We start from the raw sequence: 133,700 nt of genomic DNA on the forward strand, positions 1-133,700 counted from the left end.
CCTTGGTCATGGTGTCTGTTCACAGCAGTAAAACTCTAAGACACCATCATAATCAACAAAACCAATAAATTTAAATTTCTTACACATTTTCACATTCTATTCAAGTTTCACAAAATGTACCAATAAGATCCTTTATTAACATCTGATTAAAGTTATATTCGTGGGCTAACAGTCGTTAGCCACATCCCTTTAGTCCACATCAGATTGTTCTGCTTTTGTTGGTTTGTTTTTGAGACAAGATCTTGCTATGCTGCCCATGGGAGCCATGAACTTACTATCTTAACCTCCAAGAGCTGGCTACCTGCCGTGATGCCTGGATTCTTTACGTTCATGGCCTCCACACTGGTGAGGATGACCAACTGAGCATTTTATAGAACATCTTCTGATTTCTTTGTCTTGTTTCTTTGTTCTCTTTTTTTTTCCTCCTCTGGTGTGTGTGTGTGTGTGTGTGTGTGTGTGAGAGAGAGAGAGAGAGAGAGAGAGAGAGAGAGAGTCTGTTGTGATACTGAGCTCTTTATCCTAGGCCTCATGAATATTTAGCATGCACTCAAACACTAAGCTACATTGTACAAAGCCCTGTCTGGTTTCTTCCTTGCTATATACAAGTTAGACATCTGTCTTAGTCAGGGTTTCTATTCCTGCACAAACAGCATGACCAAGAAGCAAGTTGGGGAGGAAAGGGTTTATTCAGCTTACACTTTCCACATTGCTGTTTATCACCAAAGGATGTCAGGACTGGAACTCAAGCAGGTCAGGAAGCAGGAGCTGATGCAGAAGCCATGGAGGGATGTTCCTTACTGGCTTGCTTCCCCTGGCTTGCTCAGCTTGCTTTCTTATAGAACCCAAGACTACCAGCCCTGAGATGGTCCCACCCACAAGGGGCCTTTCCCCCTTGATCTCTAATTGAGAAAATGCCTTACAGTTGGATCTCATAGAGGTATTTCCCCAACTGAAGCTCTTTTCTTGGTGATAACTCCAGCCTATGTCAAGTTGACACAAACCCAGCCAGTACAACATCTTTTGCTTTTTTATTTTTTCATTTTATTTAAAATATATTCTTTCCTCAAGCAATATATCCTAATTATAGTTTTCCCTCCTGCAAGTTCCTCCTCCTCTTCTGTCCCCTCCAGATCCACTCCCTTTTTGTCTCTCATTAGAAAGAGACAGGCTTCCAAGACCCTTCAACCAACCAAACATGACAAAATAAAATATAACAACAATAAGCAAAAAACTATCATAACTGAGGCTGGTGACCTGACAGGAGGAAAAGAGTCCCAAGAGCAGGAACAAGAGTCAGAGACCTACTTGTTCTAACAGTCCCATAAAAATACTAAGCTAGTAGATATAACAGACATGCAGAGGACCTGGTGCAGACCCATGCAGGCCGTTTGCTCTCTGCTTCTGTCTCTGTGAATCCATATGTGCCTTGCTTATTTGAGTCAGGGCAGCCTTATTCTCATGGTGGTCTCCACACAATCTGACTCCTAACATCTTTCCATCTCCTCTTCCTCGGAATTCCCCGAGCTCTAAGAGGAAGGATTTGATGGAGATCTCCCATTTAGACTCCTCATGTAATGTCTGGCTGTGGATCTCAGCATCTGTTCCCATCTGCTGCCAGAGGAAGCCCTCTGGTGAAAACTGGATAAAGCATTGATCTATGAGTATAGCAGAATATCATTAAGAATCAATTTATTGATACATTTTTTTAGACAAGTAGTGTTTAGTTTTACCCTAGATCTCTGAGCTATCTAATCTCTGGTTCTTGATTACCCAAGAAATATCAGGTATGGGTTCCTTCTTATAGAGTGACCTTGAGTCAAATCAGCCATTGCTTGGCTACTCCTGTAAATTCTGTGCTACCATGGGTGGCATATTTTGCAGGCAGAACAGATTTTATGTCAAAGGGTTTGTGGCTGGGTTGGTTTCCAAGCTTCTTTTTCAGTAGCCTACAGAGTACCTTTCTTCACCACAGAGACTTAAACATGGGGTGAAGGCTCCGTGTAGTCAACCAGCTCCCGTGTAGTCAACTCATGTTCAATGAGTTGGGTGGGTGTTGTTCTTGGCAACTGCAGCTCTGCTGTCATTTGCAGAGAGTAACCATTTGTCTTAGCAACAGCCTTGGTTATCTAGGGATTTCCATGGGGCTCCCTTAGCCAACAGATCAATTGAACTCAACCTATTCCTGCCTCTGGAAGCCTTGCCTGGCAACAAGAGATGGACAGTTGAGACTCCATCTCTCCTCCGCCTGGGAGACCTCATCAGGATCACCTTCATAGATTCCAGCATGTTTCCACTGCAGTAGGTTCCCACAGATTCCTCCAAGGACCACCCAATTCTACCCATCCTTCTCCCATACTGCCTCCCTCTACCCATGACCCCCACCTGATTCTCCCTCCTCTCCCCACCTGTAAAATCTACTCTGTGTGCCCCGTTCCAGGGAGATGCATGTATCTCCCCTAGACCCTTCTCTTCACCCAACTCCCTGGGTCTATGGATTGTAGCTTGGTTATCACTTACTTAACAGCTAAGATCTGCTTATAAGTGATTGCATGCCATATTTACCTTTCTGGGTTTGGGTTACCTCACTCTGGATGATTTTTTTTTCTAGTTCCATCCATTCGTCTGCAAATTTCATGATGGCATTTTTTTTTTAACAGATAGGTAATACTCCATTGTGTAAATAAATGTACTACATTTTCTTTATCCATTCTTCTGTCATCGAGGTTGTTTTCTGTTCCTGGCTATGATAAGATAATGAAATATATGAATGAATAATAAAGCTGCAGTGAACGTGGTTGAGCAAATATCCTGGTGGTAGGCTGGATCATCCTCTGGGTATCTGCCCAAGAGTGGTACAACTGGGTCTTGAGGTAGATAAATTCCTAACTTTCTGAGGAAATACAATACTGATTTCTATTGTAGCTATAAAGTTTGCACTCCCACCAGAAACAGAGGAGTGTTCCCTTTGCTCCACATCCTTGTCAGCATGGGCTGTCACTTATGTGATTGATCTTAGCCAGTCTGACAGGTATAAGATGGAATCTCAAGGTAATTTTTATTTGCATTTCCCTGATAGCTAAGGATGTTGAACACGTCTTTAAGTGTTTCTCAGCCACTTGAGATTCCACTTTTAAGAGTTCTCTGTTTAGCTCTGTACCCTATTTTTTAAATTGAATTATTTGTGGTTTTTTGATATCTAGTTTCTTGAGTTCTTTATACATCTTAGTTATTAATCTTCTATTGGATGTGGAGGTGGTAAAAATCTTTTCCCATTCTATAGGCTGCTGCATTGTCTGATTGACGGAGTCCTTTGCTTTACAGAAGCTTTTCAGTTTCATGAGGCCCCATTTACTAATTATTGATCTTACTGCCTGAGCTATTGGTGTTCTGTTCAGGAAGTTGTGTCCTGTGCCAATGGGTTCAAGGCTAGTCCCCACCTTCTATCAGGTTCTCTGTGTCTGGCTTTATGTTGAGGTCTATGGTTCACTTGGACTGGAGTTTGTGCAGGGCCATAAATATGGGTCTATTTTAGATCTATCACAAGTTTATAGATATATAGCTGGGTCTTTTATTTGATCCCATTGACCAAGCAATCTGTTTTTATGCCAATATCATGCAGTTTTTCTTACTATTGCTCTGTAGTCCAGCTTGAAATCAGAGATGGTGATACCTCCAGAAGTTCTTTTATTGTACACGATTCTTTTAGCTATCTTGTGTTTTTGTTTTTCCATATGAAGTTATGAATTGTCCTTTCAAGAACTGTGTTGAAATTTTTATGGTGACTGCATTGAATCTGTAGATTGCTTTTGATAAAATGGCCAATTTTACTACGTTAATCCTACTGATCTATGAGCATGGGAGATATTTTCGTCTTCTGATATCTTCTTCAGATTTTTTCTTTAGAGACTTAACTTTTTTTTTTTTGTTTTGTTTTGGTTTGGTTTTTCAAGACAGGGTTTCTCTGTATAGCCCTGGCTGTCCTGGAACTCACTCTGTAGGCCAGGGTGGCCTCAAACTCAGAAATCCACCTGCCTCCCAAGTGCTGGGATTAAAGGTGTGTGCCACCACTGCCTGGCCTAGACTTGACACTTTTATCATACAAGTTCTTAACTTGCTTGCTTAGAGTTACACCAATCTAGTTTATATCATTTGTGGCTATTGTGAAGGGTATTGTTTCCCTGATTTTCTTCTCAGTCTTTTTGTGATATGTATATAGGAGGGCTACAGATTGTTTTTTAGCTAATCATGTATTCAGGTACTTTGCTGTAAGTGTTACTCAGCTGTGGGAGTTCCTTACTGCAATTTTTAGAGTAGCTTATGTACAGTGTCATATCATCTGCAAATAATGATACTCTTACTACTTCCTTTCCAATTTGTATTCCTTTGATCTCCTTCAGTCCCCTTATTGCTCTAGCTAAAACTTCAAGTACTGTATCAAGTAGATGTGGAGAGAGTGGACAACTATGTCTTGCTCCTGATTTTAGTGGAATTTAAGTTTCTCTCCATTTAATTTGATGTAGGCTTGCTGTGAATTGTCTTTGTTATGTTGATGTATGTCCCTTGTCTCCCTAATCTCTCTAAGACTTTTATCACAGAGGCATGTTGAATTTTGTCAAAGGTTTTTTCCGCATCTAATAAAATGATCATGTGTGTTGTTTTCTTTCAGTTTGTTTATATGGTGAATTACACTGACTGAATTTCATATATTGAGCCATCCCTGCATCTCTGGGATGAAGCCTACTTGATCGTGATGGATGATCTTTTTGAGGTGTTCCTGGATCCAGTTTGCATATTTATATATTATTTATAGTTTATCTTATATGGTAGAATCATAAATAGGGTAAAGATGTAAAAACATTACTTTCTAAATAAACATCCAACTTCCACCTTTCCCAATAGATTTTTTTCTTTTCTGTTTTTTGTTTGCTTTTGTTTTTGTTTGTTGTTATTTTTGAGAGGTTTTACTATTCTGAACAGACTGGCCTGGAACTCGTGATCCTTCAGCCTCCACCTCTCAAGGGCTAGGATTATGACATGTACCACCATGTGTAAATTACTAACAATCTTAGACCAGCTCCTGTCTCAACTCCTAGGACTTTTATCACAGAGGCATGTTGAATTTTGTCAAAGGTTTTTTCCGCATCTAATAAGATGATCATGTGTGTTGTTCCCAAGACATCAGATCTGGCCAGGATCCTAGAAAATAAATGGAAAAGGTAAATAGGAAAGAGAAGAAAGGAATATAATTAATATATCTGTATTGGAAAGATGTCTTTAGGGTATTAACATAGGCTCCAGAATTTCATTCAGAAGGGGTCGAGGAGGATGTATAGTCAAGCAGTCTCCATCAAATATGATCTGATTGATCATTAGCAGTGGCTACCCACACCTTGGCCATAGGAAGGTGGCATTGGCTTGGAATCAATGAGTGCTTATTCATGCGGGAGAAAGGGACAGTCTGTCTGTCATGGACTTATCTGCCGCAAGCCTCCGTTGTTCCTACAAAGGTAGGGGAATGAGTATAGGCTTCTCTCTGTGCCGTTTCAAGGGTTTGGAACAGGGCGTCTTAAGAGCTGTCAGTTGGCAGTCCTTGGAAAGAACCTTACTCTTATCTTGGTATCCTAACCCTTAAAGAAAGGGGCACTGGGTTCTAGCTGAATGTTCCTTAAATGACTAACATGTCCTCAAGGACAGCTGAGCAGGAATCTGACCCAAACTCTATGACAAAAAGGAGAGATGGGAAGCTAAGGTGCCAGGCTTTTGCCCCGCTCTTAGATATGCATCAAGCCCAAATGAAAGGCAGCATTGCAGCAAACGCAGCCTCCATTCCTGGTTTAGCCCTTCATAGCCCTTTCCAATGTTCATCATGCTGCCCCATTTGTTAGTTACTGCTCACTTGGTTTTTGAGACATGTTTATGCTAAATAGCACAGGCTGGCCTTGAACCTGTGATCTTTCCACCTTGCCTCTTAGGACAGCTATATTAACTTATCACACTGCATTTTCTATACCAAATTCACAAGAGTGACATAAAAGGTTAAAAAAAAATCAAACCATTTGTAAAATATAACCTGATTTATAAAATAGATAACTACATCAAATTAAAACCATGCCTTGTAGCCAAAAAGCAAAACCAACAGCCAATGGCAAAAAGCTTAACATAAATTTGTTCAGATAGATAGACCATATATTCTTTTAAAAGACAAATTTTCAAAGTAAGTGCAGTCAAATAACCTAATTTGCCTTTATTTGCAATTCATGAACCAGGTAGCATTTCATCTAGAAATAGAGACATGTTAAGCTGGGCATAACAGAACTGTCTGCATTAACAGGAACAAGGAATCATCATAACACAAAAAGTAGTTGATTAATGTCAGTAACTTTCCTTCTGCGTGTTAGAGCAGAAGGGACTTCCTCAAGCCTGATCAAACCAGCCTGGTGTAGAGGTGGCTGCCATGTTGAAGCAGGATAAGACACAAGAGACTAATTGTTAGATTTGCTTAAAGCTCTGTCCATTTCCAAACAGGACTTCACTTTGCTACTAAAACCTGGTGAAACAGCTAAAACACAATGACCATTGCCCTCATCAACTTACCACAAACGCTGACCTCTGTCAACTCTAACACATGACTGCCTCATAGCTTCTGTAACATCTCACTTGCTTGACCGCCCCACCCTGTGGTTTTAGAGTATAAACTGAATATGCAAACTGGACCCAGGACTGGAGCCTTTCAGGAGTGTCCTGGCTTCTGTCCTGGCTTCTGTCCACCAGTGACATCTCTTCCACTCTCCTTGGTCTCTCCAGAAAGAGTCTGCAACAAAGTCTCTCCTGAGTTCTCAAAAGGTCAAATGACTTGGTTTTGAACAGGAACTTTGGCATGAGTGGATACATTCGGGGTTAGCTTACTGAAGATGAACGCAGGGGTTCAGTCCAATCCAATGGCTGTCATATATGTTTTACTTAACAGTTCTGTCTTAGGGTTTATTGCTGTGAAGAGACACCATGACCATAGTAACTCTTATAAAAGAAAACATCTAATCAGGGCTAGTTTACAGTTCAGAGATTTATTTCATTGTCGTGATGGGAAGCATGGCACCACACAGGAAGATGTGCTGGAGAAGTAGCTGAGAAGTCTACATCCTGATCCTCGGGCAGAGGGAAAGAGTGACACTGGGCCTGACTGGAAACTATTTGAAACCTCAAAGCCCACCCACTAGTGACACACTTCCTCCAACAAGGCCACACCCACTCCAACAAGGCCACACCTCCTAACAGTGCTGCTCTCTATGGGCCATTTTCATTTGAACCACCACAAGTTCTAAGACCACAAACCGAACAAAACGTCACTAAAACTTATATGTTCTAAAGATAAGAACGTCACAATCAGTTCCACCCCTGGTTAATAAAGTCTGAAATCCCTCTCGGTGCCATCTATGTACAACCCTGCCTCCAGAACTTCCCTGATAATCCGCTACTGTCCTGAGGCTCCGTCTTCATTTCTTTCCTCTTCCTGTGATAACCTTCCCTGACAAAAGCAACTGAAGCGAGGAAGCGTTTGTGTCAGCTCACAATTCAAAGGACAGGCTGCCATGGTAGGAAGTCAAGAACAGGAATCTCAAATTAGCTGCTCACATTACATATACAATTAGAAATGGAGAAAGATGAATACAAGACTAGGGCTGACTTTATTTCTCCATTTAGTACACAGCCCAGGATCCCCTGTCCAGGAGATGTTCCCATTCACATAACTAATGAAGATCTGCTGAGCAGGGTGGTGCATGCCTTTAACCCAGCACTCAAGAGGCAGAACAACCGATCTTGGAAGTTTGAAGCCAGCCTGGTACACCAAGTGAGTGCCATGCCAGCCAGGGCTACGGAGCTGAGACCCTGGCTCAACAAAAAGAAAGAGAAGAAAAAAAGGAAGGAAGGAGGGAAGGAAGGAAGGAAGGAAGGAAGGAAGGAAGGAAGGGGGAAAAGGGGGGAAGGAGGGGAAAAGGGAGAAGGAGGGAAAAGGGGGGAAAGGAGGGGAAAAGGCAGGGAAGGAGGGAGAAAGGGTGAAGGAGGGGGGAAGGGGGGAAGGGGGGAAGGGGGAAGGAAGGAGAAAGGGGGGAAGGAAGGGGGAAAAGGAAGGGGGGAAAGAGAAGGGGGAAAGAGAAGGGGGAGAGAGAGAAGGGGGAGAGAAAGAAGGGGGAGAGAGAGAAGGGGGAGAGAGAGAAGGGGGATGAGAGAGAGAAGGGGGAGAGAGAGAAGGGGGAGAGAAAGAAGGGGAAGAGAGAGAAGGGGGAGAGGGAGAGAGAAGGGGGAGAGAGAGAGAAGGGGGAGAGAGAGAAGGGGGAAAGAAAGAGAAAAGGGGAAAGAGAGAGTGAAGGGGGAGAGGGAAGGGGGGAGAGAAGGGGAGAGAGAAAGGGGAAAGAGAAGAGGGAAAAAGAAGGGGGAAAAGGGGGGAAGGGGTAAGGGGAAAAGAGGAGGAAAGGGAGAAAAGAGGAGGAAAGGGAGAAAAAGAGGGGGAAAGGGCGAAAGGGGGGAAACAGGGGGAAAGGGGGGAAAAGGAAAGGGGGAAAGGGAAAAGGGGGAAGGGGGAGGGGGAAGGGGAAAGGAAAGGGAAAGGGGAGGGGAGAGGAGGGGAAGGGAAGGGAGAGGAGGGGAAGGGAGAAGAGGGGAGGGGAAGGGGAGGGGAGGGGAGGGGAGGGGAGGGGAGGGGAGGGGAGGGGAGGGAAGGGAAGTGGGGAGTAAGAGAGGGAGGGAGATAGGCACAGTGTAAGCAAAACAACTAATTAGTGTTTGCCAGAGATAGGAAGGGGAACGCTGAGAGTCACAGGGAATTTCTGAAAGTGATGGAAATGGTATGATTGTGGTGGTGGTTTCATAACTGTGTACATTTGGCAAAATTAATCAAACTGTACACTTACAAAATTTGTTGTATGCAGATTATATCTAAATAAAGCTGATTTTTTAAATTAAAAAAATTATTGATGCACCTATCCTTGGGCCCAACAAATCCATTTATGAAACTATTTTATGAGATGGAGAAAAAGATCAGTGGGTAAGAGCACTTGCTGCACAAATATGGGGACCTGAGTTCAAATCCACAGCATCTGGGTAAAATATCTGGATAGGGCTACACTTGCAGAGTATACCCTAGCAGAGACTGGGGGGCTTGCTGGCTAGCAACATAGTTCCGATTTCACTGAGAAACCAAGTTTTAAAGAAATAAGATGATCTGGACAGATGGCTCAGCAGTTGAGAGCACTGACTGCTCTTCCAAAGGTCCTGAGTTCAAATTCCAGCAACCACATGGTAGCTCACAACTATCTGTAATGAGATCTGATGCCCTCTTCTGGTGTGTGTCTGAAGACAGCTACAGTGTACTTAGATATAGTAATAAATAAATCTTTTTTAAAAAAAGAAAAGTAAGACAAAGAGTGATAGAATGGGACACTGAGCTTCTGTGGCCTCCATGAGCGAATTCACAGGCACATATACACACGTGTATGAGCGCGCACGCGCGCGCACGCACACATACACACACACACTACTATTGTACAAATAGATCTCCCCATGTAAAGACGACATTCCCTGGCTTCTCACAGCTCTGCTTGTGAGTCTTCACTAACAGGAAGCTCAGCAGTTAGGGATGGGCTGCAAGAGAGACTTGTCACATGGTGGTATTTATTAGCAAAAACAAAGAAATATTTTAGGTGATGAGCATGGGCTAGGTGAGGGTGTTTGTGGCCTCCCTGGAATGGGGTTCCCTGAGGGCATGCATATCTTTTGTCCTCTTAGCTAACGCCTCCTCATTCCTACAGCCTTCTCACTTGCAAGCTTCACAGCACTGCAGATACTTTTGTTCCTGAGGATTTGCACAAGAAGGAAGTTTCCCAGCGGGCTGAGGACCAGGCAGTTGCAGTGGCTCATGGATGCTATTTAACTAAATAACCACCAGATGGCAGCATGGCTCTGTTCTCTGAAAGTCCAATCTGCGACTACATCTGTCCAATGAGGAAGCCATTAGCCACATAAAGGGCCATTGAGCACTTGAAATGGGACTATTTCTAATTAAGGTTGTTTTCCACATAAAACGCACATGGTATTTTGAAAACCGAGTATTAAAAAGGAGCTTAATACGTCTAATTAGTGCTTAGTATTGATTATATGTGGAAATTAATGTTGTATATACGCAGTTAAAATTATTTTCACCTGCTTTCTTTGTACTCTTTACAAAAGTAAAAATGCAATTACCAGGAAATTTAATTTACACATGTGGCTCACATTATTATATTTCTAGTAGACAGTGTTTCACAAGACCTTTCATAAACCCTCACAGCAGTATCAGCATGGAGCCCAAAAGGCAATATTCCTTGTCTCTTTCAAAATGGCAGACTTGTGAATGTCATAGAACTCCTTCATGACCACAGCAGAGCCAGCCCAAAGGAGGAGGTCACACCAAGGCCCTCGAAAGCAACAGGAAGACTCTGGCTGTCTTGGCTATTCCTTCTTTCTGCTAGGTGCAAGAGGTGGCTCCTATGAGAAGCTGCCAGTGCCAGCTGCCATGGGCCTTCCCCTGTTTCTCTCACTGGTCCTCCAGTGTAATTACAGTGAGGATAGAGAACAGGATGAAGTGTCACACGCCTTTAATCCCAGCACTTGGGAGGCAAATGCAGTCAAATCTCTATGAGTTTGAAGCTAGCCCGGTCTACATAATGAGTTCAAGGACAACCAAAGCTACACCGTGAGACCCTGTCTTTGAAAATAAAAATAAAAAAGAAAGAAAGAAAAAAGTGAAAGAAGGAACCACCCATGAAGAGTAGGCTAGTACTAGAAGTCACATGACAACCTATGCATCTTGTTTCTTACTCTTTCTCTCACTGCCCTCCGCATTGAGATCTTACAGGAGTAAAAAAAAAAAAAAAGTTTCTCCAATTCCATAGGAGATTGGAACCAGTGGCCATATGCTCTATGTCTGATTGGCAAGAGGTTAGTGGTCCAGGGATAGGACATGAAGAACACTGAATGGACTAGCTCAAGGCCAGCTATGATCCAGATGAGCAAGCTCAAGGCTCCCAAAATAGATTTAAGAGCTACTAGGCAATACTGGTCCATGACAGATTGGCCAGATTTAAAGCATTTCAAGACTTCCTCTCCAGGAGAGCATGTGCTAAGTGTTGTTGCCCATTACCCTGACAAACTTTTCAACTTTCTGAGTATTTAACCCTAAAATATGTACATACATACATGTGTGTATGCATGTATAACATTTGTGTGTCTCATTTCTGTAAGACAAGATCTTACTATGTATGTCACCCAGACCAAGCTAGTCTCAAATTTAAAATTCTCCTGCCTCAGCCTCTCAAGAACTGGGATCATAGATGTATATTCATTTAGTTAGGTATTTTACATTAGATTGCACAGAAAAACAATGGACTCAACTCTTGCAGACAGGGGGCACAATGAATATATACATACATATATACTCTTTAGGGCTAAATATGTATGTTCTTGTATCTAATACTTCTATATAACATTGTATCTTAATACTTTGCTAATATGTACTCTTGTATCTTGTACTTCTACTTCAACTGAATTCTGAGCAAAATGGGCTTCTGAAAAAAGCACTCTGAAGTGGAAACTTAAGAGTTCTTTGGAAAGTCAGGTGGATGATGTTTTCCTGATGCAAGCACATGAAGGAACATGTCATTAATGTAGACACAGGTGTGACAGGCTAAGGCAGACTCCTGAAGGAAGTTTCCCTGAAGCAGACAAAGGAGAGAGGATATTCTGCTAAAGCAAGCACATGAAAGGGAAGAATTCTTTGCTAACTACACCCATGCATTGGTCCACCTTACATTGCATAGTTGAGCTGCATTTGTCAGGACTTCATTGAGAGAAACACACCAAAAAACTTCTGGTGGTGTGTTGCAGTTTCTTGCCACTTTCTGAAAGTGGGCTAATTGGCAGAGTGATGTCAGCTGAGACAACACAGGTGCTGAGGCAAAACCTGTGGAGGACACTCGATGTTTGGAGAGAGGATAAATAGGACTCCATGCAGCAGAGGCTGTGCTTGGCTTGCTTACAGAGCTAGCTGTGCAATGCTTGTGAGCCTAGTGTCTTCACTGATCATCACTTCCCTAAGAGAGGCACAGCCCAGAACTTCTCCTGGCTTCTCGCCATTGACTTGAGCCAAGGCTGAGGCCTAGCTGTCTCTGCTAGGTAGTGCCACAGCTGCTGAGTGTTTGCTATCCTGACTCTACCAAACTGGACTGCTGGTGTATCCATGAAGTGTTTGTGAGTGAACTGAGATGCTGCTGCTGCTACTAACCTGTAAACTAAACTGCCGATTTCCAGACAACACAGACAGAAGGTGCCCCAAAGAACCTTTCTAAACAGGTCCGCTTCCCTGCCCCCTCCTGTATCCTTTCTTTTCCACTACCTGGGGGGTGGGGGAGAGGGCTAAAAGGGAGGTTAAAGCATTTAAGAACCATCATTAAAAATAAGATTTTTGGGGCTAGAGAGATGGCTCAGTGGTTAAGAGCACTGACTGCTCTTCCAGAGGTCCTGAGTTCAATTCCCAGCAACCACATGGTGGCTCACAACCATCTGTAATGGGATCTGATGCCCTCTTCTGATGTGTGTCTGAAGACAGCTACAGTGTACCCATATAAATAAAAATAGAATTTGAAAACATTAAAGTTTCAGCACACTCCTTCCTAGAAGTGCCAGCTCTGAGGGCAACACAAACATGGGGACAACAGGAGTGGTATAAGCCCCATGTGTGATTTTTCAGATGTGTCACTGTGGGTAGGCTTTGAGTTTCAAAAGCTTACAGCATTCCCAGTTAACCGTATCTCATGGTGGTTGCCTCAAAGTGTCAGCTCTCAGCTAGGGCCCCAGCACCATGCCTGCCTGCTGCCATGATGGTCATGGACTCACCCTTTCTAAGTTGGTTCTTCTTGCTTGGTTACAGTGCTTTGTCACAACAGTAGAAAAGTAAATAAGGCCGACTACTTGTGTGTTCTTAATTTTATCACTGAAATTGTTTTACTATAAAGCATCCATGTTTCAATTAATTTTTAAAATATTTTTATTAGGTATTTTCCTCATTTACATTTCCAATGCTATCCCAAAAGTCCCCCATACCCTCCCCCCCCAATTAATTTCTATATATTTTGTAGGTATTGTACTTAGGACACTGAGTTGGGTTTCTTTTTCAGATAATTCAGTTAGCTAGCCTCTACCAAAGCTATCAATTTTTCTATACTGTCTACCCTTTAACATAATATTTGGGGGTGTCTATGTAAAACATCCTTGTCATCTTCCAATAGTAAGAATTTTACTTCCCCCTTTTTCAATTCAAACATTCTTTCTCTTGCTTCATTGTTCTGGCTAGGGTGTACAGCATTTTCAATAAAGGTGGTTAAAAAAGGACTCGTCCTGTTCTTGATCTTCAAAGAGAAAGCTAGCAGCTTGTCTCACTTGGAGCATTAACTAGAACCTTGTTGTATATGTAGTTATATCATTTGGGATCTTAACTATGAATGTTAAATTTTATCAAATACCATTTCTGCATGTACCAAAATAATCATATGGTTAATTTATGTGTTGTGCGGTACTTACTGATTTGGCTTGTTATTCCCTCCTTGAATCCGTGAACTCCTCTTCATGGTGAGAACCCATTTTAATGTGCTTTTGGATTTGGTTTTCTAGTTTTACTTAGTTTCTCATCCATCTTTATAAGCATACTGACCACTGACTTGTGTCTTTATATAGTTTTACTATATTGATAACACTGGCCCTGGATAATGAGTTTGGAAGAATACCTTCTTTTCCTCTTCATATACTTTTGAAAAGCATGAGTTGGTTTTTGTTCTCTTTTAAATGCTTAGTGGATTTCAACAATGAAGCTTTTCTATGGTGGGGGCCTCATTACTGATTCATCCAATTTCAGAAACTGTGTCCACTTCTTTCATCAGCTATGTAGAGGTGTTCACAATTATCTATATTTCTACAATGTCAGATGCAACATCTTTATTTCCCCTAAGTACTGTTGTCTCTCAGTCCTATCTTGCTGGTTTTTGCTTGTTAAAAATGTTATTTCTGCTTTAATCTTTTTTTTTCTTTTACTGACCTGAAGATCAGTTATATTTTCAGTTAAGTGTTAACAATGAGTTATTTTCATGATGTAGATACTGGTCACAATAAACTTTTAGTACTACTTGTTTTAGTATGTGGTTCCCATTTTCGTTTCATGAAATTAAAAAATTTTAATATCCTTGTATATTGGTTACAGTGTAAATTCTTTGATCTCTCCACACCACCCCCACCTTAAAATAGCCTTCAGTTTTTTCTGTTGACTGATGTCTATTTGTTTCTTTAATGAAGTACATTTCGTTGTTCATCTACTTCCCTTAAAAACTGGCCATTTCCTGATGATGCTTACTTTATTCCTTATCAAAGCATGATTCTACAAAGTCCTTGATGTGGGCATGCAAGTCCACATGTAAAAGATTAAGGCTTTTATTCTCATTTTAACAATGTTTTTGTGACATTTTATAAACAAAAAGGTTTTCTGGACATGTAATCACTTCTGCTGTCTTAGCACTAGCTGGTACCTTCAGTAGTTTACAGTAGTCTTGGTTTGATCTGTTAATTTCCCACTAGAAACCATCTTGAAGCTCCTGTTCCAATAAGCAGTTATGGAACCATTCAGAATTAGAATGACTGCAGGAAACCCAATTACTGAGCCTACTCACCTTTACCACTGATGTCCCTTCTCTGGGCCTTACGTGGAGGGGTTAGCTCCCAACTCAAAAGGCCTGTTTTCCCTCCAGACTAGTCCATCTTGTGTTGCTAGGGGTCTACAAGGAGGAACCAAACCAACCCACGGCCACCCACTCTACAATGTTCAGTCTGAGCCCAAAGGCCAGTCACCAACACAGCATGAATTCCAAAACTAATGCAAACATTAGTGCCTAGGCCTGTGGCATACTTACGCCTGAAAAATGACACGGCCAGACAGTGATATACGCCTTAACACAAAACCAACTGGACTTTGGGTTATTCTCTACACACTGTAAAATCTGGGGAGGCCTGTTGAGGACATAGGATGCTAAAATGAACTAAGGTCTGACCTGATTTAGCTCTTCTGAAGGTATTTTGTTGTGACTACTAATTTATGTTCTTATGGGGAGCAGTTTCTGGACACCTTGTTTCAGCTCTCTCCCCCACTTGCTCTTACTCCCATCTACCCTTTTCTTAGTGCACTGGTACTCAAACTTCCTTGCAGGCCTGATTATATTACTTTAAAAAGCACATCAGGAATCAATTTAAGGTGACCCAAATTTCCAAAGCATCAGGAACATCCGATGCTCATGATCATTGAGCTCGATCCTAGTCTGGCTGCCAAATCCCAAGATTGAGAAGTTTTGGGTGTCATCAGCCTCTCCCCACTGCAATGCTGTTGTGCCCATGCTCATAGAACCACCACCCAAGGGACCTATATTCTCTTATTTTTAGCTCAGCCAAAAAGCCTTTTCCTGAGAACCTGATCAGTGTCTTCACTATCCCCTCAGGGTTAACTTTCAGGATTCCCCTAATACACTGAATTTCCTCTGCAAGAAACTTAACTCTTATTGTAGGGTAATGCATTTCTCTCACACACATGACTTAAAATGATGGCCCATGTCTTAAAATTTAAGAATCTGGCAGAAGTAGGCAAGCAGTTTAGAGGCCAGCCTGGCTTCCATAGTGAGTTCCAAGACAGCCAAGGACATGAGACTGTCAGACTTAACAGCAAATGCTAGTTCTCTTTGTTTCCATCAAATTACTGACCAATCTAAACCCCTGTATCACAAGATAGCTATAATCACTAACACCAGTAGTGTATTTGTACAAGTTTCTCCTCCTGAAATACAAAACCTTCACAATTCCACCTCAATGGTCTCATATATGTATACCCTGAACTCCCAATTGTTTTAGTTTTGTCATTTTGATTACAAGGTATCAGGGTAGAGGGAACCTCAATGAGAAAAATTCTATCAGATTGGTCTGCAGGAAAGTGAGATATTAAACTGAGTTGGGAGGGCTTGGCATAGCCAACCTGTTTTAGGAGATACCACCCCTAGGCAACTGGTTCTGGGTTGTAAGGAAGCAGGCTGAGCAAACCATGGTAAGCAAGCCAGCAGTGTTCCACAGCCCCCTTTCGGGTCTTGCTTCTAGGTTCCTGCCCTAATCTTACCCAGTGGAGTAACATCAGCGATTTTAGCTAAAATAAATCCTTCCCTCCTCAGTCTTTATTGCAGCAATGGAAAGCAAAGACACCAACCTCCTTACCCAAAGTTTTCATAGGAGACATTACTATTAGTAAAGTTACCTGCTTCCCTCATTTGGTAAATGTTTGAACTATACTGAGGAAATGAAGAGGTATTTGCAAGGTAGTATTTGCTTGTGCAAATTCAAGACTCAAAGGTGTATGGAAATGTAGCCACATTTATAATCATATATAATATGAAATTACACGAACATTTACAAAACAGGAAATTATAAATATTGAATTAGCCTTAGTAATACATCTATGAATAATGGTAGTAGACACTAATAGAAAGTGAAGTTATAATAGATACCTAAAAAGATGATTTGGTGTCAGGTATAGTGGTACACAAGTGTAATTCTAGCATTGAGAAGTGGGATAGAAGGATCTCAGGTTCAAGGCCAGTCTAAGCTATACTACTGGGTGAGGAAGACTCAGCACAAAACAGAAAAGCACAAGTTTAAGTATGTCATATTTTTATTGAAAATGTTAGTCTACTATCCCAGCAACCATTGTCATTTGTATTGTCAAGCTGCATGCTGTACTGAGCCACTTAACACAATTACCTCCCACACCTCAGAAAACACATCAATTTCACATAATGTTAAAGCCAAATAAATATCCCGAATGCTTTCTTTCAAACATAATATGGGAATAGCTGATGTTCCTCCCCATGTCACAAAAGGAAAATTAAGTAAAAGATGAATATGAAAACTGCTTTCCAAAACTTCCCAGTTACCCCAATGTAAGATACATTAGCAACTAAGATTTACTTTGGAAAATTCAAAGTCTCATTAGATGACTGATGTAGTGCAATGCTGTTTACTAATCATCAATGTAAATACTGTCTTCAGAAGGCCTGCAATGTTCCCACTTACGAGAACCACTGCATGAAGAACAACTCTTGCTTACACGAACCCAAGGCAGAAAGGAAACGTATGCTGGTATAATAAGGCCCTAAGAAAGGCAGCAGGTCGTATAGTTAACTCCTTGTGGGCAAAATCTCTGCCCTAAAACTATGCAACCTACTACCTCTTCCTAGGAACCCATTTTATTCTTGCTGGTCTTCTACTTGGCAGATGCACTTCACACACCTGTTAAATCAGGCCTTTGAGTTATTTAAAATTCAACCATTTAGAATTCCTTGATATTCTTTAAAGTTCTTGGTCACGTGATCTTGGCAAAAGCCAAAAAAATTGCAATCGATTAAAAAATCAAATTTTTAGGTTATGTTAAAAATTAATCCAATTTAATCAGAGGATTAAAAAAGAAACCAACAATCTCTAACACTCAGCCCACTGTATATTTTATTTAAAACAATTATCAAAACTTCAAATATCAACTCTCATAAAATGGCCTCTTGGTAACCAGAAAATTACTTATCAAGTCAAACAAATGAGCCTAAAGCTTTTGCCATTTACTGGCCACATACTTCTCACTTATAACTAGCATCTCCATTATTTCAATTTTTGATGCCTGAATTAAAACAGAAGCAAATTCAGGTCATGACTTTTACCACTGGCAAAGACCAGTTTTAAGTGATTCTATCACTTTGCATAGTCACTTCAGTGGTTTTACAAAATACACCAGTTCTACAAATTCCATCTATTTGGTATAATAAGGATGTTAGTCCTCATGCAATTCATAACTAAAATATAAATAATCATCCCCAGGCCTCAGTAAAGGATGTTACAAAACTGCAAACTGGTAGATAGCCATGCTGGAGGAATAAGGGGTCACAAAATTCCTTGGCTACTTGCAATACATTCAACAGGTAGGTTATGCAGTCAACTTAAGAAAAAGCCAAAAAGCAAAAAGATTAAGCCAAAAAGAATCTTAAACATTTCTCCTTTTCTTTGGCATTAAATAAGACGTATATATTCCCCACCTGTTCCTCTATGTGGTCAATGTTTTGTATGTAACAAACACCAAATTTTCCAAAGTGTCCACCTACACAAGATTATTAAATAAAAAGTTTACATTTGGTTCAGGATATATCACTTGACCTGAGCTTATCCAAAGGAGTTTTATTCATGAAAAGATCATACTGACTATACCAATGCACTGAACTATAGTTAGATATAACTGCCCTTGCTTCCACGTTTTGCCTTTCCCCCTCTCTTTACTACAGCAAACAGTTAAAACCTAGAGCTTTTGGCCTTGCTTAGAAGGTCCAACAGATAGTTTGAGCACTAGAAAAAGCTGAAACATGAGCCCATCAACACTGCTAACATTCAAGTCACCTTTTAAAATACCCCTCTCATATTTTCTTTAAAGCTACCAATTATGGGCTTTGTCAAACCGAGTTTTGGGTGACTCCTTTGTCTTGTGGGTAAAATTGAGGCCTTAGGAGAACTAAGACAGAAGCCAGAGCCCCTCTTTCCTGTGTCTGTCCAAATCAATATACCAGTGAAGTAATATTAATACTCAGAGCATTTTAAGTATGATAATAAAATAACCAGATTTCAATTTAGTCCAGCAGTACCCTTCCAGTTGGTATGCCCATTTACCTGTGACATCTTTCTCTGGGCATGTGTAACAGAAATATAAAACTATACATCTATTAATAATCCCAAAAGGCCTGGTCCTAGATACTTACTTTTCTCATTCAGATATTTGTCCAAATTTCTTTAAACATGAACACTAAAAATGTTATAACAATGTTTATTGCACTGAGGAAATGAACTGTAAAATAAAACAAAAGGTCAGAATTCACCTATGTTTTATAATATCCTCTAGATAAAAACAATGCAGCAAGTCTACTCCTCAGGGAAGGCAATAGATTGTATAGTTATCTCCTAAACAGGGTAAAATCACTACCCCACAACTATACAATCTACTACCTCACTCTGATAGAGCAAGTTTTTCTTCTGGAATAAGCATCAGTCTCTTTCAAGAAAGGTTAACATTAAATCATCATCATCAATCAAAATTAAATCTTCATTTACATTGACACAGAATGCAAAGTAAGTAAAAACTTGCCCATTCCCATCATCTACTTGTTAAATTAAAAAGCATGCATAGCATAAGCAAATGCTTTTAAGGCAAGATATACTTTAAAACACTGCAGTTTGTTCTTGGTTTCCTATGAGACCCCATGAATGCAGACTTTTCCATCACCTTAGGAAAGACAGTAGATTGTATAGTTATCTCCCAGTGGTGGGTGTGACCCTAAAACTATACAACCTACTACCTCATCCCACAGTGAAGAGAACATCCAGGGTGAATGTTGAAAGTAATCACAGCTGAGCATCACAGGAAGCCGTTCTCCTTTGTAATTCCGGTTTCCTGTGTAATGAGGGAAAAGAAAATATTAGATTTTCACTACTTTAACTTGAACATGAAGTTTAACTGAACAGTTACATATATGACCTATATTGTAGTTTCATTGTATTATATGATACACCTGGGCTATAAGCCTCTAATTCAATATGTTATAAGATCTAGAAATTACATTCTTACCACTGTCTAATACTGAAGCTTAAATGTCCCCAATCCAAAAACCTAGTTCCCAGAGTACCAGTATGAAATGACCAAATGAAAGTTTATAGCTGGTGTGTGATATCGTAGCCAAAATTATGGGCACATTAAATATACGTGAAATTATCAAAGAGTAGGAAAAGATGTTCATGAGACAAATGAATTATGTAGTGACCTAATAGTAAAGATTACAAAGATAAGCAAGAACATATTGATTCAATGTCATGTAAGTTACAGTTCAAAAAATAAAGCCATATTCAAGGTCAACAGATTTTCATTAAGAGCACCAGGGAGGTTGGGACAAGAGGACTGCTGTAAATTTGAGGCCAAACCAAGCTACAAAATTAAAACCCAATCTCAAAAAACAAAAACCAGGCAAGAGGTATTTACCAGAGCTGAGACAGCTACTGATCTAGAAGCAGAGACGATATGGCTCATAAACACAAATACCCAATAAGTACAGGAAAGATCTAAATTATCATTCTTTAGTCATTATGAATATACCTATCCAAAACAGGACAACACACATCCATTAAAGCTATCCATCAAAAAAGGTAATGAGGACTAGAGATATATATTCAGGGAATAAGGTTGCCTATCGCCAAGCCTGAAAGACGTAAATTCAATCTTCAGGATCCACATGGTGAGGAGAGCTGATTTTCACAAGTCATCCTCTGACTACCACACACAAACATTTCTAAGATATTAGTAAGCTCTAGCAAGGATGTACACAAACTAGAATCTCATAGACTGTTGTTGAGAATAGTGAAAAGGCAAAGCTACTTTTAAGTTTAATAATTCACTAAGAATTTGAGCCATCATCAAATACAAGTTTAAGTTAGTATTGGACTCAAGTTAGTGATCCTGAAATAGTATATCTAAATCCCCCGTGCCCAGAGGCCCAGTTTCAGGTTGGGGGCTGATTACCAGGAAAAGTAAGGCCTTACAGAGTTAGAACTTTCAGCCTCACTTCTCAATCACAGAATGGCCAGTGATGTAAACCAATCCTGCCTCTAAGTAATGAACATTCTTAAAAGATTTCAGAAAGTTTCAATCTAGAAACATCCTCATGCAAGATTGGCTTCTGACCACCAGGACGAAAAGGCTCCTGTTAAGAAACATTCTGGGCCTCACTATACATATCTTTTAAAATAAACCAGTGATGGTTTTATAAGGTACCTTTTCCTGAGTTCTAGGAACCATTCTAGCAAATTACTGAGCCTAGGAAGTTGAGTTATGGGAAGCCTGTGAATTTATAGCCACTAAATTTAAATTCAGGTGGCATCCTAACACTCCAATAGCTTCTGAAGTAGGACAGGCATTCTATGGCATCTATGCTGACCACAACTGGTGTTCAGAGTTAGAAAATTAGCTGTTGGTGTTAACAATGCCAAGATGGTCAGAACTGCTTTTTAATGAGTAAAAAAGTTTACCGTAAGATCTAGCAACTTTCCTAAGCATATATATATATACACTAGAAAAATGAACACAAAAATTCTATACACAAATGTTCAGAGAAGCATTATTTGAAAGTTATATAGAAGACATGTCTCAAATTCTAATCATTCACTTCAAACTGAACCCTCATACAATTTAGCCTTTCTAGCCTCTCAGTTTTAATATTAACACAATGAACAAAACGATCTCTGAAAAGAAGCAATTATTTACTACCAAACCAAACCTCCATCGTTTTAAGTAAAAGTTCATACTTTTAAGTAAAAGATCATAATAAGTTTAAGAGCTTGCCCCAAATTGGAGCAAATAGCTCAGGACTACCAACAGACTTCTCCAGACCGCATTTCAATTCTACAATGCCAAGATACACATTTATAATTAGTCTCTAGAAAAGCCAAACCCAGGGCTGGAAAAATGGCTAAGTGTTGAAGATCATTTGCTGCTCTTCCGGAGGAATGCACCCATTGACTTACAACCACCTCTAACTCCTGCTACAGGGAACTGGAGGACAAAAGAGGACATCCATCTTGATTGTGTGCACACATATGCATACATATAAATCTTTTTTTAAAATGCCAAACCTCCATAAAATATAATCCCCACGATTTAAGACTGCTCTCTGTTTTAAGTTTAATACCAACCTCAATCCAACTTCCTCATTTAAAGCATGCTTGGGGCTGGGGGTGTGGTTCAATGATAGATGCTTGCCTAGCATATTGACCCTGAGTTTTAACCCCTAACATTGCACAACAAATTTAAACATGTTATAATCTTTCAAGGAGTGTGCCTATATAAATGGTGCTAAAAGGCAACCCAGAACTTCATACATGCTAAGCAAGTGTTCTGGCCCTGAGAAATACTCAGTCCTAAAATACAAGATTTTTCAATCTTGATGAGTGTAACATGCTTGCTTTAACACTGTTTCTTCAGGCCAATGGAATAATTCAAGACAAGAGCTTGTAACACAATTCCCAGGATGGAGAGATGGCTCGGCAGTTACAGGCACTACTACTTTCTTGCAGAGAAACCAGGTTCAATTCTCAGCATCCAAAGAGGCTCACAACCATTCATTACACCAGTTTCAGGGGACTGAATGCCCTCTTGACCTCTGTGCCACACAGACATACATGTGTGTGAAACACTTACATAAAACCTAAAAAAGTTATTTTAAAAAGTTACAAGGTATTTTTTTAAGTTATGTTGAAACAAGGGGGACAGAAATCTACACAGAATCACTTTCACCTCTTCCAACCCAACAAGAGATTCTTCTTAGTATTTTTTGGTTTGTGTGTGAGACATCAACCCAGCCCAGGCCCAAAATTCAACAACAGCCCTCTTGCTCCAGATTTCCAGTGCTGAGATTATTGGCAGATGCATGAGCCACCACACTCAGTATTTATAATCAGTATCTATAATGCTAAACTCTTCTACCCTTCTCTATGCTTGCCTGATATTAATATAAAAGATAATGTTGTTCACAAATTAATACTAACCTTCAACTCCTGAATATTATATTCACAAACTGATTTTTAGTAATAACTGCTCCTGGTCTGCTATATAGAGCTTGATTAGGGTAAACACTGGAAACTAAAATCTATAGTGAAAACAAGGTTAGATAAAGACCAGAAAACCAATCTAACAGCATTTAGAAATTAAGACAACTGGCAACTATGTAACACTTGCTGGAGGTCAGAAGTGACTTTGTAACATTAGGGTTTTGATAGAGTAGCTCAGAGTGCTACTTTTTTCTTAAAAAAAAAATTCACTTGGGTCCAACTTTCTAATGAGTAAAATAAAAATGTTTCCTCTAGTCTGACCTTCAATTTCACTTGCTTATTATACACAATTCAAAATTAGAATACTATGTCTCTCTCTCAAATATTCAAGTGAATATGAACAAACTGTTGATGCTTATGCTTGCTCAACAAACTCTTCTATGGTATTTTTGCTTTTCTTTGATAAAGCACTTTCAGTATTTCTAGCAATGGTAAGTAAGTTTATGAGCAATTGATGGAAGATGACATTTTCTAGATTCCTGTTTCTTTAATCAAACTTAACCCAATTTCAAGATCTCTATCACCCCATTTATTAAATACATTGAACTAATCCTGAGGTCCATGTTAAGTTTTAAATAGCAAAGTATTTACTAGGTCACAGTTCCCAAAAGGACCATTTCCTTTCTCAGGCATATGGCAGACACTCAAGACACTCTTTTTATTAAGTCAGCATAGATAATTAAATTCTGAAAACTGTTTAAAAAGTAATCAATGCCAAGACAGTCTTCAATGCTCCTTTTTAAGTTTTCCACTGTAAATTGGAATATTATGAGACTATGTAAGCTCTATGCTATCCCCACATACCTAAATACACTCTTCTCTAAGCCTAAATTATGTGGAAACATTTTTGGGAAAGGTAGTGAGGTCCAACCTGGGTGACTTGTTCTATTTATCATCCTACATAGATTTTTTTTCTCGACTCTAAAATCTCCTACCTTCTTTCTCTACACTCAAAAGCCCTGAACAGCCCATAACCTTTAACCTAGATCTAGTTATTTAATATAGATTGCACAACCTGCTAAAATTAACTATTCTTAACAGGCAAATCAACCTAAGTTCCTTTCTAGGCATTTGTCAATCACATATGCCAAAAGAAAACAAGATATGGGGCCTGGCACAGTGACACATGCCTTTAATCGAAACACTTGGGAAGCAGAGGCAGAAAAAAAAAAAAATCTGAGTTCCATGCAAGCTACGGATGCGTAGAGCAAAAACAGATTTATTATTTTTTCAAAAAAAAGGTATGGGGAATGAGTTAAGATGATGTCAGCCCTTCCCAGGATTTCAAGGTACCTTCATCTTATCAGGAGAAATAGAACTGGGTAACTAGTTAAACAAAATGCTCCTTAACCATATCCACTACACATATCAATTTAAAACAAATTATCTAAAATGTCTCAAAATATTCCTAAAGTAACAAAAGTACCTTTCAGCTGTCTTAAGAGAATTTAAATCTATCTTGTATCTAGGAAAGGTCTTTTGTGAGATAAAGCTGGAAAACCAGAAAAGTTTTGTCTATCTTTAAGACAAACATATCCAGGTAGCAAATATGAATTTTTGAAAAGTAGCTAAATAATGCATCACAGTTGCATTATTCATTAAGAAACAATTACCAACACTGAAACTGAATATCTCAAAATGGTACACACTGTAACTAAAATATACTCCTGCTGTAATGTAAAATACTCTAGATTTCACTAGGTACCAAAAAGGCAAAATCATTATATCTAGTTAATGCAATCTACTCTTAATTGATTACATAATGCACAGAACACCCACAAAACTCAAGGACCATGTAAGGTGCCACCTTTACCCCCATTACTTTAGTCCTGAGAAAACATGAAAAAAAAAACATTGACAATTAGTAAAAATAGTCTTTATAGTATAAGTTTCTAAAGACATTCAAAGTTTTGAAATACTGCTAGCCTTGAGTGCCAAAATATACTTCCCAACTTATACACACTTAAATGGGAGAGGGGAGCAGTGTTTTACACATTTCACCAAATATGACTATAGAGCTGTTTCTATTATTCCTTGGAGATCAGTGTAAGAGAGGAAATGTGCTCTTCAGGAGGACATTAACCATTTCTGCCACTCACAAAATGGTACTTTGCAGGAAAACTAACAGATATAGCTGATGTAGCACATTATTTCGTATTTTAAATCTTCCTAAAAGTTTCTGATCACCACATACTAAGTGATTCAGGATACATTATTTGGAACATTCATTGGTGGTGCTTCCATCTAGCCTCCTTTATTTGAAACAGGGTCTTATACAGCTCAGGATGGCCTGGAACCTTCTACATAGCTGAGGATAACCTCTAACAGTGCAGGGATTGCAGGCAGGAACTGGAGATGGAACCCAGGGCTTGAGGCATGGCTGGCAAGTACTCTTTATCAACTGAGTGAGCTACACCTCCAGCTCTGGCTTTGTAGTATTTTTAAAAAGGCTTCTTTTTTTTAATTATTTTGTATTATGTCTGCACAAATGTGGACATCGAAGGATAACTTGGAGTCAGTTCTCTCCTCCCACCATGTGGGTGAGTCCCAAGGATTCAAACTTGGGTCACTGTCAGGTATGATGCTAAGTGCCTTCAACCACTTATCTATCTGCACAATTGTCACCAACTCACACTGGTTCTGTAACATTAGTTACTGAAATAAAAGGAACTTGATATTTAGGATGCTATTCTCTAAACCAATTAGTTTCCTTAGTTCTGGAGGAGGTTTACTAGGGACATTTCCCAGGACCCTCAAGAAATCTAAATGAGACTTACTAACATTAAATTATTATGAGCATTTATTTTATTAGTACTGGAAACTCAACCCACCAATTCAGGCATGTCTGACAAGCTTTCTATCACTGAGCAACAACTCCAGCAGGACCATTTGTTTTAATACTTCACTCTGTGAACTGAAGTACTTTTTTTTGTTGTTTGTTTGTTTTTGAAACAGGTTTTATCTGTGCAGTCCTGGCTGTCCTGGAACTTGCTCTGTAGATCAGGCTGCCCTCAAAACTCTTGAGATCCACCTGCCTCTGCCTCCTGAGTGCTGGGATTAAACTTGTGTGCCAACACCTTCTTTATAGCCACATGTTTTGCATTCCTCTACCTTTCCAGCTTGAAAAATTACTAAGTCTCAAATCAGCACAACTTCAATTTATAGTGGGGGAGGGCACAGCTTGCTTCAAGTCTACAAAACTATCAATTTCTACAATAAAATTACCCATAGGGTAAAATGCACGCCCCATCTACACAATTTTGATAACACTTTTTAGACCCGACTTAATTTGGAAGATTTCTATTCTCTAATTAAAGTTCTTACATTTCCAACTAGTATTTTTGTTACACTAACAATTTCAAATTTCCCAAATATTACTGCTTCAACTGACAGAACCTAATGAAAGGCCAGAATGCTGAAAAATCTGTATTAAACTAACTTTTCTTTTTTTGGCTTTTTTCGAGACAGGGTTTCTCTGTGTAGCCCTGGCTGTCCTGATACTCACTTTGTAGACCAGGCTAGCCTAGAACTCAGATATCCGCCTGCCTCTGCCTCCCAAGTGCTGGGATTAAAGGCGTGCCCGGCTAAACTAACTTTTCTTATAAAAAGATTGTTTACTTGTTCAATTTTCTTCACAAGATTATCAGGCAATCAAAAACAAGAACACTAATGTTTTAAACTTCAAAAACAGGTTGCCAATATTTTTCAACAGTTAAAAAAGCAATCTGTCATCGTCTTCCATTTTAACTAAGTTTCTAAAGTTTTTCTCCGCCCCCCCTTGTCCTTTCATAATTATCCTTTTAACACAAAAAGTTGAAAACTACAACACAGACGATCACTTCTGACACAGACCCTGCACTAACAAGCGGGATCACCGAAGGGCAGTCCTGGCCAAGGGCATAAAGGTTACCACCCTGCCTCCGCTAAAGAGCGCGCCGAGAGATAAGTTTTCTTAGCCGGCCTCCGAGAGGCCACCCGCTTCCAAGAGTTTGCAGCCTCCCCAGTCAAAAGGCCAGTCTCGTTTCCGGTGCCACCGAGCTGCAAATCTCCTACCCCATCCCCTGGGATACAGTTTCCTCCCGCTCTCGCGCTCCCCTCCCCCTGGCCAAGGACGGGCAGCCGCAGCGATCCTCCAGCCCCAGCAGCTGCTCCAGGCCCTCAGGCCGCAGTTGGCCGAGCGGAGCAGGGGCAAGCAGCCAGCGTTGGCTCTCCGTTCCCTCCCTGCCAGCGCCTTCCCGCCCCGCCCCGTCCCTCCCCGCCCCCCGCACTTCCTACCTTCCTCCATCCCACCCCCCCCAACCAAAGCCAAGGTCTCCCCGGCCCACAAACCTGACGGCGGAAGTGACGTCATAGAGGCCCGGCTACGTCCGCAGCCAGTCACGCCACAGCGGGGAGGTAGCCCCGACCAACCGGCGCGAGCCAGAGGGCGGGACTTCCGTCCGCCGCAAGTTTGATTGAAGCGGCGGGGGAGGGGCGAGGTGAGGAATGTGAAGAATGACCCCCCTCCCCCGCCCGGTCGCCGAGGAGCTGGGCGGGAAGCGGAGGGGGCTGGGGCAGGCCAGCGGCCACGCGGCACCCCTCCCCCGCCCGAGCCCCAAGGCCCACGGCATCCGTGGGCCACCGGCCCCGGGGCCACCCGCCTGCCCGAGGCGCCCAGGCCATCCCACGGGTCCCAGGGTGCGGCGCGGCAGCCCCCAAGTCTTCCCTCCTGGTCGCCCGCTGCCGCCGCCGCTGAGTCTGGAGGAGGGAAAAATGGCGACGTCCCCGCGCTCGCCTTCACGCCCGCAGTACCCACCTCAAGCTCGCGGATAAAGGCGTCCCGCTGCCGCCACGGGAAATGGTCTGGCTTTCCCCCCACCGTGGCCCTCCACCGCCGCGCCCGGGAGAGAGCAGCGCGCGAGAACCCGGATGGAAGCGCGGGCGGGCGGGCGCCGCCTCGGCGGCCTGAGGGAAGGCTACGCGCGCGCCGGGAATCCGAGGCGGGGGCGGGAGCTGCGGGCAGCGCGCATTCCTATTGGCGGACGCTGTTGACGGACGTGTGCCTCGCCCTCTCGCCTTAGCCGGTCGGGGCTCACCCGGACCCCCACTGGAGGGTGACGGCTGAGCCCGCCCCCGCCGCGGAGAAGGCGGGTCTGGCCCGCCCACCGTGACAGGCTCCTCTTTCCCTACTGGAGGACCGGGAGAATAGCGAGGACCGTCCTCTGAGTCCCGCCCTCCGCGGTGATGGACAAGTCGTGTCACGTGGCCTCCGTCCGCTCTGCCGGCTGCGAGGCGGGAGGTGCTAGAGTTTTCGGGGCGGTTTTCACGTGTACCCAAGATGTTGGATTCACTCAGTCTTCCCTCTCGGGGGCTCCGGGGCTCGACGCCAAGGCCACTCCATACCTCACTTCACCCATCTGTCACATAAGGAGTTAGGTCTCCTATGGTGTATCTTTTATCTCTTTTATTTTTTTTTTCTTTCCCATGTATTGAAATTTTTGTGCTAAAACTTTTTCAAAGCAATCTTTACGAATTCTTTTTTTTTAAATCAATGCAAAAGCATTTCTTCATTCTTACTGGAACTTTCCATGCACTAGGAGACCTCTCTGCTCTTTGGTGGGTGGGTTGGGGTACTATTTAATGATAGTAGGTTTGCACGGTTTAAAAAAGAGAGTCAAGAGAGTCAAGCATCAACAAAACCCTATGAACATTCATCTGCAATCCATCCAGGGGAAAAAGGCACTGTACACGTCAGCAAAGTGCTTATATTATAAACTCCAACTATAAGCCATCCTAACATTCTCTGTCCAAAGCAAATGACAAGAGAGTTTAGAAGATGGGAGAGTTTGGGACTAAAGTGAACAAGTGAACAAAAAGAAGAGGAGGGTGGTGAACCTTGTGGGATAGGTAGGATATGGGGAGGAAGAGCTTCAACCTTCAGGATATACTGTGAGAAAGAGGATTATAAACCACACGATGTCATCAACTCTTCATACAAAGCTGGACTCCTCACAGTAGGTTTTCCTTCGTAGGCATAGCGGTGTGGATTTTGCTGTTTCGTTTTCTTCCTTTTTTTCTTTCTACTTTTTTTTTTTTTTCAGTAAACAGAAACCTAATTTGAAGGTGACTTACAGAATCAAAATGCCTCAATATAGCCACCTGACTGGCGACGGATGGCTGAAGCTTCTGGTTTCCGTCCTAAGAGAAAGAGACATTCTAGACTATGGGAATTGGGACCTATAAAGTAGGAGTAGCCCACAGAGAAGCCACCCCCTGGGCCCTGAAAGAGCAAATTCCTTCAGCCGAGGTCCTTGGAGAGGCCCACCCTGTGTCCTGGAGGCTTTGCTACCTCAGTTCCGTTCCACCTCTAGCATGACTCCCTCCAAATTTTCTCAGTCCAGACAAACAAGTAATTGTAACCAAAACTGCCAAAGTAAAGCATACATACTTCTCGAAATGTCCTCTGGCCTCTTTGCCTCAGTCCTCCCCTTGTTAAGATCTCCTTTGACCTGTGTCTTCTCTTTTGTCCTTTCGTTCATTGTTCATTGCATGACTTCAAGATGATATATTCACTTCTTGATCTCCCTGCTGTTCATCGATCAGACTCTCCGTCCTTATTCCGGGGTGTGATGGGCCATTTTAGTGTGTCAGTTTGAGCCACCATGCCCCAAGATATCTTATTAAATAATATTGCTGGATGTCTGTGAGGATGTTTCTAGAAGAGATTAACATTTAAAGTGGTAAACTAAGGAAAAACTAATGGCTTTGCCTAATGTGAGTGGATATCATCCAGCCCATCCAGGGCTTGAATGAACCAAAACGGTACAGGGACACAGGGTGGCTGAATTCTCTGCTTTCTGACTCCTAGGCCCTGAGATTTCACCAGCAGCAGCTTGCCTAGGTCTGCAGCTTCCATATGGAAAATTGTGGGCCACGGCCCAGCTAGATGGCTCAGCAGATAAAATGTGCTTGCCGCCAAGGCTGATGACTAAGTTCAGTTCCCAGAATCTGCATGGTAGAAGGGAACCAACTCCTGCCAAGTTGTCCTCTGACCACACAAACGCACACATATATGCTGAGTAAATGAAAAAAATTTTTTTCAAGGAATTAATAGGACTTCTTAGACTTCATAATCATTGATCGAAGAAGACACATACACATTTATACGTAGATGCTCCTTGTCTTGTGATAAAGTTTGGACCCAATAAATCAATATTGTAAGTCAGACTGTCATAAGGTGGGAGCATTGAATACACTACCAGTTCTGCTCTTCTGGTAAACACTGGCTAATACAGCAGATCACCTTTGGCAGTTGGCCTAGGCCTTGTTATAGCCTGGTCTGGTTATCATAAGAATGATATCTGTCAAGCGGGGCAGTGGTGGTCCACGCCTTTAATCCCAGCCCTTGGGAGGCAGAGGCAGGTAGATTTCTGAGTTTGAGGCCAGCCTGGTCTACAGAGTGAGTTCCAGGACAGCCAGGGCTACACAGAGAAACTCTGTCTTGGAAAACAAACAAATAAACAAAAAAAAAAGATATCTGTCAGTGTCTTCCACAACCTCATCTACTCCATAGGCCCCATGACTCCTGAGGGGCCTTAAGTGCTAGTACTCCCCGAGGAGTCACAACAGAAAAAAAAAAAAATTCCACAAGCAGAGACCTCAGGCAGAGAGGGATACTTTCCAAGGTTATCCTTAGAGAGGGGTGGACATCAGTTATACTATCTGTCTCACATTATCTTCCTCAAGGGGTTTACAAACAGGTCATAGCCCAGGGTTCCACGTGTTCCCAGAAATGCTTGTTACTCTCGGGCAATGTTTTAAATCTATCTTAAATTGGCTGACAGCATTCAAAAAAAGATCAAGACGTTTAATTTGAAAATATCTAGATGTCTTGGTTTTCTCAGAAAAAAAAAAAAAAAGGGAATCTCTGCATTCAGTCTGCATTTCAACATGACACTGTACTCTCCGTGCAAGCTGAACTCTCCTGCCTACCAGTCACCAATGAGCCTGCTTCATTTTTATTCTGAGCCTGGTCCCTGAAATCATTGAATGAGTCCTCTGGACTTAAAGCAGTCTCCTCTTGGGGTGGGGGTCAGGGATTGCTCCCGACCCATTTCAAGTGTGAGGTTTCACTGAGCTGACACCTTCACCACAGAGCTGAGAAGGTGGCACAGGCAGAGCAGTACTACAAAAGTCACTATCTAAATGAGGTCAATTAGAGTTCCTTCCTAAGAGTGTATCGGAAATGAGCTCAGAGAAGAGAACCCTCATGACCTCGGCCCCAAAGCGGCAAGGACATAAGGAGAGGCCTATCTGCAAGAGTAGAGAAGCAAGGGGCCTGGGAAGATAGCTCAGTGTGGTCATTAGTTCAGTCAGTCTCAACACCCACATAAAAAGCCAAGTGTGGAAGCAGGCCCCTATTTCCAGGGCTGGGGAGACACCCAGCCAGCCCAGCAGAGTCAGTGAGCTTCAGGTTCAGCGAGAGACCCTGTCTCAGAAAATAAAGGTGACTGGCATTGACTTCTTTCCTCCACATGTACATACATAAGTGCACAAACTACATGTGCATGCACACACACAAACACGCACACACACACACACACACACATTCGCGCACATGGAGAATCAGAGACAAAACGCTGAGAGCGGGGGTTATGACAGAAGCCGAGTCCCTGCATTCTGGGATTCCTGAGATCACAGTGATGAACCAGCCTGCCTCCATCTTAGGCTTGAAGGCTTCTTACAGTAAAGGCAAACTAGGTTCATTCCTCTTTATGATTAAATCTGTTTCTCAAGGATTGGCCTGTAACCTTAACTACAAATAGTTCTGTGCTGCCTGTTCCAGGAAACAACTACGTCCTTGTTTCAAAAAGTTGTAATAACCATCTTGCAACCCTACCATTGTTTGAGAAGATTGCTATGAAGTCCACCTTGTTATGTTTTGCTTCTGTAAACCCCACCTATTTAACTCGACAGTCAAATTCCCCCATTTGGAAACCCCCTACCCCTGAGCTATAGAAACCTTGTCTTCCTCACATTCAATGCTGATCTCTTGAACCCCACTTTTAGGAAGCGACAGCCCATGTACGTGAATAAAGAAGCTTGCTTTAATTAATTGGATGATTTGGGTTGGTGTCTTTCCTTGCACGTTTGGGATTAACAACAGTACCATTTCCCCAGTGTCAGACACAGTTTTCTCTCTATATGGGAAGTACGTGGAGTCTGTGTGAGTCATGTTCAACGGTAAGGAAGTTGGGAGGAGGATGGGCATAATAAGATTCAGAACCCACATTCCAACCATCTACTAACTGCAGCTTTACTTACTCCTGAGTAAAGGGGGTCCCCAAAAATTAGTCAGTAGCTTCCTTACCTAAGTAGCAGAAAGGTGAATCAATCCCCAGAACCCCATAAACTGAACTACATGGTGCATCCCTGTAATCCAGCACTTAGAAGGTGGAGGCAGGAGGATTATAAAGTTCAAGCAATCCTTGTTCAAGTTCAAGGCCAACCTGGGATACAGAATTCAAAGCGTGTACATAACAGGCACCCACAAAGCCTTCCACTTTACTGAGTTTCTGAGTTTCATGGTAGATGTTTAATGAAAACCAACAGACTGGAATTAAAGACCACGCTCCTTCGCAGAACTATAGCAGTGTTCTTTGGGGTTTGGTTTTCAAGTCAGAGATTCACAGGAGACTAAAACTCAGGCCTAGGCCAGGCAGATGTGGATTTGTATATAGCTCACTACCTAAATAAGTGTGTGTTCTGGGGCCAGTTATTTCAATGCACTGACCTCAGAGTTTGCTCATAGAAGAAAGAAGAGTCTCAGCTCTTCCAGTTGTTTTCAGAATTAAATCAAATCCTTAACACAAAACTGTAGCTAATGGGGCATACATAGTAAACTAGTTCAGCAAACTAGTTATTATTGTGATGGAAAAAGAACAGGCCACCAGAGCTAGCCAACAGCTTCCTTTCGGGATTCATGGCTATTATAATTCTTGTGCCTGTCACTTTACTGGGTTAAAATTTGCATAGCAAGTAGTTGGAGACCTCTGTTAGCCTGTTTAGTTGCCCCAAGAACTCACCTACACAACCAGGTCGGGGAAACCTCCTTAAGAAACAATAAGTCGGGCATGGTGGACCACTCCTTTAATCCCAGCACTTGGGAGGCAGAGGCAGGCGCATTTCTGAGTTCGAGGCTAGCCTGGTCTACAGAGTGAGTTCCAGGACAGCCAGGGCTACACAGAGAAACCATCTGGAAAAACCAAAACCAAACACAAACAAAAGAAACAATAAGAAGCCAGGCAGTATGGGCTCACACCTTTAATCCCAGCGCTTGGGAAGCAGAGGCAGGTGGATCTCTGTGAGTTAGAGGCTAATTCCAGGACAGCCTGGGCTACAAAGAGAAACCCTGTCTGAAGGTTGGGAGTTAGAAGGAAGCAGCCCACTTCTTAATAAGTAGGTTTCCCCCAGCAAAGGAAGAGGCCTTAAATATCAGTTACCCCTAGGTGATCCTTATGGAGAGAGAAATCACAATGTGGAAAGAAGTGTGCCCACCCCCCACCCCCCACTCCCACACCCCCGGAAGTGAAATGTACCTACTTTCTAATTGCAGCCAAAATAATCAAAGCTGTTGACAGTCTGGAGTCCCAAACAGGACTTTACACCATGGACTTCATGGCCTCAAGCCCACTTCCCTGTGCAGAGGGCACCCTATGAGGAGCCAGAAGAGGTAAAAGGTGGACCCAGTAAGCTCGGCAGCTTCCTCCGACTTTGGCAGGGAGCCGGGCACTGACAGGCACAGAACTTCCTCCAGCGCTATGCATTCCACCCACGCCCTTGCCCTCTCAGCTTGCTGCCCCAGACCCAGAGAACAAGACCTCCAGAGCCAGGAACCGGTACTGGGCCCTGCCCAGGTCCAGGCGGGACCTAATCAGTGATGCCTGTTCCTGTGGACACTGTGGCCTTAGCACGGATGCCTTCCAGGAGCCGCTTCAAGTCAGCCATGTCCTTGTGCAGAAACTGCACTGTGTGCTTCAGCGCAGCCTCTTCATCTGCTGGAGAGCTGGCGCCAAGCCTGGAGGAGGCCCGCTGGAGCCACTCCAACAAGGAGGAGAGCTCCAGCTCCTACGCCTGCAAGGCAGTCCTCGGCGCTGGGTGTCCATAAGCAGCCATTTTGCCTGCATCTCCAGTACAGCACGTGTGGTGGTGGCTGGCTCATAGAAAGTTCCTGTTTCCTGAGAAGGGACTAAGAGTATCGTTTTAGGAAAAATAGCCAGAGAGGTAGCAGGAGGCCGTGCTCTTGCTCCTAGGACAGGAGACCCAAGGCGTGCAGGGACTGCTGGCCATCTGCCCAGGATCCATTTGTCAGCTCTTTCCTACCCAAAGAGCCCTGATTGTTTGGGGGCAGCAACGTGGGCAGCTAAGAAGATTACATTCATTTCCTGTTTCCTTTACAGTTGGGGTGCAGTACAAGCAGATGCAGACATCTGGGGAACACTCCTGAAAAAGTGCCTCTGGGAGAAATGTGGACACCCCCACCCCCACCCCCACCCCGTCCTTTTCTGTACACTTATAGAGCCTGTGGACCTGTTGTCTGTCTGGGTCAACAGTCTTTCTAACCTGTGAGATGATGACAGCACGTTGAGATGTGAGGGTGGGGAGCGTCAGAGTCCCCCAAGTCAACCACCTTCCACTTGCTACCTGGAGTCTTTAAATCAGAACACCTCCACCCATCTCGTTCGGGAGTCACTGTCATCTACTTCCACTATAGCCAAATACAGATCCTTACTGAAAGAATACAATAGAAGAACTTACCAAACATTTTTGGGAGAAGATGAAATCCCGGATACTCCCCATGTAATATTCTTAAAAGCAACAATAACCAAGGTCCTCCCCTCTGGCTTTTCTATAGCCAGCATCATCCTGCCTGATCCAGTGCACCTGTGGTCTGCAGACTGTCCCTGAAGTCTAGAGATGAAGCCTTCCCTAACATGGAGCACAAATGCAGAGGGAGGCACACAATCCACGTAGAGTCGTAAGGGGTCTTAATTGGTATTAACTGTGAGCCCTTCAGTTTTTTTGCCTGGTAGAAAAGGATTCTTGTATCTCAAGAATAATAAATGAGATGGTGAATAGGCAGAACCAGGCACCGGGCCAGGAATGCAGTGAGCAGGGTTAACAAAAGTATCTTTCTGCCTTTCTGTCTTCTGTCATAGCAGTTTCCTTTAGGTAACGAGTGTCTTCTCCCATTTATCAGCAAGGAGATATATTCGACCACCCACAGTCAATACTTGGTGCTGGATATAGTATCCAACTCTATGTGTGTGCTCTGGTTTGTTTTTTTTTTCCCTGCTTGATAAAGTTTTAATTTGTAAATTAAGCACAAAACGATTAACAACCACAATAAAGTAAGACAATTAGAGCAGCGTGTGCAAGTTCCGAGATGTTAGTCTCTCTAAGCACCTCACTCTGCTCATCTTTCCTGTTCTTGGAATGATGGTTAATTATCTCTCAACGATAATTAAAGGAAGTGGTGTGCGGCTTCTTGCAGGACCATCCCTGAGTAAATCAGGATGACTTGAACATAATAATACAACGCCGCATGAGTCCGACCCCATAGCTGAGATGCTACAGAGGGACTAACAGGGAGGTGGGGGTGAGGGAGTAGTAGACACAGCCTGCGTACATGGGACAAAGGGAAGATTCAGATCCAGATCCAGATGGTATGGAACGCACCAACATGAACATTCCTCATGTGACCCAGAGTGATGTCTATCTTAAAACACTTAGGGAGCGTTTTAAGAATTATTCCTTCAATGTTTTCAGGTTTTGGTTGGCACCACATCACTGGAATCAATTAAAGCAAAGCCAGGGGACAGGGAGAGGAGTGTATATGCATCCTATTATCTTGCAAACACAACTGTGATTTCATTTGATCATCATTTGAATCAGAGTTCAAAATAGGACATGTAAGGTGCCTTAGTTAGGATTTCCATTGCTGTGAAGAGGCACCAAGACCATGGCAACTCTTATAAAGGCAACCATTTCATTTGGGCTGGCTTACAGTTCAGAGGTTTAGTCTGCTGTCATCATAGCAAGAAGCATGGCAGCACACAGGCAGACATGGTGCTGGAGAAAGGACTGAGAGTTCTACTACTTGATTCAAAGGCAGCTGAAGAAGAATGTTCCCCACTGGGCAGAGCTTGAACTTATATAGGACCCCAAAGCCCCGCCTCCACAGTGACACACTTCCTCTGACAAAACCACACCTCCTCCAATAAAGCTACACTTACTAGTGCCACTCCCTACAGCCAAGCATTCAAACACATGAATCTATGGGGGCCTCATCTATTCAAACCACCACACAAGGATACTGTAATATTGTGTGTAAACTTTGATGTAACATAGAGAGCAAGCAAAGGTCAGAATCTTAAACGTTTACTAACAGCTCTGGCTCTGTAGTGAAGCAGAGTAGGCCCATTGGAGTTACCACTGTACTCAGGCCAGAGATGAGAGGAAGCCCAGCAGCAGGGACAAGAGGCAGGTTTGACAGTGTCTGTATTGATGTTGTCAGGACTCAGAGTGAGCACAGTGAGGGTCTGAGGTTGTCTTGCTCGTGTGGATACTGAATTGCGATAGTAGAGTCTACTAACTGATAGACCCACACTAGGAACGAAGAAAGAAAGGAAGGGAGGGAGGGAGGGAGGGAGGGAGGGAGGGAAGGAGGAAGGAAGAAAAGGAGGAAGGGAGGGAGGGAGGAAGGGAAGGAGGGAGAGAGGATATTACTGACAATATATATATGCTAGTTCAAGTTCAGTAAGCCTGATTCCTCATCTCCTTTAAACTGTTTCTACAACAGCTCCCATGGAGTAGAAATGATGTACTGAAGCCAATAGTTTTAAAGCTTTTAAAACCTCATTTTTTTTGTGAGACTATCACCACATTACCAACAGACATATCTATCTTTTCCAAAAATGTCCCTATGCCCTTTAAACAAACAAACAAACAAACAAACTGTGAGGAGCGGGTGTGGCAGCAGTCCCAAGATGGCGCCTGGGACTGCAGCTAAGTCTTATGACTTGAACCTGACTTCCTCATAAACCTGAAAATAAGCCACGACCATCGTGAGAGCTGCGCAAGTGCACCATGATGCTGGCGGTGTAAACAAGTCCATATTTGGTGGAGACATGCCCCTGCCGCCCTGATTGGCTGAAGCTGCATGCCTGGTGAGGTGACATGGCCTGCTGTGAGTGGATGGGGACTGAGAGTATATAAGAGTGAGAGGCCCAGGGTTTGGGGGAGAAAAAGATGAAGAGAGAGAGATGAAGACTGAAGCTTGCTGAATAAAATGTTGTTAGAAGAACTGGTGGTCATGTTGTTCTTGCTGGTCGAGAGCGGACGCAACAACAAACAAACATGTAAATGTTTGCCTACAAGTATGTATGTGGACTACATGCATGCTTGAGGCCCATGGAGGTCAGAAGACAGGGACCAGGGACTAAGATTCCCTGGAACTGGAGTTGTGATCCACAGTGTGGGTTCTGGGAACTGAACCTAGGTCTTCTACAAGAGCAACGAGTCCTCTTAACTGCTGAGCCAACTCTCCAGTGCACCCCCTCCTCCATATCTTTATGTAACTTCCTCATTCCAACCACTCCCCACCCCCAGCATTCACTAATGTCCTTTTTCTAATTAAATGTTACCTCATAGTTTCAGGGATTTACATGAATGGAAATCTCACTCTTTTTTAATCTAGCTCCTTGTACCCAGAAATTTTCAGATTAATAATAGGTTCTTGTATACATTAACTCATTGATCCATCCATACAAATAGCTCTATTATTCCCAGAGCACATTTTCCATTGTAAACAAGAAGACAACTACTTGATCCAAGCCCAGAGAGGCAGGTCTATGACCTTAGCCACTCAGAGGCCTGAGACAGGAGGTCACAAGTTCAGTTCCAGCCTGGGATGGACTGAATTCAAGGCCAGTGAGAACAACCAAATGAAGTTGTCTCAAACTATGTAAGGTTGAGAGAGGACTAGATGTAACTCGGTGGGAAAGGCTTACCCAGTGTGCACTAGGTCCAGGATTGGATCTCTAGTACGACAAACAAAATAAAACCTACTTTGGTTTGGTCAGATAGGTAGGTGTTTGTTGTGGTGGATCTTCTTGTTTGCTTGCTTATTTGTTTTTCAGAAATGATGTCATTGTGACCTTTTCAGTTCTGACTTCTCGAGCTGTATTATTCTATTTCTTTACCCTTTCTGATTGCACAGGCTAGACCTTCAGTGAATTCCTGACTGACAGCGATAAGAGCCAGCATCCCAGTCTTCAACCTGGCCTTAGATCAAGGAATTCAGTGTTTTAAGAGTAACTGTGAAATTCTTATTCATTTTTCCTAGATACTTTTATCATGTTTTCCTGTGGTGTAGTGAGAGATACACGTTTGATCTTTGTCCCGAGTACCCAGTCCAGAGCTCCTAAAAGCTTTGGGATCTCCTGAGTGACTACAGCATCTTTTGTTATTTTTAACAAGTGCTTTCCATTAAATCTGACTGAGCCATGGGGGAGAAGTCCTAGCAGGTCCCTGTCTTAGTCAGGATTGCTATTATTGTGATGAAACACCATGACCAAAGCAAGGAAAAGGTTTATTTGGCTTACACTTCCATAGCCCTGTTCATCAACAAAGGAAGCCAGGACAGGAACCCAAACAGGGCAGGAACCTGGAGGCAGGAGCTGATGCAGAGGTCATAGAGGGGTACTGCTTACTGACCTATACTCCTCATGGCTTGCTTAGCCTGCTTTCTTTTCTCTTCTTTTCTTTTCTTTTCTTTTCTTTTCTTTTCTTTTCTTTTCTTTTCTTTTCTTTCCTTTCCTTTCCTTTCCTTTCATTTTCTTTTCTCTTTTTCAATTTTTTATTAGATATTTTCTTCATTTACATTTCAAATGCTATCCAGTAAGTCCCTTATACCCTCCTCCTGCCCCTGCTCCCCTACCTACCCACTCCCACTTCTTGGCACTGGCATTCCCCTGTACTGAGGCATATAAAGTTTGCAAGACCAAGGGGCCTCTCTTCCCAATGATGGCCGACTAGGCCATCTTCTGCTACATATGCAGCTAGAGACACGAGCTCTGGGGGTACTGGTTAGTTAATATTGTTGTTCCACCTATAGGGTTGCAGACCCCTTCAACTCCTTGGGTACTTTCTCTAGCTCCTCCATTGGGGGCCCTGTGTTCCATCCAATACCTGACTGTGAGCATCCACTTCTGTATTTGCCAGGCACTGGCATAGCCTCATAAGAGACAGCTATATCGGGGTCCTTTCAGCAAAATCTTGCTGACTTAGCCTGCTTATAGAACCAGAACCACCAGCTTAGGAATGGCACTGTCCACAGTGGGCTGGACTGTCTCCCATTAGTCACTGGTTATTAATGTGCCCTACCGACTCGCCTACAATCTGAGCTTATGGAGGCATTTTCTTAATTGAGGTACTCTTCTCTCAAGTGACTTTAGATTGTGTCAAGTTGACACAAAGCTATCAAGCACAGGGTCTGAATGGCTTCAGGATAGGGCTGGTCACCAGAAAGCCATAACTTGAAGGCTGGAACCACTTAACTTCTTAAGCTTAGGAGAGGACTGGAGACTGAGATAATCCACTGTTTTTTCATACATGGCCTCACTCTATAGTTCAGGCTGGCCTGGAACTTGCTATGTACACCAGGTTAGCCTAAAACTCACAGAGATCTGCCTGCCAAGTGCTAGAGTTAAAGGTGTGTACTGCCACACTCAGCTATGAAAGAAATTTTAACTGCAAATTCCACTTTATCAGTTAATGGCTATTCAGGTTATTGATTTCTTCATGGGAGAAAATTATATAGTTTGTGCCCTCCATAGGTGTGATAGTTTGTGTATGTTTGGCCCAAGGAATAGCGCTATGAGGAGGTGTGGCCCTGTTGGAATAAGTGTGGCCTTATTGGTGTGGGCATGGGCTTAATTCCCTAATCCTAGCTACCTGGAAGTCATTCTTCCACTAGCAGCCTTCAGATGAAGATATAGAACCCTCAGTTCCTCTTGCACCATGTCTACCTGGATGCTGCTATGTTCCCACCTTGATGATAATAGACTGAAATTCTGAATCTGTAAGCCAGCCCCAGTTAAATGTCCTTGTAAGAGTTGCCTTGGTCATGGTGTCTGCTCACAACAGTAAACCCTAACTAAGACAATAGGCTTTAATCTAAATTGTGAATTGTTTTTAAATTCAGTTTCTTTTGAAGCGTGTTTTAAAATTTGTTATTATTTATGTTATTGTTGCTGTTGTTAGCGGTAGTAGTTACAGTACTGGGGGACAGGGAGGGAGGGTGCAGGTATCAGTGCATGTATGGACATTAGATGACAGCTTGGTGGAATCTGTTGTCTCCCTCCACCTTTCTGAAGGTGGAATTCAGGTTGCCAGGCTTATTCAATAGTCACCTTTACCCATTGAGCCATGTTCCTGGTCCTGAGATGTGTTTTTAATACTTAGATCTTGACTTCTTACTCATTCTGACAAATGCCATCTTAATAGGCGCATGGAGGGCTTTGAATCAATGTGATTACTGATGCAGTTGGTTTGAGTCCGACCACCTTGCAGTCTGTTTTGATGTATCCAATGCCTTTTTGTTCTTTCTCCTTTTTCAGATCTTCTTTATGATTAATCAGTTACTTATTTTTTATAATTCCACAAAGTCTCCTTAGTAGTTTTAGTGGCTGTGACTCTTCAATTATTTTAATGGCTGCTCAGAGCTTGAGGTACATACATCATTGAGTTGGTGAGCTCCATCCCAGTTTTATAAGAGGCCCTGTCTCAAAAAGTGAGGCAGGAACCAATAGAGGAAGACTGCCAGTGTCAACCTCTGGCCTGCATCTGCTTACACACATACAAATAAGTATACATGCATGCATCACACATACACGCACACACTCATGCACACACACACAAATACACGCATACACATGCACACATGCACTAACACACACAAAACACACAGCAAACACATGCACATTCATGCACATATACGCATATCTATGTACACACACATGCACACACACCACATACCAATCACAAGGGAACACATTAGCATATATAATTATTTGTCAAGTTTTACATTTGGAGAACTTTTGGCCATATTTTTCTTTAAATAAATTCCTATCCATTCTATCTTTCCTTCAGTGACTCCATTTATCTAGATATGTGGTAAGAGGCAAACATGTGACAAGGCATGAAGAGAAAACGTCCACGAATTTGGAACATTTGCAGTCATTCTGCACCCCACCAATAATCTATTCCAAAAAAATAAAATAAAATCCTTGTGTTTTATTTTGTTTCATCCTGTGTAATTTCTACTGTTTTATCTTCAGGTTTTTTCTTTTTTCATAGTACCTGTCTGCCGTTGACCCTGTTTTCATGACATTGTAGGTTTTATAAAAACAAAACAAAACAAAACAAAACAAAGAAAAAAAACAAACCAAAAAACCTCAACCTAAATTTTGAGGAAAGGGGCCTTGCTGTGTAACATGTGTGTATCTGTGCTATATGTGTGTATGTTGTATATGTATGTGTATGTGTTTGCAGGTGTTCTTGCCTATGTGTGTATGTGCAAGGCCAGAATGTATTGGCCTGCTAGCCCACCACTCTCCACTTTATTATTTGAGCCAGGGTCTTTTACTAAATGTAGAGCTTTCCATTCTAGCGAGACTGGCTGACCACTGAGCCCCTGGGATCTGCCTGTCTCTGCCCCACCCCCAACACTGATGTTATTAGGCATATAACAGCACCTGGCATTTCGAGATGCTGGTCCTCGTGCCTGCGCTGAGAGCACTTTATCTTCTTTGCAAGCATTTCTTCAGGCTGCCACCAAATTACAAGAACTTTAATTGTATTATGCTTTGTTTATTTACCGTGTGCATGTGTGTGCTGGGGCACCTGTATCCCATGACCACATGCAGGGGACAGAGGAAACTTGAAGTGTCTTCTCTCACAGGTGGTCAAGCTCCTCAGCAAGTTCCTTCCTTCGTCTGAGGTGCGAGCTCCCCAGTCCTCAGTTAGAATAATGGTTAATGGCTTTGCCTGTGAATTCCACCATCTGTCTGTTCTGACTTGGTGGTGACTCTGTGGTTATTGTCTTCATGTTTTCTGACTTCGCTGCCTGCCTGATTATCTTTGATGAGATGCCAGACACAGTAACTCTTACAATGTTGGGTGCTGTGTATTTTCGCAATCCTACCAACCTGACGTTTTGTTCTGCGATGCAGTTGAGTGACTTAGAAATGGTTTGTTAGGGGCAGAGCGATTGTCAGGATAGGGCTGATTATTTCCACTACTGAAGCAAAACCTGACAAGTCCTCCCCAATGCTTATGGTTGCTGAGTTTTCCTTTAACGCTGCCGGGGACAGGCATTATTCTAGGCCTGCTCCAACATCCATGTGCTCCCTTTTCTTACAGACCTGTACTTGAGAGCTGTGATGGTCTCCAGATGCTCTGTGCACACTCTTGTCTCTCGGGACTCAGGCTATCTGAATTCCTTGCTTGAAACTCCCTCTGTCAGGGCCAAGGCTAGAAAACTCTCTCAAGGAGGGAAGGCGAAGAAGAGCTTGTACACTCACCTTGTTTGTTTTCTATCTCAGGAATCGTCTCTGCTAGACAAACATCCAGTGCCTTTAAAAGTATTGTTTGTTATGTTTTGTGTTTGCTATTGCTTCCAAAGGCAGAGTAAAACCAGTCCCTGTTACATGCTCCTGACTGGAAGATGAGGTAATGTAAGAGACCCAATTTCAACAGGCATTGTCTAGTATGGAAGGAAGACAGTCAGAGGTTGACCCAAATGTCACCAGCCAAGATTTTTCCTTCAAAGTTGGGCCTGATGTGGTCTCATCGGGGTCCAGCCCCCCAGATCCTGCAGGCATTCTCATCAAAGTGTAAGCCACTTTACACTGGTCACCTGGCCACTCCAGCCCCAAGTGGACAGGCACTCTTATGGACAATGCTGGGTGACTTAGCTTTCTTGTAACCCAGATTCTCAGTTTCTGCTTTCAGACACCCCAGTACCTGCTGCCAACTCACAGATAGCCCAGTGGCCCAGACAACAACCCCAGGGCCATTTCTCTGATGTCACTGTCCACAAGAACCAAAAGTTCACCCTAGAACTGATTTTGAAATAACAGTCTAGTTTTTCAGTGTGTGCCTGTGTACACACGTATATGTGACCTGGAAACTTTTGGATAACATTTGTCAGGTATACATCTGACAAATGTATCCAAAAATTAGCTCTTACGATATATATGGCAGAGGCTGAGAGATTACTCAGAAGTTAAGAACACTGACTGCACTTCCAGAGGACCGAGGTTCGATTCCAAGCACCCACACAGGGGCTCACAACTTCAGTTACATACATACAGTTAAAATGCCCTCTTCTAGTCTCTTCAAGCAATGCACTACACGGTACACAAACATACATGCAGGCAAAACATAAAGTGATTACATAATTTTTAAAAAGATATATACTACAGGAAAAAAATATCAGGAAATAAGGGAAATATATTATAGATGCTGAACCATGCCTTATTCACCTTATAAGCTAGTATAAGATGTGTTTCTTAGCTGAGGATGGGCCTTGCCCTTTTAAAACATTGAGAAAACAAATAGCAAAACGAAATGAAACAATAAAAGCAATAGCAAGGTTATCCATCAGTGCTGGGGTTACAATGTAATAGCTTTTTTTTTTTCTTTTCTTAACATAAGCTCTAGGGGTTGAACTCTAGTTCTTAGGTGCTTATATAAGCACTTTACCTACTGAGCTATTTCTCCAGGTACTTGCTAGCTGGCTCTTTATGACAGCTTGTGGTCCCTTATAATCTAGCCGATAAACATGGCTGGCCATTAGCCCCTTCTGTGCACAGTCATTTCCACATCTGCAGCAAGCTTGCAAAGAGAGACTCGACCTTGGCTCCGGCTTCCAGCCACCATCTGCTGGCTGGATCAGATCATCTCGGGCCAGGAGTCTCTGGCTGCTCTCCTGCTTCTTCATCCATGGTCTGTAAAACACAGCCATCTTGGATCCCGTTTGCTTTCTAATTCTGTATAGCTATGGTGGTTTGAATGAAAATGACCCCCATAGGGAGTGACACTCTTAGGGGGTGTGGCCTTGTTGGAGTGGGTGTGGCTTTGTTGGAGGAACTATGTCATTGGAGGTGGGCTTTGAGATCTCACATGCTCAAGCCAGGCTCAGTGTCTCACTCTCTTCCTGCTACCTGCCAGTCTGGGTGTAGAACTCTCAGCTCCCTCTTCAGCACCATGTCTGCCTGCATGCTGCCATGCTTCCCATAGTGATGATAACAGACTAAACGTCTGACCTGTAAGCCAGCCCCAATTAAATTTTTTTATAAGAGTTGCCATGGTCATGGTATCTTTTCATAGCAATAAACCCAAGCTTAGATACTACCTATGGCTTGTTACTATACCATTCCTAACACTCACTGCATGTCTCACATTCAGGAAGATCTTAGAACTATACAGGCTGTCCTATGATTAAGAAGTGAAGCCTCTAGAGCTGCAGAGACTGTGACCCAAGCCTTGACCTTGAGTCAATGAGCTGAGCAAGAACTCCAGCTACTCCTTGCAGGAAACTTCCTGGAACTGAAGAGCCACACATCTTTCCAACTTAAGCCACTACGCTTGGCAGTTCTAAGTGTTCAGTCAGGGCTGGTTCCCGGGCTTTGTGGAGGACTAGGTGTTTAGAGCTGAACTTGAAGAATGGGTCACCTATAGACACACAAATGTGAAGAAGAAGGTGCATAATCCAGAAGGACAGTCATTAATGTGGAGCAGAGGCTCATGGGACCCACGGTGAGGCCTGGTCAGATTTGTTAGTCCAGAAGACAGTCTTGCAAAGGCAGGCAGGCAGGGCCAAAGATGAACACTTGCCTCAAAGACCCAAGCCTACATCACCAGTGAGATGATCCCTTTTACATAAACATGGGTTCCAGGAAAAGCCCAGGATATCTGCATAGCTGACCACTGTTGCCCACCCACGCCTGCCTCTGTGTGTTCCCAGCCTTCTTAGGGCTTTGTGATCAGTCTGGTGCTGAGACAGAAGGCAACAGGATAAAAGCTGCCCTCTGCATCCTTTGTCCTCTGTCTGCTGTGAAACCGCTCAGGGCATGAGGAGAGCTGCCTCAGAGGTCCTGGTGGGAGCTTTTTGGCTCATTCTGATACTCAGTGATGGATCTAGATTTGCAGTCCAGTTTAGATTAGGGCTTCTGTCCATAGTAAAAGGCTAGTTTATAAAACCAATCTAACATAACATAGGTGTGTGTGTGTGTGTGTGTGTGTGTGTGTGTGTGTGTGTGTGTGTGTGTGATGCATGCATGCATTTGTGCATATATATGCATCTGGAGGCCCAGGTCCATGTTGGATAACTTCCATCTCTCTTGCCTTATGTTTTGAGTTAGGTGCTCCTCCTGGAGCTCATGAGTTGGCCAGACCTGGTGACCAGAAAGTTTTACCGACTGCGCCTTATTTCCAGCCCCTGTTGTTTTCTTTGGTTAGTTTTTTTGTGATAGGGTCTTGCTGTCTCACCCAGGAGAGCCTCAGACTTTCCATCCTTCTGTCTGAGCCTCCCAAGTTCTGGGATTACAAATGTGTGTACCATGCCTCCAGATCCATGCTTTTATAAAACTATGATAAAAATAAATAAGAGGTAATGTGCCCAACATACAATGTATACTTGTGCAAAGGTATCTTTTGTTTGTTTCTTTGTTTTGTTTTGTTTTGTTTTGTTTTGTTTTGTTTTGTTTTGTTCTTTTTCGAGACAGGGTTTTCTCTGTGTAACCCTGGCTGTCCTGGAACTCACTCTGTAGACCAGGCTGGCCTCGAACTCAGAAATCCGCCTGCCTCTGTCTCCGAAGTGCTGGGATTAAAGGTATGCGCCACCACTGCCCGGCAGTGTGACACATTACCACATAAAATAAATATATTCAATAAAAATTCAAAATAAAATATTGCAAAATAAAAACAAAAAGGACAAGAATACAAACCCAACTTTGGAACTGTTCTATCCATCAGCATTGGGAGATTGGTGCTGTTTCTAAATTCACATTCTACTTTCTACATCTTTTTTTTAAATATTTATTTATTATATGTAAGCACACTGTAGCTGTCTTCAGACACTCCAAGAAGAGAGCATCAGATTTTGTTACGGATGGTTGTGAGCCACCATGTGGTTGCTAGGATTTGAACTCAGGACCTTCGGAAGAGCAGTCGGCACTCTTAACCGCTGAGCCATCTCACCAACCCCCTACTTTCTACATCTTAATTTCCTTAGAACTGTGCTAGCATGGCCTTTCTCTTAACTTCCTCTATGGGACAATGGTGCACTAGAATGGAGGTGAAGGAGTAGCCTGGGTTCTGCTCCTGCTCAAATGATCACCTGTTGTTTGATTGCTTGAAGAATCAGGAATGTCAGGAATGACTCACCACACCCAGCAGGATTGCAGCATGTGATAGAGCATGTCTATCAGGGAGCTGGAGGGCTGTGATGGAGCTGAGCACCTCATTCGGTGTTCCACCTGCACGGTCCCACTCATTCATCACAGGACCACCACATGAAGCCAGCACAGATTTCCTTTCACTTCAGACGATTTATCAAATCTCTTCTGCTCGTGTAAGGGACCAGGACAGCAGCCCTGACTGATGAATGAATATGAACAGGGCTCCAAATGGAATCTGCTTTGATGCTTTTCAGGCAACTCTGGACCTACTCTGAGACTTGAAGTTTGAAAGTGATAAGCTGAGAATCTAGCCTGTACGCTGGCCAGGCTGAGAGGGAAGCAGAAAGATGGCTGGGGATGTAGGTCAGTTGGTACAGGGCTTAACTAGCATCTAGGAAGCCTCACATAAACAAGTCATGTACCAGGTGGAGGCAAGAAGACCAGAAGTTCAAGGTTGCCCTTGGCTAAACTACATAGTGAATGCAAGGCCAATTGAGATACATGATGCCTTATTTCAAAGAGGGTGAGTGTGGGGAGCTGGGACAATTCTGGATTGACATAAACACTGAGATTAAAGAACCCTAACAGTGGACTAATAAAAACGGGGCTGGATTTAGTGACTCGCACCGGTACCCGGAAGGCAGAGGCAGGAAGCTCTCTGTGACTTTGAGGCTCGCCTGGCGTACATAGTAAAATTTTGCCTCAAAATAAAAAGCTGGGCTGGGCGGTGGTGGCACACGCCTTTAATCCCAGCACTTGGGAGGCAGAGGCAGGCGGATTTCTGAGTTCGAGGTCAGCCTGGTATACAGAGTGAGTTCCAGGACAGCCAGGGCTACACAGAGAAACCCTGTCTCAAAAAAACAAATAAACAAACAAACAAACAAAAAAGTTGGGAAAGTGTGGATGGCTCTTAGAAATGTGTCACCAGAATGACCCTCTGGCTCTGTTTTCCTGTGGAGGGACAGAGAATTATTTGGTCTTCTCAGAACAAAGGAGCAAAAGAGCTCACGTTTAATGGTCCTGTGTCCAGAAAGCCAGTCCCTTCTGCCAGGTGAGCACATGTGGTCTCCTGTGGCCTTCTCAATCTTCACAGGATTGGCTCGGAATGTCCTATAGAAAAGAGCCGTTCTGCCTGGGGCTGCTGTCTGTTCCCAGTGTGTGTGTGCCCCTCCTTCGGTATGGGCTGCTCAAGGGTCCCTAACCTAGAGGGGGGTTGGGAGGACTCCAGAGTGTTTCTAGTCAGGCCTGAATGAAGGCCGGGCTATTGTGTTCAGACCTCTAACTTCGTTTCTGACAAAGGGCCTTCTAAAGCAGCATTTTTCATTAGCCCAAAGGTTTATTTTGCAGGCAGCTTTTCGCCATGACTCAGTTTCTGGCCCACAGCCAGGAGGCCTTGTGTCAGAATTCCTGCAGAGGAGGCCTCCGGGCCTTGGCCTGACCTCCCTCCCAGCCCCGCGGAAGACTGTACCCTTTCCTAACCGAGGTTAGGGAACCGGCATTCTTGTGCCTTCAAATTTAAATGATGTCAACATTTTAAATCACTGACCCAAAGAAGAAAATAAAAAATTATGTGGCTATCACAGCTATATCTCCTCCGTGTGTTTTAAATATAGAAAGCAGGAAGCCAAACATCTGGCAAGCGAGACTGTGTGCTGAATGTGTGGTGGCCAGGAAAACCAAGAAGAAGAAGAAGAAAAAAAGCATCAGTCAGAGTCTAGAAAAATGATGGTTTACTCTTACTGAGTAATATTTAGAGACAGGGACTGAGGAAGGATGGAAGGCAGCTGTTACAACACAGATTGGGTTGTTTTTTTTTTTTCCCCAAATCCAATCCTTCAGAAATTCTCAAGAAAAGGAAAACTTAAGAAATAAATTTCAATTTATTCAAAGACATTTTAGAGTATAAAGTAAAATAGCCTAGGTCTCCTATTTTAAAAATACAGCAAATCGCTGAAGTTCATTGGGGATCCACAATCAGGTACTAGAATTCAGTTAGAAGGTCTACTTACTTTTTTTTTTTTTCCTCGAGACAGGATTTCTCTATAGCCCTGGCTGTCCTGGAACTCACTTTGTAGACCAGGCTGGCCTCGAACTCAGAAATCTGCCTGCCTCTGCCTCCCGAGTGCTGAGATTAAAGGCGTGCACCACCACACCCGGCTGTCTACTTACTTTTAATTCAAAACAATAGCAACAGCAACAGTAATAGTAACAACAGGAGGAGATGGCCCAGTTGGGAAAATATTTGCCATGAAAGCATAAGGACTCAGGTTCTGATCTTCTAGCACCCACATAAGAAGCAAGCAAACAAACAAAAACAACCAGGGCTGGCACTGTGTCACTGTGACTCCAGAGCTTGGTGGAAGAGACAGTAGGTTCTGGGGACTCGGTGGCCAACCTGTCCAGCCACACTGTGAGCTTCAGGTTCAGGGAGAGACCCACCCTGTCGTAATAAAGTGGAGAGTGACTGACGAAGACACCTGGTATCAACTTCGAGCCTCCACAAGCACACACTTAGGCATGTACACACATGTGGGGGTTACAGAGGCAGGATTTCAAAATAATAAAAAAAAATCGAGTAGGATTCACCATACTAGGTATAACTGAAGATATAAGGACACTTGAATTCTGATATTGCCTGTGGGGAACATAATGGCCCAATCACTCTGGAACGTAGTTTTAAGAGACATTCAAACACTCAAATATGGAACTACTATATCATCCAGCTGTTCCTAAATATCTACAAAGGCTTGAATGAAGCAATACCAATCTCATGAGCCTGTGACTGGATAAACGGCTATGGAGTGAGCTGGCGTGGTGACACATACCTTTAACCCCAGCAGTTAGGAGGCAGAAGCAGATGGGTCCCTTACAGTTCAAAGCCACATAGTGAGTTTTAGGGCAGCCAGGGCTACATGAGAGAGACTAGTTCAAAAAAACTAAAAAGGTGGAATATCCACTGGGGACAATATTATTCATCCATTAAAAGGAATAAGCTGCAGGTACATCTTGTAACAGGAATGAACTTCAGCCAAATGATGCTGAGACAGAAATCTGACAGAAAAAGGGAACATTGTTTCTGATTCAGCCTTAAGCTGCAGCCAATCCACAGTCAGGTCTGTGGCCTCCCTGGCTGGGGAGGGAGGTTCCGTGCACTGTCTCAGGAGGTTCTTAGGGTCCTGGAGACATCCCATACTCTGACTGTGGTATTGGTTTCAACGACATATGTCAAAGCCCACTCAATCAGGGCTACAGATGTAGTTCATTGGATAATCATGCTTGGTGTGCAGCAGGCCCTGGGCTGGATCCCTGCTAGCACACACACACACACACACACACTCACACACACTCACATTCACACACACACATACACACACACTCACTCACACACTCACTCACACACACACACTCTCACACACACATACACACACATACACACACACTCACACACATACATACACACACACTCACACACATACATACACACACATACACATACACACACACTCACACTCACACACACTCTCACACACACATACACACACACACACACACACACACATACATACACACACACATACACACTCACACACACATACACACATACATACACACTCACACACACACACACATACACACATACACACACATACACACACACACACTCACACACACATACATACACACACACATACACACATATACACACACATACACACACACACATACACACACACACACACACACACACACACACACCTTTACCAAATTGCCAAGGATTGTGTATTAGTTCTCACTAAATCTGTTAAAATGAATAATATTTATAATCGATGAAGAAAACTTTCTATCCCAGGACCACACATGCTAACATTCTGGAAGGAGAATCATTCAAGGGGCCACGGGATGTCAAAGTTGTCGAAGCTTGTCTGGTCTTTTGCCTTTCCATATACATTTCATAATCAAAATTTCAACTTCTCTAAGATAAGACTGCTGGGTTTTGCTTAGTACTACACTGAAATATAAATCAGCGAGGGTGTGACGTTCTGATAGTCATGAGTCTTCTTCCCACGTATAAATAAGGCACGTCGTTCACTTAGCTAATTGCTGTCTAGTTTATGCTGTAGTCTATCATGGTTTCCAGTTACAGTCAGAGTAAAGTGAACCATGACCCTCACCAGAGCATGCCACCCTTAACTTCATCTGCAGGACCTGGATGTGGCCTTTTCATGTGGAAGAAAGGGCTCTTCAGATATATTTAAGCATCTTGGAAGCATCATTCTAGGTCATCCAGATGGCCCTACAGCCATAGAGCTCATGTATGAGGAAGAGGGGAAGGGGCCAGGAGAGAGAGGGACAGGGCCGTGGAGAAGACAGGCGTGAAGATTGTGGCTATGGAGACAGACACTGGAGCTAATCAGTATTTTAGCAACAAGCCAAACACTGCGGACGCTGGGTGCCAAGGAAGGTGAGAGACTTCTGAAGGGTCCGCAGCCCTTCTAACATGCCGCTCAGACTCACAAAGTGAGCAGATCTTTGAGAGGATGCATTCCTGGTAAGTCACGAGATTTGATGGTTTATAGCAGCCTCTCCAAAGCTCATACAACAGGTCGTTCACGGGTCCTGGGGTTCATGTCCTGGCATCTGGTCTTTTAGATGGTAGGATAAATGGCATTGCCTTTGCAATTTCAAGTTTGGATCCCGCCCTGATGTTTGTAAACGCAGTGAAAAGTCAGGTGTGGTGGCACCTTAGGATTCCTGGGGCTTAGGTAGTTCCAGGCCACCCTGGGCTTTGGAGGGAGATACTCTCTAAAAGTCAGAAGGAGCAAAAAAAAGAGGAAGTAAGAGAGATGGTGAGGAGGAAGAAGGAAGGTGGAAAGACAGCTGCTAAACTCATTTTTAAATTTCTGTTTGTGGGATGTAGATAATTTTCTCATACAACATATCTTTCTAAATTATTTATTTATTTTATTTATTTATCTACTGTTTTTCAAGACAGGGTTTCTCTGTGTAGCCCCATCTGTCCTGAAACTAGAGCTGTAGATCAGACTAGCCTAGAACTCAGAGATCTACTTGCCTCTGTCCCCCCACCCCATCCCAACTGTCCCGACCCCAAGTGCTGAGACTAAAGGTGTGTGCCACCATATTTTGATTACAGTTTCCCCTCCCTCTATTTTAAAAACAAAAAATGTGGGCTGGAGAGATGGCTCAGTGGTTAAGAGCACGGAGTCCTGAGTTCAAATCCCAGCAACCACATGGTGGCTCACAACCATCCATAATGAGATCTGATGCCCTCTGGGGTGTCTGAAGACAGCTACAGTGTACTTACATATAATAAGTAAATAAATCTTTAAAACAAACAAAAAAAAACAAAAATTGTAGTACCTCCTTTGGCATCACCAGATCTCCCATGGGCATTGGCATCACTATTCCATGATGGTTTGTTCATGTCAGGAGGAAAGCCAGGTCCACACAAGTTCTTCTCATAGGAATCCGTAGATTCCTCTCTAACTTTCTCTCGTGTCTTGTTTATGGAAGGAAATGGGTCCTTAATCCTGTAGTTTCCCATTGAGTGGATATCTATACACTGTCTTCAGTACAATTTTCTGTCCCCTGATAAACTTACAGTTAAAGGTGACTCAGGTATAGGACCTACAGGAATTCATAATGTCTTCTGTGCATATGTTTGCGTTTGAATTTGTGCACTGGTTTTGCATGTGTGTGTGCGTGCATACATGTATGGAAGAGCTTGAGTTTATATTAGGTCACTCTGCCCTACTTGTTGAGGCAGGGGCTCCTGGTGAACCCAGAACTTTCTGTTTTTGCTAGCCACACTAACCAGTTTTCTCTGGGGACCTCCTGTCTCTATTCCCTGAAAAGCTGGAATTACAGGTCACACACACACACACACACACACACACACACACACACACACACACCCTAACAATATAATCACTTCTGGCACGAGTTGCTTTCAACAAATCTGGTGGCTATCTCTCTGACTTTGTTTTCCTTGTACATTTTGGCCTTTTAGTTCTGGTTATCTAATTTTTACCCCTTTCCCTTTAAAATCCAGTATTTTAAAACAAATTAAAAAAATCTTTTTCTTGATTCTTTGTGACCTTCACATCATGCACCCTACCTATCTCTCCTGAAGTCCCCCGAATCCACCCACCCCTGTACCTGCTGCAGTAGGTGGGAGACAGGGCTAGCTCTCCTGCTCTCATGACCTTAGGCTAGCTCTCCTGCCTGGAGCACGTGGAGGGGAAAAGGGGGAGAAGGGAAGAGAGTATTTCTCCCTAGTCCACACCACTACAGGGAGACTAGTGGTAGGACCAGCTCTCCCACACCTTTATCCTCCGAGCCTGCTCACCCACAACTTCCGAAATGCTCTGCTCTCCCAAGTACTGCAGCTGGCTAGGGGCTGAGTCATCTTTCAGAATCTCTTGCCTCTAGGCCCAGCTGTCCCCTGAAGCCCAGGTGATGGGTGGGGTCAGTTCTTCACAACTCTCAGACAGCAACTACTTCCTAGTGGCAGCCCAGACCACGGACGCCTGCTTGTCCTTTGGTGGTAACAGATCCATACTGCTGCAGGGTCATGGATCCAGACTTGGACCTCAGGGTCAGCATAGGCCAGGACCCCACCATGGTCCCAAATGACATTGCCAGCTACTCATGTCAGTTGTTCATTACCTTTGAGTATCCAGCTCAGCCTCTCTTCATTGTGTCCACATCCTTCGGTTTCTCTTTCTCTTCCATATCGCCACCTCTTACTTGCTCCTCTTAGTAGCCCCTGAGGTCTCCGAGTGTCTAGGTTTGTTTCAGGAGTGATCTCAGGAGTGTTATGACCTGCTCATTCATTATGGCGCCAGGCAGGAGTCATCTCAAACATGGTCTGCCCCTTCCAGATCTCGGTGTGCCAGACTGGTGGCTATCTCAGGCTCATTCTGATGGACATGTCAGGCCAGCTCTTCCTGCCCACCCAAGTGGCCATCTGTCTTGGGCTCATTCCTCCTGAGGGACCCTTGGTCTCAAATGGGGGTTCTTCTAGTCTCTGGCTTGCTTCCTGCCCTGTGAGTCTTTCCAGGCCTGCCTGGCACTAAAGTGGTGATTGTCTCAGGCTAGCTCCTTGTCTGGGCTCCCTGGTGCCAGACTGGTAATGGTCTCAGGCTCACTTTTTTTTTGGGGGGGGGGGGGATTGTTAGACTACTAATTATTCAGATGTCCATAGATCAGAACATTGAGCATAGACATAACCTTTCTCCTCTCTGCCACCTACTGGCACACATGTGACACAGCCGCCATATCTGCAATGCCTCTAGGGGCAGTAGTAACTTTTCTAGAATATTCCTCATTGTTAGTCAAATAGGTGGAGTGATTAAAAAATGTATATATAGTTTTAAGTTGTATTTCATCAGATAAGAATTTTTTAAAAGTTATCTTGCCTTGTGTGTGTGTGTGTGTGTGTAGGCATGTGCATGCCATGATACACATGTAGGTCAGAGGACCACCTTTTGTGTTCTTGCCTTCCACTGTGGGTTCTAAGGATGGAACTCAGGTTGCTTGGCTTGTTTGTGTAGCCGGTGCTTTTACACAGAGAACTATCTCATTGATCTTTAAGTTCATTTTTTCATGTCTTCCTTTTATCTGAGCAGTTCATTTATGAAATTTGCAAATATTAAATTTTGCTGGGTTCTTATAGCATTCTCACATTATCTATGTTTATTAATTGAAAAAAATACATTCTCGCTACCTACAGAGTTATTCTGTACACCAAACCACTAATTTTTTGATTCTTTTAATAAGTTTATATGGGATGAGAGTATGGATCTCTACTGCTACTTGTCTATTTTAATTGATTTTTTAACTTTTTATTCATGTGTATGGGATGTTTTGCCTGTATGTTTGTCCTTTTAGCACATTCATGCCTAGAACCCACAGAGTCTACGAGAGCATTGGATCCCTAGGAACTATGAAGTGTGGATGGTTGTGAGGTACCATGTGACCGCTAGGGACCCAACCTGGGTCTTCTGCAAGAGCAACGAGTGCTCTTAACAGCTGAGCCACCCTGTTCCTCCCTTCTCACCAACTGAATCGACCTCCAGTATCACCTCCTCTGTAGAAGGCTTTTCTTGGGTTGGTTTTGAAGATTTATAGAGATCCTCTACTGTTATGCACTCCTGAGACTTCATTGTGTGTGTGTGTGTACACATGTATGCACACAGGCACACGTGCACGTGTGTGCATACATGACATGTGATGCTCTGAGGACAATCTCTGGTGTTCTTCTTCAGTCACTGTCCACCTTTTGTCTGAGACAGTCTCTTCTTGGCTTGGAAGTTGCTGATTAGGGCTAACCTGGCTGGCCACTGAGACCCGGGGATCCACCCATCCCTCCCTCCCCAGCCCTGGAATTGAGAGCAGACACCACCATGCTCTGCCTTTTGACATGGGTTCAGGAGAAAGAGTTCAGGCCCTTGTACCTGCATAGCAGGCACTAACTAAGCTATCTCCCAAGCCCCATTCTGAGGACTTTACATTCCTCTCTCTGTAAGGCTCAAACTGTTTCCGGAAGCCTAAGCTAGCATGTGAACTTTGCATTCTCATGAATATACTGGGGGACTCTCCAGCTGCAGTGTGGCATGTGACACTCTTCACAGATCGCACGAAGAGGCAGCTAGCCGTGAGAATCCAGCTGTCTTTTCTTAAATAAGAGACTTGGAAAAATTTTTAAGTCATGCTGTTGTCAGCGTTCCATGGCTGGGAGAAAAATATCTGACAGGATTATTTTAAAGAAAGATTTATGGGACAAAAGGTCCACGGTTCAAAGGCTTCTTCTATCTCTGGGGACTTAGCCTCACTAGCTGGGTCTGTCACAGCACAGTCCCGCAGTGGGAGGAGGGGAGGAAGAGGATCCGTTCACCTTGTATACAGGATGCAGAGACGGAGGAAGCAGAGGGAGTCTACAGTCCCGATTATCTCTTCCAAAGACACGGCCCCAGTTACCTAACTTCTTCCATCAAGCTGCACTGCCAGCCCCCAACAGTGCTGTGTCTGGGGAGGAGGTCTTCTACACATGGGCTGCAGCCATGACCAGTGAGGGTGAGCAGCAGTGGCTAAGGTCGAGCCTGAGCAGCAGCCGGGGAGGCCTGCAGGCATCCAGGTCCTTTCTATACTAGTCTGCCGCCCCAAGCTTTCGCAACAGCTTGGAAGATCTCGGCACTGCCTCTTAGACGCTCGCCCTGGGTTCTGATGAATAGCATCGGGCTTCCCTCTGGACACATTGAGCTTATCAAGGGTGCCTGGTGTGGAGCTCTGTGCTCTGCTTCTCTCTTATGAGTTCTGGTTTAAATAATTTCTTCTCCTGCTTTACTAAAAGCACCCAAGAGAAGCCAGGCAGCGTCCAAAACACTTTGGGGCTTGGAGATTTGACAGAAGAAATCTGCTGAATATAGGAGCCCATAATCCCTACATTCTGACTTCTAGAAATGTCTAGGACAGGCTTGGTGCTCTGACATGTTAATATTAGTAATCAAGCTTGTAATGAAAAAAAAAATGCTTGCTTAACAACATCCAGCTCTCGAGAGAAATCAGGACCACGTTACAAACTGCAGCCCACAAAACCAGTGTCACTTATGAATTTGGTATCTTCTTAATATCTTTGATATCTTCTGTTTCCGGTGTAGCCCACTTACCACATGACCGCTGAGAATGAGTTAAGGCTACAGCATCAGTCCTGGCGACACAACTCCAGAACTACTGCAAGTCTTTATTAACCCAGCTCCCAAGCTACCTCTGCACTTTGACTTGTCACCGCAACACCCTGCTTCTGTGCTGGTTTCTTAATAACTAAAGAATCATTTTACTGCTATCCCAGCTGGGAGGTCAGGCTAAGGTGACGGCCCCTTGTAGGAGGGCTGACTTCTGCTGCCAAGATGGACATTTCAAGCTGGGGGTGGGGCTGGGGGGTGGAGAACATGGTATCCTCACGTGGCAGAGAGGAAAAGTTAGACTAGCTGGTGGTGGCAGGATCTGGCCATGAGGACAGATGCAGAGGCTCTCCCTCAGCACAGTTGCTGTGAGGCTTCAGTCCCCATGTGTGGATTTGGTGCCCATTTGGACCATGGTACCTTGGCTCTTGGATAAAGGGACTCATGCCTACGTGGTTCCCATGTCCCACATGCCCCAGCACAAAACTGGCACATGACCTGCTCAAACAAACAAACAAACAAACAAACCAAAAGCCAAGTCCTTTACATTTGTAAAAGAAAGCAGTGTGAAAGTGTAGGATGCTCTTTAGCATGATGGTCATCTAAGCTAGACCTTACCAAGACCCAGGGGATATCTCCCTGCCAGTCACAGGGACATTTAATTCTAGGTTGAACTACACTGAATGCTCAGTTTGACCATTTCTTCCCTAAAGAAATGGTCCTTCTACATGAATCTGAAATCAAAATCCTGGGTGTTTTTAATTTTTTTCTTTTGGGGTTTGGAGAGATGGCTCAGTGATTAAGAGTGCTGGCCGCTCTTCCAGAGGACCCCAGTTTAATTCCCAGCACCTACATTGGTTCACAACTCTCTGTAACTCCTGTTCCAGGGATCTGACACCTTCATACAGACATGCAGGCACAAGTGCTTTAGCCACTGAGTATTTCCCAAGCCCATTTTTAAAAAAAGAACAAAATGAAAAAAAAAGTCACAAGAAATCAAAGGGTAGAGGGCTGGAGAGTTAGCACAGCCCTCTCTATATATACCCTGTTCATGTAGAGGGCCTGAGTTTGGATTTCAGCACCCATATAGCGGTTCACGACCTCCTATAACTACAGTTCCAGATCTGAGGCTTCTTCTTGCCTCTGTAGGTACTGAATTTATATGTGTAAGCACATGTGCTTGCACACTCGCACACACACTCGCACACACACACACACACACACACACACACACGGAAATAAAGTCTTATTTAAAATACAGTAGGGGCACTTGACTAGTACATACACAGGCCTGGGTTTGATCCCCGACACTGTACACACCAGGCATAATCTTAGTTCTTGGGAGGTGTGGATGAGAATTCCTGGAAAGAAGCTGTGTCTTTGAGGATCGACTGACTAACTTAGTACCGCAGTACTGTGGAGAGATCACAATGTTGCAGGTCCAGGGCCTCATTACCTTATACTGGGCTAAGTTCTGGCCTACTGGAACAGCTGGTCCTTGTGTTCTGCCTGCATTGGAACCTAAATCTTGTGAACAACAGATAAAAGCTTTTTTTTTTAATCTATTAACTTAGCAGACTACTAGCTTGCACCAACCCAGAAGCTAAGAATGCCATTGCACAGAATCTTGGGTTTATAGAAAAGTTCCCCCTGTCTTGCTGTTTCTGCCTCTCTGATGTACCCACCAATGTAGTTTAACTTACGACTTTTTTTGTATTTAAAACGTCATTAAACCGCATCCACGTTAGGTCACAGAATTTGGAGTAACTTGTCTGTGCTCCAGGGCCATGGTCACTCTCATATGTTCCAGAATAAGCCACAGCTTTTAATCCTTTGAGGTGGGAGCTGGTTCTTTCCACGACTGAGGAGAAGGTGGAAGCGCATCCTCAGCCATGTAGAGAGTTCAAAGCCATCCCTGAATACTGGAGACTCTCTCCCACCCATCCGCATAGCCATGCATCAGAGACAAACCGCAGGCTAATGGTTAGGTTACATAGTCAGAATGAGTTAAGTAGGTATGAGTCACTGTGGATACATAAAATTTAATTACAAGAGGTGTTAGGATATTTCAATCTTCTTGGCCCCTCTCACCCTTCTTGCCCTCTTGAAGCCAGGCCACAGGGGATGTATGGCACACCTCCAAGCCCTTCTCTATCTCAAGAAACCATCTCCTTCCCTGTAATGATCCCTGGGTCTCTGGACAACTCATTGTAAACTGGCACAAGATCCTGGAAATGTCAGCATCTGCCTGCCTTCTAGACTCTTACCTGCACCTGTAACAGCATGGCATGTTCACACACACTGGAAAGCGGGCTGAAGATATGATCAAGCAAATCAGCACAGAGGATGAGGTATGCAAATAAATTCTGCAGCAGGAGCAGCAATCCTTCCCAGGGGGCAGTTAGCGAGTCTAGAGAGCATCAGAAACCGACAGCACGAGAATCACGTGCTTTCACTTGGTGAGTGTGGTATGCTGGATGGAGACTGGCCCATGGTGCTGGCTCTGCCTTCTCCTGTGAGTGTGTGTGTGTGTGTGTGTGTGTGTGTGTGTGTGTGTGCTGTGTGGAAAACAGGCACCCTTTAATGGAATCCAGGGCACTGGTGTCAAGAGGGTGCTTTAGACTGCGATGGTCCACCAGTCAAGAGCTTGCAGGCTACAGTGGGGGCAGAGAGCACACAGTGGGGAGTCTGCCTTACTTGGTGTCTTCAACAGTTGGCGTCCACAATGCTTTTCAGGGTGCTGAGGGGGATGAGGTACCTCCTGCCCTCGGGGAGAAGAGCACACTCAGTATGGGGTGCTCTCAGTTGCTTTTCTTAAGCCAAAATTGCAGCCTTAAAACTTCTTCAATATGTGACATTTCCATCCTTTTGGCTAGAAAGAAGTCTTCATTCATTTAGATAGAGGAAGGCTGGAATCTTGTCTGCCTGGACTTTGTTTTAAAAACCATTCCTCTTAGAGCCTGCTCTCCATCATGGCCCACTGCATGAAGGTGAGCATAGCTAGCAACCTCAACTGCTAACTCAGTTGAGAGCAGCCCCTTCCCTTATCCCAGGAGAACGCACAACGCCCACGAGCACTATAGTGAAGAACCACAAGACGGGGTAGTGGTTGGTCCTTTTCACCTTTATTCAAATAAGCACAATGCCCACACAGAGCCTGACAGCGTCTCCTCAGGCTGCTGTATTTGGATTTTCTGACATGCAGTGGTGTCAGCACATGACGGTGCCAGAACTTAAAACAAATGTTGCAAATGCACAGGCGCACTGGCTTCAGGGAGGGAGGTGACCGAGGTCCACAGTGTCACTTGCCCGTTCAAGGCTGACAAAAGGCGATGACAAGCATTCTCTTTGAATATCAGCTTTTAGAATGTACACAGGAGACAGAGTGCACGGATTTCCTGTTGTTAGGCTAGGCACTTAAAAGGATACTTCAGCACTGGGTAAGCCGGTTCATTAACCATCACCGTATTTCCTTTCCCAAGAAGAACATTCATGGTGAAGGAAATTGCACTTGGCTTTTGTCATCAGAGTTGGTGAGGCTAATGATGGAAATAGTTTTGGATACACTAGACTGTAATTCAGAAATGCATGAGTTAGGGAAATTTCATTTGTTCTAATTCAGTCTTGCTTGTTTCCTAAAATTCTGAGAATCAAAGAGTTAATTCTTTAGTTTGAATTGGTCTAGTTACCACCTTTGTCAAGAAAACTATTATGGCATGGGCTCTGCTACTCCTATGTATTAATTCGATTTAAATAAGGCCTCAATTGCTGATTACCTGTTTAATCTAAAGGAACAAGTTTGACCAGCCACCTGTCCTTATTTGAAGCCAGTTAGGGTCAAATTCAACTTAAAAATTATAATCCTTACAGCAAAACAGCCACTAGCAACAGAGCAGGCCAAGGCAGGCTGAGGCAATGGGCTTATGAAAGGGCAGCTTTGGGGCTGGGCACAAGCCGGGCAGCAATGCCAGCACTCCTGACAGAAAGTGGCTGGCCTGGCTTACTCTAGCTCTGAGCGCCTGTGAAGGATGGTCACACTGCCCCCAGGGAGCAGGGCTGGCTAGGAGCTGTGCCCTGGTACTGCTGTCTTTTCTGCACAGTCCGGGGAGGACAAGGGTCACTTCTGCTCCTTAGCAGCTGCCCATCCTGGCCACTTGTGGTCCGTTTCTCTGTACAGCAGGGACCTGGCTCAGCAGCAGGTGGGGGAAGCAGGATAAGGTCTCTGGGTTGAGAGCTGCTCCCTCCCCTGACAGCCAAGGGAGAGGTTGTCTGGAAGCCTGACAAAGAGCAAGTCTACTTTCTATAAGTACAGAATCCGACCCACTCCAGCCAGTCTGCTAAGGTAAGCTGAACTGCCGAATCACTGAAAATAATATTCCTTCAAAGACCTGACCACATCTGTAAAGAAAGAAAAGAAGAACAAAAGGCTTCAAGTTTTTTTTTTAAAGTACTTTAAAATGTATTAATAGCCTTCTTAGTAGTAACAAATATAAAACTGTTTAAGACACTTGGTGACTATCTTAGGTCATATTTCTGAGGGAGGGGACACATGTCTTGGGAAGGATACATAGTGAAGTTTTACTACTAAAATGATCTATTTGGTAAAAACTCCACAAAGAGTTTTGTCAAAAAAATAACTGTTTTGAAAGGGTTATTTTTTCCTCTCAAATGTCAACAAGAGTAAGGGCACAGATACAACATACTAAATATGCCAACACAACAACATCAAGTCAGTGAGTAAATAAATAAAGTGGCACCAACTTCATGGCGATTTTTCAAGACACAGTTCAAAGATATTTTTAAAATAAATAACTAAAAGAGGAGCCGTCATCCTCAGCCCAGGGAGGCGGCACTGACAATGGACTGAGGCAGGAAGCGCGGCCAGCACTGGTCCTCGGGGCGGGGAGCAGAAGCGCCACCCTCAGGAGGGGTGGATGCTCAGGTTGGATGCTTGTCCAGAGAAGAAAGCCTCAGGAGAGGCTGTCTTTTGCCATTTTCCTCTTTTCTTCCAACGTGTGCTTAAATATTTTTTTCAAGGTGTCGTAAACTATTGGTCCGTTTTCAGAATCAAAATTAACCTGGTGACAAAGAAAATTTTTATTTAAGACTCTGTAGTAAAAAAATCTAACATGTTTCTGTTTGCAAAGAGAAAAAGGGTTGGAAAAAACAACGATGGTTTATATAAAAATACATATAGTTAAACACATATGCTAAGTTTCATACATTTAGCTGAAAGACTAAGTTAGAGGTGTCACCCACGTCTGTACCAAACCTTTGACTGAAAACTCATTTAATGTCACCCCTGGAGTTTAATACAACCCAGGCAGGAGCCACCAGGGCTGTCAGCAGGGACGTGAAGCTGAGACTGACCATGGGTGCTGCAAGAGAACCGTGTACTGTCCCAGAGGAAGGGATGCCCTACTGAGAGGGAATCCGGATCCTGGTGCAGCATCTCCCTCCACAAACTGCTCCTTCCTGGACAAGCAATCACACGGGAAAGGCTGCTCACTTCATCAGCAACACAAGGGATGCAGGATGCTGCTCTACTTGTTGGCCAGTGTCTTGCTGATGGCGTCCACAAGGCTCACACGTCAGAAATAAACAACTGCATTTCTCCTAGAAGCATTTATTTCATATTTTGTGGATACCAACTTGAAAAGTTTGGACAGTTAACTCTGCTTAGATGATTCTTGTTTAAACCCAAGGTGGAACTGGCTGGTCATGCAAATACCTCGGACTCTTATGAGAATAGGATTTAAAAAGACTTGTGGAATACCCAGCCGTTTGTCTCTTTGCTCCCACATTATTCTTCAACAACCTCACAGGTCAGCTTTATCCTGATACCATGGTTAGGAAATCCTGTAACTACTTATAAAACACAGTTGCATTTCAGGAAAGAGCTGAACGTTTTACTTGAGAAGAGAAGTTGCTCTCTGGATCCCTGACTTACAGAGGTGCTGTGACTGGTGTGGAGGACACAGGGACTCACCTTGGTGAAAGCTTTAATGGCATGTAAAAGGCAAGCTTCCTCCACCTCCATGGGAAGCGTCTGCAGGCTCACTATGCAGTGCAGCACACAGAGGATGGTCTGGTACTGCCCCTGTGGACACAGATTATCATTACAGACGGCTTGATGAGACCACGTGCAGGAGCTTCAGTACGATCCAGTATGATCTTGTTTGGGTACCTGCCATAAACCTTGAGCAAGGTACTCTACCGTGCCTTGTCTGTAAAAGGGGTCCTTCATCTCCAAGGACTATCAAGATGGCCAGAGGTGAGAATGGAATTACTTCCCACAGGGATTGTTCATAGCTGTTCAACAAGGTTAATCTCCTTCCTTCCTTATCTACCATCTCCTGTTTTATCTCTGACATTTAACCCCTGGGAAAATAACCTAAGAAAAGGATTCTACACACTGGGAAAAAAAAATCTTACCTTACAAGGTATACATAGGGCTGCACAGATGGCTCAGGTAAAGAGCTTTCTATGCAAGCCTGAAGCCTGGAATTCAGATTTCTAGAACCCATGCAAAAAGTCTTGTGGACATGAGGGGCCTATAAACACAGCCAGGGAGGTGGAGATGGGAATTCCTATAGCAAGCTGCCTAGCCAGCCTAGCCAGATACATGGGGTAGAGAGAAATGGAGGAAGACATATGACATTAACCTTAGGTCTTCACATGCATGCTCACATACATGACACACATGTATGTGAGAACATTGCCAGCAAGTGTGTCTGTGAACATACTGTGACAGAAGTTTGTGAGTAGACACAGTCACAGATTTTAGTGAGGACTTGGGAACAATGAGATGGTTACACTATAGCACAGAAGGTAACTCAAGGCTAACAGCATTGTTTCCCCAAAACAAAAGCAAGGCCTATTTTGAACTAAAAAGATTGTATCCTTATTTGGTTAAAAATATTAAACTGTATAATAGGATCTATAATGAAAAGCCATCTCCTTCTCTTCCTATATTCACAGTATCCTTCCCTGATGGCAAACACTGGGACTAGTTGATAGCTTCCTGATATTCTTTTCTACTTCATACATATATATGCTATATAGATGTCTGCACACATACAAGTACCTGTGATATATTCCCCTTTAAAAGTTCTAAGGAGTGCACATTCCAATTTGCATTTAGTTTTTATTGACACAGGCTCACAGTAAGTAGAAACAAGACTTTGAAAAGGTGGAGAGTTATAACACAGCCCACTTAAGATCCGCTCTAGTCACCACAGCCTCTACCACAGATGCTCACCCACTTAGGAAAAACAATCACATCTTTTTGTTTTGCTTTGTTTGGGGACAGAGTCTTACTATGCTGGCTTGGAAATCACTATGTAGACCAGGCTGTCCTCAAACTCAGAGATATGCTTGCCTCTGACTCTTGTGAGGAGATTAAAGGTATGCACTATCACACCTGGCAAAATACCATACTTTCAAGACAAAATAAAATCTAAAATTTAATGACATTTGCTATATTAAAAATTTACACTGAAGAGATTTAAAAAGAAAGGTTGGAAGAATTTAATGTGACTCTTCCAAAATTCACACATTAGAAATGATTCCTGAAAGTGTGGTCATCTCCGTCTCAGTTATAGACAGCTTCCTTTTAGGGGGTGGGCATCAGACCTGGGCCCTTGAGCATGCTACACAAAGGATCTCCCAGGGAGCCACTTCCCCAGCTTGGTTTTTTGAGATAGTCTTGCTGCACACTACAAGATGTCCTGGAATCTAGGATGTAGTCCAGGCTGGCCTCAAACTTACAATCCTCTCTCTACCTCCTGAGTGGCAGGATTACAGGCATTCACTGCCATTTCTGTTTTCTGAATGCTTACTTTGTTAATCAGTTTTGCCGCGTCTACAGTGCTGCAGATCAAACCCAGGGCCTCGCACACACTAGGCTTGTTCTCTACCACTGAGCCACATCCCAGCCCAAGTTTATTCTCTTATCTTAGAAAAACGACTCAATTAGGGGAGTGGAGAGATGGCCCAGTGGTTAGGAACATGAGCTGCTGCTCTTGCAAAGGACCTGAGTTCAGTTCCTTGAACCCCACAGCAGGTAGCTCACAAAGACCTGTAACTCCAGCTCCAGGGGAATCGATGCCCTCTCCTGTCTTCTGTCAGCATTGCATACAAACATACAAACTTGCACACAGACCATACACACAGAACTGGGGTGTAAAAGAAAAGAAAACCCCCTGAGTTAGACATAAATAGAGAATTCATTCTTTTAGTAATGGATTTTTTGCACATGTCTGAAGCTTATAGTGAGGCCTTAATTATCTTCATTAGCCGGTCCAATTGCTACTTTACCTTCTCTAGTAAAAACAGGGCTTCGGCAGCATCTGCTTGTCTGTCGACCAGCATGTCCACATCCTCTTTGGTGATTACAGGCTCTTTCAGTTGCTCAACCCAAGACCACATCAAACTGCACAAGATGAAAGGGTCTCTCTCGCCGCATATTCGTTCCCAGGCTTCCTCCCGGGAATTTAGTTCTTTCTACAAAGGAAGAGGGAGAGAGGGAGAGATCTGGGGGGAAAAGAGGTGTATGGACCCGAACTAGAGGATTCATAAGCACTTACAGAGTTGAGGCTGGCCTCTGAGGTGCAACCTGGACCTTCCCCGGGGCCTGCACCTCTAGGTATGGGCACTTGGCTAACACAGGAGCTTCCCCAAGCCCAGGCTCATTCCTGTCACAAACAGGGTTAGCTAACTACTGAGAGAAGAGTCACTACACTGTGTGGCCCTGACTGATTCAGAGACCATAGAAGTAGCTCAAAATGGAGTCTTTTTTTCTCCGGCATCTGGTAAACAAAACAGAAATTTGACAGCAAATGAAGTAAAATGGTAGATTAAAAATAAGAGACCACTTATAAGTTAATCTGGGATCTTAGCTAACTAAACCTTTTAACCGAAACGTCAAAGTTTGTGTGTGTGTGTGTGTGTGTATGTGTGTGTGTGTGTGTGTGTGTATTCCATTAAAGCCAGTAAATGTGGTATGCATTTTTCTACGTGCTTGTTAGAATCCTACAGAGCAGGTAATGGGTCCAGCACTCTGAGATCTGGGAAGTGCAAATATGAGTTTAATTATTTATTTGTGCATATTTGTGTATGTGCCTGCACATGTGTGCATGCATGTGCATGTTACTAGCGTGTGTGTGTGTGAGTTTGTGTGTATGAGTGTGTGTATGTGAGTATGAGTGTGTGTAGACCAGAAGACAACTTTGTGGAGCTGCTTTTTCTCTTTCTATTATGTGGTCCTGGAGTTCAGACTCAAGCTCAGAGGGATTCGTCTTTAATGAGTCATACTGCCAGCCTCACATGAGATCTTAAGACTTCACCTTATAAAAAGGAGTTAAAAAAATTTCTGAGATCAGATTTATGTTTTGGTAAATTGAATAAAAATGTTCAATTGTAAAAAATAAAGTAGTTATTAACATCCATTTAGTTGTCCAGTAAATTCTTGCAGCATGTACCACAATGTGACAGCATCAGTATCACAGGACTGCTTCCTAACTTTCATAGCAGCTCTCAAGGAGGCTCCTCACAGATAAACACTGAGGTGGAGACAAGCCCGTGCAGAGCTCGAGGCCTGAGAAGGGTGGAGAGTGCTCCATTAGCTCGCCTTACTCCACTGGCTGTAGCATAGGAACCCACTAGGCCTGCGTTTCCCTTTCTCTTAGAAATGAGCCCATCCTTGGAGCTGTTCATACCCCTGCCTATCTCACACACTGTGTACAGTACAGGATAGCCTTTAATTTAATCTTAGGGCTATATGAGGAGAGAAACTGGGCAGAACAAAAGCTATCTTGTGAAATAAGTACTGCCCCATGGTGCTGGCTGGAGCTTCCCACGGAGGCAGAGATGTAAGAGAGACTGACTAGTCAAACTGTACTCTAGCTCTGACACATCAACCATGCCTACAGGAGGCCACTAGATGTCTGGAGTCCTTAGTTTCCTCACCGGTGACACGGAATTCATAATGGTAACAAGGAGTCTCTAAACAGTCCACCTGAGCCTAGGGTTATTGAGAGAAGCGCACAGCGTATTCACAAATGGGTTAACACAAGCACACACATCAACATGGTTGTTTCACCACTTCCCAGAGTACCACTGGCTTGTTTAGGTACTCAGAGTCCTGAAATAAATCTAAGAAGGTAAGAAGGGACCTGGAACTCTGTGCAGATCATAGAACCTGCAAAGACTCGACAGTTCCTGCCTCACAGGTCTTGATTAAAGCTCCGGACCCAAACCCATCTTATGTCATGTGGGCACTTGGTTGAGGGGCATGCAGGGCTGACCCAGAAATAGCCCCATGACGTACTTTACACAAAGACCCTTCCATTCGCTAGTTCCTAACACACAGTAACGCATGTGAAATATTTGCTGGCTGGAGGAGAGGCTTAGTTTTTTCTCAGTTTATAGTGAGGAATAAAGAAAATGTATTTGAAAGGAAAACTGTTTGGGTTTCGTTAGGTACGCACTTTAATCCAGAAGAGCTTTTACTTGGTTCCCTCCTCTGTGGTACACTGTAAGTCAGCATGGGGTCCAAACTTAATTTCCTGCCTCTGACAATCTCCTAGCTTCTTGTTTCAATGGATAGTGGAGTGTGGAAGAGTAGCAGTCACTTTAATAGCGAGATCTGAAGAGACAACTCAGGGGTGAAAGCACGCGCTTCCAGAGGACCCGAGTTCGATTCCCGGCACTCATATTGGGGGTCTTAGAAATGCCTGCAATTTCAGCTCCAGGGAAACCAGACACGCTCTCTGATCTCTGAGGGCACCTATATGAAACTGTACATACCCTGCCCTGCAAATACACATAATTAACAATAAAATAAATAAAGCCTTTCAAGGAATCTATACAAGAGTATGGATGCCTATTCAGGATGTCTCTGAGTCTAGAAGCCTGCCCGGCAGTGCCATGCTGGGGCAGGTTCTGTTTCTCTGACTGAGTTTTTAGAGGCCCATCCTTTTCTAGACAAGGTACTCTCCCAGGTAAACAACGTACAGCTAAAGACTCTCTTCCCACTAAAAGTAAAACACAAGAAAGGAGCTAGACTGTAAGGGCCCACATTCTTAAGTAAGAGCCAAGAGCTGGCTTCCAGGTCCCCGTCAGATGGAACAGAAGCCCACATGTGTTTAAACAAAATACAAATACCTGCCACATCTCCACTTTCCTTTTCACTTCCTCCTTTTCAACAAACTCATTTAAGTTTGCCAGGGCTTTGGCCGCCAGTATTCTCCTTGCTTCAGCACTCAGTTCAGGCTGCAGACCAGCATGCGGCACTGCCTCAGACAGGTCTGTGCTGTCTTGGGTTTCCTGTCCGTGTGGGAACTGCGCCTTAGGACTGGAGCCACAGTTCAGAGGGCTACAGGGGCTCCTGACCATCTCGTGAACAGGGCCCGGGACCCAGCCACCAGGAGCCTCACACCGGCAATGGGTGACCTGCTCTGGATCCTTATGGATACTTGTGAAGTTGGGCGGCACTGGCTCTCCAGGATTGTGTGAACAAGAAACACCCACAGAGAAGGTTCTGCTCCGCTGTACTTCCTTTGGAATGTCCTTCCTGCACAAAAGCAGCGATCCCTCATCCTTCAGTCCTTCTAAGCCTCCACACTTTGACGGAGTCCAGAAAGAAAAGGTATTTTGGACCAGTGCCTCCTTATTAAAACCCAGCTCTGGAGTTGGTGGCATGTAGCAATGGCTCGTGGGCTTCTGATGCTGGAGACTGTGGTCTAGCAACTCCTGGGCAGGCACTGTCCAAGGTGTCTCCCCTTGTTCCAGGATGGCTTTGGCCCTCTTTAAGTCTGAGTCGCTGTAGCTGAGCTGTCTTTTCAGATGTGTCAGGGGCTGAAGGCACTCAATATCCCTCCTCTTCCAGAGGGGGTCAAACTCCTGCTCAGTAGAGAGAATCACATCCTGATTCTCGAACTCGGCCACCTCTGCAGTGGGGTTAAACGGGTCGGGCACATCACTGTTTTGCCTGAGTAACTCTTGATCTAGCTGCAGCGTGACCATCTCAGACACGGTCTTTTCGATTTCAGCAGAGAGCACAGGTCCTTCTAGCATGCTCTTCATCACCACTGGCCGGTTCTCAGCCAAGTCAAGCAGCAGTTTGCAAACCAGGTGGATGATCTTCGGCACGTACTTCAGAAGTCGTGCCTCGTAGCCATGAAGCAGATGTCGCTGGCGAATCAGGTACTGGGCTAAGGTAACAGCATGTGCTTTGGGGTCACAGCAAGAGAAAATATTACGGAGTGGAGCCAGGAACTGCGTGAATTCCCGTACACAGAGCAGTTGTCCTCTTGTTTGTATGGAATTGGGGCGTTTTGCCCGAACAAATATAATTGCTTGGTCAGCAGTCATTCTTGTTGCAAAAACTAAATAACATGCTATTAGCACACCTAAACAGTAAAGAAGAGTAGTATGAGAAAGGTCTCGTGAACCCATCACTCTGTTAAGAAAGCATGTAACACAAGCACATTGGAGGCACAGGACCAGTGACCACTGCCAGGCTGAGCTTATGTATCACTGGGCATCAAATCCAGAGCTTTATGCATGGATAGAAGCTTCCTTTATGGCAAGCACCTTGCCATCTGAGCTAAACCCCCAACTCCTCAAACACTTACTACGAAGACTTTGCCATGCCTTGATGACAGCTCACTCAGGTGACCGAGTCAGCTCTGCACCGCAGGGATGAGCTGACACAGCACTGGTGGGGGTGGGGGTGAAGAGAGGACAGGTGAGTGAGCTGAGGAGCTGCTCTAGGCGGCCCTCCTGCCCAGTGTGGCACGGGACGTAGCCACATCCTGATTCTGTGTTCCGGTGTCAGCAGCTCTTGGCATTTCCATCCAGTCCATGACTCGCTCTGCACTTAAGACTTCCTGCTCTGTCATCGCTGCTGTCCACTGCCAGCACATCCTTGCTGAGCCTTCTCCCAGGTCGGGGAGGCTTCGTGTTGGGATTATCTACATTCAAAGCACACGTCTCTGCCTGACAGTTCTTCCAAACTATGTGTACACTAGTCTGTGGTTTAATCCAGAGCACGAGATAACTCTGTTACATAAGCAGATACTATTAAGGACGTCGGGTGCTACAGCATAATGACTGTTATTTTCAATAGTTACTTCTTAGTAAGAATCCACAGTCAATAAATTCTAATACAATAGCCAACAGATCTTAATGTAAAAAGCAAATCAAAGACAACTATACAATTCACAGATTTGCAAACATGTAGTTACGTGTGATAACAAGAACCTCTGAGATCTGCATGTCCCTCCAGTTTTCAGTGACTATAATACAGCTTTCTCATGTGGATATAGCGCATCTTTAATATAACAGAGTTTTGGCTTTATGCTAAGAGTTCCCAATACCTCCATGAGCTGTATCCTAGCCTAGAGTGCTCCTAGGCAGGTAGAACACCCCGGCGGGGGATTACACTGAGGTGGTCTTGTCTGACTAAATCACACGACAGTGAAGCTATTGACCCCATGCCCTTTACTTTTCATTACCAGACCAGCAATGTAATGAAGTTTGCTGAGTGTTTATATAAACCACTGACTTACATAGAACTAGACATGCTAACAGTCTCTCTTCAAGTAAACAATCCTTACACATGCCAAAGTAGACTGCACATGAAAGATGAAGCCAGACAGCCTCAGATGTAATATTGACCCTGCCCCTCACTAAACATAGCAGATTTCTTAAACTGCAGTCTGTCCAACTCCTATAGTTGCTAGCTACTTCAAAGACAGCAAATGCAAAATACTCAGGACATAGCAGGTGAACAGGCTTGCTATTTCAGTTGTTCTTCCAGGTAAGGAAAGTATTTTGGGGCTGGAGAGATGGCTGGGTGGTTAAGAGAACTTGCTGCTCTTGCAAAGGATCCTGGCTTGATTCCTAGCTGCTACATGGTGCTCACAATGATCTGTGGCTCTAGTCCCAAGGGAGACTGACACCCTTTTTTGACCTCCATGGGCACAAAGCACGCATGTGGTCCATAGGCGCACATGCAAGCAAACACTTGTAGACATAAAAATCAGTATCTATGAAAACTGTTTTTAAAACACCATATATTAAAATGAGGTGCTCCATTTACATAAGCTAGTCAGCTAAGTAGTTTTAAAAACATGCTTTAAACACAATGAGTTTTCAGCTCTAAATTATTCAGGAACACTTATCAATACACAGTTATTATACATGCTTAAGATACTTCCAAAGTTGTTTATTTCTTTTTTTCAAAACTTTGTTATGATCTAAAAGATATTTACTTTAGGATTAGGAAATCGTATTCCTACTTATTTAATTATGCCCACAAGACACTAGTGTGGCTTCTTGGACCTCACCTGTGCGGCCGAGCCCCGCGTGGCAGTGGACAGCCACTTTCCCTTCCTGTAAGGCAAATGTCATCACCTTTACCATGTCCAAGATGGCAGTGAGGGAAGCCACGCCATAATCCTTCCACCCAAAGTTGTAGAAATAAACTAGGCAGTGAAAGGAAAAAGAAAAACAAAATTAACATGCATGTAAAATACTCGCAGGACAGTCAAAAGATCAGCTCCAAGACATGGAGAACTCACTGAGTATTACAATAAGAGGCATTAATTAGTTAGTTAGTTAGTTAATTAAGGTTTTTGAGACAGGGCCTCACAGTATAGCCCTGGTTGGCCTGGAGCTTTATATTCAAACCAGGATGGTCTTGAACTCACAGGGATCCACCTACCTCTGCTTCTCGAATGCTGGGATTAAAGGCGTGAGCCACAATGTCCATCTAACAGGAAGTTTATATTTCTAGGAAGTTTAACTTAACATTTCCTACAAGCACATCCTTTAATACCTAATACATTTTCTGTGAAACTCAGCTGGTAAGAATTATAACGGACAGAGTAGAAATAAAAATTAAAATGGAGGTAAATAACATGTATTCACGTTTGAGAACAGAAATTCTCTAAAAGGCTAATACATGGTGATAAAGTTTGTACAGATATAATATAAAGAGAGTCTGACTAGAGCGAAAAGAAAGCTAGACAAATAAGCCTCGTAGGAACATGTTCCCAGACCGCAGGCTCATCCTGCTCAGCATGGTTTGAACCACCACGTTGAGAGGACCCCTGTGATGAGCTCTGAGCTGGCCATGAGGACATGTTCTTGGGGGGCAAACATATTCACCTTCCAATCCTCATTGGTCTCTCTAAGCTACGTGATCTCAGAAGATGAGGACTCCAAGCTTAAGCTGTGTCACACAATTCTTAAGGACAAGACGAGGTCGTCATTTTATCTGACAGGGTACAGGCACTAACTGAATGGAGCCTTTTTACTCCAGCATCTCCTCCCAGCTCCTCTCTCAGAGGAAAAATGAAACCCTGTACTCACAACAGCAACATCAAAAGTAGCATCATTAAAGTCAAACTCAAATCCTCACGACTGTGCAGATTCTATTGGTAAGTACTGCCCTTCTAGCCTACAGCCTGGAAGACAGAGGTATTGTCCTTTCAGATGGTGAAGAAACTTACTGCCAGCCTCCATGAATGCCTCAGGAAGGTAGGTGAAACCACTTTCTTGTTCCAGAGCGCTCCCACAGCTGGCATGCTCTCCAGGGCGCTGCAGGTTGATTATTGTTTTTATGCCTTGACTTCAAAGAAAAAGAACAATCGGTTATAAGGACCTGGAGTGGTGAAAAATCAGATTTTAGCATTAGTAAAACATTATTAATTGCCCTCAAACTTTTATATGAAATCAGCTCTTCACTGCCCGTTTTTTAAGTGAAGCCCTTTTCACTTGATCCCATAATCAGCTCAAGAAGAGCACGTGGCCCTGACTCCCACCACGGCTGTGGCTGAGGTAGTCCTTACCCGAGGAACTGCTCGATGATGCGATACTTCTCCAGCAGCTCGGAGGACGGACGAGCCATGGCCAGGATATTGTCAGTGACCCTGAAGATGGGCATGGGACAACTGAGAGATACAGAACTCAGGAGAGTCTACATTACAGGAGCAATAACCTTTTTCTTCAATGATTTCAACTTCTATATTCTTACATAAATCTGGCATCAATTCTACATCACAACTAGAACCATGAGAAACCTTACAGCTCCTTAAATCCCTGGGAAAAAAATTCCAGGACCTAAGGATTCTGACAAAATGTCTCCAGAGGCTCTCAGTACCTTCTAGTGGACATACAAGGGAACTTCACCTTATGCCTAAGGACAAGTCTACTAAATGGAGGACAACTGGGGGCTGGTACTGGACAGCAGTTTCATGATGTGAGATGGGGTAGTAATGCAGACACCCACAGGGCTGGTGAGAAGTTACTAGGATGTGCACATACAGTTCATCTTTACCACCAATCCTGGACAATGGTTATAATTACCAATGTGCTGTAACTTAGCAAAGAAGGGGGTGGGGTGGGGGCCCAGAGTCAACTGACTTTAAATGCTGTTTTGGTTTTCTGCTTTCTATCTGTGAAGCAAATTAATTAATCTCTTTGGACTACCAATAAAATGGCATCAACATCTTACAAGGTTTTATGAAAGTGAGTGGTATCTGAAAGTATGTAGTGGCAAAGTGTCTCATCCTACAATCAAATCAATGTTTATGAATGAATCAATGAACAAAATGAACAAAACAGAAGGAGTCAGAGAACAGCTGGCCATAAGAAGCCTGTCACTCTCGTTAGACCTCCATCTTTATTCTGTTTTGTTCAAATTTGTCATTAGGAAGCTGGTAAGAGATATGTGACATAGTCTACTGCACGTTCTGGCACATATGAGTCCCAGAGGACTACCAGAGACACAAGGGGGACAGGTCAGGTACCCTTAGGATTCCTGAAGACTTGAGGTGGAAAAGGCTCACATGGATGAGCTGACAACTAAGCTGTGTTCATGGGGGCAATGCCCCAGCAGATGTTTGCTTGTCGGACTCTGACTCAGGACTGCCTGTCCCCTCATAGAGTTAGTGTCAGACTTGACTGTGACATGTACAGAACACTAGGATCAGTGGACCACAGTGTAGAGCCACACTGGAGAGAATGAAGCACAGTATAGGAGCCTTGGACTCACAGCTCTAAATGCTTCTGCTCCCCTCAGTGCTGGAATTAAAGCCGTGCACCATCATGCTCAGCTCAACTAGAATTCAATTATCAGTATTTTCCAAATCATAAATACATACCTGACTAGCTCACTGTTACTAAGCATGTATGACTTAAGAAGAGAATTGATTGCACTTATACACAAGAAACAATGCCAGCATCTTATAGGTTGCCTGATGAACTAGCAGCCTAGGCCACTTCAGTCAAGGAAGACTAGAACACCTTTCATAATAGCATACAAATGATGTGAACACTGACCTATACAAAGCTGAGGATTATAATGGACCATGTAACTTTCTCATACTTATAGCTGACCAGTTTTTACTACTTCTGGAAATTTTTGAAATTTAAGAACTATCTAATTACCCATTAACTTAAGACACTTCATACATATCATTTCACTTAATGTAAAAAGCCTTGGGCTTAATTATTTCCATTTTGTAAATGGGAAACTCAGGTTGAGTAAGCCAGTATCCCCCAGCTGGCCTACTGGTAAACCCAGGGATATGTGCAAGGTCCCCCGAATTCCCAGCCCATGTGTCCTCCATGGAGCCTGATGCTGGCCCCATAAGCATTCTTGCTTCTTTCCACCCTTCCCAGCCGTGCAAGACCCACACCACACTTACCAGGATGAGTATACTCCCTTAATGGCTTGCTCCTGCTCACTCCAGCGGGCTGGGTTCTCATACTTACACGCTCTCCCACCACACGCCATGGAACATGCCATGTGCCCAGGGATGACATGCCGCAAACGTTCTCCCACTTTCGTGTATTTTGGTGCTGGGCGTCCTGAATTTTCTAGAATATACAAGGAAGGTCAGAGTCAAGATTCTATCCTTCCCATGGTATGGTAACATGGGAAACAGTTTCACTTTACCTCAGGATTGTATGGGAGCTCTGCCAATCCCTTCGTTCAACATTAAAAAAAGCTTTCCCAGGCAATAATCTCTACATATTATATTGATAAAAGGAAAAGACAAAAGCTCATCTTTTTCAAGAGGATCAATTTTGTCCAGAACTACACTTTTAGCAACAACAACAACAAAATCCACAAATCATTCCATCATTTTATCTCCTCTTACATATCCATTTGGTCTTAGCATACACAGAGTAAAAAGCATAAACACAATTAACTGTCAACATTCTACAAGTACAGTCGGAACTACCTATTCACAACCCTTACACGTAGACACATGGGCTAGCAAATTATAAGGAAGAGAGTTTTACTTTTTCTCTCCGGGAAAGTTGGAGTCCCCTCTGTCCGGCTGACAGAAGACACAGCCACCATCACCTGGAGAGAAGATGAGGACAGCAGTTTGGTGGCAGAGCCAGAGCCACGCCGGGCTTGCTGTAGCCTCAGGACTGGGTCAGAAGTGGAGTGCCGGCGGCCCTGCAGAAAGGCACTGAGGAAGTGCACGGCCGAGGGCCTCCGGGATGGGTCCTGCATCTGCATGGCACTGGCTCCGGGCAGGCTAGAGTCAGAGGCAGGCAGCCGCCAGCCAGCTCTGGCTTGCTCAGTGAGAAGCTACACTGAGACACAGGCATCGGTCTGTATGATCTAAGAGCTTTTCACGATAGGCTGATTCGTTTCCATAGTGACCAACAAAGAAACTACTGATTCCCACTTAGATCTGAACAGGCAAAAATCCTACACGAACGGATTGTGTTTTGGACAAATTGTTCAAATACTGGGGAGAATAATATGCATTTAAAGTAGATCGCTTTTAAATCTAGATTGTTTTGCTTCTTAGATGCACTTAAAGATCTGACTCCTCAAAGAATCACTTCCAAAATACTATAATAAAATTTAAAATGTTTTTTTATGATAAAACACCACCTTTTACACATATTAAAAAGTTTACATTTTGTTGTGCTTTTCATAGCCGGTCCTCAGGTGTTTTAAAAGAAAGTCCTTCTACTTTTCTTTGGAAAAGGATAGAATAAAAAGTTTATCATAATACAGAGGTCTATGCTAGATCCTACAATATTATTAAAGGATTATTCGATATCTCAGAGCTACCACCTTCCTCTCTTTTCTTGATAGAAATATTTGAATGGAACAAATAAAGACATTTTAGAGCTAAGAAGTCGTTTCTGTTTTGTACTTTCAGAGGTGGAAACCTGACTCTTGGTTATACGCTGCTGGGAGCAACTTCGTTGTGAGAGAATAACTACGACCAGGCATGCCTTCCCAAAGTTCAAAACTGTAAGTCCCTGCCTCTCGTTGCTAGGGGAGAAAAACAGCCTCTAAGCCTTGGTGGAGGCATTTGAATAAAATTCACTAAAGTATCACATTTTTAAAGGCACTGGGTGAGGGGGAGGTGGCAGTTTGAGAATAAAGGATAGAAAGAAAACAGAAACTCAACAACTGCAATGCACTTATTGTCCGCCTCCTCTCTTGTTAATGTCAGGCTGTGCCCGCGCTCTCTCCTGTGCTCGCTGCACAAATGGTATTTCAGTGGTGTGCGGCGGAAACATAACTACTGCTATAGATTAGGCTCCAATCTATGCTTTTAAAATTCCACCCTCACAGCCCTGGCATCGTGTACTTTTGTGAAACAAGACGGAGACAGAGAAGTCTAATTTGATGCTCCAATTACTACTTTATCTGTAGTATCACACAGAAATGGGAAAGGATAAGAATTCCACCTGCCTTCCTCTCCCCTCCTTCAGAAAGCAGTCATTCTGCCTGAAAGAATGCCCTGAAAAACATCCTAGACAAGGCCTACTGGACCCTTAGAATTATATGTGGCAGCTCCATGGAGTTTACATGAGAGGAAAGCAGGAGACACTGAAGGCAGGAGGCCTAAGAGCTGTGCTTGTTACTCTGGTGACAGAGTCTGAGAAGACTGGGATTCTGAGCAGGCAGGCAGCGTGTGGAGACTCTGAAAGAGACAAGGGTGGGAGGCTCCCTCTGGTCTGACGAGGACGGATGGGAGCTGTGGATGGGAAACACTTCAAGGGGTGGACTGCTGTGGTGTCACCATGGAGCTGGAAGATGTGATTCATCTTTCAGCTGGTTCACACAGTGCCTATGTACAGGCTGTGGGAGAAACCCTCGAGCTCCGTGGCAGGCATGGATATTTACGGCAACCGGGGGAGTGCCAGTCAGTGGGTGATTCCAGAGAGTGGGCACTGAAGGGTGTCTACAGAGGGCACTAAGATCCAAAGTGATCTGATGTGGGGGATTTACCTGACCAAGCTAAGGAAGGGATGGTCTCTGTATCACCTCAGAAACAGCTTCTGCAGTTCACACTCACTCGGCTCGAGGAACAGAGTCATCGCTGTGTTGTACCTTGTAACTCCCCACCCCCACCCCAAGTCTGAGAGACTTCAAAATGAAAACAAGCCTTCTAAAAGATATTAAATAATTAAAGCCCAAGGGTCTGTGTTATGCACTGCTCAGCAAATAGAATTGCAGCATCTACTTTAAATGGATCACCAGAGAGGCCCATTTAACAATGTTCAGGGGACCTCAGAGGCAGCAGCCAGAGCTGATGTGAGGCTGGACAAGCAACAGAGATGACTGAGAGCGTCAGCAGAGGTGTTATAAAGACTTAGCTGTGGCAGGAAGAGAAGGGCCTCAGGAGAATTACAGGGAAAGGTCTAGAGACAATCACAGGTAGTAGGAATATGGGCAGGGGATTCATCTGTGGACCAAGAACATAAGTGTGTGGATCTCTGCTCCCCTGGACTGCCTAGAAGGCTTCCTGTCATATGGTTTTGTCTGAACAGGAAACAGCCCTTGCTGAAACCCTGAACTCAGAAGAAAATGCCCAGTTACTGGAGTACAGGGCCTGCCTGGGATGCTTGGGATTTGAGCCACCTCCTGGAACAATCAAAGAGGAAAAGCCAAGGATGCACTTGGTACCTGCTGGACTGGCTTGTTTTCCTGTGCTCACCAAGAGAATGTATAATTTTGCATTTTGTATAAGATACCTCATTTTTCTCTTGAAGTATTACTCTAAGCTTGGTTCTGCCCAGCTGCAAACAGGCAGTGGCTACAAGAGCCGTTAGCTCAGACCCTGGCCAGCTCCACACTCTTCTGCAGTGGCTGTGGGAGAGGCCCAAGTAGCGTGTTTGGAAGTGGAGAGAGGAGAGAGATGGAGCATAGTGTCCTGTGCTTTGTGTTCACAAAGTAAAGGAGACTGAACACTCTTTCCTGTGTGCGTCTTTGGACACTGCATTGTCAGCGGAGGGAAGTATGGGTTAGTTGTTAGAGGTGTGTGAGGATGTGACAGCGGTGTGGTGCTTGTCATCTGCACATAAATTCTAATGATGAGGAAGAGGGTTGCTCCAGGATGAGCAGGCTGTACAGTGCTAACTTGCTAAAGGTTCGCTCTGTGAAAACCTCTTCACCTGAGAAGTGTCTGGAAAGCACAGCCCTTCAAAAAATTACTCTCCTACTAAAACACTTCCATGTTATGTAAGTCATGAAATGGACACTGAAGTTGCTTTCTGATTCTGTCACCTAAAACCGTGGCCTTTGGGTTCATGTCTGTATGTATGTGGCCTCAGGCACGAACCCAGCACCAAGCTTTTGCGTGTGAATAAGCCAGTGTTCCTACTATCCTTTGTTGAACAGACTACTGTCGCACATGGATTGCCTTGCCACACCTGTCATACAGGCAAAGATGATTTCCAGCTCTTCATTCTATTACACTATATTTGTCATTGTTTTGATGAATGTAGCATTGCATAAAAGTTTTTAAGCCTAGGAAATGAATGTTTTGTTATTTTTCAAGATTATTTTGCCTGTCTGGAGGTCCTTGGAGATTCTTCCTACAACCTGGGTGGACTTTTCTCTCCTATGCCTAGGGGCTTTCAAAAGGGACTCTGTAGACCATGTTAGACTGCCCTGGCATTGAAACAGTGCTGTCTTCCAGTTCATGAATAGCCAGCTGTTGCACTTCTCTGGGCCCTTGGTTCTCCTTCCTAGTCTTCTCCATTTCCAGTGGAGCACATTGAGAGTGTTAAAGTCTAAGTTGCCCGCACTCCCACTTCATCTGTAGGCGTGGTCTACCGCCCCAGGGAAGCCATGAGAACCATAGACTCTTGCCTGTGCTCCGTGAAGGCAGGAGTGTTACACAGCCCAGAATGAGCCGATGCTCTTGTCCTAGGCTCCAGATCCACAGCTAGGGGAGTCTGCTTAGAGAGAAGCAGACTGTAAAAGAGAGGACTCAGCCAGACATGGAGGACCCTGCCCCTAACCACGTGCAAGAGGCCGAGACAAAGGATGGTTGTGAGTTTGAAGCTAGCCAGTGCTAAACCTTTCCTTAAACCAAACAGCAACAACACCTAATACAGCAGACTATGGAGCTCCTCCCAAAGCAACTGTCTCTATCTGGAGCAGTGTATGGGAAATTTAAGCTTAAGGTACTACCGAAGGTTGTGATGTTACAGATCTAAGAAGAGCCACGCAGCTTTATGAGAACAAGATAAGTCGCACATATGGTAGCGTGACACACAACAGAGAGAGACAAAATCAAGAAGTAACCTACAGAGTAAATGCAAACCTACCAGGCTGGCCGCAAAACTAGCACTGCTCAAGTTGTGGAGAGAGAGGTTCCTGAGTGTGGTTTAACAACACAGCGATCTAGATCCTCATAGGAAGGGGATTAACAACAGCCTGGCAGCAAGATATGTGAAAGACAAGGAAAGCAAGCCCACTGAAAGCACTGTCCTCTACTATAGCAAATCAAAATTCAGAGGGGTAGAAGTGCAGAAACAACCAAATATATATGTACTTGTGGAACTCAACAGCAGACATAAACCCAGAAGTAAGAGAACTTGATGACAAAAGTTATATACATGGAAGAACAGAAAGAATAGGGAATAAAGAGGAATAAACAAAGCCTCGTAAAATGTGGTCAGCACTAAGTGTACCAACACAGATACCAAGAATGCAGCAGGAGAGCCCAGAAGACAGCCGAGTGAGAAACCGCAGCTTCAGCATCGCAGATGCAGTGACGAGCAGGATGGACTCTCTGAGGGGCTCAGCGAGCTCTAGGCGGCAAAACACACGGCTCCACATCCAGACTGGGTCCGTAAGATGTCTCAAGATAAGCATTTTCTCCTCACCTACAAGGAAACCCCAATAAAACTAATGCCAGATTTCATATCAGCAACAATGGAAGTCTCAAAATAGAGGGACACACATTCACATTTCTAAAATAAAACACTTAAATTAAAAATCTTACAAGATCATCTTTCAAAAATGAAGTAGAAATACAGGCATTCTCAGATAAATAGGAACAGAATTTTGCTGTGTGGCAGGCCCACTTAGGAGGGCCTAGAAAATCTTTGTGTTAAAAACAAGTTACCCAGGCCAGGAATAAGACCTACATAGAAGATGCGACACTGGTAAAATGCAGAAGTTGATGAGATAAAAGAAGTATACAAAACAACATGCATTCATTGTAAACTGCATTCATTGTTGGTCATACAACAGAGACACGTGACTTCATTACAAGCATAAAAGAAGTGGGTAGGAACAGAAATTATACTCAAATAATGAACAATACAAGATAACACAAAACTTACAAGAAGGGAATAAGAAAGAGCAAAAAGAAAAGTGGAATATAATAAGTTAAGAATCCAAAGAACTCTAACAACAGACACAACTCAACAATAGAAAGACCAATAGCCCAACTTCAAAACTGACCAAGAATCTGAACAGGGATTCCTCCCAGGAAGACAAAGAAATAGTCAACGGGTACTTGAAAAAACAGTCAGCATCAGTAGGTAGTAGGGAAATGCAAATCAAACACATGTGGTGGCTTTAATTCTTCAAAATGTTAAACATGCAGTTCCCACATGGGTTCTCAATTCTACTCTAACAGTTATGTCTAAGAATAAAAAGGAATACACCCACAGGAAAATACAAATATTCACAACAACATTTACTCATAGCAGCCAAAGCAGAGAAAATCCAAGTATCTTTCCACCCAAACGGATGAACAAACTGTGCTATAGTCATCATAGAATATTAGTAATAAAAAGGACACAGTACAATTTGCTTACATGAGGCTGAAGATCGACATTATTTTAAGTGCACACACAATAGAGCACATGCTGCAGTATTTCATTTTTCCTAAATACAAAACTTTACTGGCAGATCGATAGGGGTCAAGACAGAGTGATTTCTGGGAGCAGGGAGCTGGTGGAATGGAAATCGGCTTCCAGTTATCACAAGATTGCTCTCTGGTCTGATGAAACACTCTGGATCAACACAGTGAGGAACAAAACTCAGCTGTATGTTTACAATAACATCCAATGACTTCTTTAAAGGAGTGAAGTTTTGATATGTAAATTCTATATTAATAATTTAATAACAAGTAATCTGAATAGAAATTTCCCCCAAACAGATACAGAAATTATCAACAAATAGATTAAAAAATGTTCAACCCCACCAGTCATTAGGAAGATGTTTATAAAACCCACAACAAAGTATGTCTTCACACCTTCCAGGATGGCTATAATTGAACAGGCAGGTAAGCTCCAAGTGCTTATGATGAAAGACAGACAGGGAGCCCCTCCTCACTGCTGGTGGGGACTCACGATAGAACAACAACTTTGGAAAACAGTCTGGCAGCTCCTAAAATGCTTAAAGGAAGTGACAGATGAACCAGCCTTCAACTTCTAGTTATAAAGTCAAGCAAGAGAAAACACTCGACACAGAGCCCTGCACAGACTCAATACTTCCAACAGTCAAAACGTGGGGACAACCCAAACACTCATCAACCGACCCCTTACATTGTGCTATTATCTGTGCAACTGAAGGTCAGAAGTACTAACACACACATCACAATTGAACTCCAAAAGTCATCAAGTCAAACAAAACTAGTAAGTCACTAGACCACATATTGTATAATTCTGTGTAAACAATGTTCAGGAAAAGGAAATTTCTCTGTGGAGGACAGAAAGTTAACTGGTAGTTCTTAGGATAGCTGAGGAGGAGGAAGACCCAGGGTTGGGGACTGCTAATGTCTCTCTTAGTCTAGTTTCAGAGGGGACACAGGGAAGCTGCTCATCTCCCAACATCCCAGCTCTGCAGAAGAGGAGGTGGACCAACACGAAAAGCAAGAGCAAGTCTATCAGGGTGGTAGTGAGGATCCAGCAGAGTCCTAATTTTCTGTATCCTGCTTGAAAGAAGGATGTTGCACTTGGGTCACCTGCTGGGGATGAGGTGACAGGCTGGGAGAAGAGGTTTTCACATCCTTACCAGGCACAAGTGGGCAATGCTGAAATTCTCCTGGCAAGCAGTGCCTGGGTCTATACTTGCTCTGCCACATTAAGTCCTAATGGGAGCCTGATTCACAGCTAGTCAATTCTAGCCTCGACAACTCTTCCCATGCTGGTTCCTCAGCTGAGCCTCCATTCTCAGCCAGCATCAAGGAGCCTGAAGAAAGCAGTGCTAGCTATGGCTGGTAAGTGGAAAGTTTGGCTACTTTCCCCAAACTTTGGTCTTAGTGATGCCTAGTAGGGAGACAAGCCTATACATTCCCCTGGTAGGAACAAGGCTGAACAAGAAAGCAGGAAGCCAAGCCGGTTCACACTGCTGCTTTCAGAGTCAGGGGAGCCCAGGGAACCCGAGTCTCTCCACCCTAACCTTCCAGGAAAGAGAAGGAAAGGATGTGATATGTGGTGGTCTAGACTCCCTTTCCTATCCCTGTGTTAGTGGGATCCAGTGGGGAGCTGAGCCTGCAGTTCAACTTGGTATCTATGAGCCAAGAAGGGTGAGACAAGTCGTTGTTCTATAGTAAGTTCCCACCCCCTCTTCTTTTGAGACTCACAGAGCACAGCAAGGAAACGAAGTTCAACCACACCGCAACAAAGCGTTTGTACGAGTGGCCTCCCATCTGCCCTAGATGGCAGTGGGGCCCAGACCATCATTTCACTTCTCAAGGAGCTAGTCAGACCCGATTCAAAGGCAACCTGACCACGCAAGGCACAGCTCCACTTCTACCCTGAAGGTGTCAACCGGGCAGTGGAAAGCAGTGCTTCCACCCCACCCACATGCCATGGGGCTGTATGGGTGGTAGCCTGCCAATGGGAGGCTGAGCAGATAGATCTCGCTTGAATCTGTAGCTGACTGCCTATGGGGAAACTGCCTGCTAAGTAAGAAAAAACAAAATGCTGGGGCCAAGAATCTGTTGTGAATCTTCTGTCACACCAAGAACTAAGGAAATCACAACTTGACTGAGAAGAGATTGATCAGCAGGCGTGTAACACTGAAATTATTCAATAAGAACCGCAATTACAGCGTGCCCTGGCATTCATCTTTAAAAGAACTGGAAGCTTAGAATGTTCTCTGAACAAAAAAAAGAACTAAGCTAGAAACCAGTAAGACAAAGACAAGAGGAAAAACTCTAAGGACTTAAATGCCAAAGGTATAGACGAATTTGTGGGTTAAAGAGAAAGTCTCAAAGGAAACTCACGTAACACAGAGGTTGGGTCAGAATGAAACGGAATACACTGAATTACACAGCACAGTAATAAAGGAAACTTATACTGCTCTAAAGAAGAAAGGTCTCCAATCAACAACCCAAGTTCCAAGCCCAGTCACTGGAAAGGTGAGAGAAAAAAAAAAAAACCCAAAACAAGAAACAAAAACAGGACACAAAGCAAGCACTGGAATGGTAAGAAAAGAAGAGAAATAAAGAATGAAAAGGGAAAACAGTGGTAGTTTCCTAGTGGCTCCACGAAAATATTAATGTGACTCATAAACGTCTAGAAAGCTGACACAAACTATAAAGATCAAAAGATGAGCCATCACTTCAATCTGCCACTCATTCACATGCCTGACCTTGACAGTGTGGCACAATGTCACAGTTCACACTCAAGAACTGTGCAGTCAAGTTATAGCACACACACACACACACACACACACACACACACACACACACACACCAATGTTGGGTTTGGCCACATTCTTAGCTATTCTTGGCTGCATTTAGCCTGAGAGCCATGGGCTGGACACACCTGAAAGGATAATACAGAACTCGTAAGAACAACATCCAGCTCATACACTTGACAACTTAGAAGAAATGGACAGCCTCTTAAAGACTCTAACCTACCAAGACTCAACACAAGAACACACGCAGAGTAGGAGTAAAGAAACTTAGTTCATAAGTTTTTTTTTTAAAAATCTCTAGGCTTACAAGACTATTGGAGAATGTTGCCAGACATTTAAAGGGGAGTAGCACTCTTACATAATACCTTCCAGGCCATGATGGGGCATATATCCAGTCCCCTTTTATAATGCGAGGGTTTTCTGATTCAAAGACAGTATAAACAAGATAAAGTATCAGTCCTCAACTTCCTAATTTAAAATATATCATCACAGAGAAGATCCACTAGGTAGACCTAAACCAGGGCTATCCAGCAGAGTCCAGAGTCAGGATGGGGAAAACTGGAGCCTGAGTGGGTACAGCCCTGGGTAGGAAAACAGGCGGTGTCTGGGCAGGGCTGGGAGGCTGAGAAAAGACGGGCTGAGTAGAGAAATAAGGAAGTTAGGGTAAGTGCAGGTGCCTCATTCCTGGACAAGTGACTTACGTAGATGGGGACAAGGATAGTATACTATTGGATTAAACGTCAAGGTGACAGTGCCAACTTGAGGTTTTCAACACATATGCACACACACATATATGTAGCACTAAATGTAAGATGTAAAACATGTGTGTCTAGTGTGTGTGTGTGTGTGAATGTGTGCGCAAATGTGCACATGCGCATACTGAGGCCAGATGGCATCAGATCCCTCTGAGCTGGAGTTACAGGTGGTTATGAGACTATCAATGTGGGTGCTGGGAACTCAATTTCCATCCTTTGGAAGAACAGCAAGTACTCTTAACTGCTGAGTCACCTCTCCAATCCCAGATTAGGTTTTTAAGAGGGCCATTTCCCCACTAAAATGAACTAGGACTTCTTGGAGAAATGTCTGCTTTCAGAGCGAGGACAGAGATGGACTAAAATGAGCTAGTAGACCCTGCAGCGTGTGTCTCAAGAACAATGCAGACACAGCAGAGCATCTGGCAGGGCTCTGGCTGGCTGAGTGTAGGTAGCTGAACCATCATGGCAAGTGACAGGAGACCAGTTTCACTGAACAAAATACAAATCCCCTGAAATAACTGAGCAAAGAGAACACTGTTGCTCACAGTACAATGCCACTTAACAAATACACTTACCGACCACAGTATGACTCAGGAGGAACATCGGTAGGTGCTAACACTGCTGAGTCAAAGGAGATATGGAACAGGATGGTATGTGGCTTCAAAGCATCTTTCTATGAAGTATTAATTACGAATGGAGAAAGGATAATCTACACTGGGTAAATCTTGGCAGGGACCAGCTTACTGATGTGATCCAACTTAACATTCCCAGTGAGGAAGCACGATAGCTTGGGTCACCTGGGGGTCACAGTGAGAAGTTCCTTTCTGTAAGGCTTCTAACAAAACTGCAAAATCTCAGACTTACTGTTAGGGAAGAGCAGACAATCTGGATGCACAAAGAAACTAAGCCATGACTGGAAACAAACTAAGGTCATAAGACAAGGCCTAAGGTCCTAGAGAGAGATTTAAACCTCAGTAGAAGGCCAGGACATTACAGCATGCATAATGCAGTGCTTGGGAGATCACGGCAGGAGGACTGACAAAGTTCAAGGTCGCTTGAGAGATAGAGTTTGGGGCTAGTCAGGGCTACATGACAAAACCTTGCAAAAAGAAAAGAAAAGAAGACCTTTTTGCTGTTAAAAGGTATTATAGGGGGCTGGTGAGATGGCTCAGCAGGTAAGAGCACCCGACTGCTCTTCCAAAGGTCCTGAGTTCAAATCCCCCAACCACATGGTGGCTCACAACCATCTGTAATGAGATCTGACTCCCTCTTCTGGTATGTCTGAAGACAGCTACAGTGTACTTACATATAATAAATAAATAAATCTTTTTTTAAAAAGGCATTATAGGTATTATAAGCACAGCAAACAAAAACTTGAATGGCAAATCTGCTGTAGGTGACTGCATACATATGAGAGAGAGAGAGACTGGGAGACTGAGTGTGTGTGTGTGTGTGTGTGTGTGTGTGTGTGTGTGTGTGTGTGTGTGTGAGATACAGGCGGGAGGTACCATCCTCAGGAGTATCATAAGACAATGAGAAGTCTGAACATGACTTAGATAGCTGATGATATTATGAATTCAAATTTTCTTCATGGCAGGGAGGTAGGTGTTCACTGAATAAAGTGACTCCTGCTGTGAGCGCAGAGAAAGTGATCTGAGGACGTGAGTGACTGCAATTGTCAGCTGGCAACTGTGTGTACTTTCTTTTGTTCTCTGTGCTTCCGTGAATGTCTGAAATTCTCTGCTCATAGTTGTTTTTAAGTGGTTGAGCCAAGATTTAAACCTAGGTTTGTCTCATTATAAAGCTGTTTTTTGATGAATTTTCTACTTTCCTCTAAAAGTAAGAATTTTACTTATGTACCTGACATTAAATTTTCCAATGATTCATTAGCCAACATTCAAAAACCTAGTCTCTATCCTAAAATAAAATAAAGTATAACTGACTATATTTAATGAGATATAATTTTTAGATAATAGGAATTTTATGTTTTCATATTTCTCCTAATATAAAATTAGCTGTACTTATGGAGAAATTCAATATTAATAACTTATTCAATTAAAAGATTTGAAAGGTTAAAAAAATAAAATCTCTAGTGGATGACCACAATAGTCTCCCTGCCTGGGTGTCCAGGAACACACAGAACGGTTTGGTGTCCCTAAGAGCTGCTGACTGGACTCAGTCGCTGGAGCCCGGCTTCTCTTCCTGTGTAATGAGTTCACCATATCAAAGCTGACAGAACCCGGCTGGAGAGAACCCCACTAGTTGCTAAGCCTGATGAAGGAACGAGGGCAGAAGCAGGCTTGCAGGCTGTGGGGTGACACCCAGGGAATACTCACTCTACAAGGGAAGCACAGGCTGGACACTGTCACCACACTTGATATTTTTAGCACTTCTCTCTAAGACCAAACAATGAGCAGGTAAGAGGACTTGCCCATTAAGTGTCCATAAATGGTAGGTAGAGAAGTAGTCCCCTTAAAGCCAGAGCAGCAGACAGACTGAGAATCTGCAAGGCCTTTGGATTGGCCATGTGGGAAACACTGTTTTTCTTGATGTGAGAAAGGGCCCTCCTAGAGTGGATAGATTCCAGTAAGAACACAATACACTGAGAGCTGACTGTTCCCAGTAAGCACTGAAGGAAGGAACGGCTGCAGCCAGGGCCTCCTCCTCTACCTTCCCATCATCTAATCTGAACCGTTAGAAGAAATCCTGCAATGTCTCTAATTCCACAGCACTAGAGTGAACTTGTTAGAAAATCCTGCAAGAGGACTGCCAAGAAAATGCTCAACAGCTCTTCTGGCTATCACTTGACAGCAACAGGGCCCACGTTATGGCTGAGATCCTAAATGTCTCTCGAAGGCCCCTACGCTCATAGTTTGGTTAACAGTCTGTGGTGCTATTGAAGGGTAGTGGAACCTTTAAGAGGTGGATTATAGTAGAAGTTAGTCTCTGTGAGCATGCCCTTAACAGAAACGTTGAGACTCTGACCCTCCCTCTGTCTTTGCTTCCCAGTGCAGGGAGTTTTCTCTGCCATCTATTTCCTTCATGATATCTGGCTCACACAGGCTCAAATGAAACGGGCCAGCTGGCCACAGACTGAAACACTTGAAACCATGAGCCAAAATAAACATTTTCTCCTTTAAATTAATTAAAAGTTTTATTACATACTACATTTATTTATATTGGGGGAGGGGGAGTACAGAAGAATGGAGCTCAAAGGACAACTTGCAGGAGCTGGTTCCCTATACCAGATGGGTTCTGGGGTCAAACTCAGGTACTCAGGCCCAGTGGCATCTCACTGGCTCCCACACTGTTTATTCAGTATTTTGCCACAGCAATGGAATGATGCCTAGCACAACCAAGGAGGCCAGAGTGGACTCTTTCATCCATTTCCTAGCTCAGAACTACAAAAGGATGAGAGGCAAGCACAGCAACAGGAGAGTAAGTTATGGCACACTTCCTTGCCTGGGTACCATAGGAAAAACCCATACAAAAAAACCACAATGAATGGCTGCTTCCCAGGCAGGCGTGTGAGGTCAGGAACAAATATCAGCCTAAGATGATAACGCAGGAGATGAACTCAGTTTGCCACACCTCTTTTTCAAAAGGCCAAGACATTATTCAGGGTTTTGTAAAGGAATTCTGCCAGGCCAGACAGTGAGGCAGAAAGCACAGGCCATAAACAACACCTGGGCCTGGGCCTCTGAAGTGAAGAATAGAGCTTTTCTTTCAGAGCCTTTCAATGTACTTTTATTAAGTGTGAATTTCCACAAAGCGACAGAAAGTACACTGAAGAGGTTATTACCATCCATGTGTGCAGCATGCCCACTGCTATTCACCAACGTGGAATATGGATCTTCATTCTGTGGCAAGACTCCTGCGGCCATCCTCGTCTGTTGGAAAATGTAAAGAAGTTCATTACTTAACTAATCACGTTAGATATCTGCCACCCAATATGGCAGTCATTAACTATACGGCCCTTTCGTTTTTTTTCTCCCTTCCCTGTATGGCTGAACTCAGGGTGTCACGAATGCTAAGTAAGAATTCTACTACTGAGCTGCATCCCTAGATACCTAATCCTTCAAATATAGGCAGTCTAGGTTCAAATGTACTGTTTGAAAATTCAGTACAAAGAAAGGTAAACTAAACTTGGGCAAAGTGGCACATTCCTTTAATCCCGGCATGGGGGAGGCAGATCTATCTCTTTGAGTTTGTCTGGGTTCCAGGACAGCCAGAGCTATATAGAAAGACCCTGTCTCAAAAAAAGAAAAGAAAGAAAAGAGAAGGGAGAGAAGGGAGAGAAGGAGAGAAGGAGAGAAGGAGAGAAGGAGAGGGAGAGGGAGAGGGAGAGAGAGAGAGAAGTAAAAACTATCTTACTACTACTAATAACCAAGATTGTGCTTTGACCTCCATATGTGCCCTAACATGCACACATCTACACACACACACACACACAGAGCACACACACATCATGCACACAGACACCAAAAAAAGTCAAAACTAGATGCTGATATGGTACAGAAATTCTTACATTTTTATTTACAATTATTATATTGTTAAACTGCTTTTCTTTGTCATGTTTAGACTTAATGTTTTATGTTCCTGAATTTATACTGAAAATTCACATAAAAATGAAAATGCAAAACTGCCCATATCTGATTTCTGTGCCCATTTTCCCACTGACAATCATATACTTGGGTACATTTTGATTCCTTGGGAAGAAAAAAAATCTAACAGGAAGAATGGGGGTTGTTTTGTTTTCTAAAATGAAATATGTCCACCAAGTGGCTTCTGAAGCACAGCCTCCACTCTCCACAGGGTCAGTGTGCTCGCCCCAGGCCTCTGGCTGGCATCGCTGTTAACATCTGTGGCTGGGACTGCGCACAGATTGGTGTCCTCGAAAGAGCTGACCACACAAGAGGCAGGCAGGAGGATCTCAAATTTGAGGCTACAGAGTGCGGCACTATCTCAAAACAAATACACCCCCTACTCTACCCTACCCTACCCTACCCTACCCCCACCCCCGCCAACCAAGCAAGCAAGCAAGCAACCAACCAACCCCTTGCCCGCTCTGCAGCACTGAGGGCTGGGCTCTGGCAGAGCAAATCTCCTTGGATACAAGGGATGCTCTCCAAGCTAGAGCACTTGCTCAGCTTGCTGGAGGCCTGGGTTCAATCCCCCTCATTGTGAAAAGCCTCTACCAAACAAAACAAATAGTGCAGCAGAATAGAAAGTTTGACTTTAATTACCTGAATAATTACTTGAGTTACAGTGTCAATTTTCACAAGTCTGAGATATGTAATAAAAAGTCAGTTTGAGAAATTGACTATAAGACCCTCAGGTATCAGAAAGTCAGCTCTGCCCGTATCTGCAGGGCGTTCCAGTACGCCATGCGGATTCCTTCCTTTCTTTGTGTTTGTCAATCTGCCTTTATCTGGGAATCTGCTTCCCTCAGTTTCCCTGCTTTAGAAATTTAAGTTTTCCTCTTTGCTCAGATGGCTGTAACTTTTCCGCCATTTCCCCTTTAGTCTCCTTCTCACCTACCTTCCTCAAGAAAATCTGGATATATTTCCATCAGGTCTTAACTATCTACTTTTCATTAAAGGGGTTAATTGGTATCTTTGGAAATGTCCTTTGATATTTTTGTTGGGAGTGACCCTTGGCGTTGACTCCGGGTTAGTTTAGATGCACTGCTAAGGCTAACCTTCCCAAGGGTTTGCAGTGAGGTGTCCAGAGGCCTTCGCACTCTGGCTAAGGGAGCAGAATTACTTGCAGCCAGCTGGCCGCTGACATTTTTCTGGCCTCAGACATTTGTACAGATCAGTACTCACCACTCTGCAGCTCGGCAAAGCTCTGAGGGCTTCCTAGGGCGGGGTCTCCCTCACTCTCGAGACCTTATCTATGCAGGGCCTTCCCTTGAGTTCACCCCTCTGTGCATCTCTGGAAGGCCTGGTCCTCTCCCTAAACTAAGTCTGGAAACTGCCCCCAGGGAGGCAACTGGTGCAACCTCAGACTCCCCTGTTTACCCCCTGTTCAGTCTAAGAGACTGAAGCCTGGGCTGCCTACTTTCCAACCATTTTTAAAAGGTTGTCTAGAATTTTAGTTAGGGTAAGAAGAAATCTGCTTATTTATCTGTTTGGGGTAGAAATCTTTCTACTCATCTCTGAAATTCAAATCTTAGATCTCTGAAACAATGTCTGTGGTATGCTACCATTGCATAGAAACACAGTACAATTATACATAATTGCTGATCAAATATCATGATTTAAATATATTATAGAGTCAAAGTCCTGTTTAAAACTTAATGATTCAACTGCCAAAGATATGAACTGGCTTGAGCGCTGTTTGTCTTCTTTTGCAAAATGAGGATTATATATCTACTTTCATAGGTTCTTACAACCTATGAAAGAAAGACTTAGTGTATGTGCATGTGTAACACCACTAAAGCAAGGCCAGCCACAAAGCAAACACTTGTTAGCTTACTTTACAATACTGTACTATTTTTCCATTCCTTCTTGGCTACAGTTACTTCATTTTGCTCCTACCTTAAAGAGTTTGTAAGAGATCCTTAGCATTACCTGTCTAATTCTTCTGCTAGTAGTAACAGCTGAGCTTCCAAAAAGTCTTAAGCAAACATTAGACCCATTCACAACTGACTTTATTCATATGCCTTCCTACAGAACAAGGAGCTTCGATTTGAATCCTGACGTTCACTCTGTGATCACACATTATGTAACTCACTTCCTGACTCAATGACAAGTGCTTTGCTCACTATATCCTACAGTTCTTTTATCCCTAAAATCTCCGCAAATGACTCAACTGTTCAGAATTAGTCACACAGTTCACTAATTAGTACCCAGCACTTAGAGCTCGAGTGCAGTGGTGAGCTATTACTCACACATCTAAGGAGAACAGTTAGGAAGTAATGTTCTATTCCTAAAGAATTTGTTTACAGACTAGGTTGTGAGGTACTAGCGAATCCTCTCCTCAGCACTCTCCTCTCTTCTGGATGCAACTGTGTTCTGCATATTTCTTGGAGAGAATTTGTGAGGTGTTGCATTAAGCAAGTGCCCCAACCCTTCCCTGATGCTCTCAGCTCCAGCACTGCACCTTGGGCATGCACCAGAACACTCTGGGAACCTGTGGAAGTGCAGATTCCTTGTCCCTGCTTCCTAGCGTCTGTTTCCAGGGGAGCACTCAGATTTTACTCTCTGGCGTTCTGATGTGTGAGGTTTTGTTCACTCTTAACGACAACACTGCCAATGTGCTAAGATTCTAGACAATAATCGCAGTTCAGGAAGGTGATGATTTATCCAAGCCATGTAGACACTATGATGCTCAAATGAAAGCATGTTTTATGCTCATTCATAATATGATGATGTGGCGGTTTGAATATGCTCGGCTCAGGGAATGGCACTATTAGGAGGTGTAGCCTTGTTGGAGTAGGTGTGGCCTCATTGGAGGAAGTGTTTCACTGTGGGCTTTAAGACCCTCTGCCTGCCGGGATGCTGCCATGCTCCCACCTTGATTATACTGGACTGAACCTCTGAACCTGTAAGCCAGCTCCAATTAAATGTTGTCCTTATAAGAGTTGCCTTAGTCATGGTGTCTGTTCACAGCAGTAAAACCCAAACTAAGATATACGATAACCAAATGATACTAGCTCACTCCATGTCAGGAACTAATCCAATTCCTTTATATATCTTTATTTCATCTAATCCTTATCATACCCTATTACATAAGACAGCACACTTATTCCTACTTTTAGTAGACTTTTGGTTTATTTATTTAGTGTGTATGCACAGGCCACAGCACATATCTAGAACAATGCAAGTACAAGGACAGCGTCATATCTCAGGTTCCTGGACACATTTACATCTCTAAGTTCTTGTAAGTCTTTCATCTTGACAATCTTTTTGTCTTCTTTCTGAATCCTCAAGAGATTGGATCTGTTTTCTTCTCAGCCCCAGCCCGTAGTTCCTCTCTGTTATGAAGCCTTCTCAAATGCCAACTATATATGGGACTCACATCTGAAGAAAGGCTCACCTATGCAGGCTTGGACACTATTAAAACAGCTTCCAGCAATCCTCAGGGAGAGAGCTGAGGCCATCTGACAAATCTACTTAGCAGTTTCTGTGATCTCACACCTGAACTACACCTTAGGGAAGTCTGCAAGCTGATTGCAAGGTTCCCAAGAGACAAGTCACACAGCATGGAAAAACAACACTCCACGAACCCTCCTATTTCATCATTTAAAGAAACTGCTGCTGAATTAATATTCTTCAAGAGAATATTCTCTTGAAGAATATTAATTCAGGGTTAAAGTACAGCTTCTAAACCCTACCTGGGTTTATACACACACACACACACACACACACACACACACACACACACATGCAAGAGCTTACTCTAAAACTTACATGATTCTCACTAGACAATTCAGTTGTAGAAAAAGAAGAACACAGTTAGTAGACTCATCATCAGTCTCAAGACTTACTGTAAAGCTATGGCAAGGAGTAGGGAGGGGCAAGGAAAGAGGTTTGTTGCATCAATCAATCAATGTAACAAAGCAGATTCAAGCAGAGTCAAAAAATACAGTTAACCAACTAAAAAAAATTTAATTTTATAAATACAGTGAGGGAGATGGAGAGGGGAGAGAGAGGGAGAGGAAAAGGGAGAGAGAGAGAGAGAGAGAGAGAGAGAGTTAGTTTTGTATTTACACATTGGTACCCAAAAGAGATCCTCTAGAACCAGTTTCAGACAGCTGTGAGCCACCTGATGTAGCTGCTGAGACTTAAATTAGGATCCTCTGCAAAAGTAGCATCTGTTTTTAACCATTCCTCCAGCGCCTTAAAGTACTTTTTAACAACATTTAAAAGTTTCAACCTAGACAGCTCAGAGACCCATGGTAAAACCAAATACTACTGGTCTTAACAAACAAACAAACAAAACAAAACAAACAAAAACATTATCAACAAAATGACTCTCCTAATGGAATTCTGCTATCCTCACAGACTGGTACCTTACTCAGCCATCACCAGAGAAGCTTCCTCCTACAGCAGATGGGAGCAGATACAGAGACCCGCAGCAGGACAATGTGCAGGAAGAATGAGACCGTGGAACGCACACAGCTCTAAATGGGCTGTCTCCATCAAACCCCTCCCCTCAGAGCTCAGGAATCCCTGAGGAAGAGGAGGCAGGCATAAAATAGGCCCTCTGAATCAATTGAGCAAGGCTCATATGAACTCAGAGACTGCAACAGCAAGCACAGAGAGTACACGGGTCTACACCAGGTCCTCTGTGTATATATTGTAGCTTAGCTTACTATTTTTATGGGACTCCTGAGCATCTGAACAAGTGGGTCTCTGATTCTTACGCCTGCTCTTGGGGATCTTTTCCTTCTGTTGGTTTGTCTTACCCAACTTATATGTAATGAGTTGTAATGAGTTGTTTTATATTATTATTATTATTGTTGTTGTTTGCTATTCTTATATCATTATTATTTTGTTGTGTCTGGTATCTCTTAGAAGCCTGTTCCTTTCTAATGAGAGTCAGAAAGGGAGTGGATCCAGAGGGGAGGGGAGGAGGGAAGAACTTGGAGGAGTAGAGTCACAGGAAAACTATAATCAAGATATACTGTATGAGAAAAGAATCTATTTTCTTTTTTAAAAAAAACATTTATATATTGTATATGAGTGTGCTGTAGCTGTCTTAAGACACACCAGAAGAGGGCATCCGATCCCATCACAGATGGTTGTGAGCCACCATGTGGTTGCTGGGAATTGAACTCAGGTCCTCTGGAAGAGCAGTCAGTGCTCTTAACCCCTGAGCCATCTCTCCAGCCCAAGAATCTATTTTCAATTAAAAAAAATGTTCAAACTTTCTTTCTGTCAAAGACATTAAGAGAATGAGAAAAGGAAACAGACTGGGAGAAAATATTTCAAATTACATAGTGATAAAGGTGGTCAAGCATCCGACTCAGACAACTTACACAAACAAGTTCATTGAAAACGCTGTTATCTCTGTTGTCAAAAGTAAACTGGTGATAATTAAAATATTTTTAAGTAAAAAACCTTGAGTTAGTAGTAGTATAGGCTGTGTCTAGTACCATATATCTACAATGCCAGCACTTAGGAGGGAGAGGCAGGAAGGGGCAAGTTCAATACAGCAAGAAATCAGTTACATTTTAAATCAGACTTATACATAATGATTACCTGGGGATTTGACTGTAAACAAGTTAAAAGGTAAAATTAAGTTTCAGTGTAGTGATTTTTCACATAACTATGTGAAAAAATTGCAAAGCATGAGGAATGCCATTTGTATCGCTACAAGGAGAACAATAACATAGTATGAGGGACTTAGGGTCAGAACAAAGACAGAATATGTCACACTGAATTCCCTTTGCACATTACTGCGTTGCTTCAACTTTAAATCAAATATACTTTTGATATAAAAGAGGAGGAATAAATAAGAAAGAACAAAGTAAAATCAAATATGTGCTTGAATATGACAGGATGAAATGCATCCATTTGTATGCTAACTTAAAGAAGAAATGGTCCAATACCTGGACAAACATATCAAGAACACTGATGCAAGCATTTGGCTGGCGGTTCACTCAATGTATGGAAAGAGAAAAATAAGCCATAATATATAGCACTAACCATGAGTTAGCATGGCTAAAAGGAAAAAATAAGAAAGAGCCTGGGCTGGCAACACGGCTTGGCAGACAGAAGCACTTGCTGCATAAGCCTGACAACGTAAGGCCAACCAGAACCGACCCTGTGCAAGGAGAATGGACTCCCCAGAGTGGTCCTCTGCATACATGCCATGGGATGCACATATAAAACAGAAGCCAGAGCGTACAAAGAGGTCCAACAATAGTCTATCAAGAGCTGGCAAACACAGAGAGTGGTGGGAACACTCCTTTACATTTGCTTATAAAGCTAAACAGAGTGTTACATGAAATATGAAAATCGTGTCCCCATCTGATGCCTATCACTCAAACACCTGCCCATGAGTCTTCACAGAGCATTATTTATGATCGCACAAAGCCAGATGGAGCTGTGATGTCACACTGTACTAGGAATGCTGTTCTGTGACGGAAAAGAAAGAGCTGTTTATCTAAGGGACGCGGGTAAATCCTAAAAGGAAACTGTCTGTTCTCCACACGTGTTCTGGGATTGTGCTAAGTGAAAAACTCTGGTTTGAGAAGGCTATATATCATGTGAATACATTCGTAGGCTTTCTGGAAAAGACAAAAACTGCACAGACAGAAAGCAAGCAAGTTTTTGCAAGGGTTTTCAGAAGGTTAGAGAGGGCTGACCAGGTACAACACAGATTATTTTCAGGGCCAAAAAACTATCTTATTTTTTAGTGTTATGATAAATACATATAATCTAGTTACCAAGGACCATAGATTTTCACAACATAAAGAATACCTACCAATGTACTTTAAAATTCAAGACTTTAAAACATTAACCAAGAAGGGGCTGGGTTGCAGCACAGATCCCAGAGGAAGGCAAAGGAATTGAATCGCATTATAAAGGGAAGACAGACGCTCACTGTGGGAATGGTGAGAAAGGTACAAGTAACTTTGGAAATGAAGGGCGAGAGAGAGGGAACTATCTATCAACAGGTAGTAGGCTCTGCTTCTACGGCGGTCAGGCTAGCAATCCTAAGTCTGTCTCGTGTACACCGAGTCAGAGAATACAAGTGAAAAGACAGCAAAGGAAGGGCGACCCAGAGCGTGGACTAGGAAGTTATAGGTAAGTAAGGAGGAAGTGGACCATGGCTGCAGCCGTGGCACTGTGGGAAACTCCTGCTAAGCTAACAGAGTTCTTTCCCTTATCTGCAAGGACATGTTTCCAGGCCTGTCAGTGAATGCCTGAAACCAGGCACAGTAATGGCCACAGATGTCCTCCACTCTTTCTAATGCATGCACACTTACTATAGAATAATTTATAAAAATAGGCAACTAACAGGGTAACAATAACTAATAAAATAGGACAATTATAACAATATACTGCTAATAGTTATGTAACCATTAATAGTTATGTAAAATATCTTATTACATTCTAGCTTCTATGTTAGACAATACAATGCCTGCATGATTAGATGAAGTGAGGAGAAGGACACAGGTGTTGTGATGCAGCCATTAGCCTGCTGCACAAAGGTACACATGTACTGCTATATAATTGAACTGGAGGCCTGTGACGGCCTATGAGTGAGTGACTAATGAGTAGGTGGCACTCACAGCATGCATGCACTGGACAAAGGGATGACTCATGGCCAGGGCAGGAGAGGGTGGAGTGCAAGACTGCACCATGCTGCTCAGAATGGCACGCAATGTAAAATTTACATTTTTTTAATTTCTGGAATTTTCCACTTCATAATTTTAAACCATGGTTAACTAGATAACCAAAGCCATGGAAAGCAAAAACCACAAATAAGAGATCACTGCAGTAGAAGCATATATGTGATACACACACACTCACACATCTGTGGTCACAGTCAGTCAGTTACCTGAAAGCAATGAAACCCTAGCTTGATGAGCATATCAGAGCAAATCTGGTTTCTAATACCATTCTCCAGTGAAAGGACACAGGAACCCTTGTGGAACCAACTCTTTTTAGGGATGGAGAAGGGTATATTCAAGATAAGCCTAGATCATCTTGTAGTGCTATAAAGCAGGTAAGATCTCAAAACTCTAGTTGACAATGTCAAAGGAACAGGAGCCAAATGAAAGCATGCTTGATGGCTAAGCTGGAGCAGAGCAAATAGAGCAGAGCAGAGCACAGCAGAGAGAGCAGAGCATAGTGAGAAGGGAGAACAGAGCAGAGCAGAGAGAGCAGAGCAGAGCAGAACAGAGAGAACAGAGCAGAGCGAGAAGGGAGAGCAGAGCAGAGCAAGCAGAGCGAGAAGGGAGAGCAGAACAGAGCACAGCAGAGCAGAGCAGAGCAATCAGAGGAGAGCAGAGAGAGAAGAGCAGAAAGAGCAGAGCAAAGCAGAGAGAGCAGAGCAAAGCAGAGAGAGAGCAGAGCAGAGCAAGAGCAGAGCAGAGAGAGAGAGAGAGAGAGAGAGAGAGAGAGAGAGAGAGAGCAGAACAGAGAAAGCAGAGCAGAGCAGAGTAGAGTGAGAGCAGAGCACAGCAAGCAGAGCAGAGTGAGAAGGGAGAGCAGAGCAGAAGGAGCAGAGCAGAGGGAGAAGAGGGAGCAGAGCAGAGTGAGCAGAGCAGAGAGCAGCAGAGCAGAGCAGAGCACAGCAGAGCAGGACAAGCAGAGCAGAGCCCACGCTGGCTAGCAGCAACATCCCCTCACATGCACAACTATAAATTCAGGCCATTCGTGTAACATTTTATCAACTTTTGATAACATAAAATGATATCATTTTGCTGGTATAGTTTTCCAAGGCAGGAGAAAGGCACATACAGAAATAAAGGCTAAAGGGGAGGCAGACATACCTGTACATGTTCAGAGAGAAAGAGACCATGTGACAGGCACACATGAACCAACTCAATCTGAGAAATACTTGAGCCTTTAACAGGAACCACAAAAACCATGGTATGCAGGGTAGTAGAGAGCAAGGATAAATAAAACAGTTTTTGACCTTTAGGAAGTACATGCTTAGTAAAAGGGATAGAAGAGTACACCCTGAAATTAACAAGTGCAGATACTCTAAGGATGCTGTAAGCAAGGGAAATCAGATCTGATACGATCTGAAGAGAATTCAAGATTGAAGGCTAGTCTATAATAGGCTGCATTGGGCTCTAAGATCTCTTCATCACATGTCTAACACAGACTTTAAGGTAATATGTCATTTTAAAATCTATGAGTATGCAGACATACATGTACTGAGTATATGAGCGGAGATCAGAAGAGAAACTCAGGTATAGCTCCTTGCCTTCCACCTTGTCTGATGAAGTCTTTTATTTACTGCTAGCTATGCCAGATTAGCCAATCTGTGAGCTACCATGATATCTTGTCTCCAGCTCCCATCCTGCTGTAGGAGAACTGAGATTACTAAAGTCATATGCAACCTCATTCACCTTACCTGGGGTCCAAACTCAGCTCCGCATGTTTGCACTGCAAGCCTTACCCACAAAGCCAATTCCTCAGCCCCTCACCTTAATTTTTTACAATAAAAGAGTGGTGCTATTCTATAATTTGAGATCACCTAGACAAGTTAATTTTCTAAAAATAAACATTTAAAAGTCTAAATTTTACTATAGAAAAAATAGTTCAATTTGATTTCTGTGTTCACTTATTTGAGGAGTTGATTTGTCTGTTAAGAACTCTATACTGATCTAAGTAATAGTAACTCAGAAAACAAATGGGAGGTATAGGCAGGCTAGAAGTGCGATTATTCTGCCATACATTTATATCAACTTAAATCATTATGGGCACTCACCCTTCAAAAAAATCTACAAATCATCAGTAGCATTCCACTTTCCATATTTTGAACCATGTCATCATAGAGAAGGACAGAAATGAGAATACTTACCCCAAGTGTATCAGAACAAGCATAGCTAACCGCAGAGAGAAAGGCCCTCCCCTGTGGTTGGTCCTTATCATCTTTGTTTAAAAAGCTTCTGCTCAAAGGAAAGCAAATGCTGAACTAAAGTCAGCTATTCCGTACAGTCCTTGCCTTGCACAATCCGGCAGGATAAGATGGTGGCATGATAGGACCTTTACAAATTAGGTACACAGACTTTCATGACTGAAATGAGCTCAGCTACTGGGTAGAAAGAAAGACATAGCAGCCAATTAATAGTGTTCAACAAGACATAGAGAAGTAAGCTCGTTCAAGGATGCTGCTGACACAAAGAGCCAGAAAAATGAGAAGCGTTCATTTGGCACATGACAATGATGATGATGAATTAGCTACTTAGGACAATCAGCAGATAGAAATCTCATGTAAGAGGAGTTGGGAGAGATACATGCTGGCATTCACTATGGCATATTATTTTAGCAATACACTAAATTATGAAAAAATCAAGGTATAATGCTACAAAAATAGAATTCAAAGGAAGTCAAACATAAAATTCTATATATGGAAGGTGAATGTAAATGTGCATAGGAAAGGGCCTTGCTGTGCAAGCAGCTGGCCACAGTTCTCACTTGTGTTCTGCCTGCCTTTTGTTCAGTGAGATGACATTCATGCTTTGCTCTGGCTTCTCCTATGTTCTAAGCCCCAGGTCTAAGGGGCAGCAACTGATCTGAGCCAACCCTCCTTCCCTTCCACCCTAGCCTGAGACAATGGGATCAGCCTTCTCCTTTGGATACAGAGAATTCTGAATAAAGGCCCGGAGCTGAGCAGTAGCCAGTCTGCAGTAACCATAAACTCCAGTTAGAGACCTGCAATCTGGCCACAGCTGGGGCTGGAAAGGCAGGAAATGTCTTCTGGGAGCCCCAAAGCTAGGAAATGCCAGGTAGGGCCATTTTTCTTGATTTACTCTGGCTGCAGGGTTTGGCCAGGTCCTGTGCTACCTCCTTAGTCATGGTACCTAGCCTGAGGCTGGACCCACTTATGCCAAAGGCAGTATGGAGATGACCTGTATAGATTCATCAAGCCCCACCTACCTTTACTCTCCAGATGGGTGCTGACTGCTTAAACATGTCAGACAAAGTTCAAAGCTAACAGGACAGCCATTAGGTTTGAGTTTTTCACCTGCTCATTTAACTTTTGTATTCCTTAAGTCACAACTTTGATACAAAGTTAATGTTTAAAAAAGCAAATTCTCCTTTTAAATTTAGGTTAATAATTCACACAGATGGAAGCAACAACTTGTAGCTTGTGACCAGGCCTGTGGATTACTATGGAAATGGGGCAGTCTGATGCTACCCTGTGCTCAACACTTGTGCTCAACAAACACCCCTGGAATTAAAAAAAAAAAAAAAAGGAGGAGGAAGAGGAGGAGGAGGAAAGAAAAGCTTTCCCCACTTACGTTTCTACATTTTACTCTACATAATTTCTTTATGTTTTATTATTTTATTAAGATGATTGAACTAGTTTTTGAAAATTAGTTTAGTCACCTTTCTTCAAAAGCTCATGGTGGCTCAGATATCTGCAGATAACCAAAACACCACCCATTCTTACAACGGGTTAAAAATACTTAATGGCTGGGGTACAGCTCACTGAAACAGTACTTGTCTAATAGGTGCCAGGCCCTGCATTTGGTTTCTAGCATGAAAGTGTGAGTGGAGAAAAGGTTGATACACTTAGCACATATACATCCAAGGATGATAATAAGGGTGGAGATTAAAACCTGCAAGTGGTCAGTGGTTTAGACTGTGCTCTTGTACTAGGCCCAACAGGCCAGGCCCAGCCCAAACGCTCACTCGCACTAGATGTCAGGTTGTCAAACAGAATTCATAAGGAACCAGTGTCCCAAAGAAGAAGATGAATAGAAGCCAATCAGAAGGAATTCAAAATCCCATTCTAACCCTACATATCTCCTGTAGTTACCTCCAATGACCAATCTAACTTTTTTCCTTTCCTTGCTTTTCTGCTTTCTCTACCTATAAAGCCAACCTCTTCCACTGGCTTGAGCTATAGGACCACCTTTAAATAGGATGCTTTCAGATTCAAGAATTTCTAGCAGAGCCAACTACATCTGGAAAACATTAGAAGGAAAGTACAGTGCTGATTATGTCTCTGATTAAATCTCCCTTCGGGGGTGCCGCCAACAGAACCCCGCTGTCTCGGGACTAGGAAAGTAGAAATGGGGCAGGAATTAATGGAAGAAAAAGAGAAGAGTCTTTTATTCCTGGGTCAGCAGTTAGGTTTCTGAATTTGTCCTGTGCAGTAATTTAGTAACAGGAGTCTTCAAGTCCCAACTCTAGCAACAAAACAGCTGTCTAAACAGAACTGGAGGCACGGGGGTAAAGAACATGCTTATTGTCATGGAGCATCATATTAAAAAGTATGTCACAAAATATAATACACAGGCTGGCAAGATGGCTAGTGGTATAAAAGTGGTTGCCCCCTCAACTGACTGACTTAAGTTCCATCCCTGGATCCCACTGTGGAAGGAGAGAAACAACTCCAAAAGGTAGTTCTCTAACCTAACACGGGCCATGACATGCATGTACCTACACTTACACACACACACACCACAGTAACAATACAGTTTACACACATACACATCATATAGAGTATACTTCCGCTCTACATATAACACACAGATAAAAGACTGGAAGAATAAACAACAAAAATTAAGAATGGATTATAGGGGCTGGAGAGGTGGCTCAGTGGTTAAGAGCACTGACTGCTCTTCTAGAGGTCCTGAGTTCAATTCCCAGCAACCACATGGTGGCTCACAACCATCTGTAATGGGATCAGAGGCCCTCTTCTGGTGTGTCTGAAGACAGCTACAGTGTACTCACATATGTAATATAAAATAAATCTTAAATATATATGTATATATAAAGAATAGATTATAGATTTTTATGTTCTTTTCTGATTACAGATTATTTTCTAAATTTGACTATTTATCTTTGAGGAAAAACATTTTATTTATAAAACATGATTGCATTATATGTCATACTTTTTGGAAAGCAATATTGGGAACAAAATAAAATAAAAGCAGAGCCATGACATGAATTTTAAAAAGCAGGCAATTAACAGAAGGCTCAAACAATGGAGAGAATGTAAAATCTCTAGAACCAGGTATTAAAAACAAACAATAAATAAGAACTATCAAAGTCTGACTTGGCAGGGCTGTGAATCTAAATGCAAAATGTCTCCATAAGTGGTAACCTCAGAGTCCTCCTTAGATCCATAGGAACTTTCTATAGAATGCTGTAGTAGGTACACTTCAACCATTATACCTGGTACACAGGAAGTATTCAAAAATTTTGGATGAATATGTTCTTAATTTTACATATAGGGAGGCAAAGTTGGGTAAAGGGGATAAAGTCCTAACCACAAAATGGAACAGGTGTGTATAGAACAATTTTATTTGAACTATAATTAATAGAAATAACTTAGACCTTAAAAAATGACACCATTTCCTTCCTGTGATTATTTGTGGGTCATCTGTTAACGTGCCTTCACCTATGGTGGCCAGCTACTTTTGCTATATAAAAATGGCAGCATTCAAACAGGAAGTCTGGTCTAGAGACTCATACTTATCCACCCTGAGAGAGAAAGATCCCAAATAAATGAAGTATTTTGTATCAGCCAGATCCAGGCTATGTAGATCTGCCACTCAAAAAGTCATTAACTAAATAACTACCCTTTTTTTTTTTGAGATACCATTTCACCTCAGTCATAATAGCTGTCATCAAGAAAAACAAATCAGTGAATGCTGATGAGAATACAAAGAGGGAAAGAAGTCTTTCAAGGTTCTATTCTTGATGAGAATATAAGCCACCCATCATGGAAACCAGTATGAGCTAGCTATACCAACCACTTCTGGGTATATCAAAGTCTGCTTACCACAGAAATACCTGCATATCCAGGTTTACTGCTGGACACAGCCTAGTTAGTGAACCAATCTTGGTGCCACCAATAAAGGAATCAGAAAACAAACTGGGATGTTTGAGGGAAATAGAACTGGAGATCACTATCCTAAACAAAACAAGCGGACTCCATGGAGAGAAGAGTCACTTACATTCTTTCATATAGAGCATCTAGGGGTGGAGATTGGGAAGGCCATGAAAATAAAGGATCTATTAGAGATGTGGAAGGGGAAAGTGGGTAAGAAAGGAAATAGATATGGTGAATGTGATATCAAAGTGTGTGTGTGTGTAAGTGTCATAATAAAACCTATTGTATGATATAATACACATTAATGGGAAAAAAACAAGAAACATTTAAAATTGTAATGACCTAAGAGGGCAAGTGCTAAGTTCTGAAGCATGGTTAAAGAGTAATCTAAGTAAACACATACTTGTATGTCCACTGACACTTAACAAGGGCACCACGAATACACAATGCAAAAAAATATAGTTTTTTAAATTAAGGGAAAACTGAATACCCATATGCAAGAAAGGAGAAGAAAAAGTGAAAAAGAAGGAAGAAAGGAAAAGAAAATTACACCACTTACAAAAATTAATTCAAAGCTGAGCATGGTGGCGCATTCCTTTAATCCCAGCATTCTAGGGGCTGAGTCAGGGGGATTTCTGTGAGTTCAGGGCCAGCCTGGTCTACATAATGAGTTCCAGGACATCCAGAACTATATAGTGAAATTCTATCTCAAAAAAAAATTAACTCAAAACATATCAAAGATTTAAAAGGAAGATGTAAAATTTTAAGTCCTAGAATTGTGTAATTCCTAGATTTGCGTTATGGCAGCTATCAGTGTGTCAAAGAAAGTGCAGGGAATTATGAAGAAGAGGACACTTGTGAACCCTCAGGAGACACAAGCATTGCTCTAAGCAATACAGAGAAAAGTATGGCAGTTCCTCAGAACACAAACAAACACACCATGTCTGAGTATCTACACAAAGGTCTGAAATCAGTTTGTCAGAGTGTTATGTGTGCTCCCATGCTCACGCTACACTATTCACAGTGTGCATATGCATACACACATAGAAACCCTATTAGTTTCTACATGGCGGCTGGAGGTGGGAAGCACGATGCTAAGGAAATGAGCCGAAAAGAAAACACAACAGAAGAGAGCAGAACAGTAGTCAGAGAGGTTGAGGGGATGACAGGGGAGTGGAGAGATGGTTGTCAGAAGGAATGCTAGAAAGCGGTCACACAGGAGGAACAGGACTTTCCCCTCAGTTGTACAGCATCATGAATACACTCAGCACTATCGTGTTGTATGTTTCCAGAGTGCCAAATTTCAGATTTTCTCACCACAAAACAATGAAGCAGTAGATGCTAATTTACTCCACACACCAGTCACAAATCATAACATCATTTTATATAGCAATATATAAAAGTACAAATGGCCAATTTACAGTAATTTATAGAAAAAGCCTCAGAAGAGCGGAGATAATAGAATGCTGTAGAGCACTTCCCCAGCGTGTGCAAGGTCCTGGGTCCCATCCCCAGTACTGCAGAGAATACACAAACAAATAGTAATATCAGCTAAGCAAGGTACCTGCAGTAATTAGTGTTTAAAAAATGAAAGCCAAGGGAAAGAGGTGTGTGTGTGTGTGTGTGTGTGTGTGTGTGTGTGTGAGTGTGTTAGAAGTTAAGCTGAAGAATACTGGCATTTCATAGAAGAATTTTAAAATTATGTCTCTTCTAAAACATTTTAGACCTGGGAAATCCTTAACTGTACTCTTACTTATTTTCCTTAAATCCTCTATTCTCTGACATACAATGTATTTTTACTGAGACTTACATGTCTAAGACTTTCATAGCATATTACTTGACCATGTTAGTTTTGTAGATGTTAGTTAGATTTATCACAATCTATAAATGCACTGCTTTATTTAGTGTTTTCTTCATATACTAATTTTATAAGACCAGGCATCTTGAAGATCCTCTTCATATCACCAGTATCAAAGGCCTGAAACATAAGTGTTCATAAATATTTACAGAGACACTAAAGATATGATTGTGGTCATGGGAAACTCTAGATGGTCATTTTGCCTTTAGTTTTCTCAGAATCTGTTAAAAATGACCCATTCTTTTTAAAGGAGTTTTTAGTATCTCACTTATAGTAAATCCTCTATAAATATATCTTTTTTGTAAATAAAAAATCTTACATATTACAGAGGGATTAGAATTGTGAATATGCCCTAGAGGGTGAAAGAAATAATGTTAGCAAAAAGATAATTTAGGTTAGCACTCTACTGGGGCTGTAATGTGCTGTTTAAATGAATGCCACAGCTCTGAAGGCACTGTTCCCGTCTAATGATGAGGTAAACATGAGAGAGAAAGCCACTGCTCCAAGGTCATAACTACAAAGTGTCACAGTTGGGATTAGAGCTCCAGTCTTTCCTTAAATCCAGACAAATAAAATACTAGCTTTATCTCTAATATAGTCAATGCATCACATTGTCTAGTTAATACCAACAAAGAGCCGGTTAGTTTTTCTACTTAAATCATTTTAAGAACAGGAATCATAAACATACATATTTTGATTGAAGCCGAGGGGATATGAGAAATGGCAGAAATATTCACTAACAAAGATGATTCTTAGAAAAGATTTCAATGGATGTATTTTCATACTCCCTCACTCTCCAAAGTTCTTCTGGGTGGAAAAAACCCTTGGGGGCAGGTTTTGGTTTGGAAAAAAAGGGGGTTTGAAATGTTCTTTTAAGAGAACAGTGATTTGAAATTTATATTCAGAATAATTTTTAGATTTTTTTTCTCCCCTATATATGGAATAATTCTGCCTGTGAGAATGTTCTAAATTTATGTGACATCAGGGGGGCATCACTAATCATGATACAGCATGGTAAAGACCACAAACATCATTTTGTTAAACTGGTGATACTACAGGTAAATTGTGATTCTTACTTTTCTTCATATGACTTTTTTTGGGGGGGGGGTGGTTTCGAGACAGGGTTTTTCTGTATAGCTCTGGCTGTCCTGGAATTCACTTTGTAGACCAGGCTGGCCTCTAACTCAGAAATCCGCCTGCCTCTGCCTCCCGACTGCTGGGATTTAAAAAAAAAAGTGTATTCAGTAGTGGTCAAGGAAGATCATATAAAAAGAGAGAGAGAGATTCAGTAGTGTTCTCTCAATTCGCTTGGATTCCACCAACAAAGGATTTTTTTCTGATGAAAACCCAACCTCCCTTAAAAGGACATGAAGTACTGTTGAGATGGGGAATCTGGGTCTCCAGGACACAATGCTGTGAAGGCACCGGTATCCGGTTAGCAATTAGTTATTGCTAAGACGGACTACGGACTTCCAAATGGGAATCGTCTATGAGGTCTTAAGCAAATTTCATGCTGGTCCCAGTTTGTCTCTAAGACCTGGGTATCCACACTTTTTAAAAAGCCACAGGTGGGATTCCTGGGTAGCGAGAAGTTTCGCTACAACTGAACAGGAAGAAACCACATGGTGATGAGTGAGTGGTTTGAGGTCATACATGCGTGTTTACATTTTATTTCTTTCCACTAACAGCTCTGATTGTGGCAAATCACCCAAGCCTTCCTTTCTGAGGGAAAGACAAAAACAAAACAACAACCTGGAATGACACTTTGTTGTTAAACTCAAGAAAGCTTATGCTGTGCAGGGTGGGGGTGGAGGGTGAGGTGGAGGTGGATATATACATGTTCACACAGGTTAATAGTGCCCGCCATGATAACAGCTTCTCAGGCTCCTTCAGCTCGCAGTCAATGAATGATAGCTTGTGTTCAGTTTTTAGCATAGACAACCCTTGCTGGAATAATTTGATCAGCTATTTCCCTAAAGCACTGTTTCTCAAGCTCCACCCCCCTCCTCCCTGGGCCTTTGTTTACTAAATTTTCTTTTCCATTAAAATTTAATACCACAGGTAGGGTGTATCTATGGTGTGGTCCTCTGAAAGGCCACAAACCCTTTATTATATAAGAAAACACACACACCCCAGAGCAGGGACATCGACATCATCATCATCATTATCAACGTTGAGAATGCATGTCAGGAGAAAAAGTGACTTGGTCAAGGTCACGTGACTCGTTTACTGACAGAAAGAGGTCCGAATTAGGGATCCCAAAGTGGTAGCCTGATACCTGCTTGTGGCTGTCTTGTCTGCTTTATTTGTAATGAAGAACTAGTTGTCAATATTTCTAATCAAGAGATTTCAACTAAAACACCCAAGCAAGCCTCCAACTGCTCCCGAGAAATCCGAGTGTCGCAGCACTTGAGCAAGACAGAGGGGCGCCCGGTGGCCCTGGTCCCCCGCCCCGCCTCTAGGGATGCGCCTCCAAATAACGCCTCCCTGGATAACCCGCCGCGTAAGGACAACCGTCTGGGGACCGCTCGGCGGGCGCCTAACTGGCTGCGGACTCCGAACCTCTTGGCGCGCTTCGCTCTCCGGCTTCGGAGCCCTGGAGCCGACGGGTCGGTGTCTCACGTCTAGGGCCGGGAGGCGCGGGCGGAGAGGACCGGCCGGCCCCGGGCGCTGCTCGGGCGGGTTCCGCGGCGCTGGCCTGCCCGCAGGCCCGGCCTCCCGCCGCGCCTCTGAGCAGGGAGACTCCCCGCCAGGCGCGCTACACAACGTCTCCCTCGGGCGCGCGCACGGGCCACTCCACAGCCCGGCCGCCGAGGACGCCCTGTCGCCGCCGCGGCCTTGCGCGCGCCCGACCCAACAGCCAATAGCCGGAGCCGCTCGGTGCACGTGATACGCGCCAGCCAATGGAGACTCGAGGCGGCCCGTGACGCGGCGGACAGCTTCTAAGGTTTTCGAACATGTGGGAGCCGCTGGGAAGCCGAGCTGGGGCTTGAGTGGTCGCGGGCTGAGCCGACGGCGTGTGCGCGGAAAGCCCGGAGGACCCTCAGGGCCATGAGAGGGCGCGGCTGCCAGCCTGCAGCATGGGGGTGGGGGTGGGGGGCACCGACTCCCCACGAGCCCCGGTGCAGAGTCGCAGGAGGAGCGAGGACTGCTCTGGAGCTTCGCTCACGGAACCACGTGTTCCGTCTCAGCGCCCAAAGAAGAAGAAAAGCCCATATTATGCATCGAATGTCTTCATTTCCCCCCTAATATTCTTGAACTATTATATTTAATAGTCAATATTGTCTTGCACTATGACAGTTTAAATATGAATTTCTGGAGTTGGTCTAGTAGGGGAAAGTTGAATTATGTAGAGGGGGGAAAATGAAGACCAAGTGCTGTCATAAGTATGGGTCCTGTAGGTATCTGGTGAAACCACTGTACCTGTTAGCAACGATCCGTGTTGCTAACGAAAGTCCCAACTGCCACTTGTTCTGTAAGCATACTTTAACTCAAGTAGAAATTTCCCCTCGGTTGTTCTGAAACAGACCATCAGCAAATGTTCACTAAGGCAGTAATTTAAAGACACCAGTGCTGTAGCAGTTGGATGACCAAAGCTAAAAACCCATAAATACTATGTCTCTCCACAGTGGAGTAGGCTAGCCTAATAAATCTGAATTCTCCAACTCTCAGAGTGGTGTTTGGTTCTTCTTTGGTCAGTTTTCCATAACACCAGAGTCTCTTCCTTCTGTTCTCCTGCAATCCTTAGACTTTCTTTGTCAAAGCCTTGCCAGCATCTTAGCCTCTTGTGACTCCAGGTCTGGACAGGAACAGGGACCCTGTCATTAAGAGACCTGACTGGTCTCTGCCCTCTTGTAACAGAAACTCCAGGTTCCAGAATCCTGATCTAAACTCACAGGCATTTCTTCTCATTAAAGCTGTACCCAGGGATCCAGACATTCTGCCATGTCACCCTTAAAAAATCAGGTTTCCTTTCAATTTGTGTCATGGATCAAAATCGTAGACAGAGCACCATCCACCATGTCCTTATTTAATATTTTAATAAAGATCTTACTAGAAGCCTACCCATCAACTTAATCATATTATAGATCTTACATACTCAGTAACATGACCTCATGTAGTTGAGAAATGTCTTCACTAGGCACATTTCTGTTCTTAAGGAAATCCCATGCCAAAAAAGTGAGGGATGGATCCAGATAAGCATCTACCAGCCTCTGCTGAGTCCATGTTTTCAAACTCTACTAGAAGTCCTGTTATCTCATACAGTTCAGTAGAAATGTCTTTCTAGTGCAGGACACTGCTAGGCAAATTCTGTGGCGCTCTGTGCTAGATGCTTTACATATATTTTCTATTTTGTCCATGCCATTAATAGCTTTGTGATGATACAAGTGACATCGAAAGCTGTAAATGTATGCAATGGTGTCAGCGTTCGGAGGCTGATTATGGGATGGATCCCCAGGTATGGCAGTCTCTAGATGGTCCATCCTTTCGTCTCAGCTCCAAACTTTGTCTCTGTAACTCCTTCCATGGTGTTTTGTTCCCAATTCTATGAAGAGGCAAAGTGTCCACACTTTGGTCTTCGTTCTTCTTGAGTTTCATGTGTTTTGCAAATTGTATCTTGTATCTTGTGCATTCTAAGTTTCTTGGCTAATATCCACTTATCAATCAGTACATATCATGTGAGTTCTTTTGTGATTGGATCACTTCACTCAGGTCCATCCATTTGCCTAGAAATTTCATATAAACTAACCAGTACCCCCCAGAGCTCGTGTCTCTAGCTGCATATGTATCAGAAGATGGCTTAGTCGGCATTGTTGGAAAGAGAGGCCCATTGGTCTTGCAAACTTTAGATGCTTCAGTACAGGGGAACGCCAGGGCCAAGAAGTGGGAGTAGGTGGGTAGGGGAGTAGGTGGGTAGGGGAGTGGTGGGGAGGGTATGGGGGACTTTTGGGATAGCATTGGAAATGTAAATGAGGAAAATACCTAATAAAAAAATTAAAAAAAAAGAAAGTTGTAAATGGTGACAAACTAGCATGGCAGAAGGGCTTTAGGTATACTAAATGAGTGATCTGGTTTCAATTAGTTGTACAGTGCTGCAAACATAAATATAAGGAATATAAATCTGTGTTTTCAGTTAACAAAGTTCTCTGTCTAAAGTTAACCTGGATCAACAAACAGTATAGGGGAAAAAATACTACCTTATAGCCCAGTAAGCAGGCCTCATATAAATATACTAATACAAGAAAGATTTTTACATTAAATTATCAATTTGGGGTTTGGGAAACAAATATTTCCCAAATTGACTTGGCATTTCTTACTATTAGCCAAGAAAGAAGAGTGCCCATGTTTGGTTTTTTAAATAAGAAGCAGGACTGGTTTATGCTTTAATAAACAATACCTATTATATACTCATGCTACATTGTAACATCAAAATTTAGCCTTCCAAGTGACAAGTATAGATATACAATGAACATGTGGAGATTATTTATAAATTGGTTGTGTGGATGAGAAGGATCTGAGAAGAAGAGTGACTTATCAGAGAAGACTTGCGAGGAATTGACAACTGAGCTAAATCTCCATGAAGACTTGAAAGAATCTGGCCAAGAAGAGAATACTCATCCAAGTACTGAGATGAGTTATTACAAAAAGATAGCATATATGACTGATGGTTGTAAACAAGAACACAGAGTAGCAAACTGAAGAGGTAGGCAGTCTGCTGTCACAGCAGTTGTACACTATCCTCCTGAAGAGTTTGTATTCTTTGGTCATTAGCATCCATTCTCTACCCTGCTTTGGGGCAAGGGGAATTGCTTCTTGTGTACATTCTTATGTGGCATTATGATGCCCTTTGCCACTATGCAATGGATGGTGAGTGACCAGGGAGGTCAGTCATGTTATTTGTCAAGCATAAGGGAAAACGTGGGATAGATGAGAAGTGTGCAAATATGCTTCTGTGTAGCAGCTGTTTCTTACAAACTGAAGCATCCTAGAGGGAGACTCATTAAGACTCAGGGAGTAATCAAACTTCTAAGATCCAGGAAGTAAATAACTGAAAATTCTTAAGAAGTTCCTGAAACTTACAGGATCCACAAGGGCCATCCCACATCAAGATTAAGATCAGACGCTTGTGTCTTCCAGCCTCAAGATCTGGATCACAGGTATGCTTTCCACTTCTGGATTATAGTTCATTGCAGATATAGTCACATTGACTACTGAGAATAACCATCACAATCCATCCCATGTCAACTTGACACACAATCATACAATCTTATGTCCAAATGAAAACAATAACCAGGTCATAATAATGCCTAACATGATATAACCATCCCTCACCAACTGCAAACACAGTAAATTTAGAATAGGTGACAATGTGCTTTTTTAATTATACTTTTCACAAGATGGAAGCTTGGCTGACCTTAGCCTAAAGGTCACCACTCCCTTAATCCATTTATCTCCTTGAACACAGGATTTAGCTCCATTCCACTTCCTAGTGCCCCTTTAAATACTTGAACCATACATTTTGTATTTTTCCTTTCTAAGCTTGCTACAGTGGATCACAATGTTCTTCATGAGAGTAAACCATAGGACAAATCTATGCTAGGCTGTTTTGAGATTTCCTCCTCAATGCAATTAGTCTTAAGTCTTTTCGCTTTATCCTCAGGAACACTCTTTAGACAATGGCAAAAAGCAGCCACATTTGTCATCAAAATATCCCAATAATGACCTCTAGGCAACATGTTAAAACTCTTCTCCTCTGAAACCTCTTGAGCCAGGCCTGCCTGCACAGTTCAAATCACCCTCAGCAACAGTGCCTTCCATATTCCTACTAGGAATGGGCCACCATTAAGCCTCACTTAAAGCATTTCACCGCTTTCCAAATCCAAAGCCCCCAAATCTACATCCTCCAAACAAAGACATGGTCAGGCCTATCACAGCAATGTCCTAGTCCCTGCTACCAACTTCTGCCTATGTTTGGGTTTTATTGCTGTGAAGAGACACCATGACCAAGGAAACTCTTATACATAAAACATTTAATTGGGGCCGGCATACAGTTTCAAAGATTCAGTCCATTATCATCATGGTGGGAAGCATGGCAGTATGCAGGCAAACATGCTGCTGGAGGAGTCAAGAGTTCTACATCATTAAGATAGCAGAAGGAGACTTATGCAGGCAGTCAGGAGGGGACTGGATCAGATCATACTAGCTAGACTTGAGCATAGATATGAGACCTCAAAGCCCTGCCTCCACAGAGAAACATTTTCTCTAACAAGGCTACACCTCTACCAATAAGGCCACACCTTCTAATAGTGCTACTTCCCGTGGACCAAGCATACTCAAACCACCACAACCAACTTAGGGTTAAAAGGAATGTAAGGGTTAAAACAATGGTGTATGAAACACAAGGGATGAGAAATAGAAAGGCTAGCATCCAGGTATGAGCTAGCCAAGCTGATCAGATAAGAGGAAGGACAGGGCTGTGAACCAGGGTCAGGAAGCCAACCGGCTCCTCCAGAGACCCCTGAAAAACATACAGAAAGCACTGCTGCTCTTTCATATAATCTTGCCTCCAGTGCAGCTAACAGACTACACTGTAAGGAAAGAGAAGTTCTAGTAAGTTTCCACCTATTCCAAAAGGGATATCACCCCAACTATCCCATAGGCAAGGACTTGAGTATGCAGTCATCAAGAAAGACTGCAGCAACACCACGGGTAGCTATGATGATTTAGCCCCCTGCCATGGGCCTAACAATAAGCCAGTCACATAACCATGAGAACAAAGGCAGCACGATCTTAACAACCAGCAAGTTTACCACCTCTTCACCACCACCAACCCCCTGACTCCTGGAGACCAGAATGAAGAGAGACCTCGGGCAGCCTGTGGGTGCAATGAGAACAGACTCGGGAGACAGGCTTCAGTGAGACAGCTCATTTTAATGGGCAGGAACAAAGGCTATTTAAACCTTTAGGGGGTGAACAGGGGCTCTCTGGGTTAGTGTACATCACTGCCTGGAACCAGGATGCTGGGGATGCCTCATTTGCATAAAGGAATTTCAGGCACTGCTGGACATGACCTTATAAGGGAAAAAGGAAGTTTAACCTGGCTATGTGCTTTGTCCTCTGGTGGGACAAAGGAGGGAGCACAGTTCTACATTCACTGGATCAGCTGGATCATGCACTGGATCATGCATCAGCTCCTCTCTTGCTCCAGGCCTGCTCCCCACAGCTCCACGGCTTCCCTAGCCCCACACCTCACAAAGGCCGAGACTAGTAACACTGAGATCTGTGTGATTAGCATGGTCCATGCTAATGGCCAACAGGTTAGCCAATTGAGTCAGGCAAACAAGGTGACTTCAAAGCATGGCCACTCCCCATCTTGAGTGAGCAATTTTGTACCATCATCTCCCTGAAGGGGCCAGAGGGCCAGAGCTTGTGGGTCCTCTATTGGCTCAGTGTGCAATGTTCTCAGAGAACAAATCAGTCTTCATTTAGTTTCTACAACAAGCCCTATAAAAAGCCCTTATACAAATGGTAACATGTTTTTTCCTTCCCCTAGGGCTCTGTCTTAGAGGTTTTATTGCTGCGAAGAGATACCATGACCACAGCAGCTCTTATTAAGGGAATCATTTGATTGGCCCTCACAGTTTCAGAGGTTTAGTCCGTTATCATTATGGCGGGGAGAGTGGTGATACTCAGGCAGATGTGGAGTTGGAGAATTAGCTGAGAGTTCTATATCAGGATCCACAGGCAGCAGAAAAAGAGAGCCACTAGGCCTGGCTTGGGCTTTTGAAACTTCAAACCCCACTCTCACTGACAGACTTCCTCTAAAAGGCCACACCTATGAATCCCTCTCAAGTAATGTCACTCCCTGATGACCAAGCATTCAAATTTATGAGCCTGTGGGGACTATTCTTTTTTAAAGATTTATTTATAATGTATATGAGTGCTCTAATCTGTGTGTACATCTGCACTCCAGAAAAGGGCATGGGCTCCTATTACAGATGGTTGTGAGCCACCGTGTGGGTGCTGGGAATTCTGGAAGAACAGCCAGTGCTCTTAACAGCTGAGCTAACTCTCAAGCCCGGAGGAACTGTTCTTATTCAAACCACCAGGGGGTCCCTCTGAAGCTGTGCTTACAGTAGATATGTCTATAATAAAGACTCCTTTTAAAACTCACCGTTCTGATCTGTGAATTTCATTCTTTACGTTTGAGAGACAGGAACCCAGAGTCAGTGGCTCGGTTGGTTTGTGAGTGTTTAGCACCCTACCTCCTACAGTAAGCCCACCCCAAGTTGAGACAGTCTCCTCCCCACTGGAGGATCCTCTTTTTCCCCAGTTCCTCGATCCTCAGCCTGCTTCTGGAGTGCTGGAATTATAGGCATTTTCCACTGCGTTTGTTTCCAGCCTTGCTTTGAGGCTCTTAGGTTTTATTAATAAAGGACGCCTTCCATAAAACTCCATGAGCATACCTTCACAAAGTTCCTCCCAACATCTCCGTGAGGATTTTATCTTTTTAACTCAGAAGATTTCTAGTCAAGTAGTTGGTTCTCCTGTTACTGTCCAACCCCCTTACAGTGTATTCAGTAAACCTATTGATATTCAGTCGGTTTAGAGTTACTGTGTTGAGAGAGACACTAAGGTTTAGCAGCTGTGAGAAGTGGGGGTTGTTTTATTAATTTTTTCCTATTTTATACGTATGAGTGCTGTGCTTGCATGTATGTGTATGCATGTCTGTGCACCGTGTACATACCAGTGCCCTCAGAGGCCAGAAGAGGACATTGGATTCCCTGGGCCTGGAATTGGCTATGAACTGCCATGTGGTATGGAGGCTTGAACCTGCGTAGTCTAGAAAAGCAGTTAGTGCTCTTAATCTCTTAGCCATCTTTCCAGTCCCAAATGTTTATTATTATTATTATTATTATTATTATTATTATTATTATTATTACACATGGATAACTCCAAAACTGTTTTAAAGATGAGCGTCTTGTGTCTTGTTGGCTGGAAAGATTGCTCAGTGGGTCCAAGTGTCTCCTGCCCAGCTTGACAATCTAAGTTTGATCCCTAGAACCTATAAAGTAGGAGAGAGTGGATTCCCATGAGGTTTATACACACACACACACCACTGGCACATGCATACTCATACATATACATGATAAACAAAATCATACTAAAATAAAATGAGTGTCTTGCTGCAGATTTGTGGGAAATGAGGACTGCGAATGTTTTCTTCATCTCCATGTTCCCTTAAGTACCTATTTAAAGCCAGGAATGTCCTCCTGACATTATCTAACAGGACTTAGTACAAAATTGTCAAAAGGGAACACATTTATAGTATTACTGACCAGGAGATGGTATAAGGACCAAACTACAAAAGCCCTTAACTGGAGGGCAGATGAGCTAGCCACAGTACAATTAATTACCTTCTAAATCATATACTGAGACCCAGGATCCCATACTTCTAATGAGAGAGTGGAATAGCTCATCACTGCAAATGGGCTAATAAGGAAGAGAAGAAAAGAAGGCCAGGACAGAGCTCAGGCCCTCTGGTGTGGAGGTCTCTGAAGTATGCTCTACTCTCCCCAGTGAATCAGAGGAGAGGTTCCAGTCGTCAGAGAGCACAGGAGCTTCAGTGACTTTGATGTCTCTTGAAGAACACATATGTTAGGGAGGCTTCAAATCCAAATGTCAGACTTGATGGCTGGGATTTCTGGTGTATGGTTCCTAGTGCCTCGTTCAATGTGGATTACCAGTAAATATTCATTTTCTCCTGCGTTCTTCTGACCCATCTTTGTTGCTATCTCTGTCATCCAGCAGTGACTGGCAGATCGTGAACATCTTATGAATGCTTTAGAAATGACTTTATATTTAGGTTTCAAGAACTATACATGGTTGGAGAAATGCACTGTGTTCGTTACTCACTGAATCACACAACACCTGACCAAACAACTGAAGGAAAGAACGGTTTATTTTGGCTCACAGTTTGAGGGCTGAGATTGTTATTGTGTGGGAGTTGTGGCCACAGAACCATTAGGGCAGCAGCATCTACAGTCAGGAAGCAGAAAGTGAGTTTTGTTTTTTTCTTCTCTTCTTGAAATCAGTCTGGGCCAGCAGCCCATTCAAGGTTTTCATCCGTATTTCGAGAGACTCTCTACACTTCAATTAACCTAATCGAGAAAAATGCAGACATGCCTCGAGGTTTGTTTCTACAGTGATTCTAAATGTCATCGAATAGACAATCAAGATGAAGCACCACATATCAAGGGTCCCAGTAGCCCACTTGTTGAATGTGCTTTAAAATAGGCACATAGCACATTTCTTGGAGCTTCTTGGTATCCCTACAAGTCTAACCTTTTTTAGAAAAGATTTATTTATTTATGTACCTGCCAGTGTCTATATGCACATATGTACACAAGGAGAAGGCTTCAGATCTGGAGCTGAAGTTGTGAGCTGTCTGACATGGGACCTGGGAACCAAACTGCAGTCTGGTCTTCTGCAGGAAGGACAGGGACTCTTAGCGGCTGAAGCATCTCTCTGGGCAACTTCCTATTCTCACCATTTTCTCCCCTTCCCTTTCTGGTGTTGCCTAAGCTAATCTCTAAAGCATGAGCTTACATGACCTCTGACCTCAGCTTCTGTAGTAGCAGAGACTATGGGCAACATCACACCCATCCACTTCATTTTACCTGTGAGATAGAAGGGCCCCAAGGGACACAGTTAATGAGTGAAGGAAAGGAAGGGTTAAAAACCCTGAACTTGAGCCGACTACAATGTCCAAGTCGATTTTTGGCATTACAGTATAGCCTCTTAAAAGTCCACAAATCACCTAGCAGGAGAGCTCTAGCCATGTATTGTCATTAGCACACGAGGGACACTTCAAGTGGATGTTTGTCTTCTAAATGGAGGAGACGCGGACGAAGAGACTGTGCAAGCTGGCATGAGCCAGAGAGGGCTCATTGACCTACCTCCCTGACTGCCATCTGCTCCAGATGACAGAGAAGCAAGGCAGGAGAGAGAAAGAGAGAGAAATGCTCGTCTCAGCTGTGTGGATATTTTTGCATCTTCACACTATTTATTTCATCTTGGAAATTTCCATGATAGTTAATGTGTCTCTTTTTAAAGATTTTTAAAAAGATTTATTTACTTATTTTATGCATGAGTACACTGTAGCTGTCTTTAGATAGACCAGAAGAGGACATCAGATCCCATTATAAGTGGCTATGAGCCACCATGTGGTTGCTGGGAATTGAACTCAGGACCTCTGAAAGAGCAGTCAGTGCTCTTAACCTCTGAGCCATCTCTCCACCCCTTAATGTGTCTTGATCATACTACTCTCTGCTCTAACTCCTCCTGGACACCCAACATATCACCCAACTTCACATCCTTTTTTATGTTTAAAGAACCCATGAGTCCAGTTGATGCTGTCCATGTGTACACGTGTGTTGATGGGCTGCTCACAAGAGTGTGAACAACCCTCCTGGGGTTACAGCCCAGATTAAAATGACCTTTAACCTTCCCCAGAAGCCATCACCTGCCAGTAGATTCTTAGCTAAGGATGAAAACTCACGAACCCCTCTCCCATCCTGCATGGCTAGTTCTAGAGGCAGCTTTAACTAAACAGGCCAGCCTGGATTCCCTACCTTGTATTTAGCTCGTGTGTAAGCATGTATGTGCCATGGTGCATGTGTGGAGGTCAGAGCCCCACATTTGGGAGTGGGCTCTCTCCTTCCACTGAGTGGGTCTCAGGAATTGAACTCAGGTCATTAGGCTTGGTGTCAAACACCCCTAACTGCTGACACATCTCTTATGTCCGGTGATGTAAAACTTCTAGGGGCTGTTGGAGCTGGCCCATTGAAGTCTTAACTAAAGCCTTAATGCTTGCATTTTATTTATTGAGCAAATGCTTTTGTATGTGCATGGGTGTGTGTGCACGTGTGCATGCGTGTAGATGCCAGAGAGCAGGCTTGGGTATTGTGCTTTAGGAAGTGTCCACCTAGCTTTTAGGGACGAGACTCTCATTGGGACCCAGAGCTCAGTGATTATTCTAGACAGGTTGGCCGTAGAGCCTGGAGGAGCCTCCCTCCTTCCTTCATGCCCTCAGTGCTGAGGCAGCCATAGGTGGGATGGCTCTGCGGGTAATGGCACCGATGCCAAGCCTAACAACCTGAGTTTGATCCAGAAACCACATGGTAGAAGGAAAGAACCTATTGCAGTGAGTTGTCGTCTTACCTCCAGATGTGCGCTGTGCTGTGTGCTTGTGCACACACACACAACAAACACACACACACAGTATGTTTAAAGAAAGGGTTGAGGGAGACATCACCTAATAGTTTTGTTTTTTAAAGAGAAGATGAAGCTGGAGAAATGGCTCAGTGGTTAAGAGCACCATTCCTCTTGCAGATCACCAGGTTCAATTCCAGACATCCACATGGTGGTTCCAGGGGATCTGATGCCCTCTTCTGACTTCCATAGACACCAAGCATGCATATGGTACACAAACATACAAGGCAGGCAAAACACTCTGACATAAAATGAATGAATTTAATTTAACAAAACTTTAAAAAGGAAATAGGTCTGATAAGATGGATTCACTCTCAATGAAGAAATGTCAAGTTCTGTGTGCTTCTTTCTCTGAAAGCAAGCTGCATTGTGGGAAACAAACAAACAAACAAAAGCAAAGCTGGGTTTCCCCGATGCTTGTGTTTCCTTGCAGACCACAGAGGAGACTCCCCTCGGGGTTACAAGTGAGGAGTTTTAATCAGATGCTACAGCTGCTCTCAATATCTGCACAAAGGAAGGTTCACAAGGGAAGGAACGTAGACAGGTCGTGTCCATCGGATCTCTGGCCTGGCCATGCCTACAGTACCTCACATTTAAGGACAGCCCTGAGTTTGACTCCCAACTCTGTACAAGAGAAGCCATGCTAGATTGGGAGTCAGTACATTAGTCGCGAGTTGCTTAAAGATATTTCACCTTTGGCTGAATGCTAAAGCAGTCTAGTCGTATATGAACTATGAACGTGACCTAGCTTTGCCTTGGATGGGAAATAAATGGACATTTGAAAGAATGCTTTGTGTTTCTTGGTGGCTTAAGCTTTTATTTTATTGTGACACTTCATGGAAAGTGGTCCTTGGTCTTGTCATGTTCAAGGAGACCTAGTTGGGTCTGGGCATATGGTACAGTAGGAATGCTCTTACCTGGAATGTGTGTGGATGTTGGTTCCATCCTTCGCACTGATGTATAGAGGAGAGAGAAAGTTCAGGAACTGATACATGAGTGGTATACTGCACATTAGTGCATGTTATTGCAGTTAGATCCTGACACATAGGTCCTTATGACTCAAAGTATTTCCATATCTACCTTCTCACTGATGCTTACAAAGCCGCATGGGGTATTTATTCTTACCCTAAAAATGAAACACCAGCTCAGCGATTAATTGTTTGTCCAGTGGCAGCAGGTGGGAGATCAAGCTGATGTCACATCAACACCTGTACGATTTCAGAGGCTTGTGCAGTACACAGGATTCTGCATTCCAAGACTTCCCATTCTGGTATGCTCATGTTCACATCCTATATAATCCTTGGGACTATGAACTTGACAGAATTCACTACCATTTCTAGAGCAGTAATTGCAATATGTCAAAATTAATGTTAAGAAAGAGAATTTAGAGGTAAAGAGATGTTAAGGACACTGGCTACTCTTGCAGAGGACCTAGATTTGATTCCCAGCACCCATGAAGTGGCTCACAGCCACCTGTAACTACTGATCCAGGAGAACTGACACCCTTTTCTGATCTCCATGGGGACTGGGCATATAAGTGCCAAACAGACATACATGCAGGCAAAACATTCATGCAATAAAAATAAAGAGGTAATTTTTTAAAAAGAAGAAGAAAGAGAAAGAGATTAATCAGGATGAGCCTGGCCTAATCAAAGGAAACTTTCAAAGGTAGAGAGATCTCTGACTGGTAGTGGTTGCAAGGATCAGAAGTTCAAAGACCAAAGTGAGAATCTCTCACTGGATTTGCCTTGCAAATGAAGGGAGCCTTGAAAAGCTGAGAACAATACTTGGCTAAAGCCCAGCAAAAGGCCAGGACCTCTGTCCTGCAGCTGGAAGGAACTGAATTCTTACCATCCAGAATGAGTTTGGCCCTTCCCCAGAGCCTTCAGGTGGAAACTGTCTCGAACATTTGGTTCCCCTAAGCCAGACCTTGAGTGAAGAACTGTGAGATTGTAGACGATTGTTTTAAGCCTTCAAATTTGAAATAATTGATGCAGCAACAGATTGATACAGCAACAGAAAAGAGATTTCTGTTTGGGGGGGGGGTTGTTTTGGTTATTTTGTTTGTTTGTTTGTTTGTTGTTTTTGTTTTTCGAGACAGGGTTTCTCTGTGTAGCTAGCTGTCCTGGAACTCACTTTGTAGACCAGGCCGGCCTCCAACTCAGAAATCTGCCTGCCTCTGCCTCCCTAGTGCTGGGATTAAAGGCGTGCACTACCACCGCCCAGCTGAGATTTCTCTATCATTTCTTAGGCTCCTAAATGTACTGAGGCCCCTGCTCAAGTGCCTGTCTTCAGCGTGTGTAGGGTCAGTGCCCATATAGACAGTGATTGCAGAATGGTTTCTGAAGCCCAGAGGACACATAAAGGTTATAGCACTTGGGTTGATCAAGTCTATAGAACTCATATCTCCCCTCCTTTACTTGGTCTGTTGCATAGCCCTCAGAAGGGTGGTGTGGTTGGCCTTTGCTTTCTGGGGCTAGACTTACTTTTGTTACTGAAAAATCGATACTATGTCACTATGCACTTTCTGGGCTTCTTGACTGCTGTTACCAGTTGCCACAATGCAAGATTTTATCAGTCTCCCTGGAGGAGGGAGAACCAGTCATCCAGGAGCTGCTCACATTGGCTCAGCTGGTTAAGGTATTTGAGAAAGGATTTCTCTGTGTAGCCCTGGCTGTCCTGGAAGTTACTCTGTAGTCCAGGCTGGCCTTGAACTCAGAAATCTGCCTGTCTCAGCTTTTGAGTACTGGGATTAAAGATATGTGCCACCAGGCTTGGCATTAAGTTGATTTTTAGAAAAATTACTCTTAATTATATGTTACTGAGTTAGAGAACAACTTGTGGGTGTCAGTTCTCCATCTCCTCTACATGGGATCTGATGTTTGAACTCAGCTCTGGCTTGGGAGCAAGCACTCCTACCAGCTGAACCCACATGGTAGCTCACTACTGTCTGAAACTCTGAAACTCTAGTTCCAGGGGTATGGCTCTCCCTTCTGACCTCCAGAGTGTCAGGCATGCAAGTTGTGTACAGACACATGTAGGTAATACATCCATATACATAAAATAAAATTATTTTTCAATAAAAAAGAAATTTCTGAAGTACAAAATCACATGGTAGCACACACATTTGATCCCAGCATTTGGGAGGCAGATGCAAGTGAATCTTTGTGAGTTCGAGGCCAGCCTGGTGTACATAGTTCCAGAACAGCCAGAGTTACATAGAAAGTCTAACACACACATATAATATTAATATATAAATAATATTTTATATATTTTATAAAATACATTTATATGTTATATAATTCTATATAATATAGTCTACATAAATACATTATATATAATACGTTATATATAACATGTTTAATATATACACACACACATACATATGTATGTTATCTGAGGACTAAGTGTTCTGGTGGTGTGTGCTATGGGAGCAAACCTATTCCAAGGGGATAAGATTTTCTAAGGAAATGTATTTTAGGTGATGAGGTAAATAAATGTGAGCTAGAAAGGAGATGGAGGGAGGAAAAAGTGAGAAAGATCCCAGGCCAAAGGAGTAACAACATGAATGTAAAATAATTCTTAAGAACTTGAGAAGTTCAAGGCTGAGTTCCTAAAGGAAGAATGCTCTATCTAAACAAGAGTGGTAAGATTGGGCCAACTGGATTCTTGTCTGAGAATAGCACCACCTTGTGGCTCACAGCTGTCACTGCACATATTGCACCAACAGGTCTTAGACTCCATCTCTGCTATTTGGAGTATTCATCAAACAGCCTCCAACTTTTACTGAGTATCATTGATCATCTGCCTCTCTTTATGCACCCATTTTTGAATAGCATGGGTAAAAATGTGTACTTTACTTCTTTTTTTCTAACTAGATTAACTCAGTTAATAAGCTTATTTGGTTTCATTTAAAAGGAAACACATTTTCATATTTAACCTTGTAAATCTCCCAATTCTCTCTTTTATGAAATCATAGTTGCTTGTAGCATTATTAGCTCTTCTAAAGCGAGCCTGGTAAGTATGTACTTAAAAATATTCCTTGCGAGTCTAGAGAGATGGCTCAGTGCGTAAGTGCACTGGCTGCTCTTCCAGAGGACCTGGGTTCAATTCCCAGCACCCACATAGCTGCTCACAGCTCTGTGACTCCTGTTCCAAGGGACCCAACACTCTCACACAGACATACATGCCGTCAAATCACCAATGCACATAGAATAAAATAGTATTCCTCGCTTACCCTTTAATGAGCAAAAGCTGGTTTTGTTCAAGTCATCAACTCCCCATTCATATCTTTGAGAAGCTAGTAAAAATGCAAACTAGACTAAGGAGTTTAACTAACCTGATCATGTTCAACCTTCAAATCATAGAGAGATGATCCAAGAGATCATTACGAGAGACTAACATCCAAGGGAAAGGAAAGAGCCAACTTCTTTTCTATCCTTGATGTCAAATTATATGTCAACATATTTGTAGCTATAATAAAGAAGTAATCGGTGAAGATACGAGTGAGTACTTCTGGGCATAGACAGGAGCCCAAAGTGTCAAGACAAGACCCTGGACCCCTTGAACGTTCTCAATCCCCACACAGAGCAGTAAAGAATGTAAGTTATTATTTAAAGCCTGAAAATCTCTTGGCAGCTCAAGTTTTTATTCTTCATTCATATGTATGAGAGTGAAATTGCAGGTTTAAAGTTGCATTATCCTACAGGCTAACAGCGAGACTTTATTTCTGGTGAGGACCAGAACCAGAAAGAATGGGCCCATGAGACAAGATTTTAAGTTGAATGTGGGGGGCAATTCCCTAACAAGTGACATTGGACATAATACTGGAAACGTGTTCATCTGTGAAAAGTATTCTTGGGCTATAGTGTCCTTAGGAGTGATCTTTATCTTAGGAGTTTTAGAGCATGATTGAATGCAAAACGAAGGTTTAAATGACATATGGTAATCCTTAAACTATAATTTAGACTTTGCAATTTCTCATTTGGTTGGAAGAGTATGAAATTTAAAAAACCTATAGATACAGTTGGGCGTGGTGGCACACGCCTTTAATCCCAGCACTCAGGAGGCAGAGGCAGGTGGATTTCTGAGTTCGAGGCCAGCCTGGTCTACAAAGTGAGTTCCAGGACAGCCAGGGCTACACAGAGAAACCCTGTCTCGAAAAACCAAAACCGAAACAAAAACAAAAACCCTATAGATACAAAGTATCTTCTGATTTTTACAATTTTTAATTTTTAAAATGTGCATGTAAGCATATATGTGTGTGCACATTATGTGGAGGTCGGAGGTCAAGACTGGGTGTCTTCTTCAATCACTTTTCATCTTTTTGGTCTTTACTTTTGAGGCTGTCCCTCACTGACCCAGCAAGGCTGGCTAGCCAGGCAGCTCCAGGTTCTGCCCGGCTCCTCCTCCTCCTCCGCAGTGTTGAGATTACAGATTCTTCTGACACGTGTTCCGGGGATCTGGACTCGGGTCTTCATGCTTCGGTGGTAACTACTTTGCTGATTTAACCGTCTCCAACCCTTGGATGCAAAATATGTTTCATACTATCAATAAGTCGACGATCTCAGTATTAATAATAACAATAGCTTTATTTTTATCCATCTAAGATCTCCAGTGCTTTAGGAATCTCTAAGTCTGTGGGATACTTTTCTACTTATCCCAAAGGAACCTCCCAGGGCCGAGACTGTGACCTGGTGTAACATTCTAGCACTCAGTTCTTGACCTGCAGAGTGCTTCTCCTGAGTACATTCACCACCCGAGTCGCTCCCTCAGCCTCAGTGAGAAGCTGTGAGTCATCCCCCATCCTTTCCCCTCTGCCTCCTGGCCACCTGGCTTGCAGATTGGACCTCTTCAGAACCCTTGGATTAACATGGTCTTCCACACTTTCGTTACAGTAAAAAAACTGTTCCCCAGTTTTGTGCCAGACCCCCATGAGGTCACTGCACCAGCCTGCCTGAGCCCTCTGCCTAGCCTTGACTGCTTTGGTCTGTTTAACACACAAACTCTCTAAATATACTGCTGACCATGCCACTCCCTCTACAAATGTTTTAACTTTTCCCCCACACTTATCACAAGTCTAAACTCCTGAGGGTGGTCTCAAGGGGCTTCGTGATCTTGCTCCTGACTCCTCTTCCCATCTTCACCTCACCCAGTCTTTATACCTAGCTGTGTAAACTTTGGCCTCTGTCAGAGAAACCAAGGCCTCTCTGGCCTTTGCCTGGCTCCTCTTTTGTCTAGAATGTATCCCTTTCCTTTCTACGTTCTTATAATGTTGCAGAGTTACTAATTCTTCCAGGAAGCCCTTGTCCAACCTCAGCCCCACTCCATAACCCGGGAACTTAAATGTCTATCCTAAAAGAACATTATATAATTGCACTTAGCAGTTTATAACATGCTCTGACATAATGATTTATTTTCTTTGAAAAGACAAAACCTATATCCATTTCATAGATAAGGATCAGGGAAATTAACCTGTAAGATTAGCCAGTTAGTTCTCAAACAGCAGAAACGTGGTACCTTTGTACCTATTGGAACCAAAGCAGAAAGCAGACAGTGCCCACTCCAAACAGTGACATACTGCCACAAGCTCAGAAACCATCCTTCTGTCTTTTACATCCCTACCCCTTCACGCTGATCTAGCCTAGCAGGAAGCCATCCTCTGTAGTTCAGCATTTCAGATTGGGGAGTGTATCTTTAAACGTTGAAAATGTCATTTTTCCTGACATTTATGAAAGAGCTTCCAGATATGAAAGCCAATTAGCCAATGACTTTGTTGATTAATTCATCACTTAATTAATGTGGAAAGGACACTTTGAAACAGTCAGATGAAAGGCCTGGATAAGGGCAGTCAGAGCAGACCGCTTTCCTGATGTTCCAGGCTCTGGCGGTGTTGGGCTGTTCAGTTATAGAAATCCTGATTGAGTTGGTAAGCAAGAGGCCTCGGGGAGAATGAAGACCGAGCTCACATCTGTGCCTCAGTCCATGGTACAGCAGACATGGTGGTAGTTGATGGTCGCTGTCAAGTGGAACCGCTGTGTGGTGTCTCTGGCACTCAGCAGGACAGTCACAGTCCTGGGCATAGGGAATGGGCAGGCTTTGGAGACTCTTGACTTGCCTCTGGGTCTCCCTAGATGCTCACTTCCTTAACCATGGAAAGTGAGGCAGCCACGTGACCAAAGCTTTCTGTCTGCAAGCTTACTCATAACAGTGGTGAATGCAACAGCAATCCATCATCCAAGAACATCACAGTTTCATTTCTATTTCGACGGTAAAAATGCAAACTTTATGACAAAGCACATCTGAGAAGAAGGGGTTTGTTTCAGCTCCCTGTTTCGGGTTATACTGCATGGTTGCAGGCACTCAAGGCAGAAACACAAATCAACTAGTCATATCCAGTCAGGGGCAAAAAGAAACAAAAGCATGCATGCTTAGATTTCAACTAGCTATCTCTAGCTATCTAGATTTCTCTAGCTATCTCAGTCCAGACCCCCAAACCCAGGAACGATGCTATCCATTTTCAGGCTGGGTCTTCACTAAGGCAATCAAGACAATCCCCCACAGACATGCCCAGGGGCCTGATCTCCCAGTGAGGATCTCTTCCCAAGTGATTCTAGGTGCTGGCAAGTTGGCAATTAAAACTAGCCATCACAGCCAGGTGGTGGTAGCACACACCTTTAATTCCAGCACTCAGGAGGTAGAGACAGACAGATCTCTGAGTTCAAGGGCTGGTCTACAGAGTGAGTTCCAGGACAGCCAGGGCTACATAGAGAAACCCTGCCTTGGAAAACAAACAAAAAAGTATCACAACTGCTAATGCTGTATAAGAAGCCAGTCTGGTAGCCTTGGAAGGTGAAGTTGCTTAAACAAGTGACTGAGGCTTCATCAACACCAACTGCCGTTCTGCTGTCTTCTCCCCCTCAGTATAAGCCTTTGGGTCTTTCATTACTGCTCCTTACAATTGAGTTACCGAGGGAGAATTAGAGCCTGTTTGGCTTTACTGTTCATAAGTGAATAGCTACAGCACTATAGCCCCCATTCTAACTGACCGTAAAAGACAGCCATAAAAATCTCATAGTAGGCTGGGTGGTCAGGCACTTGGAAGGAACCGGACTGGAGGGCTGCTGGTAGCTAAAATGATGGAGTAGTATGGAGACAGGCTACTCTGAGTTGCCACAGAATTCAAAGGTCTGTGTCTGTGCTCTGTGAATGACTACAAAGGATAGTCACCACAGAGGAGGCTCTGCATCAAGGTGTCCTACAGCCCCTTTCCCAGGCCACTTCAGTGTTGATCCAATAGATGTATAAACAAAGTTGCCATGGTGACATCATGGTGCCATGATGGGCTCAGAAACTTAGACTTCCTTTGGCCAAGTCTAATATGGTAAGTGCGCCTATTGAGCACTTAATCTTCCAACAGAAAAGGAAAAGAAGAGGAGGAAGAGGAGGAGGGAGAGGAGGAGGGAGAAGCAATCTACCAACATTGATCCCTGATCATTGATCCCTACAATGTTGCCACAGAAACAGTTCTGCTAATTGAAAAATGGAATGGTTTGCTGAATGCATTGGGTTTTTCCAGACAGAGTTTCTCTGTGTAGCTTTGACTGTCCTTGAACTAGCTCTGTAGACCAGGCTGGCCTCGAACTCACAGAGATCTGACTGCCTCTGCCTCCTGAGTCCTGGGATTAAAGGTGTGCACCACCACCTCTCCTGAGCCAAAGCAAAGGTTTTTATTTCAGTGACAATGTATCATTATTTTCCTTTATGATAGACTATTTTAAATGACCTGAAGAAACCATCAAAGAAATCTAACCCAAACTCAGATTTTTTTTTCCTTTGCTTCCTTCCAGCCCATGGCTTGGGACACAAAGCTGTATTAGAACTCTATGTGATTTTTGTAAGCCAGGCACGTGTGGGACACAACCACATTGGTTAAGTGTGCAGTATTGTTAGCTGTTCTAGTGCTTTGGAGTCTGAGCTGAGTACCTCTGATAGAGTACTGAGTACCTCCAACAGAGTTGTTTTGGCCTGCAAAGCATAAAACGCTTACAGAGCATATGTCCCTCCAGCTCGGGAGATTGTTCCTGTTTCTAGCTCTTGCATATGGAATGACTTACTGGCAAGAACTCCCTTCCCCTCATTGAGTCACTATGTGTACTACTGTGTTCTGCTGATTTCATAGGTCTGTCCCTATGCTAACCCACACTTGCTACTATAGGGATTTCGTTTTTTCAGACAAGGTCTAATTATGCAGCCCAGAAGTTGCTATGTAGACCAAGCTGTTGTCAAAATCATAGAGATCAGCCTGCCTCTGCCTCCTGAGTGCTGGAATCAATCGCCTGCACTACCAAGCCCAGCTACTATTAGGACTATAAGACAACTCTTAAATTAAGTAAAACTTGTTTCTTCAAAATAGTTTTTCCTATTTTTGCCTCACTATAAACAATAGAATCAGCTTTCAACTTTCTACCTAAAGCCTGCTGAGATTTTTGTTGTTGTTGTTGTTGTTGTTTTTGGTTTTGGTTTTTTGAGACAGGGTTTCTCTGTATAACCCTGGCTGTCCTGGAACTCACTTTGTAGACCAGGCTGGCCTCGAACTCAGAAATCCGCCTGCCTCTGCCTCCTGAGTGCTGGGATTAAAGGCGTGTGCCACCACGCCCAGCTGAGATTCTTATTTGAAGGAAACCAATGACACTCCACTAACACCATTATAATAGACAAAATACTGGAGGCTGGTTGTAAGCAAAGGCCAGAATTCACTTGCCACAGTTCCAGAGGCTGGAAGCCCAGGATCAAGGACTTGCTGGACGAGGTGCTTAGCAAGGCTACTCGCTTGCTTCCAAGATCAAACCTTGAGTGCCCTGTCCTCTGGAGGACAGGGGACAGGAGAGCTAAAGACAACCAAGGTAGAGGAAAACCCAGCTTCTCTCAGGGCCTCTTATTAGGAGTCTGCTCGTGACTTCATCAGCCCCTACAGCGCATCCACACACACAATACTGTCCAGTTGACCACTATGTGTTGTGTAGGAACCCTGGGAGTGCACACAGGCTACAGCAAGGCTTTGGATTTATGACCCCACCAGATGGCTTCATTTATTTACAGTCTGTAGGTTTTCTCTCAGCAAAGTTTTAGCATTCTGAATGCAGGTCTGCGTGTATTTTGTTAAATTTACCCCTAAATACTGCATATTTTTACTGCTATTATAAACCAGCTCTGTTTCGTCTTTTAGATTTTTTTTTATTGCTAGCTATTAAAGATGATTTATTTCTATTGAGTCTGTTCTGAAATCACCAATTAACCTCATTTATCAATTCAGGGAAATACTTTGTCAATTGTGAGTTTTCTCTGTCTGTGAATAAAATGTTTTCGCTTAATTCTTTGTATTCTATATGTCTCTCACTCGCTTTTCTTTTAAAAATTGTAGTTGTTTTTATATGTATCGGTGTTTCGGCTGCATGCGTGTCTGTGTGCCACACGATGCCTGGTACCACAGAGACCAAAAGAATCAGAGTCTGGAACGGGGGCTGCAGACACTTTTACTCTTTTGTCTGGAACTTCCACTGCCATTCAAATTCAAATGCAAAAGGCAGATACTGACATGTGTCTGATCTTCGCAAGGAAGTATTTAATCTATTGTTATTAATTACTAATCTATTAAATTAGATAATCAGTTTTTCTGAATGATCTTTAATGGATTAAAGTGCTTTCCTTCTAGTCATAGTTTTGAGAAGTTTTTAGAAAATATTTTTATTTTTAGTTATGCAATTTTGCAGGTTTATGCGCACCTGAGTGCAGTAACCTGCAGAGACCAGAAGGGGGCATCAGATTCTCCGAGAGTTGGAGTTACAGCCTGTAGTAGGGCCTGAGAGCTGGGGGATGAATTCAGGTCCTCTCCAAGAGCGTCCAACTTTCTATCACAGAGCCATCTTTCCAGCCATTGAAGAGTTGTGCCTTTGTTTTGTTTGTTTGTTTGTTTAAATTATGGACAGGTGCTAAACCTTGTCAAAGACTGCTTCTGTATGCCTTGAAATAAACACTTGATAATCTCCTTTTAAATTCATATTAGTCTGGTGAATAAATACACATATTTTTAAAATATTAGAGCAATCTTGTGTTCTTGGGATAAATTCAAATGGTCATGAAAAGTGTTAAATCTTCTCTACAGTTGGATTCAATTTGGAATCATGTTTGAACCTAAGAAACATTTGTTTCACGCACTGCATCTGTTAAATTTTAGTATTAAGATAGTATATATAGAAAGCAATCGATTTGGGGTTTGCCGTTTAGTGACAGGGTCTTACTCTGTAGCCCAGGTGGCCTTAAACCCATGGTGATTCTCCTGCCTCCGCATCCCAGTTGCTGCAGTTATAGGCATAAGCCACCATGCCCCACTAAAGTTGATCTTTGGATAGATGATTTCCTTTGAACTCTCTTGCTGGCCTGCCTGCTTTCTGAGACCAGGGAAAACCAGCTGCAGAGTATTTTCCACTTGTTTTCTGGAGGGATTTATGTAGAGTTGATTTTATCTTATCCTTACATACTCAATATCTTTTTTTTTCCTGTGTCATCTGAGCTGACAGTTTTCTCCATGGGATATTTTTAACTACAAATTAAGTGCTGCATAACAGCTGGAGACTTCTTGGATGATATTCTCCCCTTACATGCATTTTGATCACATTTTGTATATTTTAAAGAATATTTGTATATTATATTTAAAAACAAACAAAACTGTTGCTTTGGTTTCATTTCTAGAATGGCCTGGCATAAAGAATTTCATAATGTCTGCATTATTCCTTTTATAACTGTCAGATATTTGTTGGTATATTGTCTTTGGTTCTTTTTATTAATTTTTTACATTTATTGTCTGTGGGGGTGTGCTTATGTGTGCTTGTGTGCATGGGTGTGCATGTGGATGTGCATTTCTGTGTGTGTGTCTGTGTATGTGACTGTCTCTACACATACAGGTGCCTCAGTGTGTATGTGAAGGTCAGAGGACAACTTGCAGGAATTATTCTCTCCTTCCACCATGGGTCCCAGAGGGTTGAACTCAGATCATTAGGATTGGTGGTGGCAAGTGCCTTTGCCTGCTGAGTCAGCTCACCAGCCTTTCTTTTATTCTTATTGATAATCTCTTCTTAATTACTCTGGCTGGAAGTAGGACAGTTTTGCTTAAACTTTCAAGCCACTTTATTTTGGCTTTGTTAATTTGCTCTCATTTACTCCCTTCCCCTTGGGCTCTACCTCTGACTGCATCCCTAGCCCTTGCCCAGGTGAGGGCTCTACCTCTGACTGCATCCCTAGCCCTTCCCCAAGTGTGGGCTCTACCTCTGACTGCATCCCTAGCCCTTGCCCAAGTGTGGGCTCTACCTCTGACTGCATCCCGAGCCTTTGGCTCTGTTCTTTCTTCTTACTTTAGACTTTATTTTCTCTTTTTTCCTAATCTGCTCATATAAAAGCTTGTATCCTTTGTAACCTTGGGGTTTTCCACCCAGCCTCTTTGCCCCTCAAAATAACGACTCTTAGACCTCTTACATATGAATAAATGCTTAGGCCAATAGCCTTGGCTTGTTCCCCAACTAGCTCATGACTTATTTAGCCCGTTTATTTTACTCTATGAGTGCCACACAGCTAGTTACCTGTCAGGCTTGTCTGTCTCCTGTGGCCCAACTCTTTCCCAGAATTCCTCTCCTCCAACCCCTTCTCTGCCAGAACTCCCGCCTCCTGTTTCCTGCCTCAGCTCATTGGCCACAGGCTTTTTTATTGACAGGTGATGCTTCCATGCAGTATGTAAAGATTCTCTCTACAATCATTGGTTTCAGATGTGTATTTCCTAGAAAGCCATCCAACACACTGTGCTCCTTCCTAAGCAGGGCTTTCTGTGCACATAGCTTCTTTTATGTATGTATTTTGATGTATTTTGCCATACTGGGGATCGAACCTAGGACCTCTAATGCTAGGCAAGCACTCTACACCTACCCCTTCCTTCATGCTTGGCAAACTTTAACATGGGTTGTTCTCACTTTTTCAGTGTGTGTGTGCGTGTGTGGTGTGTGTGTGTGTGTGTGTGTGTGATTTCCAATGTCTGGGGTTTTCCTAATACTTTTCTGTGGTTGATTTATAATTTAGCTGTGATCAGACACCATGCTCTAAATGATTTTTAAAAAATTTAAACATAGCGATGCTTGGCTTTCTACACCGCATTTAGTCTACTTTGAGAAGTATGCTGTGTGCACTCGAATAGAATGTATGCACTGCTGTTGTCAGTCAGTTCAGTCAAATGGGCTGGTGGTGGTACTCAGTATTTGTGAGCGCCCGTCTCACCAGCAAGAACGACGCCACAATCGGATCCTTCTGCACACGTTTATTGGGAGAGCATTGATTGCATAGGCGAAAGACCCTGAGCCCAGAAATGGTGCTGCTTATATAGGCCTAGGAGTGACGTGTCCATACCTGATTGGTTATGCTATCAGTACCTCATTAATATGTGTCAGGCCAGGCAGTGACTCGGCAAAAACCTCTTATGCACATGCGCACATTGGTTGTTTACCCATAATCATGGGCAGTGGCCAGTGGTAGCCAACGCCACTCTGCAACAGTACATGTGACTTCCCACAAGTATTCAATATCCTCTTTTCTTTGAGTGTGCACATGTATTGTGTATGTACAGGTGCATGTGTGTTTACATGGCTATGTGTGCACACATATACATGCAAAAGCCAAGTTTTGTCTGAGCAGATAAGGCTTAAATCTCCAGGTATAAGGGATATTTTTCTGTTTCTCTAGTTTGCTCTGTACATTTTCCTCCCTGTATTTTGAAGCCCTGCTATAGGATGTGTACCAACTTCAGGTTAGCCATGCTGAGGAAACACTCTTCTTGTGATTACAATATCCCTCATTCTGGAGTTTGTGTCGGGTCTTGTACTGGCAGGTTTTGTGTGTCAGCTTGACACAGGCTGGAGTTATCACAGAGAAAGGAGCTTCAGGTGAGGAGATGCCTCCATGAGATCCAGCTGTGGGGCATTTTCTCAATTAATGGTCAAATGGGGAGGGCCCATTGTGAGTGGTGCCACCTCTGGGCTGGTAGTCTTGGGTTCTATAAGAGAGCAAGCTGAGCAAGCCAGGGGAAGCAAGCCAGTAAGGAACACCCCTTCATGGCCTCTGCATTAGCTTCTGCTTCCTGACCTGCTTGAGTTCCAGTCCTGACTTCCTTGGTAATGAACAGCAATGTGGACGTGTAAGCTGAATAAACCCTTTCCTCCCCAACTTGCTTCTTGATCATGATGTTTTGTGCAGAAATAGGAACCCTAAGACAGATCTCCTTTTACTTTTACTTTTTGGTTTTTCGAGACAGGGTTTCTCTGTATAGCCCTGGCTGTCCTGGAACTCACTTTGTAGACCAGGCTGGCCTCGAACTCAGAAATTTGCCTGCCTCTGTCCTTTTAAAATTTTAACTACTAATAAATATATCTATGGTTTTCTATTCAAAAGACTTTGTTGTAGAAAGCACATGGTTGGGTTTGGCCTAACTATCTATCTATATTTCTATTTTTGCCTTTTAGTATGAGCATTTAAGCCACTTACATGAAATGTAATATAGTTCTCTGTATGGTTGGATTTTTATATGTATGGATGTTTTACCTGCATGTTCAATGATGCATTATAGGTATGCAATGCCCATGAAGGCCAGAAGAGGGCGTTGGAGTCATTACAGAAGGTTGTGAGCCACCATGTGGTTGCAAGAAACCTAACCCTGGTTTTCTGCTAGGGCAACAAGTGCTCATAACTTCTGAGCCACCTCTACAGAAGCCAGTCTGCTGATTTACTTTTAAAATGTGGGGTTTGTTCCTCTCTGCTAATGTCATTACCTCTGCTGTTTTTCAGTCTCCTTTCAATAATTGTTTGTTTGTTTGTTTGGCCCAGTTACAGCTCATGTTTTCTTGTTTCTGCACGCCTGATAATTTGCAACTGGATATTGGTTATCTAAGTTCCATGCTGTTGAGCTGTAAATGCTATGATATTATTTTAGAGACTGTTCCATTGGTCTGGCTACAGTTAGCTTATCTACAGTACAATCTGATTCTTTTGCTGTTTGATTGTCATAATTTTTGTTTTAAAGTAACTTCAGAGAAGTTCATTATCTGGGAAATATGCTTCTAAGCACAGCCCTGGTGTGTGGCTTTCTGCCCAGTATCGCGTGTTATCAGGCCGCTCAATTCAAACCTCCTCAACCCTATCTCCCCTGCAGGAACTGCTCTGACAAAGATGCCAATAAGTGGGGCTGGAGAGATGATGGCTCAGGGGTTAAGAGCACTGACTGCTCTTGCAGAGGTCCTGAGTTCAATTCCCAGCAACCACATGATGGCTCACAACCATCTGTAATGAGATCTGATGCCTTCTTCTGGTGTGTCTGAAGATAATGACATATACTTACATACATAAAATAAATAAATCTTTAAAAAGATGCCATGACTTCTTCCTCAATTTCTAGAGCTTTCTTTGTGGCTCTACTTCGTTTGTCCTAAACTTTCCAGCCTTCTTGATGTCCCCAGACCCTAATTTCTCTGTCCTTGTGAACATCTGTGATCTGCCATTCACCGTACTTGGAACTGACCCAGGCTGCCAGTGTGGCATTTGCCTCTTTCCAAAAGCTGCTAGTCACTGTGTCAATTTTTCCAATGGCTCCTCCCCTCTGCCTCCCTGTTCCTCCTCCCTCCCAGAATCACTGATATTGCTTTCAGGCGGTCCTCACACTTACCCTCTAGCAAGGCATCTTTCCCCTCTGGAGTCTAAACCCACATCCCCAGTTCAACTGGCAACTTTGAAAGGCTGGCTCCTTTCTAGCAGATAGCACACCACTGGTGGCTTTAGCAAACAAGCCCTAGTTCCTGCAGCTAAGCTCACAGCTGTTTGCTCCAGTCACAAGCTTGTCCAGTGTGTGTGCTGCTGGCCTGAGGGGGAGTTTACCACACAAGTGACTCTGAGATCCAGATCCCTTCACCTCCGCTCTTCCCCATCCTCTGTGTCTAGGCAACAAAAGGCTCAGACAGGTGGAATGGCATTCATTTGGTTAATGGTAAATCCTACTTCAGTATTTGGAGGATGGTTCAGTCAGTGAAGTGAGGGTCTGGGCCTATATCCTCAGCATCCACATAAAGGCCAGATGCCACAGTGCACATCTAGAAGCCCAGAAGCAAAGCACAGAGACTGGCAGCCAGTTGGTCTATCTAAAATGGCAAGTTCCAGGTTCAGCAAGAGACCCTGTCTCAAACCTAAGACGGAGGATCGATCAGTGACATGGTTCTACAATGAAGTCCCTTCCATGTGGTGGAAGGAGAGAACTACTCCCATAGCTTGTCCACTTGGAAGTGTAAG

The 133,700-nt window shown here is 43.3% G+C and overlaps 1 protein-coding gene, 1 long non-coding RNA gene and 4 other non-coding genes across 8 annotated transcripts; 1 reads left to right on the top strand and 5 right to left on the bottom strand.

Annotated features, from left to right (window-relative positions):
• Positions 1–17,251: 17,251 nt before the first annotated feature.
• Positions 17,252–17,354, bottom strand: Mirlet7d (microRNA let7d). The gene has a single exon (NR_029656.1). It is a non-coding gene; the product is annotated as a microRNA let7d (primary transcript).
• Positions 17,355–19,068: 1,714 nt separating this feature from the next.
• Mirlet7f-1 (microRNA let7f-1) lies at positions 19,069–19,157 on the bottom strand. The gene has a single exon (NR_029731.1). It is a non-coding gene; the product is annotated as a microRNA let7f-1 (primary transcript).
• A 261-nt stretch (positions 19,158–19,418) lies between these two features.
• On the bottom strand, positions 19,419–19,512 carry Mirlet7a-1 (microRNA let7a-1). Its single transcript, NR_029725.1, has one exon. It is a non-coding gene; the product is annotated as a microRNA let7a-1 (primary transcript).
• Positions 19,513–53,492: 33,980 nt separating this feature from the next.
• Gm25232 lies at positions 53,493–53,624 on the bottom strand. The gene has a single exon (XR_003950746.1). It is a non-coding gene; the product is annotated as a small nucleolar RNA SNORA17 (small nucleolar RNA).
• Positions 53,625–59,108: 5,484 nt separating this feature from the next.
• On the bottom strand, positions 59,109–106,912 carry Ptpdc1 (protein tyrosine phosphatase domain containing 1). 3 transcript variants are annotated; one of them, NM_001301781.1, is made up of 11 exons: positions 106,617–106,912; positions 87,513–87,600; positions 78,998–79,180; positions 73,726–73,897; positions 71,866–71,946; positions 71,527–71,645; positions 70,360–70,497; positions 67,172–68,418; positions 64,325–64,510; positions 61,995–62,105; positions 59,109–61,083 (listed from the first exon to the last, which is right to left on the bottom strand). In NM_001301781.1, exons 2-11 carry the CDS (start codon positions 87,592–87,594, stop codon positions 60,976–60,978), a joined length of 2,427 nt encoding a protein of 808 aa, NP_001288710.1. In that variant the 5' UTR covers positions 87,595–87,600; positions 106,617–106,912; the 3' UTR covers positions 59,109–60,975. The 3 variants fall into 3 exon arrangements, with proteins under 3 accessions (NP_001288710.1, NP_997115.1, NP_001361684.1); NM_207232.2 differs by lacking the exon at positions 78,998–79,180; NM_001374755.1 differs by lacking the exons at positions 78,998–79,180; positions 87,513–87,600; positions 106,617–106,912 and adding an exon at positions 74,327–74,631.
• On the top strand, positions 75,056–77,257 carry Gm36550. The gene is made up of 2 exons (XR_001780934.2): positions 75,056–75,305; positions 76,835–77,257. It is a non-coding gene; the product is annotated as a predicted gene, 36550 (long non-coding RNA).
• Positions 106,913–133,700: the final 26,788 nt, after the last annotated feature.

The sequence above is a fragment of the Mus musculus genome, chromosome 13 (assembly GCF_000001635.26).
Source record: "Mus musculus strain C57BL/6J chromosome 13, GRCm38.p6 C57BL/6J".
Lineage (NCBI taxonomy): Eukaryota > Metazoa > Chordata > Mammalia > Rodentia > Muridae > Mus > Mus musculus.

Bases quoted from the DNA above. Each gene is read 5' to 3' on its own strand.
- Ptpdc1 (NM_001301781.1), bottom strand. From the start codon at position 87,594: ATGGCCGCAGGAGTCTTGCCACAGAATGAAGATCCATATTCCACGTTG. The intron at 62,106-64,324 runs GTAAAGTAGCAA...CTGTGTCCACAG, and splicing joins CCCTGTTTTTACTAGAGAAG to GGGCAGTACCAGACCATCCT. The intron at 61,084-61,994 runs GTGAGTCCCTGT...CTTTGTCACCAG, and splicing joins CCATTAAAGCTTTCACCAAG to GTTAATTTTGATTCTGAAAA.